Raw genomic sequence first — 144,179 nt, 5'->3', positions numbered from 1 at the left:
CAGTGATCAGCCTTCTTGAAGAGCTCTCATTATCAAATGAAGCCAAAATTTTTAACAGCTTTAATGAGGCACTACTGATATACAAAGACCTGCACACATTTGATGTGTATAGTTTGATGAGTTTAGATATATCCAAACACCAGTGATAACACCACCAGAATCAAAGTAATAAACATACCCAACACTCCCAAAGTTTCTTTGTGTCCCATTTTTGTGATAAGAATATTTAACATAAAATCTACTCAGTTAACAAATTTTGAACTGTATAATACATAATTGTTAACTATAAGTATTATGTTATATAGTACATCTCTAGAACTTCTTTATCTAGCACAAGTAAAGCTTTATACTCACTGAACAAGTCCTTATTTCCTTCACCCCCAGCCCCTGGCAACCGCATTGTGTTTTCGCCCTCTGTGAGTTTTATTATTATAGATATCTCATGTAAGTAGAATCAGGCAGTATTCATCCTTCTGTGCCTGGTTTATTCTACTTAGCATAATGTTCTCCAGTTGTCACAGATGGCAGGATTCCCTTCTTTTTTAAGGCTAAATAATTCCACTGTATGTATATACCACATTTTCTTTATCTATTCATCTGTCAATGGGCACTTGGGTTGTTTACATATCTTGGCTATTGTAAATAATGCTGCAATGAGCATGAGTGTGCAAATGTCTCTCTGAGATCCTTATTTTAATTATTTTGGATATATGCTCAGATTTGGAATTGCTGGATCATATGGTAGTTCTTTTTAAATTTTTTTGAGTAACCGCCATACCATTTTCCATAACTGCTATACCATTTTACATTCCCACCAACAGTGTACAAGTGTTCTAATTATTCCAAGTCCTCACCAACACTTACATTTTGGGTTTTTGATATTAGCCATTCTAACAGATGTGAGGTGATAAATTCTCATAGTTTTGATTTGCATTTCCCTGACAATTAATGATGTTGAACATTTTTTCATACACTTACTAGCCATTTGTATGTCTTCTTTGGATTAATATCTGCTCAAGTTCTTCTTTCTGAAAGCCAGATAAGCCTATAGCATTTTTAGCTGTGATACAGGATATGTATGGCTCCTTACAAGTCAGAACTATAGTATCTGTCTCTGAACTTCGAAGTATTTCAAAAGGGATTCTGCAAATGAGAAGAAACATATTATCACAAACCTATCTTTTAATGGGTTTTGCAACATTTGCACCTACTTTTCAATATTGACTGCACCTCCTGTTTAATTGACATAAATGTTAAGTCCAGTGAAGGCAAAAGACCAGGACAGGAGTAGTAATTAGACAGGTCTGAGGTCACAGGACTTGCCTTGTTTACAGAATAATCTATGGACTCTTGAAGCAATATACATATATGCATTACTTAACCTTCAAAACAATTGATGACATAGGGCATTAACATCATTTTACAGATAACAAACTGAAGAACAGAGAGTTCAAGAAACTTACCCAAGGTGACACAACTAGTAAGCAGCAGATCTCATTCAAGTGCTGACAGGCTGCAATTGCTGGTTTTCTAATCTCTTTTTCCGTATTTTGTGGCATGGTAGAAAGTCTGGCATATAGCTGGCACTCAATAAATGCAGAATAGATGGATGAGCAATATTAATGCTAGAAGGTTTTATAAATCAAGCTATCAATCAAGTGGAACAAAATAAGACTTTTGACTCATAGTAATATTATTTTGACTCAAAAAATTGTAGGTCAGTCAGAGGCAGGTCCCGTTTCTCTAGGCAGCGAAAGAGTCAGTGTCAAGAATAAAGTAGTGAGGATCAGAATTAGACCAGGGAGACTATGAAATAAAAAGTTAAAGGGATCTACAAGGAGATAGAAATATAAAATTCAGTTTTGAGAAAGTTGTAGTCAAAATATGGGCAACAGAACCAGGAAAAAGTGCCAGTAAGGAGAGTAGAGGTTGAATTTTTTTGAAGCAAAAGATAATAATAATAATAATAAAGTAAAAAGATTTCCAGAGATTTAGTTTCCTTGTAAACTTCTGTCTAGACTCATTTTTCTTCTCAAAGTATAAGCAGGGCAATTATCATGGATATAATAAAGAACTGAGAGAGCAAGGAAATAGGTGTCTGACATCAACTCTCATCACCTAGATGATCTTTAAAAAGCTGTCTTTGAAAGTCCCTAAAACACAAATTTTTAAAGGATTTAAAATTTGGCAGGACTCATCTGTCCACTTGGAAACTAGTATATTTTATGTATGTGAGCTGGATAATGTATTTCTATTATTCTTCTAAAGTCAATGGTTACAAAATTTGTGTGACTTTGATTACATCCTATACACTCAGTCTTGGTCATTCACATAAAATAATCTGTGATGTAAGTTTTTTGTTTCCTTATTATTTATGACTAATTTTTCTGTGCTAGCTCTTCTGATCCATGGGCAATTATTATGCCTAAAGTCTTTCTGTGTAAACACCTTATGGTATATGTTTTTCACACTGGAAGGAAATTATACAAGTGGAAGACTATGACAAAGAATTGAAAAGTTATGTGACCCAAACCAAACGCTACAGAAGTGTATAAATTTCCAGAATGGAAGCAAAAGATAAATGCCAGATTCCAACCACACATGGTTGTGAAAATTTTCAAAGGAAAATTCCAAGAAGCCAAAATTCTACTGTTTCCTTTGTAGTTGTTTGAAAAAAAAAGCAACCAGCTGGGATCCCTTTATTTCCACATCTGAAAGTATGTAGTAGTGTGGCAAATGGTTTTCTCAAATGAATAAATAATATTCTTTTTGGAATCATTGAATCAAGATTTTGAAGAGTTTCTAGAAGGATATCATCTTTTTTCAAGTGAAATTATATCTTAGCCATATTAGAAGAAAGAAATTATTTTAAAAGGCATCCAGTAATGTCTAAACTGCTCATTGGTGTATCTTATAAATGCTTCCAGAATGATCCCTGCAACTTCTTGCATGTCAAATATCAGATATTAAAATCTTCACATATCTGTTTAAAGATCATCACAACAATACCTCAGAGATGATATAATCCTCATTTTGCAGGCAAAGATTACGAGTCTCAGGGAATCTAATCAAGTTGCTGAAAGCTGACAATCATTGGGACCAGAATTCAGAGTCAGATTTGTCTGGCTGTAAAGCCTGGGTTCTTCCCACAACACCTCCATTGTCATTCATTAGACCACAAATTCATCAGACACATTTTAGATTATTCCCTCCAACCCATTGTCAGTATAGCTGGAGAAAATGTTTTGTTTTATTTGCCACTATCTAGATTATCTGCTTGCTTAATCTCACTTGAACACACCTTTACTCTAAAGTATATGTAAATCAAGGAAGTCTGTTGATTTCTACCACCTTAGTGATGGTTCCTAACTCAAACTAATAATGTGAAACCAGGTTGAAGGTTGCAAGTCAACATAAAACAGTCAAAGTCTTTTCTATTTACTCTAAGTGTTTCTTTTTGACTTCCTATTTTGACTTTATATCATATAATATTTGGGGGGACTTTTTGGTGGATTGGATTGTTGTTCGCATTTATTCACTTACTCATGTGACCTTGCAATGTGTTAGAATGGGAAGAGAATATACTTTACACATATATATTGTCTTCTTCCCCTTCCCTCTCCTCTTCCCCTCCCCCTCTAAATGTTGAGATGTGCTATATGACTTGTTTTAGCGAACGCAGTGTTAGTAGATATGGCTAAAGCAAAGGCCATATACATGTTTGTGTAGTTTGATTTGGCTTTTTGCATGCCTATGATATTCCATAAAAACAATATGCCCAAGATAGCCTCTGATCCCAGAAGATCATAGGGGCTTGTAGAAGAATAGAGGGGCTTGTAGAGCCCAGACCAGCAGATCTACACACAAATCAGTGACAAAATCAAATGTTTTCCATTGTAAGCCACTGAGTTTCAATGCTTTTACACAGCATTATTGAGGCAGTGATTAACTAATGTATTCATGGTGTGGTCTAACTGGTTACATAGCTCAAGGACAATGGGACCTCTGGACAAGCTACCAGTAGTCCCATTTCCATAAGGACTTGTGGAATAAAAATTTTAAGGGGTTTGGGAATAACTGATTTTCTGGTACCAGACAAAGCAAGAGAAATGAAGGCCTGCACATTTCCATAAAGGAATGGGAAGTGCTAGTTTAGAAGGTATCGCCAGGACATCTTGAGGTAGGAGTTAATTGTCACATTCTGAAGTTCCATGGTCATAGCAGGGTCATCAAAATAAAACAAGAACCACCTAAGATGTCTCTAAGAGGAGAGCTAGAACCAACCACAAGTTAAGTTAGAAATAGCTTATACCAGCCACAGTCAGAGTCCCATAATTATCTAGGTAAAGATAAAATCAATTATCACTGTGATTGTAACACAGTCCTTAGGTGTTTTCTCTGGGGAGAGAAGGAATAAAAATAGAACATAAAAATAAACGTTAAGATTCAAAGAATGGCACCGGTATTATCTTTAAATCAAAAAGAACATTACAGATTCATATTCTAGTTCCATGGATGGTTAAACCAAATCCAAGGAAAGTAGGCAAGTTGTACAAATATGCCCAGGATGCCAACAGCAAAGGTAGATTAAGAACCTAGTCATCTGGATATGTAGTGCAGTTCTCCTGTTGCTACTCACAAGTAAGCAGATGGTGTTTTATTTCAAAAACCTCACATCTGTATTATAGAGTTTACAGCTTGTGTTCAGGTTATGTTAGTGACTTAAATTTCCAACTAATATTACTGAAATTCAGGGATACTGAGTGACTTAATGAAAATGTCAGTTATCCTCAAAATCATTATTTTGCTAAATCCTTCATTCCCAATTCTTCCTTAAAGAACTATTATGCTGAATAACAAATACAATTTTTCAGATGATTTTATTTTGTAATATTTTATATCTACATAAAAGTACATATATATATAGCATACATACATATTATGATGCATAATAGCAAAACACCTGGGAACTCCTTCCCAAGCCTTCTATGTAACCACTGCTCTGGTTTTGTTGTTTATCATGCCTTACTATTTACACTTTCATTACATGTGCTTATGTATATCTGAACACAGTATTGCATGGCTTTGAACTTTATAAAAGTGATATCATACTGTACACAGACTTCTAAAACTCCCTTTTATTTCTCAGATTCAGTCCTATTCTGTTTGTGGTTCATTCATTTTCATTGTTATTTTACTGTGTGAATAAGCCATAATTTAAAAATGTATTCTCCTGTGTATAAATAATTGGGTTGTTTCCAGTTTTTTTCTATAACAATCCTTCTATTAAAAAATCTAGTATACATCTCTTGGTGAACATGAACAAGAGTTTCTCGGGTGTATATATCTAGAAGTGGATTTGAAGGGTTTAGCTCATGCAGAAAAGCATGTTCCTAGTGGTTGCACCATATACTTTCCCACAGCAGCACTGGAGCACTCAAAACACTTGACATTCTCCAGTTTCTTAGTTTTTGGCAATGTGTGGCTGTTAAGCTGTATCTCATGTAGCTTTTATTTGCATTTTCCTGATTTATAATAAGATTGAGCATCTTTTCACAGGTGTTTTTCTGTTTTATATGTTTTTCTGTTCATGTTTTCCCTTTGTTGAAATGTCTGTTCACATCTTTTGACCATTTTATTATTAGTATTTTGTTAATTTTTAGTAATCTGTGATATTTTTATGTGTTATTGATACAAATTCTTTTTCAGTTATGTATCTCGGAAATATACTCTCCAGGTTTTAACATTTTAGTCTTTGTGATGTCTTCTGATAAAAAGAGTTCACAATTTCAAAGCAGTAAATCAATCTTTCTCCTTCTATTTAGTGATTTTGTGCCTCATTAAAAACTTTTCTATATCCTGAACTCATTAAGGTAGTCACCCTTAGACTATCCTCTAAATACTTTAAAATTTGCCTTTCCCACTTAAATTTTTCAACTGCATTTTTTATATGTATTGTATGTATTTCAGGTGTACAACACGATGTTTTGATATGCATAATAAATGGTTACCACAGTCAGGCAAATTAGCATATCCATCATCTCACAAACACCCCCCTGCTCATTTTAATATCTTTGGAAATGATGTTATGTGTATAGTAGAGTCAATTCCCCTATATAGGTAACCAAATATTTCAGCACCATTTGTTGAATAGTTGTACATTTCTCCAGTGATCTGTAATGACATCTCTATCATATATCAAATTATCATAGACTTATGGGTCTATTCCTGGTCTCTCTATACTGTTCCTATCTTAGCCTGTTTTCTTCTGCTATAACAGAATACCACCAACTAGGTAATTTATAAATAGAACAGAAGTTTATTTGGCTCATGGTTCTGGAGCCTGGGAAATCCAAGAACATGATGAGTTATCCCATGGCAGAATATTACATGAGAACATAAGACAGAGAGCAAACAGGAGCCAAAATTGTCCTTTTATCAGGAGCCCATTCCCAGGATAACTAACTCATTCCCAAGAGATAATGGCATTAATTCATGAATTAGGGCAGAGCCCTAATCACCTCTCAAAAGTCCCACCTCCCAATACCATTACACTGACAATTAAATTTCAACATGAGTTTTGCAGGAGAAATTGAAATCACGGTAGTGGCATTTCTTGGTATTACTATTCCTGCTTTAATACCAGACTCTCTTGGTTATTTATTACTTTAAAAATGCCTTACTTTCTGACAAAGCAAATCTACCTTTTGCTATACTTTATTAGAAAGGTTTTTGACTCACTTGTAGACCCTCTTCATCTATATATATTTTCCAATAAATATGTCAAGTTTCTTAAAAATCTTAATTTTTTGCTGGAATTGCATTGTACTTAAAGATCAATATGCAGAAAATTTATGCCTTGGTGACAGTGTGTCTTTCTATCAATGAAAATGGTTTTATTTCTTCTTTGGTTTAGATCTTTTTAATATCTGTCTTAAAAGTTTATAACTGTCTCCACAAATGCCTCAGGCATTCATTTTAGGTTTATTCCTAGATGCATTTGTTAGCTTTATGAGCTTTATGATAAATAACATGTTTTTATAAATCGACTCTGGTAAAATGTAATTTACTTTTCCATATAGATTTTACCATATCTAAACAGCATTTTTAACTCCTTTACTAATTCTTATAGGTTGTCTGCAGATTCATTTGGGTTTTCCAAGTTGACAATAATATGATCTGTGAATAATGAATTTTCCTTCTTTCTCCCAGTATCCATATATTTCATGTCTACCTCTTATCTTGCTAGTAGAACCTACATTAAAACACTAAATAGAAGAGGTGATGGTGAATAGTTTTGTCTTCTTCCTAATTCCACAGGGAACACTTCTACTATTTAGCTGTTAAGAATTGTAACCAAGCAGCCGGGCACAGTGGCTCATGCCTGTAATCCTAGCACTTTGGGAGGCTGAGACAGGCAGATCACTTGAGGTCAGGAGTTCAAAACCAGCCTGGCCAACATGGTAAAATCCCATCTCTACTAAAACAAAACAAAAGAAAACAAAAAAAAATTAGCCAGGTGTGGTGGCAGATGACTGTAATCCCAGCTACTTGGGAGGCTGAGGCAGAATTGCTTGAACCCGGCAGGTGGAGGTTGCAGTAAGCTGAGATCGTGCCACTGCGCTTAAGCCTGGGCAACAGAGCGAGACTCCATATCAAATAATAATAATAATAATAATAATAGTAACCAAGCTGAATGTCTATCAACTAATGAGTGAGTAGATAAAGAAAATGTGGTATGTATACACCACAGAATACTACTCAGCCATAAAAAGGAATGAAATAATGGCACTCGCAGCAACCTGGATGGAGTTGAAGACTATTACTGTAAATGAAATAACTCAGAAGTGGAAAACCAAATATCATGTGTTGTCACTCTTAAGTGGGAGCTAAGCTACGAGGACTCAAAGGCATAAGAGTGACATAATGGACTTCAGGGACTCAAGGGGAAAGGTGGGAGGTGGGTGAGAGATAAAAGACTACTCATTGGGTACAGTATACACTGCTCAGTTGACAGGTGCACAAAAATCTCAGAAATCACCACTAGAGAACTGATCCATGTAACAAAAAACCACCTGTTCCCCAAAAACTATTGAAATAAAATAAAATTTTGAAAAATATTTGTATTTGACATCCGTCATTGGTAGGTTTTGATGAAGATAATCTCTTCTCTTCCAATTTTGATAAAAATTTTATCATGGATGGAATGTTGAACTTTATGAAATATTTTCATGCATTGATTGAGGGAATCATATAGTTTTTCTCTTTCACGGTGAATGAAATTTATATAATTATTATCGTTTTAAAGCACATGTTTTTTCCTGGGATAAACCTAACTTGTTGACTATGAATTATAAGTTTTTAACACATAAATGATCAGACTTTCAACTATGAGATTGGAATGTATTCTTCATTCCCATACAACTCTTTTTTATTATATTACTGTCATTTTTATTATATCAATATTTGTTATATTATTGTCCTTGTGTTATATTTCTGTCTTCTATAACCATTCTATAACCTCTTTTTCCCTTTCTCATGCTCTCCTTTTCTTTACCTTTAGAATCAAGGTTATATAGACCTTATTAAATGACTTGGGAATTGTTATCATTCTTTTCTTTTTTATTTTATTTTATTTTATTTTTTTGACGAAGTCTCGATCTTGTCATCCAGGCTGGAGTGCAATGGCACAATCTCGGCTCACTGCAACCTCCACCTCCGGAGTTCAAGCGATTCTCCTGCCTCAGCCTCCCAAGTAACTGGGATTACAGGCGCCTGCCACGACACCCGGCTAAATTTTTCTTTTTTTTTTAGTACAGATGGGGTTTCACCATGTTGGCCAGGCTGGTCTTGAACTCCTGACCTCAGGCAATCTGCCCCCCTCAGCCTCCCAAAGTGCTAGGATTACAGGTGTGAGCCACCATGCCCAGCCTGTTATCATTCTTTCTAGTCTCTGGAAAAGTTTGTGAGAATTATTGTATCTTCATTAAATACTTAGTATAACTGGTATATAAAATCACCTGAGACAGTTGTTTTCTCTGCAAGAATATTTTTTACTAGGTATTCAATTAGTTACTGATTTTAGGGCAATTCAAATTATTGTCTCTTCAGCCAACTTTTTATTTCTCCTTCCGTCAGTTTTGATATTGTATATTTTCTAGGAATTCATCTATTTTGTTAATACTGTCAAACACTTTCTATAAATTTGCCTGGAAAAAAATCTATCTTTTCAATTTCCACTGTCTGCATTTATATGCTTTTTCAAGCTATAACATTTGTAACGTCTTTCCTTTTTTCCTCAATCTCATCAGTTTTCTTCAAATTGTCTTTTAGAGAAATCACTTTTACCCTTGCTAGTTTATAATTTTTTTTACTATAGCCATTATTCTTTTGGAGTTTATTCTATTATTATTTTTTATTTGCTAATTTAGATAGCTGACTCCTCCCATTTTTGCCTTCTTTTCAAATATTGGCATATTCACACTATGTTGCTCCTAAAATACTGCTTTCACAGCATACTATACTACAAGTCTTGATATATGGTAACTTCATCATCCAGTACTTCACAGTGCCTTATATTTATTACTTCTGGTTTTTGACCTATGAATTATTTAGATATATGATGTTTAATTTCAGTTTTTGACATGTTAATTCATTTTGTTGCAATTTACTTCTAATCTAATTTCCCTGAGGTAGACTATGTGATACCAGTGTGATGTTGTTTGCATGACCTGAGTTTCTGGAAGTTTGAGACTTGCTTTATGGATTAATAATACATACAGAATTAATTTTTAAAAATATTCTTTATGTGCTTGAGAACAATATATGTTCTATAATAATGGATGATCTGTAAGAATGGATGATCTCACTCATATCTATTTATTTAAGCATATTAATTATGATGTTCAAGTTTTTTATAATTTACTATATTTTGTCTGACCTTTGAAGGGAAAGAGGTGTATTAATGCACTTCATGACAGTGATGTGTTTATGAACTTATTCCTCTATAATTTTGTGTGTATATATGAGCTGATTTTATTAGGTGCATGTAGGTTTAGAATTATAATATCTTCCTGGTGAACTGAGCTCTTCAACATTATTTAATCACCTTTTCTATTTCTACTGATGCTTTTAACTTTAAGCATATTTTGTGTTGATATTAAAATAGTTACACAAGCTCTTTTCACATTTCTTTCTTTTCTATCTTCTCAAGTTATGTTTTAGTTGTTTCTCTTATCAGGCTATTCCTGGATTTTTCCAGCTTTATTGAGGCATGATACATAGAAATTATGTAGATTTAGGCTATACAACATGATATTTTGATATACCTATACATTGTGAAATGATTACCACAATCCAGCTAATTAACATATTCATCATCTCACATAGTTGTGTTTTGTATGTGTGTGTGGTAAGTACATTTGGGATCTACTTTTTTCGCAAATTTCAAGTATACAATGCATTATTATTAACTGGAGTCACTACGGTATATATTAGGTCTCTAGTACTTACTCATCTTTATTCTCAGATTTTTGATTTTTAAACCCTGTTTTTATTTATTGTGACTACTGACATATCTGAATTTTTTCACCCTCTTACTTTGTACACCTTGCCACATTTTTTTTTCTATACTTCTTTTTCTTCTCTCTTGCATTTTTTGGATTGGTTAGTTTTGTTTTCTCATTTTATTTATTTTTTTCTTTTACTGTTTGGAAGTTGTATCCTCTACTTCTATTTTTAATGTAATCTTTGCAATATTACTACACAGAAGTTTTATTAATACTGCAATTTTCCTCCTGAGCAAGGTAAGAACCATAAATCATTTTAACTATAATGAAACTACTCCCAACTTACAGGCTAATTCTGTCCAGTATTTCAGTTCTTTTTATTTTCAATTTGAGACATTAGACATTATACAACTTTTTATTATTAATTTATCTGCCATTTATTTATGTATCTACATATGTTTAAAATAATTTTCCTTCATTCTGAAATGTTTACTTTAGATATTCCTTTAGAAAAATTCGGTTGGCAGTTAACCCTCTGCTTTAGTTCTTTTGAAAAAAACATTGTTGGAACACATTTTTCCAGGTTCACAATTCTAATTTGTAATTGATTTTTCTCTTAGCACATTGAAGATATTATTCTATAGTCTTCTGACTTTATTGTTGCACTTCAGAAAAATAGTGTGTTTGCAGGTGATTTTTTTCCTCTCTCTGGCTATTAAACATAGCTTCTTTAGTCAAGGATATGATGATCTCCTTTAATTATCAAATTAATACATTGTAAATGTAAGAGATTTATTGGACAGATACTAATAACATTTAGGAAGCATGTACTAATAAGGATTGATTGCACATGTAGGAGAAGCATTAGATAGTGTGATTTCAGGGCCATGAAGATTGTTTTCATCCTCTCTAAATGTCTTCCTATCTATTTTGCTGTGCCTAAAATTCTACTCTTAGATTTAAGTTGTGTTTTCTGTGGTATTTTGTATGCCTGGATCCTTATTTTTATTCAGATACCTTAACTGTCATTCCTCAGAAAGGTATTTTCTAATGACCCCACTTGGAGTAATTATGCACTGATCAATCATCCTAGTTTAACTGATTTTTCACCATCACATCATCCTAATGTAATTCTCTGCACAGTGCCTGTAGTATCTGCAGGGATTTGTTCCAGGACCCTCCACTCCCCATAGATACTAAAATGCTCAAGTATCTTACATAAGATGGCAGAGTATTGGCATATAACCTATTCACATCTTCTAAAAAACTTTAAATCAACTCCAGATTACTTATAATACCTAGTATAATGTAAATGTTATGTAAATAATGGTTATATTGCATTGTTTGGGAAATAATTGCAAGGAAAAGAAAGTATGTACATGTTCAGTATAGAAGCAACCATCACAAGTCTAACTACATTTTTCGTTGGTGGTTGGTTGAATCTGCTGACGTCGAATGTGGGTATGAAGGGCCAATAATACTTAACCACCATCTGTTATCTTCTGTTTGTTTATGATCTGTCTTTCCAATCTAAAACATAAGTCCCATGAGGGCAATGATTTTCTTATTCACCACTGCATCCCCACAATTTAGACAAGTATCTGGTACATAAGAGGTTTTCAGTAAATTTGTTCAATTATTGAATAAAAATATTTAATGTATATACTCTTGAAACATATAATACGTGGAAAATTTTCTACTGCAATTAGAACCTATTAATCATTTGTTTACCAATATGATTAACAGGTTCAATGAAACCTGTTATTGGTAAACAAATTAACAGGTTCTAATTGTAATAGAAAAGTTTGCAAGTAGTATAGTAATGTAGAGTAGCATAGTAATATATAGTAATTAACAGGTTCTTATTGAACCTGTTAATCATTTGTTTACCAATATGATTAACGGGTTCTAAAATGAACCCTTAAGTTATGGTCTAAGATATGTTTTTAACAACCAGAAGATGTAAAAGATGGAGACAGACTCAGAATATGAGAGAGATCTAAGTTATACCACTGATGAACTAGAAGATCACAGAAAGTAGGGGACAGTAAAGACACATTTAGCCAAATTTTCTCATGATTCTTTATTTTTTGGTAGGAAAAATGAAGTCATCTGATTAGAATCCAACTTGATAGTAGAAATTTATGTCTTTCAATATTATGTTTAATTTTACATAAAATTCCTCCCCCTACTTTTTTGCATTATAGTTACGGTGATCTAGCTCTTTAAATACTTAATCATCAAACTAGTTCATTACTTCCCAGGATTGGGGGGGCTGTGTGAGGAGTGGGAGGTAAATAGTGTAAGAAGCCACCACTCTAGCTTGGGTGTGGCAAATATGTATTTGTTCTAGCACTGACACCATGAGAGATGTAATTAATCAATCACACATTCATTCTGAGCAATCTTTCTCAATGTGATGATCCAGGCACAGAAACCAAATCCTGCTTGCTCTGCTCTAGATAAATCACACACACACACACACACACTCACACACACACACACACACACAACAAAAAAAAAACCTCTAGTATAACCGGTCTACACCATGTATCACTGTAACTTCCATTATGTTAGCAATGTCTGTTAGGATAACATATTATATTGATAGTGATTATATTTTCATGGAGACTGATCGCTTGTTTAAGAAAAACACAGAAAAAGGCTTCTCTGGGCACAGTGCTTATAGGGTAGCCCTGCTCTGCAAGGAGCAGTAATATATATAGTGTATATTTATATATATATATATATACACACACAAAATATATACAAAATATATATATATATATATATATATACACACAAAAAAAATACTGTGTTGATTGTGACAGTTAACTTCAAGTCCAAAATTAGCATCAAAAAGTTAGGCTAATGGTTATCCATTTTCCCTACCAGACACTGTACAAGATGGAGAACAAGACACTTTGAGAGTAAAGCGAATCAAGTTTTTCAAACTTGTTCTAAGAACACAGATGAAAGTTGTAACAGGAGAATAAATATGAATGAACTACAATATGTATCTTCTTAACTTCTTTTCCAGCCCAAGATCAGGGATTGAGGGACGTGGTCCTGGCCACATATATATAAAATTTGTCCTGCTTTTAGCCTAGAAATAAAGTGTAACAGAAGCAAAGAAGGATATTTACCTCCATTTTAGTTCATCTACCCTGTAGCATAATAAGACGTTGTGGAAATGACCAGCAAGATAGTAAGACAATTTTGATAGCCAACCAAGGCAGCCAACATTGGAGTGGGAGGGAATATCAGTGAAGCAAATCGTGATCTATCTGATGGGTGTCAGAATCAGCTGAGAAGATGGGCACTAAATGTAGGAAGCAAAGGACAATTGTAGCCCTCTAGGTGTGCATGAGAGACTACCTAAGGACTCATTAAACTAGCAGGAAGGGATATAGAAGAGAACTGGGGTTCCATAGATTCTGCTGTTCCTTATGATTATTGTGACCCTATTTTCAGTTTCAGCTGGAAAGTCTGGGTAAACATCTGTCACATTCAGGTTTTAAGAGAATCTACCCTATTAAATAATACATAACTGTCCAAACAGCTGGAATTCCTTCCTGTCAATGAAAGCTACATTTTGTTTTCTTTTTGCCTTTTTCTTTACCAATTGCCTCATTATTAAGCCACATAACCAGTAGACTGAAGGTCTCATTCATCTTGCAGCTGCATACATGATCTCTGTCCTTCATGATGGTAGTTGACCAAAAGTATGCTGCTCAAAAAAGCAGGTCAACAGAACATGGAACTTACTCCACTGCAATCTGAAATATTCAATTTAAACAGTTCTGGAAAAGGAAATCCTTTGTTAATGCACTTAGCCTACAATTATACTTTGAGGAAATACTCATCAGGATATGAGCAGAATTCAGCAGCTATTAAAATAATAAAACATTGTGTCTAAAAGGACCGTCTGTGACAGGAAAGTGACATTTTTATGTACTTGCAAATTTGGGAACAGTATCTAAATATGTATAAAGTGCTGCCTGTCAGTGTTCTTCCCATTCTCCCTGCACCTTCACTGGACATACACTGAATATCCATTTGCCCTGACTGCAAGTCAGTTACAGATCTCAGAAACTGTTCACAGGAAAGGACCCTTGGACAAATTTAACTATCATGACTAGTAGTCCATTTCACTACATTTGCCCTTCATCTCCAGAACAGCCCAAGATTCCTGCAGATCACCATTTCTATGATATCCTTTTACCCTTATCCACCTCTTTCGTCCTAATATCATGCTATTATTCACCACAGTAACAAAACAAACTACCTACGTAGCAACGTACTGAATTCCTACGCTTCACATAATCAAATGTGAATGTACTGTGAATTACTTAGATTAAATGGATGCTAGGCCTGTGAAACCCAGATACGGACACTCTCAAGTTAGGTAACATCTGTGAGATTTTGTGAAAATGTGATGCACAGAAGGCCAAGAAATATAAGAAAAATAGAAGTATAATATATTATTTGATAACTGTTTTATACTAATATGTGGATAAAGCACTCATCTTTACTAGGTATCCATACTCAATGCATTTTGATATTTACAAGTAGCAGGGATTATAGAGAAAAACTGAAAATGCTAATGACTTAAAATTTATCTATAAAAAGGTATCCTGCTTTGTGATATTTTTCTGCTTGTGCAGTAACAGTCATCTTGAAAGAGATCATTTTTCTTCTCCTGAGTTGACCTGCAAATGTTTGGTTTGGTAGGCCGCTGAAGCCACAAAATGCACTCCTCTTAGTGGGTTTCTGTTAATGGGGATTGAATCTTTGAGCAAGAAAATGATAAAATTCAACCTTAGCGAGCAGATCTGAAAATACAAAGGGTTGATATTGTGCAGAGCAGCACCAAAGCTTTGTTATCTTTGATGGTGAAAGACCATGATTAACTAAAGCTCAACCGCCACAAAGCACACAAAATGAATAGCTCTCTCATTTTCAGTCCACACATTGTTACCAGTAAATTCCTCTTCAAACAACCACGGGTTCCAACTTGGGGTTTTGAGACCAGTTGAATGTTAATAACATTTTTATATCTCCAGATGAGAAAGAACATAAAATCTACTTTTGGATCCTCAGCTTTTAAAATGAGAGTAAAAGTACCTTAAGTAGCTGTTTTACTAAATTCAACTCTACCATTTCGTTAAACAGAAACCTATCTATTAAGACCAGAATTAGACTTGCAAGAACTAAAAAGCAAGCTAAGCTATCCTTAGAACATGTATAAAAATACCTCAAATAACGGAATCAGTTCTGGTCAACCAAAAATGACTGAATGCCTTTAAGTGATAGCACAAATTCAGTCTACCTAAATCATAACATACAAAATGCACAGGAGTTTCTTCTAGCTATCCTATAGATAGCGGATGGCAAAATGAAATGATAAAATTTAAAATTAAATACCAGAGTTATAAATATTATGTTTGCTTCCTTTTCCTACTTCCTTTCCCTGCATTACCCACCACCTACACACACACACACACACACACGTACACTCTCATTGATGTATTACATACACTTGACTTGACCTCAAGCTCTTTACAGGTTGGAGATCATTTATCTACATTTATCTTCCCTAGAACGTGATTCATAAATTCTGGGGTCCACGAAATATCTCCTAATTGAGTAAATGAATGAAATAGTGACAAAATAAATGAGAGAGGAACAGAAGAGGTGAGCAGTTGGAGCAAGAAAAGGGGGAATAAGAAGAAAAGAGAAAGAAATCATTTCTTTAAAAATTAAATTCAAACCTCTTCCTCTTGCACTAAAGCCATGTAAGGATTTCTCCTTTCTTCACCTTTCCAATCTTGACTCTGGGCTTAGAAATTGTTCAACATTTAGGCCGGGCGCGGTGGCTCAAGCCTGTAATCCCAGCACTTTGGGAGGCCGAGACGGGCGGATCACGAGGTCAGGAGATCGAGACCATCCTGGCTAACATGGTGAAACCCCGTCTCTACTAAAAAATACAAAAAACTAGCCGGGCGACATGGCGGGCGCCTGTAGTCCCAGCTGCTTGGGAGGCTGAGGCAGGAGAATGGCGTAAACCCAGGAGGCGGAGCTTGCAGTGAGCTGAGATCCAGCCACTGCACTCCAGCCTGGGCGGCAGAGCGAGACTCCGTCTCAAAAAAAAAAAAAAAGAAATTTTTCAACATTTCTCCCAGTTGGCTTGTTTTATCAGTGTCTGATAACCATATACCAACTTCCCGAAATATTTTTCTTCTAGCTTGTATGAATGCTAGAAGTCCTTCCATGTTTTGTTCAAGTATCTAACTTTTCTTTTTCACTAGAATATACACAAATGCATCTCTCTCCTGAACTCTTGTGATTAGCATATCTTTTAGAACAGCTGCCAAAATTTACTGCTTGATTATCTTTCATTGTTTATAGTCCTTCAGTTATTTTAGGTCTCAAGTATTTCTCTCACTATTTTATAAATTTAAAGAGATGTTTCATACTTCAACCTGATTCTTGAATAATCTAGGCTAGAAGAGTTTTTTTAGATACATAGCCTGCCATATTACCAGAAAGAATAGCGCTTAAATTTTTTGTACTCTGTCTTTTACCTCTAACTTAAATAATTTCTGAGGCAACAGTCACCAAGTCAGTTAATATATTTTTGTTAAGTGCACTGTTCCTTGCACTGGAGATATAACAGTGAGCAAGACAGATGATACCCCAATCTTCCATAAAAAGTAGCATAGACCAGGTGGCTAAACAACCAAAATTTATTTTCTCACAGTTCTGAAGACTGGAAGTCTGAATTAAAGGTGCCAACAGGATCAGTGTCTGGTGAGGGCTCTCTTTCTGGCTTGCAGACAGCAGCCTTCTTCCTGTGTGATCACGTGGTAGAGAAAGATATCTTTCTCTCTCTTGCAAGGTCACAGTCCTATTAGATTAGATCCTCACACTTAAGACTTCATTTGACCTTAATTACCTCCTAAAGGCCCTGTCTCCAGATATAGACACATTGGAGTTAGAGTTTCAACATGAATTTTGTGAGGACAGAATGTAGCCAGTAATAACAAATTTAAGATTAATAAGTGGTGTGAAGAAAACGCTTAGAAGTTGCTGTAACTAGGTGATCAAGATGACCTCTCTGGAGAGATGACATTTGAGATCCAAGGGAGGAGAAGACAGAAAACGTACCCAGCAAAGACTTGGGAGAGAAGCCTCCCAAGAAGCAGGAATTGCAGATGCCCTGGGACAAAAAAGAACTGGTATGTACAACAGACAGAGAGAAAGGTAACATGCCTGAGAAACAGTGAGCCTATCATTGGATCATGAGATATGCAAGTAGAGGTTCATCATATGGGGTTCTGGTGAAAAGTTTGGATTTGATTCTTGCAAAGGAAAATCATTAGCAAGAGTTAGGAAAATGACAAGATCTCATTCAAGTCTTAGATAAGATCTCTCCATCTGCCAGTGGAGGACATATCTAAGCATACTAGAAAGGAGACACTGATACAATTAGGACACTTATGGGCATGTGCCAGGTGAGAATGGATTGAAGCTTGGATAGGATTACAGCAGTAGAAATTGGGTTTTGGATGCATTAAAGAGGCAGGGCTGACAGAATGTAGATCAATAGGATGTGGATTTTTGAGGAACAGATCAAAGTCAAGGTTGCTTAGTTTTAGGGTCTAAGTATCTAGATGACTGGCAGTGATATTCACGGAGCAGGGTAGTTCCGATAGAAGTAGGTTTTGTGGTAAAAATCAAGGATTCATTTCTGAGCATATTAAAGTTGAAATAAACTTAGAAATGCAAGGAGAAATGTTGATTTAAAGTTTGAATTTTGAATCTCAAGTTCAAGGAAACGAAGTTGGAGACATGGATGTAAGATTGTAGCTAGGTGGGTTCATCAGGAGTCACATTCTGAGATTCATTGTGAGAAGGTTATCCCAGAGTGCTCTCAGATCAAGAGCTGTGACAAGAAGGAGAAAGAAAGATTGGGCAGAAGGAGAAACTGATCTATAATTCAAGACCAACAGGGAAATTCTGAAAATGAAATGAGCTTCCACAAGTCTTCTGAGTTCAAGGAGAGGATGTCCTCCAAAGCCTCTCACTTGAGTTCATCATTAACTGCCAGTGGTGCCACAAAAAGGTTCTTACCTTGGCAAGGTGCCTCTTTTCTGGTGAGGCAGTCTCAAGAGGTGGCTGATAACTTATGGCTATTTTGGGGGCAGCTCTGCCAGCAGCGGGCATGATAACTCCTTTGTTCCTAAAGAAGGATCTGAGTAGCACATCACAGCATTCCACCTCCATGTCCCAAAGAAAGTGATATTTAGAGATGGAAGTGGAACGAAATTATCTTTAGAAAGTAGGGATAGAAAAGCAAAGAAAGCTGAGGACAAAAGTCACAGATGATATCTTACAACTATGTGACATAGCAAAACAACTCTAGTTCCTCCCTTCTATAATTAAAGACAAAATTAAAGTACCAGCTCCTGGTAAGTTTTCAGATTTCCTAAATTCATGGCAAACAAACAAGTCTTTGTAACATCTGCTTGCTTCCCTGAGCAGACAGTATAAAATGTGTGTGTGTGTGTGTGTGTGTGTGTGTGTACATACATAATCTGCTTGTTCTTCTTGGCATGTGTAATTTGAAAAACTTAAAGAATCAAAAGTGGTTTATTGGTTTTTTTTGCAATAGAAATAAGTATCACGTCTAAAGAAACTACAGGGAAAAAATGCACTCTGACAAAAGCAATGTGTCGGTAGCCTCTGACACTCAATTCTACATCAGCAAAGCCCCTCCTTTTTTTTTTTTTCTTTTTTTTTTTGAGACGGAGTCTCGCTCTGTCACCCAAGCTGGAGTGCACTAGCCAGATCTCAGCTCACTGCAAGCTCCGCCTCCCGGGTTTACGCCATTCTCCTGCCTCAGCCTCCTGAGTAGCTGGGACTACAGGCGCCCACCACCTCGCCCGGCTAGTTTTTTGTATTTTTTAGTAGAGACGGGGTTTCACCGTGTTAGCCAGGATGGTCTCGATCTCCTGACCTTGTGATCCGCCCGCCTCGGCCTCCCAAAGTGCTGGGATTACAGGCTTGAGCCACCGCGCCCGGCCAAAGCCCCTCCTTTTACATTTCTTTCCACCTAGTAGGAAAGAAGCTGTAGCCCCCACCTCAGGTCATTCAGCAGTTCCTGCAGAAGGAGGGTCACTGTTTTTTTTTTTTTTTTTTTCCATTCCAGTCATCTCTCTTTGCACACCTACAATCTCATTTTTATCATTCTCCAGATTTATATGCCTACATGCCTGACAACATCTGGACTTCTTGCTCAGATAACGTGTCATACCAATCACAAAATCAACCAAACCCAGCATTATGCGGAACCCTTAATACCGTCACTCCCCTTTTGGAGGTCAGATAGTCAATTATAGGCCTCCTGGAGGGGTTCAAGCCATAATCACAGGGGGTGGTTCTCCTGAGCATCCCATGCCCACAATTAATGGAGTGCTGTGGTGGTTAAAGCTGTGGCTTTGGTACTCAGTAATAAACACAGGAGAGCAGATTGTCTGTTGGGGGCTTCAGTATTATTCCACAAGTTTTAAAAGGAGTACTTGAGAAAAACCAATGTCAGAAACAGACCACAAGGAGGATTCCATCCATGCTTGTGGATTTCTGCAGTTGCATGCGTGAGGCAAAAGATACTTTAAAAATGAAATTTAATAGGCATAGTTAAAATAAAACTCTAAAACAGTGATAGAATTTAGATTCTTAAAATGAATGTAAAAATAATGCCTCATTCATTTACATTCCCTTTAAATAATAAAGAGAACTTCTAGATTTTAGGAACCAGCTAAATTTCAAGAAATGTGTTTTTATGCGAATTTGTCTCATCTTTTGTCATATGAGTTCCTTTCCTGACCTTCTAATTCATGGTGATGCTCTACCACAGATTTGAGAATTCTTGACCTTACTGCCACAGCCCTGCTCCCTCACTTGTACCTACAGTGGGAGCCAGGCTCCAAAGATGGCCTCAGACAAGCCCACCCTTTGGTCCACATTCATACCCCTCTCTCCTGGCCTCTGGACTGAGTTCCTGTCCCCTTTGACCAGGAGACAACAACCCTAGCAGCACTTCAGGAATTCTAAGAGCAGGTGTTAAGAGCACCTGGTGATTTATCCCTCTTGCATGAGCTTTTGGGGCTCCTCAGCAGTCACATGAGCAGTCCAGCTACCCTGCTGGAGAGATCACATGAAGAGGAAAGGCCCTGGGATGAACTGGAGCCCAAAAAGAGACGCCCAGCTGTCTCAGCGTGCAGGTGGGGCCCCCAGAGGATGCCTCCAACTGATTACAGCCTCATGAGAAATCCCAAGTAGGACTAGCAAAACTGCTCTGCAGTGCCCAGCAGACACACAGGACCATGAGAGGCAATACAAAGGTTTTACAGTTTAACTATACCTACTGTGACCGAGAATATGGATTAAGACATACTTTCTTGCTGGGCGCCGTGGCTCATGCCTGTAATTCCAGCACGCTGGGGGGCTAAGGCGGGCAGATCACGAGGTCAGGAGATGGAGACCATCCTGGCTAACACGGTGAAACCCCATCTCTACCAAAAATACAAAAAAAGTAGCCAGGCGTGGTGTTGGGCGCCTGTAGTCCCAGCTTCTCCGGAGGCTAAGGCAGGAGAATGGCGTGAATCCGGGAGGCGGAGCTTGCAGTGAGCCCAGATTGCACCACTGCACTCCAGCCTGGGTGACAGAGCAAAACTCCGTCTCAAAAAAAAAAAAAAAAAAAAAAAAAAAACACACTTTCTTACACTGTTGGTGGGAGAGTAAATCTTTAACAGTTTTCATGGATGGTAATTTGACACCATCTTTTGGAATTTTTAAATAAATGTAACTTTGAGCCATACAGAATGCTAGGCATTACTTAAAGATGCATTCTCCAAAGGCCTATAAGACATTCATTCAGCCAATATACATTGAGGTCATCATGTGCAAGACACTTTTCCAGGTCCTGTGACACAGCAATTAATTTAAGAAGGAGATGAGGGGCTTATTTCAGAGACAATATGTCCTAGCAAGAAGACACAGACTACAAATAAACAAAGGCAACAATGAAAAATTTAAATCAGAAAACAATCAATCAAATTAGGATAAATGCTCTCCTGAAAACAGAGATTTGATACCAATTGATGGTGGTTACTTTTGATGGGTGGGCTTTGAAGTCAGGAGAAGGGCTTTTATTTTTAAGTGCTGTAAAAAGCCACTGGCAGATTTTAAGTAAAAGAATGATGTGATTTTATCTCTTTTAAAATATGTCTCTGGATGCCGTGTGGGGAATGGATTATAGGAGAAAAAAGGGGGTAACCAGGGATACTAGTCAGGAGGCTGAATCAGGAGTCCTGCGAGAAATGCTGGTGGCTTGCACTAGGATGATGGTGGAGGAGGCAAGGGAAGTTGCTTGAATTTAGAAGTTACTTTGAAAGTAACTAAGCTGTTGTATTGGTCTGTTCTCACACTGCCGATAAAAGCATACCCAAGATTGGGTAATTGATTAAGGAAAGAGGCTTAAGGGACTCACAGTTTCACGGTAGAATATGGAAAAGAAAATAATTTTTTCTTGAGTGTTAAGGAGATCCCTGAGGTTTAATCACTATTACTTGAGCCCTGGCTCTAAGAGAAGTAAGTGCAGTGAGTGCATCCAAACTAGTGAACACACGATTTCCAATATGAACACTCAGAGGTAAATGCTGCTTACATTTTCTATGCTTCCCCAAATTTTCAAAGAACACTCAATACATTAGGTAAGATCAAGTTCACCAGATTATTCTTAGCCTCCTGAGATTCTGCAACTTTTGTAAAGCTGAAATTTTTACTTCATGAGAATTAGGAAGCCCTATTAGCAGTCTTTATAAACGAGCAGTATGGGATTTACTTTTGAGCAAATAGTTTTGAAAGACAGGGAAAACAGACCTGCAAGTGACTTATCTTTTCTCTCCTTTGCTAAGCTAACTATCTCAAGCTGATCCATACTTGCAACCTGGCTCAGCCAATATTCTCTAAGAGCAACTATGAATTCTATTTTAGTTTTAATATCCATAGACTTGCAAATTTGGGATAGGTAAAAACTACAGTAAACGATTCAAAACATGGTGTTCTTAAACAAGTCACAGACCTACTTTTATTCTCCCTGGTATATATATCAAAGAATCAAAGTCAGAGAATTCTTATCCAGTGTAACCCAATAAACTTTGTCATTACGCCAGCTGTGGCATGATGCTCTTTTTTTCCCCTGGGCAAAATAAGTTAGTGTAATTTACATCTTCTGTTCACTTTCACTTTTTCTAAGAATTTATTCATCATATTGGTACTTCATATTACCAATACTCTTTATGAATAAGTAATGCTAATGAACTTCTGGATTTTATAATCAATAAACATAGATTGTCTTATTTTATAGTTTATTAATTCAAGATTAAAATAAGATGCGATTTTGTGTTGCTATATAATCTTGGTTATCACATTGGGGACTAGCATAATAAAAGTATGATACTATCATGCTTCTTTAAAAAGTATCTTTTTTTGAAACACCATATAATATATAAAATCACAAAAGTATACCTGACACACACACACACACAAATGAGTCATTTCTAGGAGAAAAATGTATTTTCAATGCCTTCTCCTCATTTTTACACCAACTGCTTAGGAATCAAAAGTGTCCACATAAGCCCCTCCTATCATTAAAGGTAACTGTTATAACAAGTTCATTCTTACTGAGATGTTAAGGTGTTTTCCACCCTATAAGTGGAAAGAGAAAAATTCTTAACTTAAATAGCAATTATCTTTGGACATGGAAAATAGTCTGGCCCTTCGTAGGCCCTCAAATTATACCTTACAGAATGCAACTTCTTTTTTTTTTCTTTTTTTTCTTTTACTTTGAGTTCTGGAATACATATGCAGAATGTGCAGGTTTGTGACATAGGTATACATGTGCCATGTCAACCCGTCATCTAGGTTTGAAGTCCCGCACGCTCTAGGTAATTGTCCTAATGCTATCCTCCCCTTGCCCCCGACCGCTTAACAGGCCCTGGTGTGTGATGTTCAACAGGCCCTGGTGTGTGATGTTTCCCTCCCTATATCCATGTGTTCTCATTGGAATGCTACTTCTTATGCGAATTAGGAAGCCCTAATTCGCATAAGAAGAGAGGCTGGATCCTCTCTTCTTCTAGAGGCTGAAATTTTGCAATGTCCTTGGAATATATAAATAGGCAAATATTCAATGAGTATATTTACAAAAGTGAACTGATGCCTGTAGTTGACATTATTGTGAGAGAGAAAATGGCTATTCCAGTCAACTTCTGAGCCATTGAAAAAGCCTTTGATATTATAATCTAGATTCTCAGAGCCCTGCATTCAAGGAATTCTTGTTTCAAAACCGTGATACTCTCATAACGCTTGATTTGCTGTGAGAAAATGGCCTGTTTCTCTTTGAATGAATTGGAATAACTATGCCTAAAGGTAGGGTAAAAGTTTTAACCTGTGTATTTTAGAGTTATATCCATTTAGTGCTATGATAGATAAACCTATATTTTTGTCACTGGTAATATTTGCCGATTTTTTTTCTTACAATTAGTCTTGTCGAGGTATATCATTTCTCAATAATTAGCAATTAATCAAACGCAGTGATTTGAATGATAGTAGCTCCCATACACCATAGGGATGCTTTGAGTCTATTTTTCTTTCAAGGGAACATAAAAATATACCTAGCTCTGTTTCTCAGTCACAAGCTCAAATCTTGTCACCTGCATCCTATTTCCCCTTGCTTTTTCTTGGTTCAGATTAACACCATTGCATGGGTGATTGAACTTTAAATTCTGAGCCAAACATAATACAACATGTGGAAGAAATCATTATTCTTTATGAAATTCCACATAAAAATGAGAATCCTCGGAATGTCACGCCTCAGAAATGTACAATGAACCTCTTGTACAGCCGTGCCCAGTGGCCCTGGATATCTCTTTTTTAGATTTATCTTTAATGTTAAAAAAGGACTAGGCGCGATGACTCACGCCTGTAATCCCAGCACTTTGGGAGGCCAAGGTGGGCGGGTCACAAGGTCAGGAGTTCAAGACCAGCCTGGCCAACATAGTGAGACCCCCGTCTCTACTAAAAATACAAAAATTAGCTGGGTCTGGTAGCACGTGCCTATAATCCCAGCTACCTGGGAGGCTGAGGCAGGAGAATCACTTGAACCTGGGAGGCAGAGGTTGCAGTGAGCCAAGACCATAACATAAGCACCCCAGCCTGGACAACAGAGTGAAACTCCATCTCAGGAAAAAAAAAAGAACCTAAGCTGGCATCCAGTCCAAGTTTTTTCATGTCACCAGGTAACCAGGGCAGCCCAGCTGGTTACTGACAAAGCCAAGGCTGGAAGTCAGGTCCTGTTTTGCTTTCTGTTCTTTCAGTGCTAGTTCTTATCTCCCTTTTAAGGGTTTTCTAAACTCCAGTTGCTGACAGAGCAGATTTTTGTCTAAATCCTACATCAGAATTATATATTATTTAAAATTATTATTTATTATCTCCTCTGTCTTCTCCAGGCAAAATAAAGCTTATTCCAACTGTTATCAGGTTTTCATCGGATCTCTTCCAAGTTCCCCAAGTCTGTTATTTTTTTTTAACATAAAGCCTTTTATAAGATCAGCGTGTATGAAAGCAAAGATTACTTTTTTATGGAATATTTCAGGGCTCTTAGGAAGATAAAGAGAGTGACTATATTTGAAATAATATAATAAACTATCTCCAAAGGCACATCCCCTGAATGCTCATGTAATTGATGATGTTGTTGTTTTCTCAAAATCCAGACAGATTAGACAAAATTTTGAACTTTGAAAGTCCTCTACACCCTTTCCAATCTTGGCATCCTAAATTAAAAATCTGAAACATTTCAATTCTTGAAAAGAGAAACAAGTAATATTTTATTTTCCAAGGAATATACTGGCAAAAATATTTTACTGGAAATTTTCTTTCAACTGGTGAATCCTGGAGTCTGTGTTTAGCACACTGAAGCCTGAACCACCCAAATTTCCACCTGTTTACACACTTCCCTCTTGTGCAGAAACCTGGGTACCTCAACCACAGATGACTGCACCAGTTAGCCTAGTCATAGGTTTGAGTGGTCAGTGACCTAGTTCAAAAAATGAGCTGTGCCAAACAGAGTCTTCTTTCAGGAATTTGAAACTAAAGAGTCTAAGTCAGACTGCTAGGGCAGCTGAGTTGACAAACAATAAAGTAAACTCAGTCCAGGACCACTATGGGTCATTTGAAGCTGAATTTATAAGGTCAGTAATAAGCAAAGTGAGGAAAAATGGTTCAGGTGAGCCGAGAAGAGCCATGAGCAAAACTTCATGAGAAAGATCAGTCATTAGCCATTTCTAGTGGCTTCCCAATTCCATTTGCCATGATGCTGTTGTGCAGATGCTCATGTATAGAACCTTACTCAGGTGCATGGATTTCTTCATGTCCCTGTGTACTTGTAGAATAATCATTTCTTAAACTAATCTATGCATATCTCTGTTTCTTATAGCCAAAAGAACACTAACTGAAACAAAACAAAAAACAAAAGTTGTGCCATTCCTCATATTAAAATAGAAGAAAATATGAATAACTTTAGACTGTCGTAAGTACATTAGTAATATATTTAGCTTGGTTCAAAATTGAGAAATTAGAACAATTCAATTACCTGTAAGTTCTATAAAGAGGAAGTTCATAAATAGAAAACACTTCCTATCAGAAAAGCACATGGTTGGCTGGCACAGACACTCACATCTGTAGTCCTAGCACTTTGGGAGGCCAAAGTGGCAGAATTCCTTAAAGCCAGGAGTTTGAGACCAGCCTGGGCAACATTGTGAGATCCCATCTGTACAAAATATTCTTTCTAAAAGTTAGCCAGGTGCAATGGTATGTGCCTGTAATCCTAGCTGCTTGGCAGGCTGAGGTGAGAGAATCACTTGAGCCCAGGAGTTCAAGGCTACAGTGAGCTGTGATTATGTCACTGCCCTCCAGCTTCAGCAAAACATTTATTTTTTTGCTATCTGTAAAATAAAAAATAAGCATGTAGGAAACATGACCTTAGAGACAAAACATGGTAGAAATTAGAAAAGTTTTGTTTCAACTATACACGTTATTTTTATATTTTAGGATACAAAACATAAGAAATTTTCACTTGTTTTTCAAACTTGCGAGTCTCAATAACTATGTATTCCATCTGTTTCTGATTTACTCATCGAAGTGCTGTTTTGTAAAAAATTATTTGTTGTCCAAGAAGCCTGTTGAGTCTTCTTTATGAGCATATTTAGTCTTCTTAGAAACAGGTTCATTGTCCAAGGACAAGTGAGCTTGAGCAACAAAACATTCAAATTTGGATAGAAACAGAAAAAAGTTCAGGTTAGTTTCTTTGGGGAAAAAGAAAACAGTGCACATAACTTTTAGACACTAGTCCTGATAAAATTGTGTTAGATAAATCTCTTCGTGTTTTCTCAGTCTCTCAGGAGAGAAGCTCATTTGGGTAAGTATGAAAGAATTTATTAAATTGTTTTAAATAAAGCTTCCTTCATCAAAATTGTGAAGATAAGTAAAAACCCATATTCTCCATTTAAAACAACTTGCGTATTTTGTCCAGTGGCCTTCTTGGTGCAAGCATGTATGCCAATAAAATAAGATGCTTTACAGAGGATCCATGTGCCTTTAATCACATTAAATGCTTAGAGAAATTGATAATTTAAAAAAAAATCAAGATATATTTATTGAGCACCTACTGTGTGTCAGGCATTATTCCACAAACTCAAGGAACATCAACAGGGCCAGGCACAGTGGCTCTCACTTGTAATCCCAGCACTTTGGGAAGCTGAGGTGGGCGGATCACTTGAGGTCAGGAGTTCAAGACCAGCCTAGCCAACATGGTGAAACCTCAATTCTACTAAAAATACAAAAATTAGCCTGGTATGGTGATGGGCACATCCCAGCTACTCTGGAGGCTGAGGTAGGAGAAATTTTTGAACCTGGGAGGTGGAGGTTGCAGTGAGCCAAGATCACGCCATTGCACTCCAGCCTGGGCAACAGAGAGAGTCTGCATCTGAAAAAGAGAGAGAGAGAGAGAGAGAGAGAGAGAGAGAAACATCAGCAGGCAAAGCAGACAAGACAAGAATCCCTGCCCTTGTGGAGCATACATTCTCAGGAAAGACAGACAATAAATATAATAAAAAGCAAGTTCTACAGTACATTAAAAGGTGCTATGTGCTAATGAAAAAAGTCAGGGCAGAGGAAGGGAGTGCTGGCAGATGGAGATGCAATTCTAAATACAAGCTTCATTCTGTGTTGGTCTCATTGAGAAGATTAAAGACAAAGATGAAAGGGAGTCAGTATATAGGTATTTGAAAAAGGGTAGTCAAAAGAGAAGGAATAGCCAGAGCTAAGACCCTCAGGCAAGAATCCACCTAGTACATTCAGGAAATAACATGACTGGAATAGGAAAACTGAGAGAATTACTATATAAGCCAAAAAGAGAACCAGGGGTAGAGGTTCATAGGTCATGGAGTTTCTCAAACTTTAATAAACATGTGAATCACCTAGGGATCTTGTGAAAATGCAGATTCTGATTCAGTGAGTGATATGGTTTGGCTGTATCCCCACCCAAATCTCACTTTGAATTGTAATTCCCACAATTCCTACGTGTTGTGGGAGGGACCCCGTGGGAAGCAATTGAATCATGGGGGCAGGTCTTTCTCTTGCTGTCCTCATGATAGTGAAAAGTCTCACAAGATCTCATGGTTTTATAAAGGGAAGTTTCCCTGGGCAAGATCTCCTCTCTTGTCTGCCGCCATGTGAGACATACCTTTCACCTTCCATCATGATTGTGAGGCGTCCCCAGCCATGTGGAGTTGTGAGTCCATTAAACCTCTTTCTTTTGTAAATTGCCCGGTCTCAGGTTTGTCTTTATCAGCAGTGTGAAAACAGATTAAAACAGAGGGTCTAGGACAGGTCTGGAGATTTGGCATTTCTAATAGACTCCAGGGCAGTGCTGATGCTGCCAGTCCATGGACCACTCTTTGAGTAGCAGGCTTGCAGGCCATAAAAAAGAAAGGTGGCTTTTACTGTGTGAGGAATGAAGAGTCACTGAAAAGTTATAGAGGAATGATGAAGTGGTCTATTGTAATAAACAAAACTCTAAACTTCATTTACAGATGACTTTCTCCTCTCCTCACCCCCACTCCCCAGACTGGTGCTGCTGCAGTGGGAAGCTGGCAACTGTGGAAAGAGAGTACTTGGATTCTGTTATCTTTATTCTGATAGCTCCTTCCTGCCCACCACTTCCAGCTGTGGCTAGGGGAAAAGAAGATGAGAAGAAGGCAGCAGCATAGAAAGGGTAACGAGTGTCTGGATAATGAGCACTCTCCCTGTATGCTGCAATGTTTGTACGGAATTTGCAGACTTGCACCTTTGCAGTACCTATAGATGAGCACCAAGGCATTCATGTCTTCCTCTCCTACTTATTCTGTTCTATGAAGGAAGGAAAATGTTACTTTATGTTTCTGTCTTCAGCTGGCACTACTTTTCTCTAGGATTATCAGGTGTTTAGTACTGACTCCCTTCTTGACTGTCCCTAAAGATTCCTTCTTTAGCCCCTGAAAAGCTACAAATAGTTTCCTTGACTTGGGTAAATGTATCTTTCCATCATTTGCTTATATCTTCTCCCTCAGCTCAGAAGTGGACAGTCCTCTCTGGTACAGTCACCTTGCCTCCCCAGGATATCCTCTTCAGCAGGATCAAAGACAATCTCCTGGTTCAACTCTATCACATGGCCCTGTGTTAGTCCATTTTCACACAGCTGATAAAGACATACCCAAGACTGGGAATAAAAAATGGTTTAATTGGACTTACAGTTTCACATGTCTGGGGAGGCCTCAGAATCATAACAGGAGGCTAGAGGTACTTCTTACATGGCAGTAGCAAGAGAAAATGAGCAAGAAGCTAAAGAAGAAACCCATGATAAACCCATCAGATCTCATGAGACTTATTCACTATCAGAAGAATAGTACAGGAAAGACTGGTCCCATGATTCAATTACCTCATGCTGGGTCCCTCCCATAACACAGAGGAATTCTGGGAGATATAATTCAAGTAAAGATTTGGGTGGGGACACAGCCAAACTATATCATTCTGCCCCTGGCCCCTCCAAATCTCGTCCTCACATTTCAAAACCAATCATGCCTTCCCAACAGTCCCCCAAAGTCATAACTCATTTCAGCATTAACCCAAAAGTCCACAGTCCAAAGTCTTATCTGAGACAAGGCAAGTCCCTTCTGCCTATGACCCTGTAAAATCAAAAGCAAGCGTGTTACTTCCTAGATATAGTGAAGATACAGGTATTGGGTAAATACAGCCATTCCAAATGGGAGAGATTGGCCAAAACAAAGGGGTTGCAGGGCCCATACAAGTTCAAAATCCAGTGAGGTAGTCAAATTTTAAGCTCCAAAATGATCTCCATGTCTCACATTCAGGTCATGCTGATATAAGAGGAAGGTTCCTATAGTCTTGGGCAGTTCTGCTCCTGTGGTTTTTCAGGGTATAGCCCCCCTCCTGGCTGCTTTCACAGGCTGATGTTGAGTGTCTGTGGCTTTTCCAGGTGCACAGTGCAAGCTGTCAGTGGATCTACCATTCTGGGATCTGAAGGACCATGGCCCTCTTCTCACAGCTTCACTGGATGATGCCCTAGTAGGGATTCTGTGTGTGGGGGGCGGTAGGGAGGGGGGTGCTCCAACTCCACATTTTCCTTCTGCACTGCCCTAGCAGAGGTTCTCCATAAGGGCCCCATGCCTGCAGCCAACGTTTCCATACATCTTCTGAAATCTAGGTGGAGATTCTGAAAAATCAATTCTTGACTTCGGCACATGCACAGTCTCAACATCATGTGGAAGCTGCCAAGGTTTAGGGCTTGCATCCTCTGAAACCAAGCTGTACCTTGGCCCCTTTTAGCAATGACTGGAGCAGGTGGGACACAGGGCACCAAGTCCCTAGGCTGCATACAGCCTGGGGACCCTGGGCCAGGCCCCCAAAACCATTTTTATCTCCTAGGCTTCTGGGTCCATGATAGGAGGCACTGCCATGAAGACCTATGACATGCCCTGGAGACTTTTTTCCCATTGTCTTGTGGATTAACATTCGGCTCCTTGTTACTTATGCAAATTGCTGCAGCCAGCTTGAATTTCTCCTCAAAAAATGGGTTTTGTTGAGGGAAGTCAGGGACCCCAAATGGAGGAATTGGCTGAAGCCACGGCAGAATAACATAAATTGTGAGGATTTCATGGACATTTATTAGTTCCCCAAATTAATACTTTTATAATTTCTTATAAGCACAAGAAATTATAAGCATAAGAAAGTCTTTACTGCAATCTCTGAACATAAATTGTGAAGATTTCATGGACACCTATCACTTCCCCAATCAATACCCTTGTGATTTCCTCTGCCTGTCTTTTAATCTCTTAATCCCATCATGTTTGTAAGCTGAAGAGATGAATGTCACCTCGGGACCCTGTGATGATTGTGTTAACTGCACAAATTGTTTGTAGAGCATGTGTGTTTGAACAATGTGAAATCTGGGCACCTTGAAAAAAGAACAGGATAACAGCAATCTTCACGGAACAAGGGAGCTAAGACTTGGAGTCTGACTGCTGGTGAGCGAGATGGAACAGAGCCATATTTCTCTTCTTTCAAAGGCAAATAGGAGAAATATCACTGAATTCTTTTTCTCAGCAAGGAACATCCCTGAGAAAGAGAATGCGCCCTGAGGGTAGGTCTATAGACGGCCCCCTTGAGGTGGCCACCTTTTACGATTGAAGCTGAAGGGATGAAATAAGCCCCGATCTCCTGTAGTGCTCCCAGGCTTATTAGGACGAGGAAATTCCCGCCTAATAAGTTTTGGTCAGACAGATTGTCTGCTCTCAAACCCTGTCTCCTGATAAGATGTTATCAATGACAGTGCGTGCCCAAAATTTCATTAGCAATTTTAATTTCACCCCATCCTGTGGTCCTGTGATCTCGCCCTGCCTCCACTTGCTTTGTGATATTTTATTACCTTGTGAAGTATGTGATCTCTGTGACCCACACCCTATTCATGCACTCCCTCCCATTTTGAAAATCAGTAATAAAAACTTGCTGGTTTTACGGCTCAGGGAGCATCACAGGACCTGCCAACATGTGATGTCTCCCCCGGGCACCCAACTTTAAAATTTCTCTCTTTTGTACTCTTTCCCTTTATTTCTCAAACCAGGTGAGACACTTAGGGAATAGAAAAGAACCCACAATAACCATAGGGGGTGGGTTCTCTCAATAGGGTTTTTCTTTTCTATTGCATCATCAGGCTGCAAATTTTCCAAACTTCTATGCTCTGTTTTTCTTCTAAAATGGAGTGCTTTTAACAGCACCAAAGTCACCTCTTGAATGCTCTACTGCTTAGAAATTTCTTCCACCAGATACCCTAAATCATCTCTCTCAAGCTCAAAGTTCCACAGATCTCTAGGGCAGGGGCAAAATGTCACCAGTCTCTTTGCTAAAATATAGCAAGAGCCACCTTTGCTCCAGGTCCCAACAAGTTCCTAATCTCCATCTGAGACCTTCTCAGCGTGGGCCTTATTTTCCATATTGCTATAAGGCTTTTGGTAAAAGCCATTCAACAAGTCTCTAGGAAGTTCCAAACTTTCCCACATTTTCTTGTCTTCTTCTGAGCCCTCCAAACTGTTCGACCTCTTCCTGTTACCCAGTTCCAAAGTCGCTTCTACATTTTCGGGTATCTGCTCAGAAACACCCCACTCTTGATACCAATTTACTATATTAGCCCATTTTCACACTGCTAATAAAGGCATACTCAAGACTGGGAAGAAAAGTGGTTTAATTGAACTTAAAGTTCCACATGGCTGGGGAGGCCTCAGAATCATGGCAGGAGGCAAAGGGTACTCCTTACATGGCAATGGCAAGAGAAATGAGCAAGAAGCAAAAACAGAAACCCTTGATAAACCCTCAAATATCGTGAGACTTGTTTACTATCACAAGAATAGCATGGGAAAGATGTGCCCCCATGATTCAATTACCTCCCATTATGTCCCTCCCACAACATGGGGGAATTCGGGGAGATATAATTCAAGCTGAGATTTGGGTGGGGATACAGCCAAACCATATCAGCCCTCATCTGATCAGTGGAAACACCCATGTATCTTTTGCCTGAGTGTAAACAGTACACCCTGCCTCCTTCCCTCCATAATCTAAGCAGCTGGTCAGTCGTAGTCTCCTTTGTACATTTCTCATGAGAAGAGGATCAGAATGCCAGCCCACTTAGACCTCAAAACTGAGGGGCACATGCCAAGTTCTCTGAACCTTTTCCTTGAAACTCCTCTCACTGAAGATGAAGAAAAAAGCATATCTCTACTGCTCTTCTGTAGATCCCAAATACAATTCTCTCAGTAGAAATGCTCTCCCCTCCCATAGCCTTTCCTAGCAGAGGTAGGGGTATCTACAGTTTACAAAAACTGGTCCTGAGGTGCCTCCATTTGCATATGTAAGATGATATTATTGAATGTTTGGCTTTTTTTAGTAGTTGGTGATAAGCAGAGCTCAAATATAACTCCTAACCTGCCGAGAAAACCATTCTGAAAAATCTATTTAAATCAACAATTTCCTAATAATTCTATATCCATCGTGCCTATTTGAAGCATTCAAAACATATATTCTTACTGTAGCATTATGGGAATGTACATTATGGGTATGTGTAATTTAATTACTGCTTGAATGGGGAATCAAAAAATACTTCATTTTATACTTGCCATTGTGTTTACTTCTATTGAAATGTTGCAATTTGTTTCAGACTGAGACCAGTTTCATATGTATTTCATGTAATGATCTGTCCTTCAGGTGTGGTCCCATTGGTTTGAGCACAGCTATTCTGAGTTCAACCTGTCTATACCACTATGTGTTATAAGACACTCAATTCCTACATCAGTTTACCTTTCAATAGAAGCACAGTTAGAACTTTTATTTACATTGCAGAGCATGTCATTTAATCTTTGATTAGCACGACACTAATAAATGGATAAACTCAAGTACCCCCACTGAAATCTCATGGCCAGGGATTAGATTATTATGAAAATGAAAATACAAAGCTTAAAAAAATATGTATGTTTGAGAAAAACTAGCATCTCCTCAATGAGTACATCTACAGATTCATTTTGAAACTATTAAACTGTTTGGTGAAGTAATAAATCCCATAATATCAAATAATGAGGTAAATCTCTTGGCAAAATAAACATCAGAAAGCTTAATTTCTGCCCACTTTGCATTATGGTTTGACATGGTGATGGTAACAGGATAGAATTAAAAGAAAACTGGAAAACTTTGCCACTTATAAAATATTGGTGAAACTTTCTGTCTTTGGACAAATGTCTTGCTAATTCTAATATGGCCAGCATTTGTGTTTGTGAAAAGAAGCAAAAGAAAATAGGGAAGAGGGGGGAAAAAGTTTAGGTACAGCTAAAGAGACAGAATAAGGTAAGGATAAATATTCACTATGAATTGTGAATTCTACTAACCAAGTGGAATTTGCTATGGCATGATAACTAAATTACATGCAGTTCCCTTATTGTTTTGAAGCAGCCAATCACTCAGGAATCCAATTTAAATTCTGCTAACAGTCCTGTTGCACTCAGCTACCCAGTCTCTCCCAGTTTTAGTTTCTTCTGCTCACTCCATCATCAAAGCATACTTGTTGGTGGCCAATTCACATAAAATTCTGATCTCTACTGGGTAATTTGACAGGAATCTGATATGCACAAGTATGAATAGCCAATTTGACTTTTCAGAAATACATATGTGTTACACGATAAGCACATTTAATGCAGAATACCTTCCCATCTCCTCCCACCCCAGAGAAGCCTATTCTTAAAATTGTGAGATATCACATTTATATCAAAGGTCATGATATATTTAACCATTAAATCATTTTTCAAGGAATAAGAAACTCTGTTTGAGTCAGAATAAGATATATACTATGCTAAAAAAAAAAAAGGTCCAAAAATCTCAGCAATTTGAAGTAATGAATTAGTTCTCATATATGCCAAATGTTCAATGCCAATTTGCAAAGGGATTTGGTCCACATGGTCTTCACTCCAGAGCCTAGACTGATACGGGCTCCCTTTTGAAACATGTTTTCATCATTGTAGAAGAGAGAAAAAGAGACTATCTCTGGCTCCACCCAGAAATATTATGTGTCACGTCCACTTATATTTCATTGGCCAGAGTAAGTCATATGGCCACATTCAACCCTAACAGTGCAAAAGGCAGCGTGCCCTCACAGGCAGAACTATCAGACACTTTGAATAAGACAGCCTTAAATACTGACAGTCCGGTGCAGGAGACAGTCTGTAATGTTTTAGCAACTAATCAGAGATGACACTCAGGCTGTAGTCTATGTTGATATAACTCTTGCTGGAGCCTTTGAGGGGTTCCAATAAATACCAGCCTGTTCCTCATATGGGTTCTAAGTTGACTGAGAAATATGGCAAGACAGTCAGCAATTGAAACCAAAATATCACCATCATTGCCAATGAATGCCAGAGAGAAGACACAGTTCAGTACAAAAGCCTGGACAGGCTTACTACCTTTCTTTCCTCTAATTAAACCCTGAAATAGCCACCAAGAGAAAGTTTGAGTCCACACTTTGATTTCACATACCGAGGTCTGTGCTTCTCACTGGTTCAGAAAGAGCAGAGTGACCAGACTCAGATCCTGTGTATTTTCACTTAATCTAATTAAGAAATGTGGGCCACTAACAAATGCCTACCAGCAAAGTAGTTTAGTCTGTGTTCTTGCAGAGGATAAAAAGGAAGGTCTCTGGCCAAGAATACTAAGCTCCTTTCATATGAAAGAAAAAAATCAGGAGTAGGGAGAAATGATTTCTCCATACCATACACCAACTTGAATTACTACATTTTTGGTTTTTGTCTTCTCTACTAAATTGTAGACTCCTTATAGAACTGCAACTTCCATAGTTTTAAGATTCTTTAATAAAAAGCAAGAAAATATATTGTAAATGTTATACTATTTATGATAAACAAAAACACTCCAAAATCATACATTCATACTCAGTGATAATAACTACTTTTACTCACAGAGGAATTTCATACAGACTTCTAACCATTACCTGTCAAACACATTCATTCACCTTGCAATTTAGTGGAACTCCAAAGAGAAATAAATATTCTTAAAGAGAACACAGGTTTTTGACAATATTCAAAAATTGTCAATAATTTGACAACTTACAATATAAGAGACATCATTAAAACAGTCATTACAAACAATCATCATTAAAAACAATCAGTTCCCAATGGCTATGGTGGCCTTATGTAACACAGAATTGAAAGCATGCTAAGGAAAAAAAATGAGCAAAAAAAAAAAAAAAAAAAAAGAATTTATTACTCACTCACTCCAATCACAAAAAGGAAAGAAACACACATATACACAGATGATTTCCAAGTCCATTAACCAGAAAGGAAACAAAAGCATTTTTATCCAATATATGAGGGATGACACAGAGTGCAATAAAATAGATTTATGATGAGAGACATTAAAATGGCAGCATTTGAATTATCAAACTGAAACCAACACACTTTAACATTTCACTTTATGAAAAGGAAAGTACAATAAAACCAGGGCTTATACATTCCAAGTCCATGCTGGCGGCTGACCAGACTGAGAGCTGAAATAAAATGCACCTTCATTTTGTCTTTTAGTAGAGAAACATTTTCAGTCACATGTTAACCTATGACTTAAAACTTCACTAAAAACCTATGAGAATGACCAAAATTCACCAACAAATACTAACTGTTGATGAGGGCATGGAACTACTGGAACTTTCATGCATTTTTGGCAGAATGTAAAATCATCCAGCCACTTGGAAAACAGGTTGGTGGTGTGCCTACCACACCACACTCATCTATTGCACCACCCATTCCTAAGTTTTCACCCCAGAGACATGAAAAAATAGGTCCAAAAATGGACATAACAGCATTATTCAAGATAGCTAAACATTGAAAATAAAAACATTAAGTTTACATCAACTAATGAATGGATAAAATGATTGTGGTATATCTATACTATTGGAATACTATCTCCCGATAAAAATGAAATGAACAAACTACTGGTACACACAACATGACTGAACCTCAAAAAAACTTATGGTAAGTGAAAAAAGTCAAACACAAAAGACTACATACTCTATAATTTTATTTACATGAAATTCCAGAAAAGGCAAACAACATTGAGGAGGAGATAGACTGAAAGGGATGATGAAATTGTCTGCCTTTACCATATCCTGATTGTGGTGGTAGTTACACAATTGCATACAATTGCAAAAGTTCATCAGACTATACACTTATATTATTGTGTATAAGTTATATCTTACCAAATCTGGGAGGAAACTGCACTAATATAATAAATATAAAACCACAGATTTAACTGAAGAAATGCTCTAAAATCATAAATGACATTAATTGCCAAGGGGTTAGCATTAAATCATACTAAAAATTTCAAATCATATTTCAAATGTGCACACTCAATAGAAGGACACTTTATAGGAATAATAAAAGCAAGCATAAAGAAGGTTAGAGTCAAATGTTGGTGAATATCTGGACATTTATGTAGATGTAGAGTTCTTTGAAAAAAATGTAAAATATGACAAAAACATTACCAAAACCCAGCAATCACCTGAACTTCAATATTTCTTTTCTGTGATACTCAAACATGCACTTCTCTAAACTCTTCAAACTACCCATGAGAAACATATAGTGAGTAATTCACAGTGACACTAAGTAGATAAAAGTGTAGATTTTTGACACATAGGCATTTTGTAAACCATTTTGTAAACCACAAAATATTTTTAAATGAATTGTGAAAGATATTTTGAAAACCAAATGCAGAAAATTGAGGTATTTGTGATATAATCAGAGAGCCTAAGAACAATAAACTTTTATGTGTTCATATATATATATATATATATATATATATAATATAGGTATATATGTAAATATATTCATATTCACATTCATGTTTGAAAGACCATGATCAACACGTTTTCATCTCATACCCCTCAGATTTCCTTTTTAGAAATGTCTTCCTCTCTATTCTATTTAATTCATAAATTGCATGATCAAATCTGAGCATTATTTTTTAAACTATTTTAATAGCACTAAATCACACACACAAAAAATGTAAAACCAAAGGAAGTGGCAAGAAAAAAATGTATCCAAGGCTTCATTTTCATAAAATATTTCAGACCACGTACTCACAACTCTATGAAGTGGTTCAAGACACCTGCATCAGTGTCTCACACGAGATTTATTTATTTATTTCTTCTCTTTCTTAAATCTATCAATCAGATTATCAGCATTATTTTTTAAATCACCAAAAATTGAGCTAAGCCACAAACATCAGTTTACTTCCCTGTGTCTCCTATTCTAATTTTTTTTTTTTTTTTTTTTTTTTTGCCTCTGTCTCTGGCTTCTATCTCCAATTCATATGGGTACTCAGTGACCTCTCTTTCCCAGATAATTTCAAGGATCCAGATGTCCCCATTACAGTGTGCCAGTGTGTGCCCTTTCTTTCCTAAGAGGCCAAGGAAAATTGAATGTTCATGAAAACAGGCCATAGAAAGAAAGGCATAATCAAACCCTCATGTTGACACAGTGATTGTTTTCCTTATATTATCCATTTTAAACACTTAGATACGATCTATCAGGTACCTAGAGACAATTCAAAAATATTGTCTTCCTTGCAGTATTCCTCAGTTCACTCATCCAATGAAATATAACAAAATAATAAGAAACAAATAATAGTCCAAATGCTTCAGGTTGCTAACTTAGAATCCTAAAAGGTCTATATGATTTCCAATTTCAGTTTTTCAGTTCTAAACAATGTGTTCTTAGGACTAAATGCTTAAAACCCTTCGTCAATAAATCTGAATGAAAAAAAGTATAAGAGAGAAATATTTTCCAGAAACTTACAGCTTGGTTTTCCATTTTTTATTTGTTTATTGCCAAGAAGGAGCTAAATGCAATGCTTTGCATTGTGTAACATATTACAGTTTGTAATACATCACTTATTTGAGCCTCAAACCACCTTGTAAGAAGAGCCATTTTGTCATCTCCATTTCACAGTTAAAGTAAAAACTGGGACCTACTCCACAAGAACCATAGGTCTAGGTTGTAAAAATCTGGAGACTGAACCAGAGTCAAATATTGAAAAGCAACATAGCCTTTGCCTAAAACCTGGGTCTTTCTGTCCTCTTGTCCTGCAACCTCTCTGTAATGCCATATCACCTTTTTGCTGAAATACCATGTGTGCATGTGTAAGAGACAGAAAGACCATATATTGCGTATATATGCATATATGCAGAAAGGCCTAAGAGTAACAGGTTCCTTCAAACTCCATTTAAGGTAAAGGTTTGTGAATAAGGTTAGGTGAACTTTTGTGCCTCCTGCACACAGACTAATAAAACATCTGGGTATTGGTCCAATAACTGGTAGGATTCTGAGGTCCACCACTATTGATTTCTATGATTCGATTATGACCTATTTATTGATTTTATTTATTTAGTTATTTAGTTATTTATTTATTTATCTGAGACACGGTCTCACTCTGTTACCCAGACTGAAGTGCAGTGACTTGACCAAAGCTCACTGCAGCCTCTTCCTCCCAGGCTCAAGAAATTCTCCCATCTCAGCCTCCTGGGGAACTGGGGATTCAGGAATGTACTACCACACCCAGATAATTTGTTTTATTTTTCATATAGAAAGGGTCTTGTAGGGTTGCCATGTCTGGTATCAAACTCCTGGGTTCAAGTGGTCGATCCATCCACTTTGGCTCCCCTAAGTGTTGGGATTACAGGCATTAGCCACTTTGCCTGGGGCTGATAGTAGTTTTTAAATATCCAGTGTTATACATGAATGCCCACCAGCCTACAGAACATATCTTTTTGTTTCTCCCACAGGTAACTTGAATTACCATGTCCTAAATTGAACTCATCATCTCCTCTCTATCACACCCTGCATTTGCTCTGTCAATGCCATTACTATCCAGTCAGTTTCCCAAACCATAAAGTTGAGCATCAGTCCCAAGAACACCTTCTTCTTCACCACTTACATCAAATCAAACACCAGTATGGATTATAACTTCTATCTCTTAAAACTCTCCTCTTTCCTCTACTTTCATATTTAGGTTGCCATCATTTCCTCACCAAGTCACTCTTCACATCGGAGCCAGAGAAATCTTGTAAAGACTTGAACGAAAGTCTTTTATTTCCTCTACGATGTCTTCCCTAGATCCCCATTCCTGGGTAAGGGGCCCTCTTCTGTGAATGGAGAAGAGGCATTCTGTACTTCCCTTATCTTGGTATTAATCACACTGTATTTTAGGCACTATTTACCTATTTGTATCCCCACTAGACTCAGTTGCAAAGGGGCAAAGACCCTGCCACTCTTAATATTGTACCCCGAGTGATTGGCACAAAGCTTTGCAAATAAGTAGGTGCTCATTAAATATTTGTTGACTATAAACAAAAAAATAAATCGTTTCCTAATAGGTGTCATTGATGAAAAAAAGATCAGAAGGTAATAAAAACCGGGACCTACTCCACAAGAACCATAGGTTTAGGTTGTAAAAATCATTCAGGATTTAAAAAATGATTTTCTCAGGCAAATCAGATAGAGGAAGCTGACCATTAAATGGCACAGTTTGGTAACATAGATAAATTTGCGAGATACATGTTGCCCTGATATCAAGCAGTAGACATGGGTCTGATTAATGGAATAGCTCCATGGCTTTGCTCTTTCTAAATAACTCTGCTACCAGTAAACCCATTTGGGCTTTAAGTTTCAAGTCAATTCATAAGCATCAGCAGTCACTATGTTCCAGGTAAGATCAGATCTCATTAGAAAAGATTTAATCTTCTAGACCCAGCGCCGTGGCTCATGCCTGTAATCCCAGCACTCTGGGAGGCCAAGGCAGGTGGATAACCTGAGGTTGGGAGTTTGTGACTGGCCTGACCAACATAGAGAAACCCCATCTCTACTAAAAATACAAAATTAGCCAGGTGTGGTGATGCATGCCTGTAGCCCCAGCTACTCGGGAGGCTGAGGCAGGAGAATCGCTTGAACCCGGGAGGCAGAGGTTGTGGTGAGCCAAGATCGTGCCATTACACTTCAGCCTGGGCAACAAGAGCAAAACTGCATCTCAAAAAACAAAAAGAAAAAAAAGGAAAGAAAGAAAAAGAAAAGATTTAATCTTCTATGAACTTGATGGTGCTTCCTTGAAGGGAATTCACATTTTTATTTATCAAGGTCACCTTTTTCCCCAACTTTGAAACTAAATTTATGACAATACTTTGAAATCTTGAGTGGTAATCCATCTAAATTTTCCACCCCATAGTATGTTTCTTCTTACTTAACTAAACAATGTAAAAATATGCTGAAAATGCAAGTCTAGATGAGAAAAAAACTTCTCATAAATAACTCTTCAGGCTAATCAATTCCAACTTGTTACTTCTATAAATAAAGCATCTAAAATGAAGGGATAGGGCTCCAAGACAAGTGGTTGCTTTCTTTTGGTTTGTTTGTTCACTTTTGTTCTTTATTTTTTATTTTATTTTTGAGCCAGGGTCTTGCTCTCTTGCCCAGGCTAGAGTGGAGTGGCATGATTATAGCTCACTGCAGCCTCAACCTCCTGGGCTCAAATGATACTTCCACCTCAGCCTCCCAAGTAGTTGGGACTACAGGCATGCACCACCATGCCCAGCTAACTTATTTATTTATTTTTTGTAGAAACAGGTTTTTGCCATGTTGCCCAGGCTGTTCTTGAACTCCTGAGCTCAAGTGATTCACCTGCCTCAGCCCCTCAAAGTGCTGGAATTGTAGACGTGAGCCACTGTGCCCAGTGACAAGTGATTTTTCTACAGGGCACCTATGTTTCACAAAAGTAAAAAAAACTCACTACAGTCATGCATCATTTAATGAAAGGGATATTTTCTGAGAAATGCATTTATAGATAATTTTGTCATTGTGCGAACATCATAGAGTGTACTTCCACAAACCTAGATGGTGTAACCTACTACACTCCAAGGCTAGATGGTGTAGCCTATTGCTCTCAGGCTACAAACCTGTACAGCATGTTACTATACTAACACTGTAGGCAATTGTAACACAATGATAAGTATCTGTGCATCCAAATATGTATAAACATTGAAAAGGTACAGTAAAAATACGGTATTATAATATTACGGGACTACTGTCGCCTATTGACATTATTGACTGAAATGTCATTATGTGGCCCATGACTATATTTTGTTTTTCTTAAAAATGCACAATGTGACATATGGAAGGGAAAGTGGAGAGAAAAGACACTGAGAAGGAATAAAGTGCCAGCTATGGGGGCCTTTTACATCTCATACTAATGAGTTTGGACTTCATTGACTGGGCAATATGTAATCATAAGAAATATTTATGCAGGAAAACAACACAAGGAGAATTACATCTTAGGGGATGTTAAGCATTGAGGATACAAAAGTAAAAAAGAAGCTTACCACCGAGCAATCCCCAGAATGATCTAGTTCTGTGATGAAAGTCTGTTCTAATGAAAGCATTTTCCTTTTAGAAAGAATTTAAAAGGACCTTTCTCTTATTTTTTCTTGTTAACTAAAAGAGGCCATTTAAATGATAAAAAGAGTGGTGAATGTCAGTTTGCTCAACTGTGTTATCTATTGTTTAGTAGCATTAGGGAAGGGTAGGAATTTAAGAGAGCTGTCCATACAAGGGAAACTTTGCTACATAGCTCTGAAGTTAAAAAAGAAAAAAATGCTTCTTATATTTTTTAAATTTTTCTTCTAGATAGCATTATCTCATTATCTCAGCTTATATTAGATTTACTGGGATTATAGTAAATAGTGATGCTTAGAATAATTTGATATTTCTTTCTTTACTAGAGAATAAAACATTTTGGGACTGCAGTCATTGTGTCAGCTGACAGACTTAGAGAAAGGGCTGAAAGGTAAAACCATGAGAACAAAAACATACCTCCGGACTTCTGGAAACACCAGCAAAAACAAATTCATATTTTCCCTTACCAATCATTTTTTTACTCTGCCTCCTGGAATTGTTAATTCTTTCAAATTTCTAGGTCTTGAAAGAATTTTTTTTTTAATTCTACTGAGGTTAAAATTGCTAAGTACATGTGAAGAAGTCCAAGAAACTACATTTACTACCGTGCTTAAGAGAGAAATTATGGAATTCTGAATCAGTTGTTCAGGGCAGAGCTGGTAATAAAAACCATTACTGAATGTACAAGAATAATTCGCCTTTTGAAGGCAGCCAGGTTGGGAGTGAGCAGATTATTGGATATTCCTACGTGTAGATTCTTTTTGCCCAAGCACTGCTCTGACAAAAGTTTAGAATGCTCCCAGAGAGACAGCAGATAGATGTGTCTGTCTGGAAATGTGTAAGGTAAATCATACGAATGTAATTTTGCCAATTGTTGGAGGGAATGGAAGTGCAGAAGGAAGGTGAATGTTACCTGCTATCCATAGGAATCTGGCTAGGTGTATTCAAAACTCTTTCTACCTGTCTGATCAAACTGTCCAGTGCTGGTAGCTGGAAATGAAAAGCACAAATAGAATTTGAGGAACAAATGCTACACACACTGGACATGCAATGAAACCCAAGCAGATCATGGGAACCATGCTATTTCATGGGAGCATCAGGTTGCTTAACCTGTACAATTTCAGAGACACACTATGGAACACACACAGGGCATGCATTTTTAATAAGTCTATAGTGATCTAGTTAAATAAACTGGATTCACAAATAAGCTTGAAAGACATGGTAACTACTTCCTGGTGGTACTGCCTTCTGAAGACTGCTGCTTGTATTCAACTGCAATTCCCCAATAGTTAGCAAATATATAAAATGTCACTGATATGTTTTTAAATTTTGTTGCAACCTTAAAATCATTAGCAGTAATCTCAGACACACCAACTTCTTAAATCAGTAATGCTGAGAATATCCTCATCAGAGTTGTTGGGAAGCAGTTGTTTGGTTCACTGTTTTTTCTTTAGCATTTACCTGGCACTCGGTACTCAATAAATAATTTGTTCCATGAAATGCCCAAGAGTCAGTATATGTCCCAGAAGGTTAATTACACATATAAAGCAAGCTTCCCATAATCATCCTAAAGTTCTTCAGGACTTAAAAATGACTTTGGCATAATTCCATCTTCTTGAAGTATCCCAATCCTTGCAAACCGCACACATTAACCACTGTGATCTAAACCTAGCATAATAAATTTGAACTGTGGAATTAGAAAAAAATAGCATTCAAATTCCAACAGCAACTTACCAATTTGCAATCCTGAGCAAGTTCAATGACCTTCAGAGCCTTCATATTTAAAATGGAGATAATAAAACCTCCCACATAAATGGGAGGACTAAACAATATAGTATGAATAGAACATATGAAAGGTTCTAAGTACATAGTACACCACCAGTCACCCACACCACCACCACTGCTACCTTTTCTGTCCCTGTACTGCCTCACCAACAGCACTCAATGCCTTCTGGGCCCAGGCATCTCCACAAGGCCCCCATCTTCCTCCCTTGGGCTGAGGCAATGTATCCCACCATTGACCATACCCAAAACATGCCTGTGTTCATCTTCAACATTATTAATGTATGTTTGACTTAAAAACATACTTTAAATAGTTGGATATAACCTACAAGTATCTCATTTTTCTATTACAGTCTGGAAGGGACGAGGATAAATAGGTTCATGTATATTGATGCAGAATTATTCAAAAATAAATGTATTACATCAGCTTGTCTTTTGCTTACCAAAGAAAACCCATGAAATGTTTTCTCGACTTTTGTAATTAAGCATAAGACTAAAAAAAAAAAAAAGGACCACAATCTATTATATTTTTCTCTAATCAGTCATATTAATAATATAGGTAATATTCAAGAAGCAAATATATGAATGCAATTTTTGTAGTTCATTATAGAGAAAATAATTCATGTAAGAAGATAATCAAAGTAAATGGAAGATCTACTGGACATTTCAGTTCAAAATAACCAAGCAATGATGACTTGAAAGTAGTTTTGCTTTTATTGCTTTAACAGGTTGTCCTGATAGGCTTGGATTCACCAGATAATTATATAACTCATCACATCTTTTTGGCTATATGTACATGGCCACAAATGCACCCAGGATAAATATGAAGAGCTTTTAGGTCCCAATAAAGAAAATAAAATCTCTAAGAAATTGGCATTTGGAATATAAAGTTCTTTCCTCTGACAGAATAATAGGAAGGCTGTTTTATTTTCAATAATTCATGAATGTAAATGTCCTAGCAATTTCTTACATAGACTATCTTCATGATAAACACAATTTTATAATTATCATACTCACCCTTTGCATTTTGTTTATCTTTAACACCATTAAAAAGTACCCATCTTAATATTGTTGGCCACTGAAACGTCTGTGACGTAAGCAAAATTACAGTCCACTCCAAGAACAGGATGGCTGTGCTCTAAGTCTTTTGGCAAAGGCCAGGATTTTAATGACCTTAAACAAGCAGGGCAGGCAGTCACATTCCCTGAGAACTCCAGAGCTTTCGTACAGTTTATTCTTGTTGAAGTAAGCTAAGGCAAAAGCTTTGGCAGCAATCTGAAGATAGGGGCAAAGGGTTTCAAATGGTTGTTTTTCTGGATGTAACTCTGGCTGGATTAAAAAGGAGGGTGTTTATGGAAAGCTTTCCTGGGATACTGTCAGATCTCTTTCCCTGGATGGGGTACAAAGGAAGGAAACCTCAGCTGGCGTTTGTTTTCCCTGATTTGTACCTGAGTCCTTATAAGAATATAAAGAGCAAGTGGATGCATGTTTGAGGTAGAGTATAACCTCTTCCAGAAAGCTGATGATCTACCTGCCTCTTTCTCTTTGAATTGCTTTCAGAATTTAGAAGGAAGGCCAGGGAGAGCACCAGTGTCCACCTTTTTATTTTTTGAGATGGAGTCTCACCCTGTCCAGGCTGGAGTGCAGTGGTGCAATCTCAACTCACTGCAACCTCTGCTTCCTGGGTTAAAGCGATTCTCCTGCCTCAGCCTCCTGAGTAGCTGGGACTATAGGTATGCACCACCACACCCAGCTAATTTTTTTTTTTTTTTTTTTAGTAGAGAAGGGGTTTCACCATATTGGTCAGGATAGTTTTAACTCCTGACCTCATGATCCACCCACCTTGGCCTTCCAAAGTGCTAGGATTACAGGCGTGAGCTACTGTGTCCAGTCTCAGTGTCTATCCTTATCCCCACATTGAGAGAAGCTCCAGGTTTGGAAGGTAATAACTAATTTAAATGCTCCTGCTTTTCAAACTGTGGATTAAAGAAGTGAAAGTAAGATAGAACCTAAGTGATCAAACATTAATAAAGGCATTAAAGGAGCTGTTGGTAACATCTGAAACCATGATGGGACTGTGACAAGCAAAACCCACGTAAGTACCACCACGGCTCAAGTGGCTCCCATTCAAAGTATTACTGGAAAAAGGGAATACCAGTGTGTAACAATGTCATCGCACTTGCAGACTAGTTCAATGGACACAAACGTCCACATCAGCTCTTTTATTGCTTTCTGGGGACCTTAATAAAAAAGGTATGTTTATTGAAAGTTATGAAGATAATGAAATAACAATGTCATGGCACAACCTAGAATTTGTCAAAAATACTAAAATTTCCAATAGGAACATACTTGACATCACTTTTTCAACAGAGAAAATATAAAATGTGAAAGAAAATATGCAAAACATTTTTAACAGGAGTTTCATATATATCATGGGCTAAGCATTGAGGATAAAAAAATTTGCAGAAATGAAACACAATTTCTGCCTTCCCAGAGCCCTAGACTACATTATTAGGTTGGATGTCTTAAAATTCGGCAAAGATAAATAACTCTATGTGACCAGTTGTACAAATCTCATAACTTGAGCTATTGTATTGCCATTCAAGGCAGAGTTTCTGTACCCAAAAACCTTTCTGGATTATTAGGATATGTATGCCCAAATGATGAAAGGAGAGGTAGCCTGTTACAAAGATCACATAAGGTGTATAAAATGACACATGAACATAAAAGTGAGAATGTGTCTCTGAATGGAGGATCAAAAAGATTTTTATAAAGCAGATTCAACTTTAACTAAATCTTAAAATATGGATGGAATCCTGCAGACTAATTGAAAATATGATATAAACATGGGCTGAAAGGCAGGAGAAAGAAAGAATTTTAACATTGACCAAGGTCACCCATGACAAATCAAGCCCTCAGGAGAACAGACACTTTTCAAATGTGAATCTCAAGGCTACTCAAACCTATTTATCCATAGAAATACTTTTCCTTCTTGAAATACTCTCTTCCTTTGTTTTCTTTTTATTTATTTATTTAATTATACTTTATGTTCTAGGGTACATGTGCACAACATGCAGGTTTGTTGCATATGTATACATGTGCCATGTTGGTGTGCGGCACCCATTAACTCATCATTTACATTAGGTGTATCTCCTAATGCTATCCCTCCCCACCTTCCCCCAAGTCATGACAGGCCTCACTGTGTGATGTTCCCCACCCTGTGTCCAAGTGTTCTCACTGTTCAATTCCCACCTATGAGTGAGAACATGCAGTGTTTGGTTTTCTGTTCTTGTGATAGTTTGCTCAGAATGATGGTTTCCAGCTGCATCCATGTCCCTATAAAGGACATAAACTCATCCTTTTTTATGACTGCATAGTATTCCATGGTGTATACGTGCAACATTTTCTTAATCCAGTCTGTCATTGATGGACATTTGGGTTGGTTCCAAGTCTTTGCTATTGTGAATAGTGCCGCAATAAACATACGTGTGCATGTGTCTTTATAGCAGCCTGATTTATAATCCTTTGGGTATATACCCAGTAATGGGATGGCTGAGTCAAATGGTATTTCTAGTTCTAGATCCTTGAGGAATCGCCACACTGTCTTCCACAATGGTTGAACTAGTTTACATTCCCACCAACAGCGTAAAAGTGTTCCTATTTCTCCACATCCTCTCCAGCACCTGTTGTTTCCTGACTTTTTAATGATTGCCATTCTAACTGGTGTGAGATGGTATCTCATTGTGGTTTTGATGTGTGTTTCTCTGATGGCAAGAGATGATGAGCATTTTTTCATGTGTCTGTTGGCTGCGTAAATGTCTTCTTTTGAGAAGTGTCTGTTCATATCCTTTTCCCACTTTTTTGATGGGGTTTTTGTTTTTTTCTTAAAATTTGTTTGAGTTCTTTGTAAGTTCTAGATATTAGCCCTTTGTCAGATGAGTAGATTGCAAAATTTTTCTCCCATTCTGTAGGTTGCCTGTTCACTCTGATGTTAGTTTCTTTTGCTGTGCAGAAGCTCTTTAGTTTAATTAGATCCCATTTGTCAATTTTGGCTTTTGTTGCCATTGCTTTTGGTGTTTTAGACATGAAGTCCTTGCCCATGCCTATGTCCTGAATGGTATTGCCTAGGTTTTCTTACAGGGTTTTTATAGTTTTAGATCTAACATTTAAGTCTCTAATCCATCGTGAATTAATTTCTGTATAAGGTGTAAGGAACAGATTCAGTTTCAGTTTTCTACTTATGGCTAGCCAGTTTTCCCAACACCATTTATTAAATAAAGAATCCTTTCCCCATTTCTTGTTTTTTGTCAGGTTTGTCAAAGATCAGATGGTTGTAGGTGTGTGGTATTATTTCTGAGGCTCTGTTCTGTTCCATTGGTCTGTATCTCTGTTTTGGTACCAGTACCATGCTGTTTTGGTTACTGTAGCCTTGTAGTATAGCTGGAAGTCAGGTAGCGTGATGCCTCCAGCTTTGTTCTTTTGACTTAGGACTGTCTTGGCAATGCAGGCACTTTTTTGGTTCCATATGAACTTTAAAGTAGTTTTTTCCAATTCTGTGAAGAAAGTCGGGGTAGCTTAATAGGGATGGCATTGAATCTATAAATTACCTTGGGCAGTATGGCCATTTTCATGGTATTGATTCTTCCTATCCATGAGTATGGAATGTTCTTCCATTTGTTTGTGTCCTCTTTTATTTCCTTGAGCAGTGGTTTGTAGTTCTCCTTGAAGAGGTCCTTCACATCCCTTGTAAGTTGGATTCCTAGGTGTTTTATTCTCTTTGAAGCAATTGTGAATGAAAGTTCACTCATGATTTGGCACTCTGTTTTTCTGTTATTGGTGTATAAGAATGCTAGTGATTTTTAGACATTGATTTTGTATCCTGAGACTTTGTTGAAGTTACTTATCAGCTTAAGGAGATTTTGGGCTGAGACGATGGGGTTTTCCAAATATACAATCATATCATCTGCAAACAGGAACAATTTGACTTCCTCTTTTCCTAATTGAATACCCTTTATTTATTTCTCTTGCCTGATTGCCCTGGCTAGAACTTCCAACACTATGTTGAATAGGAGTGTTGAGAGAGGGCATCCCTGTCTTGTGCCAGTTTTCAAAGGGAATTTTTCCAGTTTTTGCCCATTCAGTATGATATTGGCTGTGGGTTTGTCATAAATAGATCTTATTATTTTGAGATACGTTCCATCAATACCGAATTTATTGAGCGTTTTTAGCATGAAGGGCTGTTGAATTTTGTCAAAGGCCTTTTCTGCACCTATTGAGATAATCATGTGGTTTTTGTCTTTGGTTCTGTTTACATGATGGATTGCATTTGTTGATTTGCATATGTTGAACCAGCCTTGCATCCCAGGGATGAAGCCCACTTAATCATGTTGGATAAGATTTTTGATGTGCTGCTGGATTCAGTTTTCCAGTATTTTATTGAGGATTTTTGCATCAACGTTCATCAGGGATATAGGTCTAAAATTTTCTTTTTTTGTTGTGTCTCTCCCAGGCTTTGGTATCAGGATGATGTTGGCCTCATGAAATGAGTTAGGGAGGATTCCCTCTTTTTCTATTGATTGGAATAATTTCAGAAGGAATGGTACCAGCTCCTTCTTGTACCTTTGGTAGAATTCGGCTGTGAATCCGTCTGGTCCTGGACTTTTTTTCAGTTGGTAGGCTATTAATTATTGCCTCAATTTCAGAGCCTGTTATTGGTGTGTTCAGGGATTCAACTTCTTCCTGGTTTAGTCTTGGGAGAGTGTACGTGTCCAGGAATTTATCCATTTCTTCTAGGTTTTCTAGTTTATTTGTGTAGAGGTGTTTATAGTATTCTCTGATGGTAGTTTGTATTTCTGTGGGGTCGGTGGTGATATCCCCTTTATCATTTTTTATTGCATCTATTTGATTCTTCTCTCGTTTCTTCTTTATTAGTCTTGCTAGTAGTCCATCAATTTCATTGATCTTTTCAAAAAACCAGCTCCTGGATTCACTGATTTTTTGAAGGGTTTTTTGTGTCTGTATCTCCTTCAGTTCTGCTCTAATCTTAGTTATTTCTTGCCTTCTGCTAGCTTTTGAATGTGTTTGCTCTTGCTTCTCTAGTTCTTTTAATTGTGATGTTAGGGTGTCAATTTTAGATGTTTCCTGCTTTCTCTTGTGGGCATTTAGTGCTATAAATTTCCCTCTACACAATGCTTTAAATGTATCCCAGAGATTCTGGTATGTTGTGTCTTTGTTCTCATTGGTTTCCAAGAACATCTTTATTTCTGCCTTCATTTCGTTATTTACCCAGTAGTCATTCAGGAGCAGGTTGTTCAGTTTCCATGTAGTTGAGTGGTTTTGATTGAGTTTCTTAATCCTGAGTTCTAGTTTGATTGCACTGTGGTCTAAGAGACAGTTTGTTATAATTTCTGTTCTTTTACATTTGCTCAGGAGTGCTTTACTTCCAACTATGTGGTCAGTTTTGGAATACATGTGATGTGGTGCTGAGAAGAATGTATATTCTGTTGATTTGGGGTGGAGAGTCCTGCAGATGTCTATTAGGTCTGCTTGGTGCAGAGTTGAGTTCAATTTCTGGATATCCTTGTTAACTTTCTATCTTGTTTATCTGTGTAATGTTGACAGTGGGGTGTTAAAGTCTCCCATTATTATTGTGTGGGAGTCTCTTTGTAAGTCTCTAAGGACTTGCTTTATGAATCTGGGTGCTCCTGTATTGGGTGCATATATATTTAGGATAGTTAGCTCTTCTTGTTGAATTGATCCCTTTACCATTATGTAATGGCCTTCTTTCTCTCTTTGGACCTTTGTTGGTTTAAAGTCTGTTTTATCAGAGACTAGGATTGCAACTCCTACCTTTTTTCACTTTCCATTTGCTTGGTAGATCTTCCTCCATCCCTTTATTTTGAGCCTATGTGTGTCTCTGCACGTGAGATGGGTTTCCTGAATACAGCAAACTGATGGGTCTTGACTCTTTATCCAATTTGCCAGTCCATGTCCTTTAATTGGAGCATTTAGCCCATTTACATTTAAGGTTAATATTGTTATGTGTGAACTTGATCCTGTCATTATGATGTTAGGTGGTTATTTTGCTTGTTAGTTCATGCAGTTTCTTCCTAGCATCAATGGTCTTTACATTTTGGCATGTTTTTGCAGTGGCTAGTACCGGTTGTTCCTTTCCATGTTTAGTGCTTGCTTCAGGAACTCTTGTAGGGCACGCCTGGTAGTGACAAAATCTCTCAGCATTTGCTTGTCTGTAAATGATTTTATTTCTCCTTCACTTATGAAACTTAGTTTGGCTGGATATGAAATTCTGGGTTGAAAATTCTTCTCTTTAAGAATGTTGAATATTGGCCCCCACTCTCTTCTGGCTTGTAGAGTTTCTGCTGAGAGATCGTCTGTTAGTCCGATGGGCTTCCCTTTGTGGGTAACCCGACCTTTCTCTCTGGCTGTCCTCAACATTTTTTCCTTCATTTCAACTTTGGTGAATCTGACAATTATGTGTCTTGGAGTTGCTCTTCTCGAGGAGTATCTTTGTGGCATTCTCTGTATTTTCTGAATTTGAATGTTGGCCTGCCTTGCTAGGTTGGGGAAGTTCTCCTGGACAATATTCTGCAGAGTGTTTTCCAACTTGGTTGCATTCTCCCTGTCACTTTCAGGTACACCAATCAGACATAGATTTGGTCTTTTCACATAGTCCCATATTTCTTGGAGGCTTTGTTCATTTCTTTTTACTCTTTTTTCTCTAAACTTCTCTTCTCGCTTCATTTCATTCATTTGATCTTCAATCACTGATACCTTTTCTTCCAGCTGAGTGAGTCGGTACTGAAGCTTGTGCGTTTGTCACGTAGTTCTTGTGTCATGGTTTTCATCTCTATCAGGTCATTTAAGGACTCTCTACATAGGTTATTCTAGTTAGCCATTTGTCAAATCTTTTTTCAAGGTTTTTAGTTTCTTTGCACTGGGTTCATAATTCCTCCTTTAGCTCAGAGAAGTTTGATTGTCTGAAGCCTTCTTCTCTCAACTCTTCAAAGTCATTCTCCGTCCAGCTTTGTTCCATTGCTGGCAAGGAGCTGTGTTCCTTTGGAGGGGGAGAGGTGCTCTGATTTTTAGAATTTCCAGCTTTTCTGCATTGCTTTTTCCCCATCTTTGTGGTTTTATCTACCATTTTTCTTTGACAATGGTGACGTACAGATGGGGTTTTGGTGAGGATGTCCTTTCTGTTTATTTTTTCTTCTAACAGTCAGGACCCTCAGCTGCACGTCTGTTGGAGTTTGCCTGAGGTCCACTACAGACCCTGTTTGCCTGGGTATCAACAGTAGAGGCTGCGTAAGAGTGAATATTGCTGAACAGCAAACGTTGCTGTCTGATCTTTCCTCTGGAAGTTTCGTCTCAGAGGTGTACCTGACCATGTGAGGTGTGAGGTGTCAGTCTGCCCCTAGTGGGGGATGTCTCCCAGTTAGACTACTCGGGGTTCAGGGACCCACTTGAGCAGACAGTCTGTCTGTTCTCAGATCTCAAACTCCATGCTGGGAGAACCACTACTCTCTTCAAAGCTGTCAGATAGGGACATTTACATCTGCAGAGGTTTCTGCTGCCTTTTGTTTGGCTATGCCCTGTCCCCAGAGGTGGAGTCTACAGAGGCAGGCAGGCCTCCTTGAGCTGCAGTGGGCTCCACCCAGTTCGAGCTTCCCGACCACTTTGTTTACGTGCTTAAGCCTCAGTAATGGTGGGCGCCCTTCCCCCAGCCTTGCTGCCACCTTACAGTTAGATCTCAGACTGCTGTGCTAGCAATGAGGGAGGCTCCATGGGCATGGGACCCTCCGAGCCAGGCGTGGGATATGATCTCCTGGTGTGTCGTTTGCTAAGACCCTTGGTAAAGCACAGTATTAGGATAGGAGTGACCTAATTTCCAGGTGTTGTGTGTCATGGTTTCCCCTGGCTAGGAAAGGGAATTCCCTTCCCCCTTGTGCTTCCCGGGTGAGGTGATGCCTTGCCCTGCTTCAGCTCTCACTCGTTGGGCTGTACCCACTGTCCTGCACCCACTGTCCTGCACCCACTGTCCAACACACTCCAGTGAGATGAACCCATTACCTCAGTTGGAAATGCAGAAATCACCCATCTTCTGTGTCACTTATGCTGGGAACTGGAGGCTGGAGCTGTTCCTGTTCGGCCATGTTGGAGCCACCCATTCCTTTGTTTTCTAAGGAATCAATCTCTCCTAATTTTCCTCTTGCTATTAATAGCTCATTCCCAAGCCACTTTATAGGCTTTGTTTTGTTTGTTTTTGCTCATGACCTAATGTTCATGTTCCCCAGGACTCAGTCCTCAGTCTTTCAACCTTCTCACTCTACATACTCCCCCAAAACAATCACATCTATTTCCATGGCTTTCAATTTCATCCATATCCTGATGATGCCCAGATTAATAACTTCAAGTCAGATTTCCCCACTTAGTTCTGAACATATATCCCTCACTCCTACTCTACATCTTTACTTAGGTATTCCAAGAGACCATCAAGCATGTGTCCAAGTGTAAAGTTATCTTTTTCCCCTCAGAGACAGTGCTTCTCATTGTTTCCCCAGCTTAATAATACCTGCCCAAACCTGAAATCTTGCTGTCATCACTGACTTCTCTGTCTCCTGTATCCACACTACTCCCCAAAATCCTCATATGTGAAATAATCTACTTTTCTCCATTTCTACTGCCACCACTGTCATACAAAACATCAGCATATTTCACCTGAGCAATTGCAAGAGCTGATCTCTCACCTCGTTTCATCCCCTTCAAGTCATCCTCCATCCTGCAGCCTGTATGACAAGGTCAAAATGTAAAGTTGTTTATGTAAGTTCCCTGCTTAAAACCCTTCATTGTTTTTCATTACCCTCAGCATGTTTATGTTCATTACACAGTGTACAAAGCCTTCTGCAACTGGCCCTTTCTAGCTCTCATTTCTCTCTCATACTTTTAGGTCAAATAATATTGAATTTCTCACAATCATTTGAAGATTTGAAGGCTCCACACGCTCTCATTAGCCTAGGATACCTCATTTTGTATGTGCTGTTCTCTCTCGGTCCCTCCCCAACTTCCATCAACCACCCCTTTGATAACTCCTTTTATTTTTCAGGAGCTCAAACATCAGTTCTTCACAGTGTACACAGGAATATGTACATTGATTCCCATTGTAAGTAAGATCCCTATAATTTTTTGTTCTTCTATAATACTGATCACAATTTATTGCATTTACTTGTAAATATCTATCAGTGCCATGAGAATATGAGCTCCTTTAAAGCAGGTTCCACATCTGCTGGGTTCAAAACTATATCCCTAGAGTAAAACACATATTCTGGCACATAGTGGGCATTCCATGCATTTATTTTTCAATTAATAAAAGATAAATACTCCACTTAGATGGTAAAGTAGAGCATTGAAGGGAAATACAGTAAGTGATAGGCTAGAAAGATAAATTGGAGTCAAATCATAAAGGAGTATTCATGCCATACCCAAAAATGTAGACCTTATCTGTAAACATGAGGCCCCACTTACAAAGCAACTACATTCTAAGGAGGGAGGAGAGTAGGGCAGATTTGAAGCAGCTTGCTAGAAGAATCTCAGAAATCTTATGTATGTTTTTCAGAGTGATACTCATGAAAGTTGTCCAAAGTGTGCTATTTATATTTCCTTTAAAAACTCCACATTACAAAGTTAAAACATGGCTTAAGGACAAAAATTCCCTGTTAAAATTGACTGTGTTTTTCTGAAGATAAAACTGATTTGTGAGCAAGCAATATGGCAACTTTGACCAGGACCATGTGTGTGTATCCGCGCGCGCATGTAAGTGTGTGTTTGAGTGCTCGTTTTATTTAATTTTCTCCCCCCATCTCTCACAAAATTCCTTAATGTGTTTGCATGTGTATCCTGGAAGAAATAAGCTAATTAAGCTGCCTTCCTTTTAGTCCTGTCTCCAACCTCTTTTCCATGTGCACCCTAAGTCCCAGCCACCTGGGTCTACGGAGCCCATGGATTCTGACATGTGGTCCTTCCATCTGGAAAATCTTCCATGCCTGCTCAGATCCTTCACATCTTCCTAGACCCAGTTTAGTAAGTTTCCTCTTCTATGAAACCTTTCTGAATTTCTCCTACTCTCCACAAAATGAATCCTTTCTTCCTGTCTATTCTCAATGAAATATGTGTATCACTGTATTCAGATTGCCTTATATTTGCTTTTGATGTGCGTAATGACCCCATTATATTATGAGTTCTTTATTAAAGAGAATCCCAAAGAGGGTTGCCACCCAAAGTGTGATCCCTCTACCAACATAGCCGTGAGCGTATTAGAAATGCAGACCTTCAGATCCCAACCCAGACCTCAGAATTGGCATCATAATATACCTCCGGTTCATTTTTATCACAATAAAGTCTGAAAAGTGGTGCCATAGAGTATCTAGTATGCTTAACACATAAAAGGTATTTTGTATAGGCTTGCTTGATGAATGGAAAGGGCATGGAAAAATCAGCTAGAGGCATTTAATATGCTGCTCTCAATATGCCAATGTGGTCTGGGAATTTATCTCAGGGTACATGATAGGTAGCATGGACAATGTATTAAATTTATGGACCACAAAACACCACTAAGAGCCATAAAATGGTGAAAGACATTGATGCAAACCTGGAGTTTTTGGCAGAGAATATCATAAAGTATTCTGAAATTTGAAGATCTTTTTAAAAATCACTCTAACTTGACATATCTTGGATTAGTGCTTTGAGTTATTCCACTGCATTCAAATATTTGTTTCCATTCTTGCATATTTTCTTCTCCCTCTCCTTCCTGCATGAATTTATATATGGAACTTAGTTAACTCAGACTGTCAGCTGGTAAAACTGTTTTCTGAGAAAAAATGTAAAAGCATCCTAAATTCAAGGGCAAGAATTTGCAAATGGTGGATGATTGGAACACCACACAGTGAGAAATACATTAAAGGCTGTCACCACAGCAGGACTTGGAACAAGGTAAGGTCTACAGAAAGGTAAGTAAAGAACAGGTCAACTTCTGAACCTTCTGGATCCCCCCTCTAAAAGAAACAAAATGAAATTACTCCAATTATTTTCAGACACTGAGGCCAAGTGTGGCTTACTAAGTTCCAAAATGGTGTCTCACCCCTCATGGAAACAAAAAGGAACTGAAACAGAGGCAACTGAGGACATCTCGGAGGACAAGACATGAGCCAGGAAGGGGGCCTGACACAGAAACAGAGATAAGGAAAGAAATGATGAGTTTGTTTGCTCTTTCTGTGAAAGTTTTAATTCCCACATTTCCATTACTTAATATGTCATTATTTTACTTTTCAGAAATTGGCAAAGCAAAAGCATTCCACCATTTATTTTAAAATTTGTAGTCAACACGCAATACATCAGACTTTTATATTGCCTCAAATAAAAATTCTCTAAAGAATCAAATCTAAATCTGTGCTATAAATTTCCCAGGGGAAGTTAATCCTAAAGTCCTTAGACATCAATATATGCTCCTGACCAAAGGTTGGATTTCAGAGGTCATGATGACATAGATTGATAAAATCCTGCTGCGTAATCCAGCCACGAATTACGTGTTGACATTGATAAGCAATACTTTTCATTGCCTATTAAATAAAGGTCAAACTCTTCAGCCTGGCATTAAAGGTGACCCCAGTTTGAATTTCGAACTTTATTTCCCTCCACTCTAGCCAAGTAGAACAAATTGTGTTCTGTGTGTGTCCTTTAGTTTATTGTCTTTATGTTTTTGCTTACAGCTACTTTCACTTGTAATTCTCTTTCTTTCTATATCTATGGATCCCAAACCTACCAGTAATTAAGGACCAGTGCAAATGACATCTCCATTGGGCCTCCAAATACCTAAACAGCTGAAAATGTACTCTTTCAAATATCTCCTAGATGCCTGATAAACTTCATCTCATGTTATATTTATTTATGTATATGTTTAATGCAATTCACTAGATGTAAAGCTTCCTGATAGTAAAAAAAAAAAAAAAAAAAAAAAAAATCTGTTTTTGTGTTTTTGTGCTTTCTATACCTAATATAGTGATTTGCACATAATAGGTACCCATAAATATTTCATAATTCTACAATTGTGGAATTGTTATAGGTATTCAGTCAAATAAGACCATAATACCCTTTTTGGTGTGCTATTCTCCCTTTTTCTCACATTTCCATTCACCCCAACCCCCCAAATTTCTCTAAAATCTTAGTAAGTCATTTTCACTGTAACTTATCCAGTTCTTCATGGAATTATCAGATAAAAATTAGGTTAATGAATATACATTTTCCTTCTTTTGAATAAAAATAAACCATATTCCTGGCATAATGTCCATATCTGACATTCAATAAATACTTGAAGAAAGAGTGGATCAATTAATCAATCCATCAATTGTCCTGCCAAAATCTCAGTGAGTCTAGCATCACTAGCATAAAGCTATGGATCCCTCAGATTTTGTTGTCCATTTCTGTCTTGTGATACCTGTGAAGTAGTGGTAGATGTCTCCTGATTGTATACAGTGGTCTTATAAAGTGAATAAAAGCAGTGTATTAACAGATTACATGATGTTGCTTCCTTAAAGATAATGTCTGTACTCACTCATGGTAACAAAAGTGTAAGTTTGACTATATTAAGCCATATAAGTCCCCAAGGGGACTCATCCCAAGATTAAGCACTGAGTAAATATTACAATAATTGCTGCTGCTACTTGAAAATTATAGTAAAACTCAAAAAAGATTTTAAGGTGAAAATGTGTTAAGAATGTATTAAGAAATTATTTTGCAAGAGTTATAATTATGATAGATTATAAGTAAAGATACAGGTGACAGGTTATAAGCTGTCAAATACTACATGATGTCAGCAACAAGTTTCTCCTGCCTTTGGCCCGACTATTTGTACATAGGTTGTTCTATGTAAACCTCTGCCTTGTCTCTGCCTCAATTAATAGCTTACTAATATACTGGTAATCTGGTCTTCCTAATTCTGGAAATTGGCAAGTCTTTTCAATCCCTTTCTCCAACCTAAACTGCAATCCGTTTCCTGAATGCCTGTTCTAAGTATTGGTAGTTCCTGAATTCTCCAATAGCATGCCTTCCCTACCTTTCAGGAAGCCTAAATCTGAAGAGCAAGAATGCTTTCTAAAAGTGTTAGAATAGATAGTAAAATGAGAATCAAGCCTCTCCACCTTACTGAAATAACTTAATGTCCTCCTCCTCTTCCATTAGGCTTCAAGATATTTGAGGAAAGAAACTGTCTATTAGTTCAACTTTCATTCTCCCTCTTAAAAGAGGCTCAGTACATCTAATGTGCCCAATGATTGTTGAATAAGCTAAGAAAAGACTGCATTAACCAACTTAGAAATGTACAAACCATTCTTAAGTTTACAGAGCATTATATCTCCATTATAGCAGTCAAAGGCTCATAGTTACATCTCTGTATGTCTTTATAACCAGTCAATTGCATATCAATACATCTATCTGGACAATCAACAATATAAGCCTAGAACGAAGTTACTATCTTTAGTGTACTCAGCATCAATGCTGAGTGCAGCCCCAATGAACAGTACACATGCAAATACCTAAACAGACTCAACAGAACTAGTAGTACATTGAACCTAGGAAACCCATAACAAGTACAACACATGCAAGTGATGAGACAATGCTAGAAATCAATCTCTGCTGTCATTTAGCAAGATAAGATGGCATTCTGAGGAGGAGGCTTGTGATTAAGGAATGGAAATAAGCCAGAACAATAGCAACAATAAAAGTAGTTTGTGAGTACCTGATACCAGAGTGCTGACTTTTTCTTACTTGTGCCTGACAAGTCATAATGCCTAAGAACTACCACCAGGGGTGTCACAATGGAGAGTAATATACACTAGAAGCACCTAATGAGGAAATAAGAGTGGAGATGTGTGCTGGAAAGGGTTCACACCTATAATCACAGTACTTTGGGAGGCTGAGGTGGATCACTGGAACTCAAGAGTTCAAGACCATCCTGGGTAATATGAAGAGACCCTGTCCCAAAAAACAAACAAACAAACAAAAAACACCATTAGCCAGGGGTGGTGGCACATGCCTGTGGTCCCAGCTACTCAGAAAGCTGAGGTAGGTAGGAGGACTGCTTGCACTTGGGAGGTTGAGGCTGCAGTGAGCCATGATCACACCACTGTACTACAGTCTGGGCAACAAAGCAAGACCCTGTCTCAAAGCAAACAAACAAACAAACAAACAAACAAACAAAAAAGGAGTGGGATATATCATATAGCCATGGGAGGGAAATTATCAAAGTTGAGTCCTGAAGGTTGGACTAGACAGGTAGGGAGTGGTGAGATGACAGCCAGAAAACAGAGACAGAGCCTGGGAGTCATTAGCTGTATCATAAAACAGAGACTATTATAAAAACAGTGAGGTAGGTGTCCGATCATTACAAGCTGATTATGCCAAGATAAGAAGTTTGTCTTCAGAAAAAAAAGCCCTGTAGAATATTTCTTCCAGTTCCCATCATAATTATCTCACACAGGGAAATGGGGAAAGGCTAGCACTGACAGCCTTAATATTCATAATTACATGCAGAATATTGGTGAAGGATAACACTAAAGTCATACCAAATATATTAACATTTAGATGTCGTAGGTGTTTTACTTTAAAATGTGCAGCAAATTATAATTTTTAAGCCTGAAATTTAAAATGCTTTTATTTCCAGAATTAATATAAATTTTTCTCCCTAAGTAAGTTTTTTTTTAGTCCCTAGGTAAGATAACAGCACCTCAGAGACGATTTGGAAAATAAATGAGTTGGTAAGAGGTAAGTGTAGCACTCAGGGAGCACACACAGGTCAAGAAGGCTCTCCCCTGAAAGAAACTGCAGGAGCACTATAGAATAAGCCCCAACCACAAACACAGGTTCTGGTGGCCATGCATCCTGCTGGTGGCACCCTGAGACCAAACTTGCTCCTCTGGATCTCCCTGGCAAGAGCCTTGGAGAAACCTGTGCAGTCATGCCATGGTCCAGGAGAAGCCACTATCAATATGTCCTCTGATAGCCACAGTCGGCTCAAGGGGAAGGATCGCCTGCAATGGAGCAATGAGTGGAAAAATGGCCTCATAGAGGTGCTGTGATGCCTAAGCTAGAAGGGTTTCATCCTCTTCAGCTTCTCTTGCTAAGTATGCTTGATATACTCCTAAGTGAAATAAGGAGGCTGCTATGGTCTGAATGTTTGTGTCCCTCCAAATTTACATGTTGAAACCAAACCCCCAATGCAATAGTTTTAAGAGGTGGGAACTTTGGGGAAATTATTAAATCATGAGGGCCTCATGAATGCGATTTGTGCCCATATAAAAGAAGGTGAAGGGAACATGTGTGTCCCTTTCACCATGTGAAGACACAGCATTTGCCCCTTCTGCCATGTGAGGATCCAGCAAGTAGGTGTCATCTCTGAAGCACAGCAAGTCCCCACCAGACGCTGAATCTGCTGGTGCCTTGACCTTGGACTCCCCATCCTTCAAAAACGCAGGAAATAAATTTCTGTCATTGATAAATTACCCAGTCTAAGGCATTTCGTTATAGCAGCCCAAACTAAGACAGAGGATTTTTGAGAAGTTATTATTACTGGTCCAAAATCTTTCTACTAATTCACAGAAACCATCACACCAACAGCTGTTTAGTTACCTTAAACAGGTAAATATACGATTAGGTAATTATATTAAATCTCTGTGTCACAAAAGGTAGAAGAATCTTAAATGTTTAAGAGTCAAAAGAAGAAGTAGAAATATGCCTCTCAATTTCAAATCAAAAGAATAAAAAACAAATCAAGTAACTCTCAAAGCTTTCAGAAAAAAAGGATAGAACTAATTATTCAAATACATCAAACATTGTTTTCCATTTATTCTTCTATATCAGAAACCATCGCTGCTATAACTAGCAATAATCTCTTAAGATTTGTTGTTGGAAGAAAAGAGGCAGATGTATATTTAATTTCCCTCCTACTCCACAGATAACCAAATGAGGAGTCTGGCTGTCACAGGGACTATCTAGCCCACCAGGACAAAAGGCCTGTGTTTATTGTTAGAGTGCCCTGAATGAGGCGGGCATAGACTCTGAGCAGTGTACCTTACATGATAACTGCTCTGTCCTCAAACTACTCTAATACAAAAAAAGTTTCTTTTTTATTGCCAACCATGACTCAGAGAAACCCTATCATCCCTAAAATCTTGGATATGAGGAAAATGGAGAATGATATTTGCCTTTAGGTACACATAATTACATTTAAGCATAGATGAAATCACATGCCACTCAATAAATATATGAAGTTGGGCAAATTATTGAATCTCTGAGCTCTGGTTTCCTCATTTTTACAAAGAAGATAGCAAGTCAGTCTGAGGATCAAATGAAGTAGACTACAGGAAACAACTTGCATGGTAGCTGAGGTGTCAGAGGCACAAAATGGTAGTTCCTTAACACTTTCCACTTATTGTGAATGGTTAATGTCTTGCAAAATAGAACGAATGGCTAAGGAGATGTAGGTGCTGTTATGCCATCTGGAGCTCACGGCCAGGAATGTCCAGCCAGTGTTTTGTCCTTCAGTTTCCAGAGGGCTTGTTTCTGAAGCTCAGTCGAATGTTTTTGCTAGCTAGCTATCCCTAGAGAATTCCTTATCATCAAAGTTTTTTAAGCTGGATTGCCCTTTTTCTTTTTTCTTTTTTTTTTTTTTTTTCAGAGAAATCTTTTTGCACTGTTGTCCTTTTTCTGAAGATTCTTTCCTCTTTCTGGGGTAAAAGACTTGCCAAGATAGCCCTCTTAACCATTTCCTCTTGGCTCTTTGCCTTTTCTGTGCTTGGACAGAAAAATGGACATTTGCAAATGTTAGGACACCCTTCCAAGCCTGACTTGTCTCTTGCCCCAACATCTAGAAAGAGCAGCAGTCTGCTGCCTGGGGGAGAAAAGGGAAACTTCATTTTCAGCCCATTGATTAAATATGTCAGATTTTCTCTCTTGGAAACAATGGGCAAGGAGGGGAGCATTCTTGGGAGTCTATTTTGAGCTGAAAAAATAACTGTTTTGATTTAGGAAAAAAATATGTTTAGCATTATTATCAGATACCAACCGCACATTTTCACTTGTTTTTCATTCTAAACAGACCTGAACTTCCACTATGACATCAATTCATTGTCCTAGCTTTTGAACATGCCTTCGAACAACTCTTTTCTCTGCCTGTAATTATTTTTTCTCTTTCTTCTGTCAGAGAATTCCTAGTATATGTATCCATTCAACAAACGTTTATTTGGAGAAAGCCTGGCTGGATGCATGGGTGAGGGAGTCATGAGGACATCAGAAGGTGGTGCTGAGTTGCAGCAGAGGAGAGGGGACTTTGCTTAGAGAGAAATAACAGTTGTGAGCACAGGGCTAAGGATGTTGCTGGGGAAACATCCCTGTTCAAGCTTTGTGCAAGAGGAGTCACCATTGATATATTTATTATTCATCTCCCAGTCACTCTTGTGGTTGGCCGACGCTGTTTTGGTGCACCACTCAGATACTCTGCACTGGGCCAATGCACTACCCCCAACTTCTATGAGTGTTGGCTACAAAAGGCTTCCAGCAGCTCTCCTTCTCTAAAGAATTGCCCTCAGCTGATAGGAGTCAGCTCTGAAAGTTAAGTACCTATGCCCTCAAGGAGAGCCCTGCAGCCTATGACAACACTATACTGGAATGCGAAAGGCTGGCCCCTTGCTGTTTCCTCCTTTCATACCTTCCTTTTACTCTTCCATCCTCCTAGACCACTTCCAACACTCCCCCACCCTAGGCATCACCTACTGTACAAAACCATCCTGGAAGGAATTCTCTCCAACCTGGCTAAGTGCTCCTCTCTGCTTGTTTCAATCACTTTGAAATTCCTAATGTCAAAAATACTTCCTGGCTCTCAACGTTTGGCTTCAATAAATATTTGCTGAGTCAGGGAATAAAGGAATGAGTAAACTGCTATGAACGTGCTCATTTAATATATTTAACAGTTTACCGTGGCCTAAGAGCATAGAGCTTCTGTCATCAAATAAGTTGCTTGCCAAAAGCTTTAACTTGTTAAAAATGTTTATGTGATGTTTTAATGAAAGAATATGCTAGGCAGTAAATTAGTTTCACGAGGAAATCCCTGTGAAAGCAACCAACACACTGGCTGACATAAGAGGAACTCAAAAAGTCCTCGTTCAATAAAACAATGAACTGGAGGGGATTCTCCTTTAAAAAACCTTCACAATTTTTTTCAAGTAAAATGCTCTGTCCCATCAAACTACTGGGAAATCGCAGAGCTCCTGTCTAGACTATCAAACAAGATACCACCTTTTTCTTTTCCAGCAATTTTCTGCTTCCTGGGCCACCACAGTCTTCTATGCTGTTTTTTATTGAAACCATTTTTGGAGAAGAATCAACACCAAAGGTCAGATTTATACAATTTCATCATCTCTTGAATTATACCTTCTAATATTTCTCTAACTGTAACGCTGTTAAGCACCTTCTTTATCCTACTACTGAACTCCTAGAAAGTAAACTTCAATTCTCATACAGTTTGTAACTTTTGATCATCACTCAAGACTCAAAAACACCTTCTAAGTAGTTTGGAGCCTGAATTGTGGAGATCCAGACCAATTAGAAGTCGTCCTCAAAATGCCCAATTTTCCGGTTTGCCAATTAGGCTTTGCCCCAAGCACTGTTTTTACCGAATTAGCTGAACAAGGAGCTAGGCTGAAAAAGGAAGTTCACCACCACCACAACCTTCCACATCTATAAGCTTCTGACAAAATATTTTTCATCTCCAATGTTCATCTGAGCCACACGAACAGAGTTTGATATTTTAACCTGACTTAGAGATTATCACATTTTTTTCTTTTTCTCATTTCTCGAGGTAGTTATGTTTTATTGCTTTGGACCATCCAAGCCCTTGAACGAATGTTTAGTTTCTGCTTTCATACAAAGACTTTTGTCCAAAGAGTTCCTGGGTTCTCCAGATGCTTTGTTTCCTTTGGTTTTATGCTTCCCTCATCTCTGCATCTGTCTCCAATCCCCAAGGCCAACTCTTTTGTAATAGATATCTGTTCTAATTTTGAACTGTTCTTTAATTCAAATATGAATTATTCTGTCTTCCTCGTGCCTGTGTTAACAGTAACAAGAAGCAGAACAAGGCAATCAGAAGGCATCAGTCATCACTGTCCTCACCAAAGGCCCCAAAACCCCAGCACTATGGAAAAGGAGAGCACAATCCTTATGCCATGTTCAGCTTAAACCAACAATCAACTCAGGCTATCAGCCAGGCTACATGGCTACTAAGCTTGATAGATTTCAACTTAAAGGCCCTTTAGATCCTCCACACCCTAATTGTAATCTTGCTAACATGGAAGATGTCATTAAGAAAGTAGAGATTTAATCATTTCATTTAAAAAAAATGCTTATATCATACTTTAATTACATTCAGACATCCTGGAGGATTCCCTAAATATTCAGCACATGTAAAACAACCAACACACCAACACATCGTTGCATGGACAACCACATGTTAAAGGAATAACTGACACAATTATTTGGGTCATATAGAACAAATTCACTTTACTCCTACCTGTCATTATCAATCTCACATCAAAGTGGAATTTGGCACTTTTTAAAAAAATCTGTGATCTGAATTACTTAAGTAATAGCTTTAATTTTCCCTTAAAAAATCTAGATCAAAAATAGGAAGGTGTTGCCTGAAGATTTTTCAAATAGACATTAAGTGTATTTCATGCTACTGGCATCACTTCTTCTCAGAATGCTTCTACAGTATCCAAATGATTCATATAATGATTTGGGTTTGGCAGAATTTTTATGAGCCCATATTTTCAGATATTCAGCAACACTTATCAGCCATTGATCAGGTGCTTTCTGATCAGTTCTCAATCTAGAATAGATCAGTTCTATCAGATCAATCTAGAAGGGTCAGTTCTCAATCTAGAATAAACAACAAAAAGAGACAAACGTCTTGTTCTCACACAGCTTATAGTAGGGAGTGGGAGAGATTAAACAAATTATGGCACTTATCAATGTATGATTATAAACTGTGATGTGTCCTAAAGGAAAGGCATATGATGTCTTGAAAATATAAAACAGCAGAACCTGACTGGACTGAGGACTTTTCTAGATAGCATATGTTCTGAACTCTGAAAGGTGAATGTGTGTTGGAGACTACGGGCAGGGTGAGAGCCAAGAAGGGTACAGGCCATGTTAAAGGACATGACAGAGGCCACCGTGGCTGCCCAGCCAGAGGAGAGTAGAATATTTTAAGGCTGGAAAATTAAGCAGAAAATAAAACATTAAACACTTTAAAACCATAATAAGAATTTTTGTTCTTTTTCCTAAGAAAAATAGTAAGATATGAAAGGTTTTCAGTTGACTGTGTTATAATCCGGTCTGCATTTGTAAAAGGTCAGTCTGGCTGTAGTGTAGACAATGTACTGGGGAATGGAGGAGCATGCGGAGTAACAATGTAGGGGTGTCCGGGTATGAAATGATGGGGACTTTCACCTTGGCCTGTCAGCAAAATGTGGAAATGCCGGATAATTCAAAAACTACAGAAAGAGATGGGTGTAGATGCTGACAAGGTCTTTTCTATTACTGGTAGAGAATGGTAGCATTCATGGCATATAGAAGATGATGCATCTTGTTGCTTAGAGCCCTGAAATTCAATCTTATGTTCTGGAATTTTTGTCCTAGATCTGACTTCAATTTCCCATTCTATATCCTGAGAATATTCTCTATATTCTCAAAGGAACTGGCATAACTTTGCAGGCACCTTGTCTAGGAGCCCTCTTACTTCCATCCACAGAGAAGGTACTACTAGTTATAAGAAAGAAATGGCCCAATCACTGTACTTTGGCACAGTAATGCAAATAAACTATAAGTTTCTGAAAGGAAGTTATCCACTCAGCCTTTAGTGGCCAAGCCAGGACCTCGGGGTATAGGAAATAAGGCAAAATCTTTTTTATGATCAGCAGCCTGATTTGAAGATCCTAGGAGGTCACCCCAGGAGAAGTGGCTCTAAAGGGGTATCCAGTGATAACTGCTGGCAGCAAAATGGGAGCCGAACCCAGCACTTGCTGCTCTGCTCTGAGTAAGCCAAGGAGGTGCTTGCTGTTCTACCGGGGAACCCACTTCAACAGCTACTGCCTAGTGCTGCATTGTAGACAGGGTGTAGACAGGGTGTCAGGGAGCTGCTGGAGAAGGTCCTGTTTCAGGTGTCCAGGGAGTGCTAGTGTGGAGGGTGGAGGAAGAAAGGAGTCTCTTTGGGGCTCCTGTAATTAATGTTATAAGTGATGTTCCCAAATATTCATCTTTGCAGTTTGGCTAATTTACCATTTAAAGGCACCCAAGATTGCTGTAGTGTGACTGCTTTTATAATGTATGTATAATAATTACAGATTATTTTCAAAAATTTTATCAATTTGAAATGCTTCATTTGAGAAAGGCAAATTGGAATCAAAAATCAACTTAAATTATTGCAAGAATCTTTAATATTACATTTGTCAATGAAAGGGGAAAAATTAAAATAAAATAAAAAATATAATTTCAATTGTCAAGATCTTTAAATGGTTGTAAAAACAGTCTTTAACTTTATTAACTATTTGGGTAAATGGTTTCTTGATGATGGCATCTACTGGAATTTTGGACAGATAATCACTGAAATAGTAATTATGTGTAACTCTCTAAAATAGAAACAGAAGCAAGTTTTTCAAAATTTGCTCTTCAAAATTTGTGCTGTTTTACCAAAATCTGCATTTTGGTAAAATTTACATTTAAAATTTTACATTTTAGTTTTTAGGATTATATGTCACCAAACACTATATAAATGCCTTCAAATCTTTTCCAGCTTGCCTCAGTGTGCTCTACAAATACTGTCATTTTTGTGCACTTCATAAAAGGTGCTCATGGCTGGGTGCTGTGGCTCATGCCTATGATGCCAGTGCTTAGAGAGGCTGAGGTGGGAGGACTGCTTGAAGGCAGGAGTTCAAGACAAGCCTGGGCAACATAGCGAGACTCTGTCTCTACAAAATAAAAGTTAAAAAAAATTAACCAGGCATGATGATGTATGCCTGTAGTCCCTGCTATTTGGGAGGCTGAGTCAAGAGGACCACTTGAGCCCAGGAATCTGAGACTGCAGTGAGCTGTGATCACACCACTAAACTCCAACTTGGACAACAGAGCAATACCCTGTCTCAAAAAAAGGTATTCAGGTTCCATAACAGCAGGTTACAAGAGCCAAAATAATAATCATTATCACAAGTTTTACTCCTGGATCCATATGGTTTGTGAATACAGGTTTTCATCCTTTAATGTACTCATCTGTGCTCTGTCCAACTTTCCATGATCTTCTTCCTTAACTCCTTCGCAGCTAAAGCTCAAAAAAAGAATCACATTTCCTCCTTCCTTTGCATTTCTGGTTGAATTATTTTAGAGACAGAGTGAGAAAATGACACAGAATTCAACAGGCAGGTATGATCAGAAAGAACACAACACAAAGTATTTAAGTGTTAGGAATACATAAACAAATACAAATAAATGCACAAGTGCTGTGAGGCCTGGAAATTTTAAGGGAAAACGCCATATTAATATGACTCAAAAAATCAAAATTTCAGCAGGTTGATCAAATGCATTTACAAGCATTTTTGTCAATGGATAAATACTGCTTTTCAATACATGGCAAGTATACGAACTCCGGAAAATTACTCTCTCACAGTATGTCAGGTAGGAGATAGTTGGGAATCTGGATTTAAAAACAACAACAACTAAGGGAAGAGCCAGTTGTGTACTGAATGAAATGAGAACCTGATTAGAAGCAAATGCTTCATTTCAGTAACAGACTTAGGTTCCACAAAAATTCTCCAATGTATTTACAGAAAGTCAATCTAATCATACCACACTGGTTGCCCAGAAGAAACATCAAGAACATGCTTGAAGTGAAATCAACCCCCTTGGAACTTTAGGCAAAGTGACATAAGCCCCGAAACTTGGCTGTAGTAGCAATGATGTGGAAACGAATGATATGCTTTCAATTTGAAGAGAATCACTTGGCCCTTGGGTGGTGCCCTAAAAGCTATACAACAGTTGGTGGCTAATTGTTCCCGGAAAAAATGGAAAATCAGTTGGACCAAAATCTCCATGATTTCTATCTTTGCTGAAACTAAAACACATATTAGTTCTCTTTGTAAAACTAAAATATTACCAATTAGTCACAAGCTGGCTCTTTTTGGTCATCCTGTAAATAGCTTTTGGAAAGGTACTACGTCCAGGATGCCAAATATAAAAGGGAATATAACTGCTTGACTCCACTGCTTTTGAGATGGGTAAGAAAAAGTATCCTTCTAATTTCATGATTAAAAGTGTTAGCTTTTTAACTTTGTTCACCCTGGCAACCTTTAACAAGATTTCTCTTTCACTGGCCTAATCAATGTTCAATATCCCTTATATACAGATCATTAAGCCATGTAGCAATTGAGATAAAGACTTAACATGAAGAATTCTATTCTGAGATCCAGAAGAAATGAATCACAGACCCAGTTTGTTTCTTTTCACATCTTTGTAATACTGAATACACCCCTAGCCTTCCCAAGTGTTTGGTTACTTGGTGTGTTCAGAGTATGCTTTCCACAGTCCTAGAGAGAAAAAGTAAGTTTTGTTAGTACCTGACTCCATTGAAAGATGTGCCATTTAAAAGATCATAAAAGACCTTTTTAATAATGACTTTGTATTTCTTTTAGAATAAAATTTAAAATTAAAAAACATTTAATCATGATCTTTAAGTCCTGAACAGTTGACGTTCCTGCCTACCTATTTAGTCTCCTTTTGTACTTTTCTCCCTGACACTGTGTACGCTTCAGTGTCATGAGCGCATCTTCTGTTACACTGACTGCATGTTCTCCTTCTTGCCCCAGGGCCTTGGCACATGTTCCCTCTGTGTAAAATGTCCCCAGTTGCCACCCCCACCCAAGGAAATTTCTCTGAGCTTTCAATTTTATTAAACTGACAAATAAAAATTATATATATTTATGTGGTACAGCATAACTTTTAAATATATGTATATATTGTGTAACGGCTAAATCAAGCTAATTAACCTAACAATTACCTACCATTCTTACATTTTTTGTGATGAGAACACTTAAAATCTACTCTTTTACAAATTTTCAGTTATACACTATGTTGCTGTTAAATATACTTACCATGGTGAACAATAGATCTCTTGAACGCATTCTTCCTGTCTTACTGAAATTTGTGTTCTTTGACCAACATCTCCCCAAATCCCTGCCTTCAGTCCCTTGTAACCACTACTTTCTGCTACTGTGACCCTTATAAGTGAGATCATGTGGCATTTATCTTTCTGTGCCTGGCTTATTTCACTTAAGGTAATGCTCTCCAGGTTCATCCACATTGTTGCAAATGACAGAATTTCACTTTTAAGTTTTTGAGGAAACTCCCTGAGATTTTTCATAACGGCTGCACTGTACTAACTTACATTTCCACCAACAGTGTGCCAGGTTTTTTCCCCACATGCTCTCCAACATTTGTTATTGCTTGTTATTTGTTATTGTTTCTCTTTTTAATAATTTGCCTCTTTAATAATAGACATTTCTGATAGGTAAGGTGATACCTCATTATGGCTGATGATTAGTGATGTTGAGCATTTTTTCCCTTTTTTGTCCTTTTTAAATTTATTTATTTTTATTTTTTGAGATAGGGTCTCACTCTGTGGCCTAGGCTGGAGTGCAGTGATGAGATCTTATCTCACTGCAAACTTCACCTCCCAGGTAACAAGCAATTCTCACGCCTCAGCCTCCCAAGTAGCAGGGACTACAGGCACATGCCACCACATTCAGCTAATTTTTGTATTTTTAGTAAAAATAGGGTTTTACCATGTTGGCCAGGCTGGTCTAGAACTCCTGAGCTCAAGCTATCCACCTGCCTCAGCCTCTCAAAATGCCGAGATTACAGGCGTGAGCCACCAACATCCAGCCAGCAGTTTTTTCATACACATGTTGACCATTTATATACCTGTTGGTACATTTACCTTTTTGAAAATGTCTGTTTAGAATCTTTGCCCATTCTTTAAATGGATTATTTACTTTCTTGCCTTTAAGTTATCTGAGTTCTTCATATATTTTGGATATCAGTCCCTTATCATATACATAGCTTGCAAATATTTATTCCCATTCCATAGGTCGTCTCTTCACTCTCTTGATTGCTTTCTTTGCTGTGCAGGTGCTTTTTGGATTGATGTAATCCCATTTGTCTCTTTTTGCTTTTGCTGCCTGTACTCTTGGGATCATACCAAAAAAAAAATCATTACCCAGACCAGTGTAAAAGAGCTTTTAACCTATGCTTTCTTTCAGTAATTGTATAGTTACAGGGCTTACATTTGAGTCTCTAATCTATTCTGAGTTGGTTTTTGCACATGGTATAAGATAAAGGTCTAGTTTCATTCTTCTGCATGTGGATATACATTTTTTCCAAAACTACTTACTGAAAAGATTGTCCTTTCCCCATTGGGTCGTCTTGGCAGCCTTGTTAAAAATCTGAGTTCTCCACTCTGTTCCAGTGGTGATATGGTTTAGCTCTGTGTCCCCACACAAATCTCACCTTGAATTGTAATCCCCACATGTCAAGCATGGGACCAGGTAGACACAATTGAATCACTGGGGCTGTTCCCCCCATGCTGTTAATGAGTGAATCTCACGAGATTGATGGTCCCATAAGCATCTGGCATTTCCCCTGCTTGCACTCACTCTGTCCTGCTGCCCTGTGAAGAGGGTACCTGCTCCTCCTTTGCCTTCTGCCATTATTGAAAGTTTCCTGAGACCTCCCAAGCAACGTAGAAATGTGAGTCTATTAAACCTCTTTCTTTTATAAATTACCCAGTCTCAGGTATTTTTTCATAGCAGTGTGAGAATGAACTAATATAGTAAATTGGTACCACAGAGAGTGGAGTGCCGCTATAAAGATAAGCGAAAATGTGGAAGCAACTTTAGAACTGGGTAACAGGCAGAGGTTGGAACAGTTTGGAGCCCTCAGAAGAAGACAGGAAAATGTGGGGAAGTTTGGAACTTCCTAGAGACTTGGAGGGCTCAGAAGACGTGGGAATATTTGGAGCTTCCTAGAGACTTGTTGAATGGCTTTGACCAAAATGCTGATAGCAATATGGACAATGAAGTCCAGGCTGAGATGGTCACAGATGGAAATGAGGAAGTTGTTGGCAACCAGAGTAAAGGTCACTCTTGCTATGCAAAGAGACTGGTGGCATTTTGCCTCTGCCCTAGAGATCTGTGGAACTTTGAACTTGAAAGAGATGATCCAGGGTATTTGGTGGAAGAAATGTCTAAGTGGCAAAGTGTTCAAGAGAAAGCAGAGCATAAAAGTTTGAAAAATATCCAGCCTGACCATGCAATAGAAAATAAAAACCCAATATCTGGGGAGAAATTCCAGCCTGCTGCAGAAATTTGCACAAGCAATGACGAATGGAATGTTAATCACCAAGACAATGAGGAAAATGTCAGAGACCTTCATGGCAGCCCTTCCCATCACAGGACTGGAGGCCTACGAGGGAAAAATGGTTTCAGGGGCCCAGTCCAAGGCCACTCTGCTCTGTGCAGCCTCAGGTCACGGTGCCATGTGTCCCAGTTGCTTCAGCTCCAGCTCTGGCTAAAAAGGGTCAGTATACAGCTCAGGCCATTGCTTCAGAGGGTGCAAACTCCGAGTCTTGGCAGCTTACACGTGGTATTGGGCCTGTGTGTGCACAGAAGTCAACAACTGAGGTTTGAGAACCTCCACATAGATTTCAGAGGATGTAGGGAAATGCCTGGATGTCCAGACAGAAGTTTCCTGCAGGGGCAGAGCCCTCATGGAGAACCTCTGTGAGGGCAGTGCAGAAGGGAAATGTAAGGTTAGGGACTCCACACAGAGTCCCCATGGCAGCACTGCCTAGAGGAGCTGTGAAAAAAAGGCCACTGTTCTCCAGACCCCAGAATGGTAGATCAACAGCTTGCACCATGTACCTGGAAAAGCCACAGACAATCAATGCCAGTAGTGAAAACAGCCAGGATGGGCTGTACCCTGCAAAGCCAGAGAGGCAGAGCTGCCCAAGACCATGGGAACCCACCTCTTGCATCAGCATGACCTAGATGTGAGACCTAGCATAACTCCTAGAGTGAAAGGAGTTAATTTTGGAACTTAAGGTTTAATGACTGCTCTATTGGATTTCAGACTTGCATGGGGCCTGTAGCCCCTTTGCTTTAGTTAATTTCTCCCATTGGTATGGGTATACCCAATACCTGTATCTCCACTGTATCTAGGAATTAACTAACTTGCTTTTGATTTTACAGGCTCATAGGCAGAAGGGACTTGCTTTGTCTCAGATAAGACTTTGGACTTGGACTTTTGGGTTAATGTTGGAGTGAGTAAAGACTCTGGGCAACTGTTGGAAGGGCATGATTGTGTTGTGAAATGTGAGGACATGAGATTTGGGAGGGGCCAGGGCAGAATGATATGCTTAGGCTTTGTGTCCCCACCCAAATCTCATCTTGAATTGTAATCCTCATAATTCCCACATGTCAGGGTGGGACCAGGTAGAGGTAATTTAATCATAGGGGCTGTTTCCCTTAATCTGTTCTTGTGATAATGAGTGAGTCTCACGAAATCTTATGGTTTTATAATTGCCTGGAATTTCTCCTGCTTGCACTTACTCCATCCTGCCACCCTATGAAGAATGTGCCTGCTTCTCCTTTGCTCACCATGATTGTAAGTTTCCTGAGGCTTCCCAAGCAATGCAGAACTGTGAGTCTATTAAACCTCTTTCCTTTATAAATTACCCAGTCTCAGATATTTCTTCATAGCAGTGTATGAATAGACTAATATAATTGGTCTATGAGTCTGCTTTTATGCCAGTATCATGCTGTTTTGATTACTATAGCTTTGTAGTAAATTTTAAAATCTGATAGTGTGATGTCTCCAGCTCTGTTCTTTTTGCTGTAGATTGCTTTGGCTACTGAGGTCTTTTGTGCTTCCACACAAATTTTAGAATTTTTTTTCTATGAAAATGTCATCAGAATTTTGATAAGGATTGAATTTTATCTGTATATTGCTTTGGGTAGTATGGATATTTTAACAATATTAATTCTTTCAATCCATGTACATAGGATATGTTTTTATTTATTTGTGTCTTCAATTTCTTATATTAATGTTTTATAATGTTCAGGGTACAGATCTTTCAGCTTTTTAAAAAAAATTATTCCTAAGTACTATTTGTAGCTGTTCTAAATGGGGTTGTTTTCTCAAATAGTTCATTGTTAGTGTATAAAAATGTTGCTGATTTTTGTATGTTGACTTTGTATCATGAAACTTTACTGAATTTCCTTGTTAGCTCCAACAGCTTTTGCATAAAGTCTTTAGGGATTTTTATATATAAGAGCATGTCATCTTCAAAGAGAGACAATTAAACTTTTCTATTTCCAGTTAGGGTGCATGTTATTTCTTTCTTTCGTCTAATTGTTGTGGTTAGAACCTCCAGCACTACGTTGAATAGATGTGGTGAGAGTGTGCATCTTTGTCTTGTTCCTTATCTCAGAGGAAAATCTTTCAACTTTTCACCATCAAGTATGATATTATCTGTGGGCTTGTCATATACAACTTTTATGTTGTTTTGGTACATTTCTTCTATATCTAATTTGTTGCAAGTTTTTATGATGAAATGATGTGAAATTTGTTCAAATGCTTATTCTGCATCTATTGAGATGATCATAGAGTTTTTGTCCTTCATTCTGTTAATGTGATAGATCACATCAAATATACTCTTAATGTACTATAAGCCCCTTCCCTTCTAGCTCTCATTATCATTATTTATGCCTTTAATGAATATTTACAGAGTGCTGACTATGTTCCAGTTACTTGGGACACTTGGAATTTAGGGCACTTGGAATAGAACAGTGAACAAAACAATGTCCCTTTCCTCATGGAGCTTTTATCCTGATAGCAGGAGAAAATTAATAAATGGGCAAATTGATATGTAAAAACTGATAGTGATAAATTCTATTAAAAAATAAAATTGGTCAAGAGGACAGAAAATGGTGAGCAATTCAATATTGATCAAGTGGTCAAAGAGCGCCTGCTGATGAGAAGAAGCATTTGAGAAAAGAAAGCCCTGAGGCAAGTTTCTAAATAGTGCTTAAAGCTATGGAATTGGGGGCCATCATTTGGTGAATAGATGCATCTAGAGAAGCAGAGAAAAGGTTCAAGGACTGAATAGTACAGCACTTATCCATTTACAAGTTGGGAAGATGAGTCTTGTGCAGCCAATGAGACTGAGAAGAAATAGCCAGAAAGGTAGAAGAATCAAGAGTTGTATCCATCACTAACCATCAGAGAAATACAAATCAAAACCACAATGAGATACCATCTTACACCAGTCAGAATGGCTATTACTAAAGAGTCCAAAACAATAGATGCTGGCAAGGATGTGGAGAAAATGGAATGCTTATGCACTGTTGGTGGGAATGTAAACTAGTACAACGTCTATGGAACACTATGGAGAATTTTCAAAGAACTAAAAATAGAACTACCATTTGATCCAGCAATCTCATTACTGGATATCTATTCAAAGGAAAATAAATCATTATATCAAAAATATGCCTGCACTTGTATGCTTATCATAGCATTATTCACAATAGGAAAGTAATGAAATCAACCTAAGTTTCCATCAACAAACAATTGGATTTTTAAAATGTGAGAGAGATATATACACATATCTGTATATATATTTTATATATATATACACACACCACATTTTTATATATAATGTGTGTATAGATGTATGTATGTTTATGTATGTGTATATATGTATGTATGTATATACACACACACAATGGAATACTACTTAGCCATAAAAAATAATGAAATAATGTCTTTTGTAGCAGCATGGATGGAACTTGAGGCCATTATCCTAAGTAAAATAACTCAGGAACAGAAAAACAAATACTACATGTTCTCATTTATAAAAGAGAGCTAAACAATGAGTACACATGGACATACAGAGTAGAATAATAAATATTGGAGACTCCAAAATTTGGAAGGGTGGAAGGGAGTGAGGACTGAAAAATTACCTCTTGGGTACAATGCTTACTATTTGGGTAATGGGTACACTAAAAGCTCAGATTTCACCAATATATGATATATGTAAGAAATCCACACTTATACTCCTATATATTAAAAAATTAAAAATGTTTAGAGAGTTTTATCTAAAGGAATAGTGAAGAAAGAAAATATTTAATCAGAGAGTAGAGTATGATCAACTTTTTCAAAGGATGTTCATGGAATGTAAACTCTGTAAAGGCTAGGATTTTTTTAAATCTTTTTTTCTTTTACCTTCATGGCCCCCATACCTAAAACAGCGCTGGCATGTGGCAAATCCTCAGAAACATTTGCTAAATGACACCTAGTCTATAGGAGGAGGACTTGCTCTTGACCATTAGATTTAGCCATGCAGAGGTCAGATCAAGAGTAACCAGAGCAAGAACAGTTTTGGTGCTGTGATGGGTCAAAAACTCAAGTCAGGTAGGTTTAAGACAGAGTAGGAGGGAAAGAAGCAGAGAAAACAAGTCTATCTACGGACTTTAATGTATATTTACTTCCTTCATTTACACTGAAAGCTCACCACATAGCCACAGTGCCTGGTATATAATTGCTGTTAGATTATATTTTTATATGAATAAAATAAAAACCAGAAACAGGGATGCAAAACAGAATATTGCAATTATATAAGCATAAAGTCCTCAGAGCATAGGGACAGTGATACTTAAAAAGAAAGGAAGGTGAGACATGGTATTAAGCATAAAATTTAACAGACATGATAGATATTTGTATATATAAAATATAGAAGAATCAAAACATTTGCATTTCTCTGATGGCCAGTGATGATGAGCATTTACATGAAAAAAATGCTCATCATCACTGGCCATCAGAGAAACGCAAATCAAAACCACAATGAGATACCATCTCACACCAGTTAGAATGGCAATCATTAAAAAGTCAGGAAACAACAGGTGCGGAGAGGATGTGGAGAAATAGGAACACTTTTACGCTGTTGGTGGGACTGTAAACTAGTTCAACCATTGTGGAAGACAGTGTGGAGATTCCTCAAGGATCTAGAACTAGAAATACCATTTGATCCAGCCATTCCATTACTGGGTGTATACCTAAAGGATTATAAATCATGCTGCTATAAAGACATATGCACACGTATGTTTATTGCAGCACTATTCACAAAAGCAAAAACTTCGAACCAACCCAAATGTCCATCAATGATAGACTGGATTAAGAAAATATGGCACATATACACCATGGAATACTATACAGCCATAAAAAAGGATGAGTTCATGTCCTTTGTAGGGACATGGATGAAGCTGGAAACCATCACTCTGAGCAAACTATCGCAGGGACAGGAAACCAAACACCACATGTTCTCACTCATAGGTGAGAAATGAACAATGAGAACACCTGGACACAGGGTGGGGAACATCACACACCGGGGCCTGTCATGGGTGGGAGAAGTGGGAGAGGGATAGCATTAGGAGATATACCTAATGTAAATGACGAGTTAATGGGTTCAGCACACCAACATGGTACATGTATATATATGTAGCAAACCTGTCCATTGTGCACATGTACCCTAGAACTTAAAGTATAATAATAATTTTAAAAAGCAGAAGAAACAAAACATTAGGGAACATAAGATGAGGGAGTTGCCAGTCACACTGGGAACTGAAATGCGGAGCTAGTTAAATTGCATTTTGAAATACTGAGTTTGAAGAGTGGATACAGTAAAGTGAGATGAAAGAACACTGGACTAAAAGGAACACGGGCTGGATTCCATACCCATCTCTGCCAGTTTTGTGTTTTCCTCATCTGCAAGATGGGGATGAGGCACAGTGGACTCAGCTTCTGGCTGCAATAATCTTTGATCCTATGAAAGGAGCTCACACTTGAAGATGAGCTACTCTCAAGATGACAGTAGAGCTAGAGTTGTGAAAGTAGGTGTAATTACCAGGATGGTGACAGTTGAAGCTCAGAGAGTATTTGAGATTGGAGGGAAAAGCGGAAGATGGTGGATTGGGCCCCGTGTGTCATTAACCGGCTCCATAGGGAGGTACAATCCACACAGCTGGCTGTCTTACCTCTCTTCTCTGACCTATTCACTTGGCTGGTGCTGTCAATGAAGTAGGCTAGAGAGCAGCTGTTCTAAGGAGGAAGTGTGGGAGAGACAGCAAATCATTAAAGAAAATAAGAGACTAGGAAGATGGATAATTCACCCAAAGCAAAGTCAAATTAAAATTGGTTTTTCTTTTGATGCTTTGAGCTATAGAGTAATTTTGAAACCTTATTAAGAGGAACTTAAAAAGAAAATTCAGGGATATTTTGCCTCATGGGAAAAAATTGTATTTGATCTAGTGGAAAAAAAAAAGATGAAATTATCTTTTCTGTAACATCCCTAGTGATAACAGTGTCAAAATATTCATCCACCCTATATCAGAGCAAAATGTTGGTCTGAAAAATTCCTATTGTTAAAATATGCTAGATTAAAAGAAGTAGCATATATTTTTTAAATTGAGAAGAAAGGAAAGGAAAGCAAAGAAAAGAAAAGAAATAGGAATCAGAATAGAAATAAAGAAAAGAAATACAAATAAAGGAAAATATTATAGGAGGAAAGCAATGTAAAGAAAAACTACTGAAGGATTAGGAGACAACTTGCCTTTGAGGAGTTCAAGTTATAAAAGAACTTAAAAAGCATATGAATTCAAGAAAAACTAGAACCCAAATATATGATTTTTTAAAGAATGAGACGACAAATTGAGAATTTAAAAGCACCATTATAGATCAAATAGATCAATTATAAAAGCAAGGACCAGGATAGCCACTGTCAAAAATCAAATCACTGTCTTAGACAACAGGTAGAAGATAATGATTGTGAACGCAGAGAAAAAAGACAAAAAGATCAAAGTAAATAGAGGAAATATTTTTAACAGCTATTTTAACAGGCATAAAAGGCCAACAAAGATTATCTGACTATATAATTAGTGTTTTTAAAATACTGAACCTACTAGGTGGATCAGAGAAAGGATTCAACAATATTCAACTCTTAGAAGTTACTGTTGCCACTGTTTCCAAGCCAAAGGAGAAGAAACAATGGAAATAATTTAAAATGTTAGGTAACTGAGTGAAATCACAACATTTAAATCATTCGAACGACTATTTGAATCCTCTGTTACTCTGAGGAAGATGTGAATCATTTATTAAGATTTCTCAAATTACAGGAAAAAGTCCCTGATAAAGATTCAGAAAACTAAATATGTAAAACTACTGTCTCCATCAATCAAATTCACGTAAATATCTAAAATTCAATGCATAACCAAAATATACATAATTCATGGCCACTAGCTTCTGACTAGATCTGACTGTCATATTTTTAAAAATCCCTCAAAACCAGATCAACAAATCCTGATAACGGCTTAAAAATTGAATCCCTGCAGGCCAGGCATGGTGGCTTATGCCAGTAATCTCAGCACTTTGGGAGGCTGAGGCGGGTGGATCACATGAGGTCTAGAGTTCAAGACCAGCGTTGCCAACATGGCAAAACCCTGTCTCTACTAAAAAATACAAAAATTAGTCGGGCATGGTAGTGGGCGCCTGTAATCCCAGCTACTTGGGAGGCTAAGGCAGGGAGAATTGCTTGCATCTAGGAGGTGGAAGTTGCAGTGAGCCAAGATCATGCCACTGCACTTCAGCCTTGGCGACACAGTGAGACTCTGTCTCGGGGGGAAAAAAATGAATCCCTGCCATCAAGCCTCTTAGGCTATTTATCTCCATCCCATTCAGTTTAGTGCCTCATGCAGATGAGAGAAACATAGTCATTGTCACTGGCCTAAAACACATGGACTCTCTCTTTGCAAGTGGCATAGCTATTCTGATTTCAAAATCACGAATATCAAGAATATTATCATTGATCATCATTGTATGCCTTACCCTTCTTGAATACTAAACTCAGATTGTCTACAATATTGTGTGATGTTCATATAGTACCGGTCACTTCAAAGTACTAAAAGTACATTTTGAGAGCAAGAAGAAACACACTTGCTGTATTTGTAGTCGCTAGTCTCCAGTTCTTTCAGCCTCAACCCAGAGATTTCTAAGCATTTTAGCCCTCATTACTGAACTTCTACCCACAAAACTGTAGCCGTGTCCTCTCTCATCTGCAACGCTCTCCCTTTTCTCCCTTTAGTGAGGTTTCACTGTCTGATTCAAACAGCTGTTTGCCCATTATCATATTTGTCTTCCCACACAGTGCAGCTGCACTCAAAGACCTTTCCCACCTTCCACCCTAGTTCTGGATCCTTTTCTTGGCTCTCCACTTGCTCCAAAGCTGCCACCTTTGTCTCTGGATCATGGGATCTCTCAGGAACTGAAGAAAAACATTTTTGTTTAATAGATACATATTAGATTATTTTCCTGCTTCTTTTACTACACTCACATGAAGAAAAAAAAAGTACTTAAAATGTATTAAAAGCAATATGTTTTTACAGTATAAAATGACTTTTAACATTTAAGTAAAACTAGTAGTTCAGTTGTTCAGACAAACGGTCATTTTCCAGACTTTCTAAAGGTAAAGATGATTAGAAAGATGCTCCTCTTTTCTTCTATGGCTAGCCAAATCATAACTTATGCTTTGACTGCATCTTGGTTTTCCAGATTACATGTATATAAATTACCTAGTAATGAGCACGACCTCTGTCCAAGCAGAAGGCAAGCAGGGGAGATGATTTAGCTGCCCAACTACAGTTATTCTCTCAACCCAAGCTAAGGTATGTCAGTTCTCTATTAAAATCCTGGCTCCTTTACCTCGGAGTGAGCTTACGTAGAAATAGTGTAGCTACAGACACTAATAAGTGAAGATATGAGAAATGCTGAAATAGACACCTCTAAACATGTCTGCAGGACAGTTCTCTGAATGAAAGTGGACCAACACTGAGTGGAAGTGGACCAACCCAATTCTCTCCACTTTCTCACTTATAATTCTCAAGGATACCTGTAGAATGTGCTGGGAATGGAACACTGTGAGACAAAGAGGAGGTAGCTGGAACAGTCCAGGCTCTGTTCCAGTTGGCCCTAGAAACAGGGTGTCCTTCAACACTTTTGCCCAAGGTGTCATGTGGCCACTTGGGTATAAAGCCCAAGGCAGGCTGTTTTACACCTGTGGTGTAAGTGGAGCACTTGAAGGTAAGACTGTTCACCCTGGGTAGCTTTCCTGAGCTTCGGGGGATGAGCTTGTCCTGAATCCCAGTCTTCGGTTCTCCCTTGCCGTATATCTGTAAGTAACAAATTTGGTTCACGTAACTTTGTGTGAATGTTCTATCGCACCCAAGTCAGGCAATCAACTGGTGCAGAGTAAACCTGCTTCACAATTTCCTCTACTGGCTTTCCAAATAGTTGAACGTCCTATCAATCATGATAGGTGGTGTATGGATGGATGAATGGATGGATTTCTGCATATTTACATGAGGAGTCATAAAGCTAAGGGAACAGATAACTACATGAAAACCACAACTTAAGAGATTTATAATCATGAAACATTACATTTTGTTCCAAGTGTCCTTACAAAGTAAAAAAGAAAAGTATTGTGTATTATATAATTCTCCTTGTCTGAATAAATAAAATGTACTATTTATGAGAGATTTTCTGAAGCAAGTTTATTAAAGAAATGCGTATTTTACATTACAGCAGGGAATGTCAACAGAAGTCTTGCAAAAGGCTCACAAATACTGTTCACATGGCCATTTGGGAAGAGTCATTTTAAAATCAACTATTAATCAAATTAAATGGCATGTAATTTATGCAATTTTTTAAGAAATTGCCAAATTCTTTCAAAAAATAGTTTTACTGCTTTATATTTCCACCAACAGTATATGAGAGTTCCAGTTTCTCTTCATCCTCTCCACATTTGATGCTGTCAGTGTTTTTAATATAAGATGTTTGTAATAGGTGTGCAATGGTATCTCATGGTGTTTTACTTTCCATTTCCCGAATGAAAACTTGATGTTTAGTGTTTTAATGTGCTTATTTGCCATTATATATCTTTTCTGATGTAGTGTCTATTCAAATATTTTGCCAATATTAAATTATCTTTATTATCAAGTTTTGAAAGATTTTTATGTTCAAAGTATAAATCCTTTATCAGATATATGATTTGCAAATATTTTCCACCAGTCTGTCACTTGTCTTTCACTCTCTTAATAGTGTCTTTCTAAGAGCTGTTCTTCATTTTGATGATGTTCAATTTATCAATGTTTTATTTTGTGAATTATGTTTTTGGTATTATATCTAAGCAGTCTTTACTTAATCCAGTTTCCTATATTTTCTTCTAGAGATTGTATATTTTTAGCTTGATACTTTTTGCCTAAAATTTCTTTTGAATTCATTTTTGTATATGATGTGGGTAGGCAGTAGGGTGTTATTCAATTGTTATTCAATCGAATTGCTGGTATTCAATTGTTACAGCAACATTATTGAAAAAACTATCTGTTCTCCACTGAATTATCTTTGGTTCCTTGTCAAAAATCAATTAACCGTACTTGTGAGTATATTTCTGAACTCACCACTTTTTATCCTTATGCCAGTATCATATTGCTTTGATTGCTGTAGCTTTATAAAGATTTTTGAAGTCATATAATGTAAGTCTTCCAAGTTGCTTCTCTTTTTCAGAGTTTTTTTGGCTATTCTAGGTGATTGGCATTTCTACATAACTTTTAGAATGAGTGTGTCAAATTCTATTGAAAAGAAAAGGACTGCTGAGAAATTTATAGATTAATGTAGATACTTGACATATTAACCATGTTGAATCTTCCAAACTATGAACATAACTCTCCTTTTCATAAGTTTTTAAAAAATTTTCTCAGCGGCTGGGCGCGGTGGCTCAAGCCTGTAATCCCAGCACTTTGGGAGGCTGAGACGGGCGGATCACGAGGTCAGGAGATCGAGACCATCCTGGCTAACACGGTGAAAGCCCATCTCTACTAAAAATACGAAAACTAGCCGGGCGAGGTGGCGGGCGCCTGTAGTCCCAGCTACTCGGGAGGCTGAGGCAGGAGAATGGCGTAAACCCGGGAGGCGGAGCTTGCAGTGAGCTGAGATCTGGCCACTGCACTCCAGTCCGGGCGACAGAGCGAGACTCCACGCCCCCCCCCCCAAAAAAAAAAAGAATTAAAAAAAAATTTTCTCAGCAATATTGTATAGTTTGTATTTTACAGGTCTTTCATACCTTTTGAAGATTATTCTCTATTTCATATGTAAGTATATTATTGTATTTGATATTGAATTTAAACTCAATTTAAAATTATTGATTCCAAGATTATATAAATTCCATTAAATTTTGTACATTAATCTTGCATCCTGCAACCTTGTTAAAGTCACCCATTATTCTAGCATCTTTTGAAGATTCTACAGAATTTTTTTTGGATGATTATGTTGCCTACAAATAAAAAACAGAGGTAAGCTGAGATGATTGATTTGAGACATTTCTTCTTTTCTATTACAGGTAGTTGGTGCCATACATTTCCCACAGGCCTACTAGTTTCCAATATTAACATCTTCTATCTATTTATTTATTTTTGTTTTAGTGTACTAGCTGGAACTTCCAATATGATGTTAAATACAAAGAATGAGAGTAAATATTCTTACATTTTTCCTGGTCTTATGAAGAAAGAATTTTCTTTCACCATTAAGTATTATGTTGCCTGTAGGGTTTTCACAGATATTCATAGTGGGTTGAAGCACTCTCTTTTTAGTCCTAGCTTGCTGAGAGTTAGGTTTAGGTTAGGAATAAGTATTATTATTTATTATTATTATTATTTATTGTTATAAATAAAATTCATTTATTACATTAAATGAGATTATCTTTTTTAGTCTAATAATCTGGCATATTAAATTGATTGATCTTTATATGTTAAACCCATTTTGCATTCTTGGAATAAATCATACAAAGTTTTGATTTATTATCACTGTTACATGTTGTTAACTTTGATCAATTAAAATTTTGTTAGAAATGTTTGTATCATGTTCATGAGGAATATTGGCATGCAGTTTTCTTCCTTTGCAATATCTTTGTCTGCTTTTAGTGTTTGAGTAATGCTGGCATTGTATAATTGGTTGAGAAATATTTTTGCTTTTATAATTTTCTGGAAGAACTCACATAGCATTGGCTTTATTTCCTGTTTAAATATTTGATAGAATTCCCTAGTGAAGCCATCTGGGTCTAAAGTTTCCTGTGTAAAAAGTTTTTAACTACAATTCAATTATTTTACTAAATATGGGACTATTCAGGTTATCTATTTCTTCCTCAGTAAACTCTGTTAACTTTTATCTTTCACTGTATTTGTTCTTTTCTTGTAAGTAGTCAAATTTATTGACATAATTTAAAAATAATATTCTGTTACTATCCTCTTAATATCAATAAACTCTTTAGTGATATCACATATCATTCCTGACACAGGTAATTTGCATATGTACTCTTATCTTTCTCAATGGTTAGCAAAAAGTCTATTAACTTTATTAATCTTAAAAATTCTTTTGTTTTTACTAATTTTCTCTATTACTTTTCTGTTTTCTCGTTCATTAACTTCTGCTCTGGTTTTTATTATTATGTTCTGTAACATTAAAAAGTACTTACTTCGGATTTTATTTTGTTTTATTCTTATTTCTTAAAATTTAAGCTGAGATTACTGATTTGAGACCTTCTTCTTTTCTAACACAGGTAGTTGGTGTCATAAATTTTCCACTAAGTTTTGTTTTAACTTCATCTCACAATATTTGATGTGCTGTATGTTCGTTTTCATTCAGTTTATAATACTTTCTACATTCCTTTCTTGACACACAGTTTGCTTAGAAATGTCTTTATAATTTCCAAATATTTGGAGATTTTTCTATTCATGATTTCTAATTGTGGTCTGACAATATACTTTGTACGAATTTAATTGATTGAATCTTAACTTGTGACTCAGAATATGGTCTATCTTGGTAAATATTTAGTGTGAACTATACATTAAATACACACAAATATATATTGAAAAGAATGTGTATTCTGATTTTTTAGGATGAAGTGCTCTTTTTTTTCTTTCTTTCTTTTTTCTTTTTCTTTTTTTAATTATACTTTAAGTTCTGGGGTACATGTGCACAACGTGCAGGTTTGTTACATATGTATACTCTTTATAGGTCAATAAGGTCAATCTGATTGACAGTGTTGTTAAGATTTCAATATTCTCATAGGTGTTTTTTTTCTCTTCATCTTATCGTAACTGAGTGCCCCCACTTGTTAAAGAAAAAAAGTTACAATTTTTAAAATTATTTTCTCTTCTTTTCTCTTTTCTCCATTTCCCCCATTTCCCATTTCCTATTTAGCCCTTTAGAAATGCAATTATAACCTTTTACCTCTTCTTCCCCAGACAATCCCTATAGGGCAAGTTCATCCAATTATTATTTAGAAGCTCTAGAGCAGAACTCTCACCCACCAAAAAGTTGATCCAAGAGTTAACAGTTGACTTGCAACCCAAAATATGCCTGCTATGAAATTTCACACACCAGGAAACTGCCTAAAGAGATAGTCGCCCATTTACAACCCAAAGTCCCATGCAAAACTCTCTCCCATCTAGAGAGTTTTTGGACACCTTACAATCTATTGATATTTCTGCCAATGAAGATGCCAATTAAACTGCCCAATAGATAAGGCACCAAGCTAACAGGTAGACCCCTCCCACACCTGCTTGCTTTCTCCTTTGTGTGCCATTCATAATAGGCCCTCCTTAAAAGCACCCACTTTCTGATCCAAAGGTGAAGTGGTACCCTTAAGGCAGGAAGGTTGTACTTCCGCTAAGCCAGTTTTGTAATAAAGAGTCACTTTCTTTATGCCAGACTTTGCTCTTATTAATTGAATGCCATGAGCAGTGAGTGACTAAGCCTGTATTTCACTTATACTATTGATTATTGAAAAAGAGTTAAACTCCTGAATAAAATTGTACATTTGTTTATTTCTCCTGTTTGTTCTATCAGTTCTGGTTTTGTGTATTTTTATTTTTTTAGATGGAGTTTCACTCTTGTTGCCCAGGCTGGAGAGCAATGGCATGATCTTGGCTCACTGCAACCTCTGCCTCCTGGGTTCAAGTGATTCTCCTGCCTCAGCCTCCCGAGTAGCTGGGATTACAGGTGCACACCACCATGCCTGGCTAATTTTTGTATTTTTAGCAGAGACGGGGTTTTGCCATGTTGGCCAGGCTAGTCTCAAACTCCTGACCTCAGGTGATCCACCCACCTCGGCCTCTCAAAGTGCTGGGATTACAGGTGTGAGCCCATGCCTGGCCTGTTATGTGTATTTTTTAAGCTCTATAACTAAGTGCTTAAATGTTTAATATTATTTTCCTCTAAAAAATTCACTCCCTTTATTATTGTGAATTATCTTAAAGCTACTATTATTTTTATGTTCTGAAATCTACTTTCTTTGATATTAATATAGCCACTGCAGCTTTTCTTTGACCGATGTTAGCAAGCAAATCTTTTTTTTTTTTTTTTTTTTTACTTTTACTCTATGTGGGTCATTATATTTAAAGTGGGTTTCTTATAGGCTGTATATAGTTGGATCTTGCTTTTTTCTCCAACCTTTCAATTTTTTCGTCTTTTAGTTGGGATTTTTAGGCCACTTACATTTAACATGGCTATTGGTAATGTTCAGTTTGTCCTTTCTTGTCTTCTTTAGGATTGAAGGTTTTTTATTATTTCATTTCATCTCTCTTTTTTTTTTTTTTGAGACGGAGTCTCGCTCTGTCGCCCAGGCTGGAGTGCAGTGGCCGGATCTTAGCTCACTGCAAGCTCTGCCTCCCAGGTTCACGCCATTCTCCTGCCTCAGCCTCCCGAGTAGCTGGGACTACAGGCGCCCGCCACCTCGCCCGGCTAGTTTTTTGTATTTTTTAGTAGAGACGGGTTTCACCATGTTAGCCAGGATGGTCTCGATCTCCTGACCTCGTGATCCACCCGTCTCGGCCTACCAAAGTGCTAGGATTACAGGCTTGAGCCACCGCACCCAGCCTTTTTTTTTCTTTTTTACATACTAACTACGTTTTTGTTATGTTCTTTTAATGCTTGCTTTAGGATTTAAAGTACAATTTTGTAAAGCTTTTATTTTAAGTTCAGGGGTACATGTGCAGATTTATCATATAGATCACAGGAATGTGTTGCACAGATTGTCACCCAAGTATTAAGCCTAGTACCCATTGGTTATTTTTCCTGCTCCTTTCCCTTCTTCCATCTTCTACCCTCGGGTAGATCCCAGTGTCTATCATTCCCCTCTATGTGTCTATGTGTTCTCATCATTTAGCTCCTACTTATAAGTGAGAACAGTTGTATAAATTTTTAACTTATTGCAATCCACCTTTAAGTGAAATTATACCACTTTTCATATTACATCAGAACTTTAAAATATTATTCTTTTATTTCTTCCCTGTTGGCCTCTGTGCTTTTATTGTCACATGTTTTACTTCTACATATGTTATAAATATCATAATATATTGATACTATAATTTATTTAAACTTAGTCTTTTAAAGAGAAATAAACAATTAGAAGGTCATGTTTATATTTGCCTTTGTTATCATTTCCAGTTCTTTATTTTTTTATTTCTAGTTTGTGATTCATTCAAATTTGAATTATTTGACTATCAAAAATGTTCTTTTCTTTGTTGGAACTCTTTCAGTACAAATAACTTGATTATTTACAAAGTGCTAAAATTTCCTTTCGAGGTTGTATTGCAGCTAATTTCTTCATCGTGGCTCCCCAAAACACAGGCATTATTTTCAAGTGTCTTCTTTCCAAGCATTTTTTTCTCAACTAACCTACTCTAGATTTCCTTATAAAATTTGTGACGGAACTCATAACTTATAAAATTAGAGAGGAACTCTTGAATAAGATACTCACAAGCTTATTTCCAGTTCCCTTCTAAATGTCACAAGACCACAATAAATGGGAAAATTTTGAGTGCTTCATTGTGAAATGCCCTAAGGAATCAAATCAGTGAGCAGTGATGTTAAATGCTCTCCTGCTTAGCCCATGAAGCTTTTGAGTCAGATTACAAAGTTCCTCCCTGGGCAGAATTTGCTGTGTCTGTATTATATCACAGCTAATTAGTATTAAAATTCGGTCAGTTTACCCCTCGTGTAAAAATGGTATGCAAGTAACGGCAACCTAAACCACAGTTTCTGCGTCTTTGATGAGGTGAGGAAGGCGGTGTCCTAAGGAACCCAGAAAGAAGAGCTTTCTTCTAGAGAAATGAAATTAGGGTGCAACAAGGGCCCATGTAACTGATAATCATGAAGGACAGAATATAGGTCTTAAGACACAGTGACATAAAACAATCAGTCATTTTGTTACCAGAAAGCCATTCTGATCCAGACCCTAAGGAATAGTTACTGAATCTCATGCAAGAAGTTCAAGATGAGCTCACAGTGTAAAGTGAATGCAAGCTAACTGAAGTAAAGAAACGGCTGGGTGCAGCAGCTCACGCCCGTAATCCTAGCACTTTGGGAGGCTGAGATGAGAGGATCGCTTGAGGTCAGGAGTTCAAGACCAGCCTGACTAATATGGTGAAACCTCGTCTCTATTAAAAATACAAAAATTAGCCAGGCATAGTGGCACATGCCTGTAATCCCAGCTATTCAGGAGGCTGAGGCAGGAGAGTCACTTGAATCTGGGGGGCAGAGGTTGCAGTGAGCCAAGTTTGAGCCATTGCACTCCGGCCTGGGCAACAAGAGTGAGATTCCATCTCAAAAAAAAAGAAAAGAAAAAAAAAAAAAAGAAGAAGTAAAGAAACAAGGCCGGACATGGTGGCTCACACCTGTAATCCCAGCCCTTTGGGAGGCCGAGGCAGGTGGATCACAAGGTCAGGAATTCAAGACCAGCCTGGCCCAACATGGTGAAACGCCGTCTCCGCTTAAAAAAAATACAAAAATTAGCCGGGTATGGTTGCATGCACCTGTAATCCCAGCTACTCTGAAGGCTGAGGCAGGAAAATTGCTTGAACCCAGGAGGCGGAGATTGCAGAGAGCTGAGATCGTGCCACTGCACTCCAGCCTGGGTGACAGAGCAAGACTCTGTCTCAAAAAAAAAAAAAAGAAAGAAAGAAAGAAAGAAAAGAAACACAAGAATGGCCACCCCATAGGCAGAGTAGCTACTGGTTGGCTATTTTTATGGTTACTTCTTGATCATATGCTAAACAAGGGATGGATTATTCATGAGTTTTCTGGGAAAGGGGTGGGCAATTTCTGGAACTGAGGGTTCCTTCCCTTTTTAGACCATATAGGGTAACTTCCATACCTTGCCATGGCATTTGCAAATTGTCATGATGCTGGCAGGAGTATCTTTTAGCATGCTAATGCATTATAATTAGAGTCTAATGAGCAATGAGGATGACCAAAGGTCACGGTCATCACCATCTTGGTTTTGGCAGGTTTGGGCCAGCTTCTTTACCGCATCCTGTTTTATCAGCAGGGGCTTTGTAACCTGTATCTTGTGCTAACCTCCTACCTCATTCTGTGACTAAGAACGTCTAACCTCCTAGGAATGCAGCCCGGTAGGTCTCAGTTTCATTTTACCCAGACCCTATTCAAGATGGAGTCTCTCTGGTTTTAACATTTTTGGCAATTTCAAGTGTGAAAACTAATTAAAATTTACTAGAGCAGAAGTTCTAAAATACAGGCATTGACTTGTGAATAATCTGCTTTTCACTTGGACAGTGAAGTATGCTTCTAGGGGAGAAGATAATGAGATTTATTCACTTAAATATTATGAATAATGCTTCTTAGTAATGTAAGACAAGCCAGTCAGAATCTGGTATTAGTAAGTACAGTCACCTAATGCCAGCTCACCATCAAATCAGATGTCAATTAAATGTTTACTGTGTTGATATTTTGTTGTGGCCTAAGGGATACAAAAATTAGTAATACTGAGCTCTTATCTAAAATATGCTATGATTTAGTGGAGAAAACAAGAAAGCTTTTGTACATATATTAGGAATTAACTATTTGTCAAAAGCATTAATCAATATAATTCAATATAAAGTTTGGTCAATATTTTACCAGGAGATCCATGGGGAAATGGAACTGAGAGAGATTTATTCCTATTGAAGACACTGAAGAAAATTTCCTAAAGAACTGGGTCTTGGAATGTGGGGTAATTTTAACATATACAGATGAGGGAGTCAAGCAGACTCTGCAGGAGACAGGAAAATGTCTGCCACTCACAGCCTACCCCTTATTTATGGGCACACTCTCTTATACAGAATAGCATGAACAAAGACACCAAAATGAGAACAAGAACAGGTTCCAGGAATGGCAATTCCAGTTGGAGTGCTTTGAGACATAATAAATTTGATAAAGCTTGAATGATTGCAGACAAACAGTAGTGGACTATGAATTTAAGAATAAGAGATTAGGCCTCTGCAGTAAAGATGCTTGTATAAATACAAATAAGTAAGAAGACATTGAGGAAAGAAAACAAATTGGCTGAGTTCCCAGTCAACTTCACTGCATTAAAATTCTCAAGACTTTATGAATCCTCTTATTCCTATAAATCCTGTACTATAATCAAACGACAAGTTCTTAAAAATAGATTTCTAAATGCCATTCTGGCTTTTTGTAAAGCAGCAAAGAATATTGTGGAAAGAACACAGGTTTAGGGCCAGTAAGACCCATGTCCCAGGTTTCTCACTCTACCACACACCTATACTTCATAGCATTATTAAGAATTAAATAGGCCAGGTGTAATCTGGCTCATGCCTGTAATCCCAGCACTTTGGGAGGCCGAGGCTGGCAGATAATGAGGTCAGGAGATCGAGACCATCCTGGCCAACATAGTGAAACCTCATCTCTACTAAAAATACAAAAATTAGCTGGGCACGGTGGCACGTGCTTGTAATCCCAGCTACTTGGGAGGCTGAGGCAGGATAATCGCTTGAACCTGGGAGGCAGAAGTTGCAGAGAGTCAAGACTGTGCCACCGCACTCCAGCCTGCTGACAGAGCTCCGAATCTCTCTCTCTCTCTCTTTTTTTTTTTTTTTTTCTGAGAGGGAGTTTCACTCTTGTTGCCCAGGCTGGAATGCAGCTCACCACAACCTCCTCCTCCCTGGTTCATGCGATTCTCCTGCCTCAGCCTTCTGAGCAGCTGGGATTACAGGCATGCACCACTACGGCCAGCTAATTTTGTATTTTCGGTAGAAACGGGGTTTCTCTATGTTGGTCAGCTAGTCTCGAACTCCTGACCTCAGGTGATCCGCCCGCCTTGGCCTCTCAAAGTGTTGGGATTACAGGCGTGAGCCACCATGCCCAGCCGAGACTCCATCTCCAAAAAAAAAAAGAAAGAAAGAAAGAAAGAAAGAAAGAAAGAAAGAAAGAAAAGAAATAAAACGATATAAATAAGGAACTTATCACACAATAGTCACTCAGTAAACTTTTCTTTTCTAATCTCCTATCTAATATTTTTCTGCTAATTCTTCATTCTATCTTATATCCTAAAAATACATCATATGTAACTTAAAATGTTATAAGTGATTAAATATGTGTTGATTAATCATTTTTATTTTCAGTTTTCTAGACTCCCATTTCAATCCAAGAGGAAGTAACAGGAACCAGATTTACCTTCCAATCTGAATCAACCAAAAACACCAAATAAAATATATGAAATAATGGTTTTCAAGATACTAGATACCAGGCAATGAAGGCTAGTGATCCCTGATCCCTGAGACAGGAGGCAAACAAAATGAGCCCTCTTATTGCCGGGCTTACTCCCTTCAGGACATTTCCAGGCTAAGATATAGTGTAGGGGAAGCCAGGCGAAGCCAGCAGATTCTCTGAGTTGAGGACCCAGAGCTGAGTCTTTGGGGAAATCCAACTGTCTATAGAGTTCACATAATTGATCACTGGAGAGGAAAGAGTTGCACAGAGAAAGAACTCTGGACATCTGAGAGTCCTCCTTGAGTATTTGGCAGAGAACTGAAGAACATGTGCATATGAAGGAGGTCTCCAAGGCTAGGGAATTATCTAAAAGTATTAGCGGGAACCCTAGAGATGTTGATACAGGGCTGGGAATAGTACCTGTTCCCTCTAGTCGGATGGGAAAAAAAAATTCATATAGCATGGAATATTGCCTAGAGTATTCAGAAGATTCTTGCCTCCCTAGTAGATAACAATTAGTCCAAGTCTAAATGATGCTCTGGTCCTTGTTAACAAATCTTAAAAGCAAGACTCAAAAGGACAAAATTTTTTTAAGTAGCTTAACTACATCTCAGAACAAAGCTCAAGATATTTATAAGAATACAACAAATATCCAACACTCCAAAGTATAACATTCGCGATGTCTGGAGTAAAGCAAAAGATTATCAAGCATGCAAAGAAGAAAGAAAATATGACCCATAATGAGAAAAATCTATCTAAACCAATCCAGAACCAACACAAATGTTAGAATTTGTAGACAAATACCAGAAAACAATTATTTTCAGTTTTCTAGGTTTCTTTATTTGTTTTAACAAGGCAGTACCTCATGTCATACAAATTTAACAGTAAGACATTTACCACAGGCAATCAACAAAGTAACAGATTTTCAAATCACGGAAAAAACACATATTTTTAAAGTTTTGAATAAAGTTGCTCTTTTGACAATTACTATCCACATTAAATTTTGTTTCATACTGACTAAAAAGTTGGTCTAAAGTCTTAATTTTTTCTGGAATTGGTGACAGTTCTTGTCTAGTAATTGTCATCCCTTCTTTTCTCTATGATGTTATTCATTGCTCTAGTACTTTTGTTCAGAAATCCTTCTTTCGAGTATTCCTTTACTTCTCAAGTTAAATGAAACTTTTAAAAAAATTGTTTCTGTTTATTATATGGCCTGTCTTACTAACCTCATAGGACAACTTGTCATTACTTAGTTTTCTAACTGGCAGAGTGATCTAAAGATGTAATAATCTCATGCGTGGGGACAGGGGTTCAAATTCCAGCTCTGTGAAACACAAGTTCCATTCTCAGAGCACTTAACCTAACTAGAGTTTCCAGAGAATCACTTTTGGAACTTTATACAACATGTGGATAACCAGGTTGCATTCCAAATGAACTGATTCAGAATCTTTGGAGATGGGGCCTGACCATCACAGCTTTTGTAAAACTCCAAAGTGATGGGCAGTCCAGGGTAAGAACTGCTAAGCCCTAACTTCTCTAGTTCTGAATGCAGGCTAGTAAGAATGATAATACTTTATTTATTTATCTCATAGGGTTGATCTAAGCACCAAAAGAGAAAATATATGACAATATATGCACCTCAAAACACTTAAAAGATTTTCTCATGTCTAGTCCAAAAAAAAAAAAAAAAAACCACACACTATGTTAAGTGAAATAAACCAGGCACAGAAAGACAAATATCACATGTTCTCACTTGTATGAGGGAGTGGAAAAAAAATGTTAAATCATGGAGATGTAATAGAATGATGGTTACCAGAGGCTGGAAGGGGTAGTGAAGATGGTTATTGGGTACAAAAATACAGTTAGATAGAATGAATAAGAACTCGTATTTGGTAGCACAATAGGGGAACTATAGTTAACAATAATTTATGGTACATTTTAAAGTAGCTAAAAGAATGGGATTCAAATGTTCTTAGCACAAAGAAATGATAAATGCTTAAAGTGATGGATTACCCTGATTTGATCATCACACATTGTATGCTTATATCAAAATATCACATGTACCCCATAAATATATACAACTATTGTGTGTCCATGACAATTAGAACTTTTTTAAAAAGCTTAAAGATTTCTGGAAAAAATAAATCCTCTTTTTGGTTAAGGAATATAAATATTATTTTTATATAATATATGTAATATTTATATATATGTAATATGTATATATATAATATATAAATATTCCTCCTATTTCCCAGAAACATTGAAGTATGACCAAACCAATGATTCTTTTTATTTCCCTTCAACTTTTATTTTAAATTCAAGGGTACATGTGCAGGATGTGCATGTTTGTGACATAGGTAAACGTGTTCTGTGGTGGTTTGCTGCACAGATCGACTCATCACCTAGGTATTAAGCTCAGCATCCATTAGCTGTTCTTCCTGATGCTCTCCCTCCCCTCCACCCCTGACAGGCCCTAGCTTGTGTTGTTTTTTGCCATGCGTCCATGTGTTCTCATCATTCAGTCCCCACTTATAAGTGAGAACATGTGGTGTTTGGTTTTCTGTTTCTGTGTTGGTCTGCTGAGGATAATGGCTTCCAACTCTATCCATGTCCCTGCAAAGGACATGATCTTGTTCCTTTTCATGACTGCATAGTGTTCTATGGTATATATGTACCACATTTTCTTTATCCAGTCTATCACTGATGAACATTAAGGTTGATTCCATGTCTTTGCTATTGTGAATAGTGCTGCAATGAACATATGCATGCATGCATCTTTATAATAGAATGACTTATATTCCTTTGGATATATACCTACTAATGGGATTGCTGGGTCAAATGGTATTTCTGCCTCTAGGTCTTTGAGTAATTGCCACACAGTCTTCCACAGTGGCTGAACTAATTTACATTCCCACCAACAATGTAAAAGCTTTCCTATTTCTCCACAGCCTCTCCAGCATCTGTTGTCTTTTGACTTTTTAGTAATAGCCAGTCTGACTGGTGTGAGATGGTATCTCATTTTGGTTTTGATAGGCATTTCTCTAATAATCAGTGATGTTGAGGGTTTTTTTTATTTTTCATGCTTTTTGGCTGCATGTATGTCTTCTTTTGAGATGTGTCAGTTATGTCCTTTGCCCACCTGTTAATGGGCTTCAAGCCGGTAATTCTTACCTTTCAGGTGGTAGAAGGAAGAATGGCAGATTGGCAGATTGGGTGGCCAGGAGGCTTCACAGAGACTCCATTGAGAATCCAATAAAATCTGTGGTTCCTCTTTTAAGAAAAATACATGGGCACGCACAAAAAACCTTGGTCTTTGTTTCCACATATGCCCTGAAGCCCAGCTGTGATGCAGGTTAAGAATCTCTACCCTGGATTCCAAAGTGGTTAGTAGCATTTCTTGTTCTGTTCTTTTTGTTTTCTAAAGGTCTGAAAGCCTGAAGCCATTTGTTAAAGTTTTTTAAAAAAGAATTATTTCATGCTTATTTTATGATTATTAGAATGTCATTCAAACTGAGCTATTCATAGAATTCCTCCCTCTCTGGTAAACAAGGTCATTCCTGATGAATTAATAAAGCATTCCTTCTCCTCAGATAGGAAGAACAGGAAATGATCTATGGAACTCAGCAATCTGCTTTCAGGGATTCCTTCAAGGTTCTGTGATGGGAGCTCTGCTGTACGTAAAGCACTAATCAGTGAGGAGAGAGAGCAGTTCATCTTCCAGAAGTTTGCCCTCCTCCCCCTTCTCCAGTCATCAGGGAATAATACCACCATGCAGGTAGTTCTTCCAGTCATTACTAGAAAGAAACAATGAAGAGTAGCTCATTTCGTCTGTTCCCAGACTAGAAGCGATGGGAACCATATGTTGGCAGACCTATAGGGTTCTGTGGCAGCTGTTCACTCACCGCAGTAACTATGGCTCTTGGCTGATGGTTGGAATTTATTGTATGCATAGATGTTGTTTAGCTATTTAATAGATTCCTCTGTTGTGTTAACTAATCTTATCCTATTTTCCATCTTGGAACTGTTTAATTCAATAGAATATATGTTTATGGCTTTTATCTCACCTAATAAAATGCTTCTGTTTTCAGGCAACTTTGGCATCTTTAACCCTTGTTTATATCTAATTAATTATCATTTTCTTTTCTAAAAGCATCTCCTTCAAAATTGTAGACCAGGCCAGGTGTGGTGGCTCATACCTGTAATCCCAGCACTTTGGGAGGCCGAGGCAGGTGGATCACCTGAGATCAGGAGTTCAAGACCAGCCTGGGCAACATGGTGAAACCCAGTCTCTACTAAAAATATAAAAATTAGCTGTGCATGGTGGCATGCGCCTGTAGTCCCAGCTACTCGGGAGGCTGAGGCAGGAGAATCGCTTGAACTCAGGAGGTGGAGGTTGTAGTGAGCCAAGATTGCACCACTGCATTCCAGTCTGGTAACAGAGAGAGACTCTGCACCACAAAAAAAAAAAAAAAAAAAAAAGAGACCACAAATCAAAACTCAAATCTAGCATTTAAAGCTCTATATCAGATGGATATAACAGTGTGTGGGTAAATGTTTAACAACCAGCTTTTCAGACAGCTCCTCCACCCCACCCAAAAAGGCCCTGAATTTGCTCATTTTCATGGTATGCATATTCCAATTACCATAGCTAATTTCAACTATCTAACAAGATTCCTAATAATTTAACAGTTAGCTCTCACAAGGCAATACCAATCAACTCTAGCACACCGTTATATTGGTTGAATCAAACTTCCCACTCTATTGTTCCATGTTTTCTTTAATGCATTTTGTGTGTAAAGACCTATTGATTCATTTTTCAACATGGAATCCTACCCCTTTGTTCATTTACTTACTCTCTGGAAAGCACTTGCCTCGTCGCTACACATCAAACTCCTAAATAACCTTTGAACATGAGCTTATAGGAGATATCTTTCATGGGCATTTTTTTAACACTTCCAAGTGAACTGAAATCTTCTCTGCTTTGATATCACCTAACATTTTTATGCCACATTTCAATATCTGCTTTGCAATCGTTTATTTATGCAGTCTTATTTTCCCTAAGACCTTGTGTACACTTTGAGGGCAGGTTCTGCATCTAATTCATCTTCATAAGTCTTAAAATACTTAAAAAGATGTCTTGTTCATAATAGGTGCAACACAGATATTTTCCAATTTGTTAATTAATTAATCTTAAATGTTTGCAAAACTTTAGCTGCTTGAAGTATAAAAAAAAAGAAATTTGATTTTAACCTTCAAACATAAGCTGAAAGTTTGAAAATGACTACGTGAGTTAACAGAACTATAATCTAAGCCAAATGAATTCTGTCTGAATACTATAGTAAGCATTTTGCTAATTTATAAAACTAAAACTGTGGTGTTACACTATCTGAGTAACTAGAGACATATATAGCCTAGACAAATGATTTTAAAAATATAAAACTTTGGGATGAAGAATATTATCAAAAATATATTTTAAAAATTAATTTTGAAATATTAATAAAAGAGAGTAGAAATGGAACTTGAAAAAAATATTAGAAGAAATGTCATTATCACTTAACAAAGTCCTCATTTTTTAGGTTGTGTCTCTCCCCATTTTTGTCCCCAAAAGGTTAACAAAATATGAAAATAGAATTTGAAGGACTTCAAATCCTAAGGGAGAGCTTGACCTTACTAGTTGAGAAAATAACGCACTTCTTTCAATTACTCTTTCCAGCAATGGTTCCTTTCAGTATGATATTTAAGGAAAGGAAATAACTCAGTGACTCAGTTGCAAGTGACCAAGTTTCAAATTAGATAAAAACTGGGCACATGGCAAAGTGACCCAAACAAGTACAGAACCATGGGAAAGAGTAAGAAAAGTTGAGCTTAGAGGACTAGCAGTAATAGAATGAAAGAATAACGGCGGATATGCAGTCATAAAGGGAGGATAGAGATTTCCTGGAGAATTTTTAAAACTCAAGGGACAAATTAAATGAATATTTTTCTGGAAAAAGAAGTTCAAAAACACAGATGGTAGGCAATATGGTCCTACATCTTTGAGAAGTAAACTGTGGTTTAATATATAGAATCCCTTGAGACTTTAAAAAAAGATATTAGAATGGGAAATGGAATAGTCAACATAGGAAGAGATTTTAAGTAAAAGTGTCTGCCACCTGTTCAATATGTGATGCAATCAAACAAGACTCCCTAGGCCTTTTCTCACAGACCAAGACAAGACATTCTATTTGAACTATTTCATGGAAGTCACCATGAGCAACTGAGCAAGATGGACAAAATCTTCTCCACTGAATTTCGAATTTATTTTTGGTCATTTGAGTATTCTTTCAGAAAAACTCAAAATTCTTATATTTTTCTCACATATCTACTTGTAACAAATGCATGCCCAAAAAAATCACTTTAAATTCTTTCTAAATATGTTTTCTGTCCAATACAAACATAATAAATGATGTTTTTATACACCAAGTATTCTTAAAAGACTCTTCCCCTCCACTCATAACTTCTTATCACACCATGAAACCTATTTCAGATTTCACTCTTTACACGATTGGTTTCCATTTAGAATACATTCAGAGAAAGCTATAAAAAGACATATATTCTCTGGGCTCTCATAAAGAATTCATCACCCCTTGGTTTCATTATTCATCGCCCCTTGGTTTCAGTATTCGCCTTAATATCATCACTGTATTTATTAATGCATCTGATACAAGTTGGTTGAGAACAGAAAACCTACATCTTTATTTTCGCAGTTCTTCTAAAGAGCCATGCTATTTCATGCACGTGCATCTTTGACATCAGTGGCCTCTGTCTGAAAAGAACCCCTATTTACCTTATCTTACTTCTCCCTGTCTAGAAACACCTACTCAGACCACCTTCGGTAGAAATTTAGTTAGAGTCTTCCACTGTGTTAACCTAATCGTATCCTCCTTTCCATCTCAGAACTGTTTAATTCAATAAGAGAGAGGTTTTATGGTTTTTATCTTACCTAATAAAATGCTTCTGTTTCCAGGCAACTTTGGTGCTTTACCCCTTGCTTATACTTAATGAATTATCACTTTCTTTTCTAAAAGTGTTTCCTTTAAAAGAGTAAAACATGTATCAAAACTCAATATCATGAACTTAATTGCACTGAGTATCTAGTGTTCAAGGGTCTGTATCAGATGGGTGCAATGGTATGCTGGTAAAGGTTTAACAATCAACTTTCCGGACAGCTCCTCACCACCCCCGAATAAAAGGCCCTGAATTTGCTTTCCTGACTCTGTCAACTGAATTGATCACTTAAAATCTCTACTGTATTCTTTTCCCACGCATTTGTAATGGATTGTATTTGCTTGTTTACATGTCTACCTCCCCTACACACTGACGATATAAGATCATAAATTCTTAGAGGATAAATAGCATATCATTTATCTTTATTTATATTCAGCCTACTAATATAGCAGAGTGTTTAATAGATTCTCTGTAAATGTTAAAGGGTGAATGACTATATAAACTTTACAGTTTATCAAATGCTTCATCACATTTTAGTTAGTTCCCTAAGTACTTCATCACAGGTACTTAGGGAAGAGATTATTTATTCCATTGACACTTAAATGAAGGCTCAAATGTCTCCTGTCCAAGATCCCAGAGCTAATATGAAGCAGATTTCATAATAAGCTTCTCTACATTGTTCTCAATCACCTCTCATTAGAGAGCTAAATACATTTTTGAAATTGTATTTTTAAAAATTTGAGAATGGTTTTGGCTTAGCCAGCCATATATTATCGACTACACATATTTGAATCTGGAAATATATTTTTTAATTCCATATTTAAAGCCAGCTTTGCCAGATCCAACTAGTCACATAAGCCTGAATTAACCTCAACATAGCACACATTACATTATTTCACATGTGGAATGGATGTGCACTTCAGCCGAAAATGCTTTATCTAGTTTGTTTTTACTTCCGGATTGTTTAAGATTTTCAGCAGATGGTTTAATGCTTCTTGTTTCCACCCTAAGCTGAATTCCATGTTCCATGTAAGGGGAAGGTGATCCCAAGAGGTGGAGGCCAAGTCTACAAACAGACACCACACAAACCAACAAAGGGAATCATATTCATGAATCAGAGCTTAAACTTTGACCAAGGCCTCTTCTTGAGTAAGTGATACTCTGAAGAGAAAGAGCTCCATAAAAGAAAGCTATTTCATTATAGAGGTGGAAGTAAAACTGGGTTTCAAACACACTTGTGTTAGTGACTGAAGGAATTCAGAGCATGCCACCCCCAAATGATGCCACTTGGCATATTGACTATTTTGAGTTAAAAGCCCTTGAAAAACAGCAGATGCAAAAAGGACATTCTGACTTTCCTTTTTCTTCCTGAAAGCACTAAACTTCCATGTGAAAGATGCCCTCCCTGTACCAGAAGGAAAGTATCATTTTTATCACCAAAGAGGAAAAACAAGAAGTTAAAGCTGAGAAAAATCTGTACCAGTCTTGCTAAACTAACCCCTATCTTCTTAGTCACTTCATCACGACTAACTACCCTAACCCAAGCCCCTTTGCCTTGTCACATTTTCACAATTTATTACTTTGTCCAACTTGATATATGAGAACTCTATTAGACTCTAACTGCTTTTTTGGGTTTTGATTTTCCTATGAAGATTACTCCCATGGTCATGTAGAAATCTGTATGCTTTTTTCTTTTTAGAGACAGGGTCTTGCCCTGTTGCCCAGACTGGAATGCAGTGCCACAATCATAGCTCACTGCAGCCTTGAACTTCTGGGCTCAAGCAATTTTCTCACCCCAGCCTCCCAAGCAGCTAGGACTACAAGTGTGGGCCACCACACCCAGTTAATTTTTTAACTTTTTTTAAAGAGGGGTCTCACTATGTTGCCCAGGCTGGTCTTGAAACCCTGGCTTCAAGTCATCCTTCTACCTCGGCCTCCCAAAGCACTGGGATTATAGGCTTAAATGTGTACACTTTTTTTTTTTTTCCTGCTAATGTGTTTTATGTCAATTTAATTGCCTGCCCCAGTCAGAGACCCTAAGAGGGCAGTGTGCTGGGCATGGAAGTGAGGGAACCATTAGCAACAGTTCTCTGGGACTCTTCTTTCCTTGGAAGCTGGGATATTTGTTCCATGAGAATGAACTGGAGTTAAAAAAACAAATTTCAGATTTGATGATCCAGCTAGTGCACTTGGTAATGATCTTAGTGATCTTTGATGAATAAAAGTTCCAAACTAATATCCCAAGATCACCAAAAGTATTTAGTTCTCTGAAATATAGGGTGAAAAAATATTCTTAAGCAAAAACTAAAAGATTTACTATGTGCGGGCTCTTTCCTTATTTTATCCTTTCAGTCTTCCTCTCTACCCCAAGCTAGACAACTGATAGTAGGAGAGAGAGGTAGAACAAAAAAAAAAAAAAGGATAGATAGGCATGCTTCCATTTAAGAAAAGTCTATAGATTGAAAAACTTTCAAAACAGGTGAAATAAAGGGCTTATTTCCCTTCACAAATGGATTCTCCAAAGAATTTACCTTCAAACAACTATTCCTCTTACGAGATTTAAACACAAGGTTCCATTGACTTAGGTTCTTGTTATACAGGACTATCATTGATAGAATAATATAAATCCATGGAGAATAATGGGCAAAGAAGCAAGATAAACAGCAACAATATCCAGAAGATGTTATGAATTGTAGGGACACAGATGGTTGGTGCTTCCTTGTGTTTTTATAGGTTTTTCTGCCTCCAAGTGTCATCACAAAAAAAAAAAAACTTGGTCAAAAAGACTTTCAGTTGAAAAGAAATGAAATGATAAAGGAGCCTAAGAACAAAATACGAAAAAAAAAGATTGCACTTAAGAATTTTCTTAAGTAGCACACCAGATCCATGGTCTTCATGAGGCAATCCAAAACCCATGCTAGGATGCTTAGCCCTGAAAATAAAACAAAAACAAAGAAAATATAACAAGCAAACACCCTCCTAATCCCGAATAAATTAGTTTATTTTAAAACAAGTTTACAAAAGGAGGGCTGAAATAAACATTAAGCTGAAGAAATAATAGTCTGTGCCTGTTTTTGTCTTCCCTTCTTCTCTCCAGTCTCAAAAATTGTATTTTTCAAACCAAGCCTAGACCATGCATTTCATCCCCTCATTTCCTGTCCTTCCTCCTCTGTGTGACTTGCTGAGTTAATTATTCCCCATCTCCTCAACCTCATCTTCCCATCAGCTTCTTCCCTGTACTTCAACTTGGTTACTGTCTCTCATATACACAATAATAATAATAAAACCCTTCCCTAAACCCTGACTTGTCTTCACAACTTCAGCACTTCCTTTTACATGTACTGAATTGTCTTCCTACTTCCATTTAGCAAACTATGGCCAGCAGTCTAAATCCCACCTCCACCTGTTTTTGTAAATAAAGTTTTCGCAGAACGCAGCAGGGCCATCTGTTTACATATTGTCTTTGGGTTCATACAACAGCGACAGAGTTGTATCATCACAACAGAGACCTAATGGCCTGCAATGCCTAAATTTTTTACATAAAACGCTTAGGGGTCATATGGAATCAAATGTCCTGAAAGAAGAGTCTACATTTGTTGTTACTTCCTTCCCTCTCCTCACCAGTCAAACCATCATGCTCAGACTTCCACCACAACCCTTGTAAAGTGACACCATGTTTAAAAATTATTAATATCCCCATGAGAAATTTCTCAAACACTAAACTCTTGTTTCTGAATTTAAATTTTGATCACTCTTTTATCTCTGGCTTCTCTTGGTCTTATTCCTCCATGTCATTATTTTCTGGGTTTTTTTATTTGTTTGTTTTTTTCTGTTACTCTCTTCTCTCTGCATTCTAGTTCTAAGCAATCTTATCTACTTCAGTGACTTCAATTGTTGAGTCTATGTGGACAATGTCCAAATTACTCCCAGGCCTGATCTGTCTTCCAAGCTCAACATTTCATACCATATACAGGACACTGAACATTACATGGAAAATTCCAAATGTCAAAACTAGAACATCTTATTCTTTTGTGATCACCAGTTCTTCTAGGGATTAGTAATGGCATTACTAATTTCCTAGTTCCCAAGCCTGGAAATTCTGGAAATATCATGTTCTTTCATTCCAACCATCTAAATGCTCACCATATGTCATGGTATGAATCCATTCTGCACCCACAATAGCTATTGCACCCATTTCTCCTTTTCATTTCCACAATCCCATCTATAATTTAGGCCCTTACACTCTTCCTCCCAGACAGTTGTGAGACTCTTACATCATTTCCCGTCTCCTCTAATACACTGTATATGTGGCTTCTGTGTTAATCTTCCCACAGCACAGTCCAGTTCTAGCCTTCTCCTAACCCTTTTTTTTTCGTTGCCTACTAAATGAAGTCCCAAGTCCTTAATGCATGAGTCAGTCTCAGCAGGAAACAGATGACTCAAGCTGGATGACTGAGGAGAGTTTAGTGAGTATAGGCATACTAAGTATAGGCAGAGTGGAAGGAAATCAAGTGTAATGTAGGATCTGAAGGTTAATGATAATGGAGAACCTCTCTACTCCTAATCCTGAAGCAGCAAGAGAAAGCAGAACTTGCCAGAAACTAGAGGGGATAACAGGTGGAGAGGGCTGCTTGACAGGAGCTGTGGCCCATTGTAGAGGGACTCAGCCAACCTGCAGAGAAGAAGGTCAGAGAGTAAACTCAGACCTCACTCCCCAGCTACATGCCATCACCTCTGGTGCTCCTTCATGGCTGAACTCACCTGGAACCCAGTGACCAAGGAAGAACAGTCCACACGGAGCAGCATCCTGGGGCATAACATAGAAAAGAGTAGAATGTGAACTGGAAGAAAGATATCCAGCACATCACCTTAACATTTAATCGCTCCCTGATCTATCCTCAAATGACCTTTCTACTTTACTGCAAATCCCCTTTACACTTTCTTTAATTGAGCCAAACTAGAATTTGCTCTAAATATTTAGAGATTTTTTTCTTTTTGCCTTTTTTTCCATATGTTCAAATTAAAATTTTAAATTGCATAGTCTTGGCCGGGCACGGTGGCTCAAGCCTGTAATCCCAGCACTTTGGGAGGCCGAGACGGGCGGATCACTAGGTCAGGAGATGGAGACCATCCTGGCTAACACGGTGAAACCCCGTCTCTACTAAAAATACAAAAAAAACCAGCCGGGCGAGGTGGCGGGCACCTGTAGTCCCAGCTACTCGGGAGGCTGAGGCAGGAGAATGGCGTAAACCCAGGAGCCGGAGCTTGCAGTGAGCTGAGATCTGGCCACTGCACTCCAGTCCGGGCGACAGAGCGAGACTCCGCCTCAATAAATAAATAAATAAATTGCATAGTCTTCTAGCAAAAACTTAAGATGCCACTAGGTGTGAATTTCATCCCTTCTAACATCTCAGTTTCCAAACTTGCCTGTCATTCTGGTAGGTTGCATTAATAACTTCAGTCCTTCACTGCCCACCATATCTTTGTGGTGCCCTTGCACTCTGATATTGAGCTAGACATATGACTAATTTGGGGAAATGGAATGAGGCAGAGGTGACGATGTACCAGTAGGTAGGCCACAAGAAATCCTGTGCCTCTGTCATCACCATGAGAATTTGCCTGAGTTTTGTCTGATGATACCAGGAGGTGAATAGGAGAACCAAGGAGCAGATCCGACATGCAGACATGTGATAGGGCTGGCTGAACCACAGGTGCATGCAGGAGTCCAGCCTAAATCAGCTGAGCCCTGCAGATGCATGAGAAATAACTGGTCATTTTTATATGCCACAAGTTTTGAGATTGCTTGCTCAACATCAAGTACTACAATATTATATATTCTAACCTCATTTCCTGCTGTCTAAGAGATGTCCCTACACCTCCTCAATGTTACCCACCCAGTTCTGTCTTCAGCCCTATGTATAACCACTTCAAGATATTACTCCAGGGAAAAAAATCTCTAATATCTTTAATCTCCCCTTCTCTACTTGTTATCTTCCCGCTACCTGCAAATGTGCGAATCTAAATCACACAAAACCTAACCTTCCACACTGTGATAGGAAGAATTTTGAGATAATCCCAATGACTCATGCTCTGTATAATCTTCTCCCATCTGAGTATGGAAGGAACCTGTGAATATAATGAATACCACTACTCTGGTTACTTTATGTTATATGCCACAGTTGATCATAAGAAAGGAAGATTGTCCTCAGTGGGCCTGACCTAGACAGCTGATCCCTTAAAAGCAGATGGAGCTTTTCCTTGATTAAAAAAAAAGATTTGAAATGAAAGAGAGCTAATGCATGGGACAGTCTCTATTGTTGGCTCTGAAGATGGAGGGAGCTACATGGCAAGGAATGTGGGTAACCTCCAGGAACTGAGAGTGGCCCCTGTCTGACCCCAGTAAGCAAAGAGGGACCTTGGTCCTCCAGCCACAAAGAACTAAATTCTGACAACAACCTGAGTGTGTTCAAAAGCAGATTCTTCCCAGAGTCTCCTGAAAGGAAGACAACCCAGCTAACATCTTGATTCACACTTGTGAGAAATGAGCTCTACCCAGGCTCCTACCCTCCAGAATGGTGAGATAATAAATGGTTGTTGGTTTAAGCCTCAATGTGGATGGTAATGCATTCTGTACCAATAGAAAACTCATACACATGCCTCTCAACTGTTCTTCTCAGAGGAGCTTCTCTAAAACATAATAACACTTTTATAGATAGCACTTACCATAAGACATCTACAATTCTTAAGTGTTTTACATACAAAAGAACATATTTAATCCTCACTGTCATCACTACTCCCATTTTCCAGTTGTAAAGCCTGAAGTACAAAGTGGTTACTAATGTTCCCAAGGTCATAGTTACTAAACTGGCAAAGCAGGAATTCAAGCCTACGTATCCTGGTTTTTGAATCTAGACTCTAAACCATCCCAATCTACTCCACTTCTCCAGTTATGACTTACTCTTCCACCATCAGATTGTGACTCTGCCCCCAAAACTCTACTGAAATTTCTCTGCTAAAAATACCAGGCCCTCACTAATTTTCAAACTCAAATATATAATACTCTTCAGCCATTAAGTTCTCCATAGCAGTTATCAATGTGTACTGCTTTCTCCTTCTTAAACCTCTATACCTTTCTGATGGTCTTCCTACCCATGGAAGTGCTTTGACACATCTTCCCTTGCTTAGCCCATAAGTGTTGCTGTGACTCACGATTGTCCTTGGCATTTCATGGTACATCAATTCCCTGAATGGCCTGGGTTTCTTTCCTGACGAGAGCTGTTGTCTACGTGCCTGTGACTCCCAACGAGCATAATCCTCTCTCCAAAATTCAGGACCCATGTTTCTAGCCGCCAGTGAAACAAACACAATCTGATGTCCTTTGGTAGATCATTGGGAGTTAAGTAAAAGAAAAAAATAAACAAAAAATAAAAAACAACTTGGTGGCCCACCTCAATCAGAGTACATCTGAAATACCCAAGACAAAAGCCCTTGTCATCTGTCTCAACCTTCACTCTGTTGCAACATTCCTTCTTCCACCATTCGCCACCCTCCCTCATCTCAAACTCAATAATTTTCTGCTGTTATGATTTTTCCTTTTTTCTCAGAACCCATTCTGCTCTTATTCTCAAACAGTGACCCACTTCAAAATTTGCACAAAATAAATTTCCCAAGACATATCTTAATCTTTTTGATCCTTAGTTTCCACTAGGTGCCTGTGAAACAATCAGGTAAACTGATTACTTCAAAAATGTCAACTGGCTACCATTCTCCAGATAAGCCCCACCTTAAGCAAATAAAAAACCCAGACCTTTCTATCAAAATCCTGAAGAAAAAAAAATAATGTTAAGATTTAAGAAAGCAGAGATTTATTTTTCAAAGGCAAGGAATCTTTAGAGTTTATTCCTCAAATCTAACTTCAGTGATTTTATCTCACTTTGCCTTACAGGGCAGTCCAGCAAGCCTGAGCACTTCACGGTTTGGGATTATGCTTCAGACAGGCCCAGCTCTGCGTAACCACATCTCCATCTGCAAAATGTCCTCACTATAAATACGGATCACAATCAAACTTCTGAATCTTGTTGCCTCCAGCATGAAGAATGCTTAATGAGATGAGTTAAATCCAAGGGAATTCTCTATTGCCACCAAATAATAAAAGTTCAAAATAACTTTTTCCACTTGTAGTTCCAGGAACATCTCTGTTCTCTCCTCTCTGGTATCAAGCCTAAGAGCATATATCTAATTTTTGAAAATGAAATTACTTGAGATATGGTTCAAATTATTTTCTCAGCACTCAGATATGCCACTGTGATAAGTGCAGTGAGGTCATTGTCTTTTCTGCTGGCCTACAACCACTGCACTTCACAAGCTTACCTGTATTACCAAGAATACAGAATACACATCCTAGCTGAGACGAGAGCCTCATTGACAGCTCAGGGCCCAGAGTTGGCTACACACCTTAATTGAGTGCCATTCCAGGAAACATAATCAAGTGAAACCATCATGAGTAAAAAATAATATCAAATGCACAGAAACCAAGATCAGCAAACTATGGAAGTCAACCAGTGTGAGCATTCTTTCAAAGCCTCAGATGATCACTCGGTACTTGACAATACCTTTGCCCAGTGAATCAAGTATTAACCAAATGCTTTCAAAAGGAATGAACTCTAAATGGCCATTTGACCCTAAGAAGATTTCAATTCCATAGGAAACAGGCCTGGGTAAGTGCAGGCTGAGGGTGTTGATAGTGTGCCCTCAGTATAAAATTATATATCATTTGGGTTCCTTTCACATGTACTCACACAAACATTTTTTATTGAAGTATAGTAAGAAAAGGTGAAAAGGACAATTATACTACAATAAATATATAGAAGAAGCTGAAATCTAGTAACGGAGGTTGTTTCAACCTAAAATTCAAAAACAATGGATTTTCTTTGTTGTACTAGAAATGAAGCAATAATAGATTCTAGTACTGGATCTATTCCTTATTAGCCCTGTGACCTCATCCATAAGATAAGCCTCATCTATGAAACTGGAGTGATAATAACAGCTCACAGACTTTTTAGGAGGAAATGAGGTCATGGAAGTGAGAACACTTTATCCTTTGTAAAGCACTCTACAAATGAATGGCGTTGTTACTATTGGTTTATCCAAAGGTAATGTAATCTGTGCACCTGTCTAAAGCCAAGAGGTACAAAACCAAGAACAAGACAAGATTAGACTGATCATGGCTGTACAAGTTTGTTTTTTTGTATCAGTGAAAAAGTTTCCTTTCTCACTTCTTCAAAGAATAGCCAATTTAAATGGTAATGGAATAATTATGTTTAAAGTCCATGCATTATTTTTTTAAGTTGCTGCCTAAGTGATTTGTAATAATACTCTGAGTGTGATGGGTAAGAAAGTTTGGTTTTTGAGTAGATATTGCCTGCACACCTTCTTTAAGACTCTGTTGCTGTCCTCTATCCCCACTTTACCACACAAACATTCCCAGCACTAGAAGGGACCAGCAGCAGGAGCACCTTCTACCTTTACAGCATTGATCTGAAACCATCAGCACCTCTGGGAACCTCCCTGATTCCAAGCCCAATGCTTATCTTCCATTTACAGTGTCATCTCCAACTTGACCTTCAACCCTCCTGGGAACCTATCCTTCATTGTACTTCAGATTCTTTTCCCATTTTTACCCTAGACCACCCATCAAGCTCAATGCTGACCTCAGGATCCCTCTGTGGTATGAGTTCAGGATCTTCAAGACTTTAGGATCCCTCTGTGGTGAGTTCATGGGCAGCCACCTTCCTTTCAGATTCACCATTGAACTTATAATGGACCTGGGCAGGTAGGCCAGGCCATATGAGTTGTGTTGCTAAGTTGTGCTCATGGGTTCTACGAGAAGAGCCAGACTATTCTGCCTCCCCTACCTGACTTCTGTTTCCCTGTGCTTTTCCCAGGGCTCTGTATGCACTTGTTTTGTACACACTCTTCCAGCCAAAGTACACAGGTGGTCACAGTGTTTCTCTCTGTTGACATGAGCTTTCTTCAAGCTAAGTCCCAAGGCCAGTGTCTATCTGCCAAGGCACTGCAAAGCCTCCAAGCTAAAGATGAAGTCATTAACTGTCTTATGTTTCCCTTATGAGATAAATCACATCGAGCCTTTCTTGACCCACCCTTTTGGCCCATACTTAGGAGTTATGGCCACACTTCTCACTGCCAAAGGTGTTGGTGTCAAATGCTGGCTTGGGGAGAGTGGATCCTGTAAACTTGCCTCATCAGTAGGCTTTGAGGAATGACCCCAGGGAGCTAGATATGAACTTGCTGCTAGTTTATTTTTCACAAATATTGTCCTCCTGAGAACACCCAGGATTTCAGCCGCAGCAATAAAACAACTATGTGTCTTGGCGACATACACTCAGTGCTGATAATTCTAGGGGAAGCAGAGGGCAGTGCAAGTACCTCAACCCCTAGACTTACAAGTGACAGCAAATGCCTAAAAATTCAAAGGCCTCCTGTTTAGGGAGGTGAATTCCCCTATTTTAATGATATAAATAATATCTTTTATTGCAATTTATATAGCAACTTACAGTTTCAAACAATATTATCTCTCATGATAAATTTTCATTATTTTATCTTTCCTTTCTTACAGTCCAGTCTTAGGTTCACTGTTGTAAGTGTTGCTGGTGGCAGAATAGTAACTTCTCTATGTTTTCAATGATTGAATGTGATTGCTCCCAAATTCACTCCTGGTCTGATGTACCAAGTTTATAAAGACAGGGCTTAAAAACACTAAGGTGCTGGAACACAAAACATATACTTCAAGGGTTTAGATAGTTCCAAACTGACAGTGCATAATTCTCCCACAGATTAAAGTCTGCTCAAATGTTACTACATAATGAAAGCCTTTTTCTGGAAAAAAAAAATCTTAAAGACATTCTGGATATATTTTCTGCTTAGTATATTATATGGTTGGGATCTGTATCTCCACCCTAATCTCACGTTTCATTGTAATCCCCAATGTTGAAGGTGAGGCCTAGTGGGAGGTGATTGGGTCATGGGGGCGGATTTCTTGCTTGATGCTGATCTCGTGATAGGGAGTGAGTGAGTTCTTGTGAGACCTAGTCGTTTAAATGTGTATGGTACTTCCCCCACTCTCCTCTCTTACTCCTGCTCTGGCCTTGTAAGATGTGCCTGCTTCCCCTTCACCTTCCACTGTGATTGTAAATTTCCTGAGGCCTCCCCAGAAGCAGAAGCCACTATGCTTCCTTTACAGCCTGCAGAACTGTGAGCCAAATAAACCTCTTTTCTTTATAAATTACCTAGTCTCAGGCATTTTTTAAATTTTATAGCAGTGAAAGAATGGGTTAATACAGTATACTGGCTTAGGACAGAGCCTTTTAATTTAGATGGAGCCTCAGATTAATATTCTAGGTTGCTTAATGTATTATTAAAAAGGCTTTAATGTTCTACAGTTAATAAATGAAGATGACAAGGGCTCCTCAATAAAGCAGACTTAGCTGAATTCCCTGGTAAAAGTTCATAGAGACTCTAGAACTTCTCGCATAATAGCTAATGTTTATTAAATGTTCATTATGTGCTAGACACTGTATTAAATGTTTTACATACATTACTTTATGTAGTCCTCCCAAAAACTTCTTAAGGTGAGAAACAATTTTGATACTGGGAAAGTACTATCATTGCTCCATTTTGTGAATGAGAAAACTGAGGCACAGAGGAGTTAAGTAAAGAGCCAACTTACACCTAGCAAATGTGGAATCAGGATCTGAATGACAGGCAGGCTGGGTCCAGAGCCAGCCCACTTCCTGAAACCGCACCTCTGCTCATTATATCAACTTTCACATCAGTCCTTTTGCTAATAGTTGGGTCACCAGACAGCAGAGGTTTTTCCACCTCTAGGTCAAAGATAACCCACAGTATTCAGAAACAGACATAATGTTGAAGAATCTGGTTGCATCCAGAGTCAATCAATGAATGCCATGTATCCTGAAATGAAGAGGAAGAACCAATAACTACAGTTTTAGTTTAGCAAAAATTTGCAAGTTCTATTAGCGTTTATTGCAGCATGCATTCACAATTGCTGGTTTCTTAATGTGACAAACATATATAACCCATAACCTCTTTCACTTTACTCCAGCAATAGCCAAACATCATAATCCCTATAGCAAATACTTTCACTCCTTCAAGTTAAAAATATTTCTACATTACTCATCAGGAGTAAGATTACCAGATTGCGGATGGGGGTAGGGAGCTGTGTATCTTCTCACTTGTGCCAATGAAATCAACCCTAGGCAGGATCAGCCCTTAAGAACCTCCCCAAGACAGTCAAGGAATGTTGCTTTCCCTCAGGGCCTAGCCTCAGAGTACCTCTTGGCTTTTCCCTTGGTAAACAAAAAGATGCCTTTCAGCAATCGTGGTGAAGAAGACTCCAAGCATCTACACTCTGTCACTCTCATTCTTTGTGAGATCAGTGACAAGATTTTGTGAGACAGGCAGGGGAGACTGGATGTTCCATTTAGATGGAATGCAAAATTTGACCCCATGTGAAATCCCAGAACCGTCCTAGAAAATGTACTATCATATTATAATCCAAAGATTATTAGAAACCCTAAAGGAAAAGGCAGACAGAGAGAGAGAGAAGGCAGTTATGTTGTTTGGGAAAATATTACATTATATTTCCATATAGAAAGGAAGTCATACATGGCTATGCCTCAGGGATCTTAAAACCCAAAGTTCACAATTATTTATAGCACAAAGTATGGCTATAATATGGCAGTTTTTGAATAGGAAGTATGGGATTAGGAAATAAATTTAAAAGGCTAAAGACACAGATGGAGGAAAATATTTAGACACTCTCATTATTTACTTTGACAACTGAAATAGGATTGAAATGACAGACACCTCATGACATAGGTTAGGTATTACCCGATTCCTGCATGTTTTCGTAACTCCCCACACTTCACCTGTCCTATGCCTTTTGTTATTTCTTGTCTTTTTCACTAAACTATTTGGAAGACTTTGTCATCCCTGAGCACTCTCAGTCCAGGCACAGCATGCTGCTAGGGCACTAGCAAGTGCTTAGTAGGTATATTGTTATGGCCTGAATGCTTATATCCCTCCAAAATTCTTATCTTGAAGCCCTAACACCACAGTGTGATGGTATTAGGAGGTAGGGACTTTGGGAGGTAATTAGGTTTAGACGAGTTCATGAGGGTGGGGTCTTCATGATGGAATTAATGTCCTTATAAGATGAAACCAGGGCTATCACCTTCTCTCCACTACCCCCACCCCCACCATATGAGGATACAACAAAGGCAGCTGTCTACAAGCCAGGAAGCAGTCCCTTACCCAGAACTGAATTGGTTGGCATCTTGATCTTGGAATTCCCAGCCTCTAGAACTATGACAAATAAACGTTTGTTAATTAAGCTACCTTGTTTATGATATTTTATTATAGCAGCCTGAGCAGGCTAATACATACATCTTCACTAACTGACGATGAATGGATAAACAGTGCTTCTGAAGAGCTAGATGTAAAATTCAAGTGAAGATCAAAAACAATTATTTCCCAACAGTGGCAAAGAATGCTTCAGTTTCCTGCTTCTGCTTTACCCTGAAATCCTTTGAAAAACTGAATTGTATCAAAGGAAGCATCCAATCTGATTTTTTTAAAGAAGGTTGATCTTCTTCCAAGGAGTCATTTATGTGAACCATTAATGGTGGTGGATGTGCAGAATCAGATGCCTTGAAATGATGGTGACATTTATTTTCAAGTTTATCAGTCAGTTGGTTAGTCTAAGCAAAAGCACCTCTCTTTTGTAACTTTTCTAACAGATTAGTTTGTTGACTAAACATTTTAAACAACACTTGAAAAATTACTTTGAGTCTGCTTATATACTTGATTTGTTTCTGATGACGTTGTCTAATTGTTGCATCCAGAGAATTATTAAGAATAATGACACAGCAAACGGACAGAGGAGAGTAAACAAATTGTTCTGCTGTTTATTGAAGATTAAAAGCATCTGTTCTGTTTACTTTGATTAATCAATATATTAGAGCTCTCTGTGAGGTTTTGCAAAGCTGACATGTCCAATATACATACATTAAGGAGAAAACATCTCAGCAACTTAAGGTCTTACGCTATGAAGCCCAGTGGGCATAAGTTTGTTGCTTTAGATGTTGGCTTTTTTTTCCTCCTTAAATTAACTGCAAACAGCTTGGAAAGAACTTCACAGTAACTTTCTGGCTCATCAGCACAAGGACAGCCTAGGACCTCCTGGCAGAAATGTCAAAGGAAGCTTTGACATATATTCATTTGACATATATTCAAATGTCAAAGGAAACAATGACATACATTCATTGTTCTCCAATTTGGATCAATTAAATAGAACAATACAAGGGACTTTTTTTCAATTAGAGTAGAAGGCCCTGAGTAATCTGTTGGATGAGAATTTTTAGGATTCATGTTTACTGTGTTTAAAAGAGAATAATCTTCACTTGGACTTTAAAAAGATGAAAACAGTGAGACTTCCAGAGAGCAGACGACAAGTCCTCTTTTCAGGGCAGTGTTCCTTCCTCTCCTGAAAGCAGTACTACAGTTTTCTTGGAAAATAAATAAATGAATGAAGAGCTAACCTGAAGCCAGCAACTTCTAGCGGCCATTGGTAATAAAGCATCTCTATCCCTTTCTCAAATCAATCCAAGAACACAGCCCACAGGAAGTATGTGGAATGAGGGCAGACAGAGAGGTCACATGAAGTGGTGGCACAAAAGGGAGAAACCAGGTAAGACATGCTCTCCCTTTCTCAAGAGTTTCTGCTTTTCTGACCTTTGGTTATGCATATTTTACTTGTTCTCTGAACCCTAAGAAAGAATGTTCACTCATTAGGAATTTTTACTCCATCCACTATGTCAGGAAATGTTAAAGATAAAATAATTTTTTGGTGATATGTTGGTTATCTCTATGATCATATAACAGTGAAAAATCTAATCAAAAAGCAGTAAATAGAATGTCTATGAACAGGCTTAAATATATATAATGCAGCTATTCAATACATTTGTGTGATTTAATTTTTAAAGGTCTGAAGACATCAAGTTAATGGACCAGTGCTATAAACAGAATATGGAGACCCCCAGGCCATTATCTTACCCCATAAAAAATGACACAAACACATTTCTTATGCACCCAAAGTAAAGCACAAATGTATCTTTTCATAATAGCTGAATCTTACATGTGGTGAAATGATGTCGCCAACATTTCACAAAACCAGAAAATGTCTATTTATGGCCACTTTTTCAATTATGCTGGTACCCACGTCCTCAGTCAAGCACATTAATTTAAAATAGCACATACAAGTGAGAGGAAAAAGACTTCTCTGTTCCCTTTTCTTTTGATCTCCACTCAGTTTCAGTTAGTCCGTAAACAGCTTTTTAAATGTTTAGTGTACCAAGAATTATGGAGAGTTAAAATGAAAAATGAATGTTCGTGAAATTAAGGACAAATAAAAGGATGATCTTTTTGCTTTGATCAGCTAAGCAACTACAAAGACAAATCTCCAGGTAAAGAAGCAGTAGTGGTGTGCTCCATCTATAAAAGGAAGGATGAGAACTAAATTGCTGTGGAAAATTCTTTCAATATGGGGAGAAAGAGGCAGAGAGAAAAGACTAAATTGACTTTTTTAGTGTCTGAATTAATGAGAAACTGTGTAACTATATAAAATGAATGTCAGAGTCTCGCACATAATAGGCACTCAATAAATAATACAGAAAATAAATGCTATATTATTGGCTTCTCAATTACTTCTCATTATACCACTCATTGCCCCCAGACTGCTATGATTGTTGGCTCAAACTACCTCCCACTGGAATTCTAGCTCCCCTTAACTCCCATACTGGTTTCAAGTTCTGTTTCTACCTGTCATACAAAATCAATCTTTTACGACATGATAATGATTCCGTTATGTGAAAGAATCCACGCTTGCTAGGCCAGTGCTGCAAAACATCCTCTCTTCTCATTTTGCAGAAGCAGCAGCTAAAGCACAGAAAGGTGAAGTAACTTAGTGAGAAAGGTGAAGTAACTCAGTGATATGGTTTAGCTGTGACCCCACCCAAATCTCACCTTGAATTGTAATAATCCCCATGAGTCAAGGGTGGGGCCAGGTGGAGATAATTGAATCATGGAGGTGGTTTCCCCCATACTGTTCTCGTGTTGGTGAATCAGTCTCACGAGATCTGATGGTTTTATAAAAGGGAGTTCCCCTGTACAGGCTCTCTTGCCTGCCGCAATGTAAGATGTGACTTTGCTCCTCATTCACTTCCTGCCATGATTGTGAGGTCTCCCCAACCATGTGGAACTGTGAGTCAATTAAACATTTTTCCTTTATAAATTTTCCAGTCTTGGGTATGTCTTTATTAGCATCATGAGAACAGACTAATACACTTAGCTAAACAAGACTCAAAGTTAGTAACAGGTACAGTAAGGCTTTGAATTTAGATCATATAAATCTAAAGCCTCTGATCTTTGTGCTACAAAATGATTATCATCCCTGATATTCACGTTTTTTTGCTGTAACATTCTAGGCTCTCTTGTGCCTTGGGGACTTTACACTGGCTAATTTCTTTGCCTAGACCACTCTTCCTGAAGTGAGCTGGGAGTTTGTTGTTAAGCTGAAATAATCAAAAAGACGAGAATCCAGTTTTAAAGAGTTTTATTCAAGCTCTAAGTTGACAATAGCCATTAAGGTAATACAGACTCCAAAGGAATGGGGACAGTGCTCTGGCAACTGAAAAGTTAGGTCTTGTTTATATAGGCAGAAAACACAGAAATTTAACAGGATTACAGTATGTTTTTCATAAGGCTAGATTATGAGTTACCACAATTTGATCAGTTACAGTTGTTTTGCTTTTCCTTTCACAATCTAAACGTATATTTAACATTCCACCTTAGACAATGTTGTCAGAGACACTGGAATCAGAATCACTCCATCTTAAATAGGTGCTGGGTAAAATGAGACTGAGACCTACTGGGCTGCACTCCCAGATGGTTAATGCATTCTAAATCACAGGATGAGACAGGAAGTCAACACAAGATACAGGTCATAAAGACCTTGCCGATAAAACAGGTTTTCAGTAAAGAAGCTGGTCAAAACCCATCAAAACTAAGATGGCAACGAGAGTGACCTCCAGTTGTCCTCACCGCTACATTCCCATCAGAATCATGACAGTTTACAAATGCCATGCAATGTCAGGAAGATACCCTATAGGGTCTAAAAAGGAGAGGCATGAATAATGCACCCATTGTTTAACATATCATCAAGAAATAACTACAAAAATGGGCAACCTGCAGCCCTCGGGACTGCTCCGCCTGTGGAGTAGCCATTCTTCTATTCCTTTACTTTCCTAATAAACTTGCTTTCACTTTACTCTATGGACTTGCCCTTAATTCTTTCTTGTGTGAGATCTAAGAACCCTCTCTTGGGGTTTGGATCCAGACCCCTTTTCTGTAACAGTTTGATAATGATAAGGTCTTTGGGTAAGAGAAGTAAGAGGGAAGCTAATCTATAATAAATATATTAACAGTGAAGAGGGAAGAGTCTTCTTCTCTTGCACCCTGTATGCTTTTAAAACTTTTTTAAAAACTGTAGGTAAGAAAAGGCTAATCTATCATTAGAAGAATGAGGGTCACAGCTTCCCAGGTTACAGCTGCAGAGGGTGTAGCTCCCTGTCAAGTGACTCAGGTCCCATAATCACATTCCTTTAAGTCTCATTCACATGCTGCCTTAAAATTCCTCATGAAAAGTCACTTTCTCAATGAGGCCAACCCTCACAACCCTTTTTAAAATGGTAATGTCCCACACTGTACTCATGCTTTAATTTATTTCATAGCATTGATCAACTTCTAATATACTATACAATTTACCAGTTGTATTTGGGGTTCATCTTCTTATACTACAGCAAGGGTTTTTCACTCTTTTGTTCATCGATATATTCTAAGCACCCACGACAGTAACTGGCAACCATGGTTCTCAGCCAAGATACCTGGCTTGGCCAATAAAGCAACCCCTCTTGGTCAAGCTCTCTTGTAAAGAATACAACCTACAAAATTGAAATACAATACTCATATCTGTTGAATAACTTAATGTTTAAACCAAACTTGTCCAACTCGCCTTATTTTGTTGTTGCTCTGTTTTGTTTTGTTTTAAGTTCTTAGTTTCTGTCTCTAGTGATAAGTAGAAAAGAGGGATGAGGAAAGGTCTTTACTGGCCCAACTGGAAACAGAAACTAAGAACTCTGACTGTATTCTCTCCCTTGGAAACTCCTGGGTTTTTTTTTTGTTTTTTTTTTTTGAGACAGAGTCTTGCTCTGTCGCCACCCAGGCTGGAGTGCAGTGGCTGGATCTCAGCTCACTGCAAGCTCCGCCTCCCGGGTTCACGCCATTCTCCTGCCTCAGCCTCCCAAGTAGCTGGGACTACAGGCGCCCGCCACCTCACCCGGCTAGTTTTTTGTATTTTTTAGTAGAGATGGGGTTTCACCGTGTTAGCCAGGATGGTCTCGATCTCCTGACCTCGTGATCCGCCCGTCTCGGCCTCCCAAAGTGCTGGGATTACAGGCTTGAGCCACCGCGCCCGGCCTTGAAACTCCTGGTTTAAAGGAAAAGGAAACTCATAAATCACATCCTCCTTAAGCTGCTATGATTGTTATATGCTCTATAAAAAAATCACCGCCCCTTCAACTTCAATAAATTGTTACCAGTCCTATTTCTTACAGAACGTAAAGTTAATCTGCTTTCTTCATCTACATAATCATGTGATGTCAGTCATGTGACAACAACCCTAAAACTACTCCCAAAGCCTCAAAAAAGTCCTTCATTGTCTAAGCTAAGTATTTCACAATATTGTTTTGAGCAAAGCTCTCATCTTCTTTCCCCTTTAAAGGCAAGGTAGTTGGCCATTATCTTCCTTTAAGAGTGTTGTTCAAAATTAAAACCGTAAAATATCTATTATCTCCAGAAGATAATAGATTCTTCCAGTGGGCAAAACAAACTAAAAGAAACTTTTTTTACAACATCATCCATCACTGTAACTCCTACATATGTTGAGCACATAAAAGCTGCAACTTCATTCTGTTTACTACTCGACAAAGGGAGATTCTTATGCAAATTAGTCAGTTAAAAAGATGTTCATTAATTAGAATGGAGAAAAATTGTGAGAATCAGTTTCTTAAAACGTGCTGATCCTAAATGATCTCTGATGAAAGTAGCTCTACACTGATCATTTTTTGCCAGCCTTGTTAAGAGTATTCATTTACATAGCTTTGTTTTTTTTAATGTGCCACAATTTCTCACTTCATGCTCAGTAGTACACATAATTATTGACAAAAAACCTAATTACAATAAAAGTTCTGACATCTGTGGTGAGTCCTGAATTGAACAACCTAACTAGTTATATAAAAAGTCTTTTAACAATCCAGTTTATTTTGACTAGTTATACTTAGGCTTGAAGCACATATGCCTCCAGAAGTGCCTGTAAATAATCAAGAGGCAACAAGTGTGGCTCATGAGATCAATATTTCCACTTACATCTATGAAATCTCTGTGACTGAAAATATTATTTTCTCTGAGTGCTTGCAGATTCTGCTTCCATGAATCCTAGCATACTGCAGCTACCTCCAAATTTTCTCGCAGCTTCTAGTCCTCTACCCATTCTCTATATATAGCACTCAAAGAAACATTTCTAAGATGAAAACCTTACCCTTTTGCTCCTGATACGGTTTGGATCTGTGGCCCCACTCAAATCTCATGTCAAATTGTAATCAACAATGTTGGAGCTGGGGACTGGCTGGATCATGGTGAAACGGGAGAGTTCCCTCATCCCCTTTACAGGATGTTGACACAGGCGTGGCTCACATGTTTGGTTACCAATGCTCAAACCCCTGATGGGAGAGGGAGTATGCAGATGGGCAGGTGCAGGAGTCGGGGCAAGTGCTTCGGGCTCTGACTCTGCGATAGTGTCTAGGGGTGGGTGCCTGCAACCCCAGTGTTACAATGCTCCTTTAGCCTTGCCATCCACAGACAGCTCAAGTGTTAGCCAGTTCAATGGACCCTCTGCCTTTTCGCAAGGGAGGAGGGCTAGTATGACAGCTTTCTTTATCCTGAGCTTTTGTCCAGCATCCCAGAAGAATTGGGTCACATGTGAGCTTGAAGGATGAATATGGGGTTTTATTGAGTAGTGGAGGTGGTTCTCAGTGAGATGGATGTGGAGCTGGAAGGGGGATGGAGTGGGAAGACGACCTTCCCCTGGAGTTTTGGTCATCCAGTGGCCAAACTCTCCAACCACCTCCAGCTGAGCTCCTCTTGGTGTTCACATGTTCCTTCTCTTCTCCCTTTCTCTGCCACAGCATTCCACTCTTTGTCTTTGATTCCTCATCTGCTTCTGGAACCTGGGCTCAGACTTTATGTGGGTAAAGGATGGGGGTGCATGGCAGGCCAAAAATGCAACTTTTTGGGCATGAAAACAGAAATGGCTGTTCCCACTTAAGGCTGTGGGTCTTCAGGCTCAAGGGTGGTGCCTTGCAGGGGAACCACTTTCATCTACTCAGTGTTTCCCTGTCTCCTGTCCATATTAGTGGGGGTCATTTCTCACGGTTTAACACAACCCCCTTTGGGGCTGTCGTCATGATAGTGAGTTCTCGTGAGATCTGTCTGTTTAAAAGTGTGTAGCACTGGCCGGGTACAGTGGCTCATGCCTGTAATCCCAGCACTTTGGGAGACCAAGGCGGGTGGATCACCTGAGGTCAGGAGTTCGAGAGCAGCCTGGCCAACATTGTGAAACCCCATCTCTACTAAAAGTACAAAAATTAGCCAGGTGCCTGTAATCCCAGCTACTCAGGGGGCTGAGGCTGGAGAATCACTTGAAACTGGGAGGCAGAGGTTGCAGTGAGCAGAGGTCATACCATTGCACCCCAGCCTGGGTGACAAGAGCAAAACTCCATCTCAAAAAAAAAAAAAAAAAAGTGTAGCACCTCCCTCACTTTCCTCCTGCTCCATTCATGTGAAGCACCAGCTCCCGTTTTGCCTTCTCCCATGATTGTGAGTTTCCTGAGGTGTCCCCAGAAGCTGAGCAGATGCCTGCATCATGCTTCCTATACAGCTTATGGAACCATGGCCAAACCTCTTTTCTTTATAAATATAAAAGAAAACCTCTTTTCTTTATAAATTACCGAGTCTCAGGATTTCTTTATAGCAGTGTTAGAACATAGTAATATGGCTTCCTTACTTAAAGTCCTTCAGATGCTTCCTAGTTTTTTTTGCTTTGTTTTTCTTTTTTTTTTTTTTTTTTTTTTGAGACGGAGTCTCACTCTGTTGCCCGGGCTGGAGTGCAGTGGCCGGATCTCAGCTCACTGCAAGCTCTGCCTCCCGGGTTCACGCCATTCTCCTGCCTCAGCCTCCAGAGTAGCTGGGACTACAGGCGCCCACCACCTCGCCCGGCTAGTTTTTTTGTATTTTTTTTTAGTAGAAACAGGGTTTCACAGTGTTAGCCAGGATGGTCTCGATCTCCTGACCTCGTGATCCGCCCGTCTCGGCCTCCCAAAGTGCTGGGATTACAGGCTTGAGCCACCGCGCCCGGCCTGCTTTGTTTTTCTATAAGGTAAATCCTAAACCCCTCAAACCACTGACTAGGCCCTGGTTGATACAGCTTATTAGTCCCATTCCCTTTATACACAGGCTCCACAAGCCATCAGTTCTAGAAAAATGTCATGTTCTTTTTGTCTCTAGACCTTTGCCTAAACTACTACATCGGCCTAGACTACCTTGTCCCCACCCTACTCTTGTCATCCCCCTTGACAGCTAATCTCTCTCTATCTTTAGGTCTCAGCTGGGGCTTCACTCTCTCCTGACGACCCCAAATCTGGGTTCAGTGCCTCACTTCTTTCTGCCAGGATACCCCATACTTCTATTATCACAACCCTCTTTATATTTTTAAGTTCACTCCTCTGTATCCTACAGCAGATCATGAGCTCAATAGGGAGAAAGTTTATTTCTATTTCAATGGTGAACCTATAGAATCTAGTAGTATACTTAATAATATATATTGACGGCCAGGCGTGGTGGCTCATGCCTGTAATCCCAGCACTTTGGGAGACTGAGGCGGGTGGATCACCTGAGGTCAGGAGTTCGAGACCACGCTGGCCAGCATGGGAAAACCCCGTCTCTACTAAAAATACAAAAATTAGCCAGGTGTGATGGTGGGCACCTGTAATCCCAGCTACTCAGGAGGCTGAGGAAGGAGAATCGCTTGAACTCAGGAAGCGGAGGTTGCAGTGAACTGAGATCTCGCCACTGTACTCCAGCGTGGGCGACAGAGAGAGACTCTGTCTCAAAAATAATAATAGTAATAATATATATTGACATAATCAATGACAGATGACAAAATAGAGGGAAAAAATTTCAAGTTCACATAATTCATAAAGTATCCTGCCACTCGAACTCAGATCTGTTCCAAAGTCCACGTTTTTACTATAATATATGACTGAAATAAATTAATACCCCAGGATGGTACTGGCTATTAGTGGACCAATCCTCAGAGACTGGAAACAGAAATCCATAGAGCAAGGAAGGGGAGAGGCAGCCCACAAAGCAGGGGGTGGTGTCTGAATTTTCAGCATGTGGAAAAACAAAGTCTTAACAAATGACCCAGGCCAGAACATAGATAGTTGGGTATATCTTGATGCCGACAGTTGCACCTCAGCTACTAGATTTGAGTTCAGAGCCAGGATACAAATACTTTTTAGAGAGCAACACATCTCTAGTCTTAGAGGAGCTGGGGTCTTAGGCACGCTTTCAAAGAAGGAATCTGGGAACAGAGAAACATAGAAGAATGATTCACAGTAGCAAAGACATGAAATCAACCTAGAGGTCCATTAACAGTGGACTTCATAAAAATGTGGTACATATACACCATGGAATACTACGTGGATATATTAAAAAAAAAAAAAATCATGTCCTTTGCAGGGACATGGATGCAGCTAGAGGACATTATCCTAAGCAAATTAACGAAGGAACAGAAAACCAAATACTACATGTTCTCACTTAAAGTAGAAGCCAAACATTGAGTACACGTGGACACTGGGAAGGGAATAACAGACACCAGGACCTGCTTGAAGGTGGGAGGAGGGTGCGAATCAAAAAACTACCTATCAGGTACTGTGCTTATTACCTGGATGATAAAATAATCTGTACACCAAAGCCCCAGAATGTGCAATTTACCCATGTAACATACCTACACATATACCCCTTGAACCTAAAATGAAAGTTGAAATAAAAAATAAATAAATAAATAAAATTTAATTAAAAGAAACAGAGCAGAGACCAAGGGATGAAAACCTATAAAGAAAGGATTTGGTGACTAGAGCACACCTTTCCTCCCTTCTAGTTACAGTATCTATTTTCCTAACTTGCACCCCTATTGAATGTCTGGTATGTGTTTGTATTTGAGTACCTTATTTTATCATTGTTTACATAATTGTCATTATTTCTGTTTATAAATTTCATACGTATTCAGTCTTTAAAAACAGGTGTGTGTGTGTATAAATGTAGACACACTTAGCACATTAAAAGCCCAAATAATCTTACCACTGCCATCACTAACCCCTTCTGAGATGAGCATTTCTCAGAGTTGAGCAGGAATTTTTCCAGGTTTATTATATGCAAATAGTAATATGTAAAATGTTCACTGTGGATTTGTGCAATGCATACTATTTGCAACTGACTTTTTTCACTAAAAAATGTGACCTGAATATCTTTTTCCATGCCTATACTTAAAGAAAACTAGCTCACTTTTAAAACCTCCAAAATTGCATTATATTTAACATAGTTATTTTGCCTTGAATTTTTCAGAAACAAATACTTTTCTCATTCATCTCCTTAGCTCTTTGCAGAATGCCGGTCACATAAAAAAAGCTCAGTGATATAAATAATTTCTACTATTTGTTGACATGTAAACACAACCCAAGTGCTGAAACATGTGCATCATTTAAAGCTCTCAAACCTTGTGAGGGGTGTATTACCATTTCCACTTTCAAGTGAAGAAAATTTCATGTTACAAGATTTAATCAAATTGCCGGATATGGCAGTGCTAGATGGCAGCCTTAGAACTCAGGTCTGACTCCCAAGACACAACAAATATAAATTGAATAAATGCATAGATGAGTCTCCATTTGTACAAATCCATGTCAGAAACCAAGTGTCACACCCTATATAAATCCTTCAAGAATGAGAAAAATCATTCAAGGAACAGAAGAAAAGCAAATGATAAATACAGAGCTGAGAAAGTACCTGAGAGGGTAGATGGTGACCAGAGCAAAGGGCACCTGGAAGAAACAATGAAGGGGAATAAAGAGACAGGTTCTACTCATGGGAGTGTGTCAGACTGAGGAATACATCAGTGTATAGTCACTGTGGACCATGATTACGATGTGACATAATCCATCAGAATAGTGCTCAGGAAGAGACAGTGGGGAGTTAAGGCAGAAGTGATGTCAGGTGCAGATAATAGTTTTGCCATAATCCAGGAAAAAGGAAATGAAGAACTGATCAAGATAGAGACATCAAGAACAAAGAATAAGGGTTCAGCATGGGAGATTCGTAGAACTAAAATTGAGCAATGCAACTGCTGGTTGGATGTGAGAAATACAAAGGTCAAAATGTTGGTAAGAATTTGCTGTCAGAGATAAAGTGGGGCCATGAACCAGTATGACCAAGAGGAGGAGAGCAGTCAAAAGGAAGATGACAAGTTCAGTTTTGAACATTTTTATTTAATGTATGAAGAGCATCTAGGTGAATTTCAGAGGGAAAGAGAAGGCCAAATTGTTCACCAATATGCCATATCTTATTAAACAAAGCTGCAAATACTTACTGGATTCCTACTCTAGGTGAATCCTCTGCTAAGTGTCTAAAGTCTGGGAGAAAAACTGAGTTAAATAGGTATTTAGGATTACTGTATAAGGTAATTGCTAAATGCAATGAGAGCTGAGAGGAATGAGCATTAAACAATTTCCATCATTGTTGGTATCTCGAGAAGGAAATCTGGAGAACAAAAGTACCAGAGAATGGGAAAGGGCTCAGTGTTACTGAGCTCTCCAATCTTATGATGTCAGAAGACCCTGACCTTGTTTCACTCCTATTCAGCTTTGTTATCAATGCTTAGAATGAAGGCACTGAAGACAGCTTATCACATATGGAGCTGTTCCTTAGTTTGGCAGGGTGGAATAGGGCTGGAAAAACAATATTCAAAATTATCTCAAGCAACTAAAATAATAGAAGCCCAAGAGATAAATGTTTAGAAACTTTGTTTGGAATATTTTATACAAAAAATCAACCTGAGATTTTTACTGAACCCCAAGTTCAATAAAAGCCAAAATATAAATCAAAATAAAAATTAAATTTTGGAATCTTGGCCAAAAAAAAAATCATTATATTCTTTACTAGTCAAGAAACATCTGAATAGTTTAATGAATTTTGAATATTCAGTTTTACATGGAAACTGGCAAACTTGAGACAAATAAGTGAAGAATTACATCACATTTAGGAAAAAAAAAAAGACTTGGAGAACTTAGAGGATTAGCCCAGGAAAGACTCAAAGGAGTAAGGAATAGAATGTTGTCTTAGGTATTTAAAAGGTAATAATTTGGAGAGTAAGTAGTTTCATCCAAAGTGGTCCAGAAACCAAAACTAGAAGCAATTAGTAGGTATTACTAAGAGGTACATTTCACTCTACTTAAGAAATAGCTTTCTAAAAAGAATAGCTGTTTATGGAATGGACTGTTAGATAAACAAGTAAACTCCACTTGCCTGAACTTGTCAAGTATCTATAGACACTGTGGAAGAGAACTGTGTATTAGTGGGGAGGTTGATTTTGAGAACATCTTTAAGATTTGATGACCCTGCATTCTGCAGAAGATCAGTAATGACTACACACGAAAAAAGATGAATCGAATCAATACAATAGAGTGAAAGATGAATCGAATCAATACAATAGAGTGAAAGAGATAGAATTTAGAATTTGGGATCTTGGATTTGAATGTTGATTCTGTCCATTGTGAGTTGTATAATTTTACCAAAACTCAGTTTCCTTATGTACAAATGGTAATGATAATGTCTGCCCTACTTCATCCTTACAAGAAAATTAAGTGAGACAATGTATATGAAGCACTCTGTATAAGTTGCTAGTTTTTATTACAAAATAATCATCAAAATTAGCCTCAAATCTCCTGATCAGGAAATTGAAACCACTCTGCCCTCATTAAACTTATATTCCAGGGAAAACTGGTTTCTTCTATTTTGTTCAGACCAATCATCTTAAGACATAATGTAACACGATTTCAGGCATTAATTAAAACCTTGTGTCAATTTTTTTCTATAAATAATTTAGAATCTATTTCTTAATTTTGCCTATTGCTAAAAATCCTTCTTTTTTATAACTTATTAATTGCTACAAAAAAGAATTATATGTAAAATCCATTATGTGTATGTGAAGAGTTTATATTGCAGAATTTATTTTTTTCTCTACCAATAAGTATCACATTTTTCCATTTATTCAGTTTTAGCTTTGATGTTTTATAATGTTCTTATAAAGATCAGGTCTCTGACACAGTGCTGCCTTGAAATTACTCTGCTTTCTCCTCTTTCCTTTAGAATTATCTTGCTTCTATAATGTTTTCCAGACTGGAGTAGCTTTTCAGAAAAAAGAGAGAGGGCCCCGATACTGATTTGTTCATGGCAGAATCCAGCAGCCACTACCAGGACTGAGATGCAAGATTTTTGCATATGCTTTCTCTGGCAAATGCCAACATTTTTTTTGCTATTTCCAGTGTCCAATCTGCTTGCCAATTATTTCTAATATACTGCTATCTGGTTTACCTGTGAATTATAAACAGTACTATATTTTAACGTGTGAGACAAAGGACAACTTCCACCCCCAAGCTGATTGAGCATTTAGTTTTCTATTTGCAAGCTCCAGAATAAAAAGGAATTTGAGAGCATACTGTGTGTCAGTATCAACCAAATACCCAGTTGCTTTAGTGCTTATCCTGAAAGTGGCCAGACCGAATCTGACAATTGGAAATTGCAGAAAGAGTAAAATTATTTTCACAATTCAAACTGAAATCAAGGTGTTAGTTTGTAGTTTATTTTCAGGAAAGCACAGTTAACTAGGTGTGTGTGTGTGTGATTTCTATACTTTGGGGAATTTAGGAGTTCATATACCTAGATTCTATTCCAAGCCCTACCGAGTAACCATATGAACTTGTGTACATAAATTGACCCCTCTGCATCTGTCTCATGTATATAGTGTGAACTCACCATAGTGAGTTAGATTATTTATTAATTACCCAGCAGCTCAGATTGTCTAAAGTTTGCTTTCATTAGGATTCTTTGACACCACACTAAAGATTAAAATGTAAGTAATCATCTCAAGTTAATAATCTTTTATCTAAATAAGCCAGATTTGGAAGTAGGAAAAAAGAGAGAGAATTGTTTTGGGGTTGGCACAAGTCAAAATGAAGTTGAATACAGGGAATTTAAACTGTAGGAAGTAAACCAAATAACCGGTTCAAAATATGCAGCAGAAGCTTGTTGGTCTACTTAAATTTGTCAAGAGTTTGTGAATGAGATAATTGTGGATACTAGCACCAGTGAAAAGATAACAGTCTGATCGATCTGTTTACCAGCTCATTCACAATTGTAGACTGACAAATACTTGTCAGGGACCTGACACTGATATCACAGGGGAAATAAATATGTTTATTTAATTAGTTACTTAAGCTTAGGCCCAAGATGTTTCCCTTGCCTCTGAAAATAAGTTATTTACTCATTGTCCATTATTAATCAAATAATCAATTATTTCTTAAACTGTAATTTATACTATTTTAATTAAAAAGTGGCAGTGTTCACAAAGTATTTATTATAAAAAATGCAAAACATTTTTTAAAGTTAGGATTAAAAAGCAATGTCAAAGATTTTATAGGAACTCTGACCTCTCATTTTTGGTATATTTAAAAGATAGTGTTACAGATAGAATTATGCTTCATTTTTATAGGCTATATACTCTTTGGGGAAAAATTAGGTCCTTGAATTAAAAAACTAGAAAAACAGATTATTCTCAATATGTGCAAATGGGCCAAAAATGACCTAATTTCTCCATAAAAGAGTTCAGTACTAGTATCTTCTAAATGATTTGCTTGTAAGAAAAGACAGCCCTTTTTTATTTTTCTTACTATTGTCTTTTCTGAATATTTAAAATATAAACTGTCTTACAGCTGCAAATGTGGAATATGTCTATAATGTCTAATCCCAGAAGCTGGGAAAGAGTTTTAAATAAGAGGTAATATTTTTTGATAAATACATCTACTATTTTTCCCCTCACCAGCATTGCAAATTTGTGTACTCAAATAATCACATCTATAAATTGCTAATCTAAGAACTGAGTTACCCAAGCCAATAACAACAAAAATCAATTTTATGTCAAATAAAACAGTTTTCCCCATACAAGAAACTGTGCACATGAGTGACAAACATGTCTCAGTCAGTGCTTCCTGCTTTCAGATGTTGGACAATAAAAGGTACTGATATACTGATTATTTCTGAAATAAGAAATCATGAAACTGTTTAATTATAAGATTACTTTGTAATATCTTTAGAATATGTAATGGTATAACCACCTGAGGGGTCTACCTTGCCTGCTGCCTAGACAGAACCGATTTCCCAGGACAGGGGAATTGCAATGGAGAAAGAGTAATTCACACAGAGCCAGCTATGCAGGAGACTGGAGTTTTATCATTACTCAAATCAGTCTCCCCACGCATTTGGGGATCAGTTTTTAAAGATATTTGGTGGGTAGGGGCTTGGGAAATGTGGAGAGCTGACTGATCAGGTTGGAGATGGAATCATAGGGGGATGAAGTGAGGTTTTCTTGCTGTCTTCTGTTCCTGGGATGGTAGAACTAGTTGAGCCAGATTACTAGTCTGGGTGGTGTCTGCTGATCCATTGAGAACAGGGTCTTCTCAAGCACTGATCTTAGGTTTTCCAATAGTGGTGTTATCCCCAGAAGCAATCTGGGGAGGTTCAGACTTTTGGAGCCAGAGTATGCACGATCCCTATATTGTAATTTCAAATCTTGTAGCTAATTTGTTAGTCCTGCAAGGCAGACTGGTCCCCAGGCAAGAAGGGGGTCTCTTCAGGAAAGAGCTGTTATCAATTTTGTTTCAGAGTCAAACCATGAACTGAATTCCTTCCCAGAGTTAGTTTGGCCTATGCCCAGGAATGAACAAGGACACCTTAAAGTTCAGAAGCAAGATGGAGTTGGTTAGGTCTGATTTCTTTCACTGTCAAAATTTCCTCAGTTACAATTTTGTAAAGGCGGCTTCAATGGTAGACTCCACTTGCCCCATAAAAGGGTTTTTTTTCTAATGTTTAAAATTAATTGTACATAGTTTGGGGTATCACATTTCCTGTATCACATACATTTGATATTTTGATATCTATATACAATATGTAATGATCAAATTAGGGTAAATGGCAAATCCATTACCTTAAACATTTATGTTTTCTTTATGTCAGGAATATTGCAATTCTTGTAGCTATTTTGAATGACAGACTAAATTATTGTTAACTATAACTTCCCTACTGTACTATCAAATACTAGGACTTATTTCTTGTATCTAACTGTATTTTTGTACACGTTTACCAACTTCTCCTTATCCCTCTCTCCCTTCTTTCCTTCCCAGCCTCTGGTAAGCCACCATTCTACTCTCTAACCCTATGAGATCTACTTTTTTTTATTCTGATAAACAAATTATATTTGGAAAATACTTACGTCATCTGCTATATGCTTTCGACTGTGCACTTCATTTAGACTTCTAGAAGTAAGCTTTTTCAATAGAAATAAAAGGTAGAGTAGTAAAGAAAACAGGATAACTTACATTTTCACCTATCTTAAAGAATAATATGTTTGAATATATTTGATCTAAAATAAATAAAAAACCCACTACTCCATGTGTTGGCATTTTATTATCAGTCTAAAGCCAGTTCTACGAAATACAAAACCATTTGATCAGAGTAGGGCCACTTAGCCTAGTTCATGTAAAGCCATTTTAATAGCCCTTGAGCAGAGGGGTCAATTCCTGATTACTGACATATAAACCAGCAACAAATATATATCCACAATAAATATATTTCAGTGTGGAGGTTCTGTTGCTATGAAGCAAACAGAATTTCAACCAATTTTGAAAGAGACTGACTTCCTCACCAATCATTATATTAGTCAAGGTCAATCAATGGCCTTTTCCAGCTCTAGTCTCCTGTGACAGTGGGCACAGGTGGCTCTAATTGGTACTACTTTTCTAGGGGGCAGCTTCTAAAACAATTCCAAAACAAAGACACTGAGAATGAATTCACTTTTAAACTACTCAGAGATGGTATTTCAATTCACCAATATTAATGTTTTTTAGCACTCTCCAGAGTCTTCCTGTATTTAGGTTATGTAATCATTACAAAGTAAAACTATTCCATGTCATGATTCAGGCATGAAAAGTGAGAAAAATCTCTTAAATCATAAATTGAAACTTAAGAGCCGAAATGTTCTTTTTTTTTTTTTTTTTTTTTGAGACGGAGTCTCGCTCTATCGCCCAGGGTGGAGTGCAGTGGCCGGATCTCAGCTCACTGCAAGCTCCGCCTCCCAGGTTCACGCCATTCTCCTGCCTCAGCCTCCCGAGTAGCTGGGACTACAGGCGCCTGCCACCTCGCCCGGCTAGTTTTTTGTATTTTTTTTTAGTAGAGACGGGGTTTCACCGTGTTAGCCAGGATGGTCTCGATCTCCTGACCTCGTGATCCGCCCGTCTCGGCCTCCCAAAGTGCTGGGATTACAGGCTTGAGCCACCGCGCCCGGCAAGCCGAAATGTTCTTAAGACAATAATGTGGAAGACATTCCTCCTTTGATTTGCAATGGATATGCCCCTAGCTATTTGGGGATTCTGTTTAGACTTCAGAAAAATATTAGAACATCGTTGAAATCTTCGTTCCCTCCAATCTTCCAATTGAAAGAACTTCTACTTCTTTCAAGTATAAGAGGCAGATAAGATGGTGCTATGTTTGTGGACTCAGAGGGGAAAAAGACCTATAGTACCTTGACAATTCATATCCTATGCGTAGCCACAATTTTTAAATGAAAGTATATCTGAAATTTATTTTATTTATTTATTTATTTATTTATTTATTTATTTTTTTGAGGCGGAGTCTCGCTCTGTCGCCCGGACTGGAGTGCAGTGGCTGGATCTCAGCTCACTGCAAGCTCCGCCTCCCGGGTTCACGCCATTCTCCTGCCTCAGCCTCCCGAGTAGCTGGGACTACAGGCGCCGCCACCTCGCCCGGCTAGTTTTTGTATTTTTAGTAGAGACGGGGTTTCACCGTGTTAGCCAGGATGGTCTCGATCTCCTGACCTCGTGATCCGCCCGTCTCGGCCTCCCAAAGTGCTGGGATTACAGGCTTGAGCCACCGCGCCCGGCCTGAAATTTAAAGAAGTATATGACACAGCCCCTTTTTTCTAACTCAGTGGAGAACACCCTATCTCCAAAGCTCCTCTAAGCAGATGCCAAACCAGAATTAGTAGACGCTAAGCTTCCTAAAAGCAGGGGCTGTAGCTTGTCTATGTTTATACCCCCAGGGCTCAGTACAATGTCGGTTACCTTATAAATACTCAGAAAATATTCATTAAGTGAATGAACATATGGATAAATATTACTGTACTTTAATTTCAGAAGGTAGATGATTTGGGGAAAGAGAACTAGCCTATCCTCACTGACTTACTGGGATAAAGCAATGCTCAGAACATAAATGTGCGGTCCATGCACATGGAGAGCAATCTTCTACTCTGAGAGACTGGAATCTAGTGAACAGTACTGTATTGCTGCACTTCAAGTCTGTATTAGTCTGTTCTCATGCTGCTATAAAGAACTGCCTGAGACTGGGAAATTTATAAAGGAAAGAGGTTTAATTGACTCACACTTCCACATGGCTAGGGAGGCCTCAGGAAACTTACAATCATGACAGAAGGGGAAGCAAACACATCCTTCTTCACATGGCAGTAGGAGAGACAGAAGTGCCAAACAAAGTGGGAAAAGCCCCTTATAAAACCATCAGATCTTGTGAGAACTCACTCACTATCACAAGAACAGCATTGCGGTAACTGCCACCATGATTCAATTATCTCTCACTGGTTCCCTTCCATAACTGGTGGGGATTATGCGAACTACAATTCAAGATGAGATTTGGTTGGGGACACAGCCAAACCATATTGAAGTCAGCAAACTGAGGTTTTTGCAGTGGTTTTGTGATTGTTGCATCTTTGTGATCTTATGCCAATTATTTAAGCTCTCAGCCTTATTCATCACCTCTGAAATGGGCCCTGAGCAATAATACCCTGACACGTCAGGGTATATTCTGAGTGTCAAGTGAAAAGCTCTGCATTTGTGGACAGTGACAACATTGTCATGACACATACCATACAGTAATGTGCATGTTCACCCTGTTCTTCAGAAAGACAGCTGTGGGGTCCTGCAGATTTTTAAATCATCAGAGCAAATATTCTTACTATGATAATGCTAAGAATGTAAAAATATTGCTTCTATAAATGTTTTTAGCACAAAATTTAGGGCAAAAAAATGATTTCCTGAAATTATAAAGATTGTCTCTCAGGAAATATCATTCTAACATTATTTGCAAGGAAGAAGTTAATATGACTCTTATTATTTATGTAGGAATCTAGCAAAACACTCTGAGACACTAATGTGATACAGCTTAAATCAAAGAACATTTGAATATTCTAGTATTTTAGCTAAAGGGCATTTTACCCCCAGAATCCCCTTTGGGAGTGATGAGCTTTATATCGCTATTAGAAATGCTGCTGGCAGATGGTCAATTGTCAATCTCCATTAGGGATTATGTGGCTGAAAATGAAGACAATCACCTTGTTCAAGGGCATGCCCTCTTTCCAGGAAGACCCATGTCCAATGACTGATTGACACAGAGCCTCTCACCCACCCTGGACAACTCTGAAGAGTCACCCTAGCTTCAGAGCTCCCCAAAGTGTTCACTGAGGCCTCCAGTGGGACTGCCTCCCTGCTTAGCTCCTCCCTCAGCCCAATCCTACCCTTCCCTTCCACAGCTGTGGATCCCAAGAAGATCCTAAATAAACCCTCTGCATGTTAATCTCCATCTCAGAATCTGCCTCTTGTGAAGCCCAACCTGCAATAACTCTCAAAATGTTTTTTTGATTTTGTTGAAGATTAGATGGAACCCCCCCAAAAAACACAATTTACCTATATAACAAACCTGCATATGTACCCCTGAACCTAAAATAAAAGTAAAAAATAAAAATGAAAAAAAAATGTAACTTCTGCAAATAGAAACTACTACATATTCCCTAGATAACAAATACTGTCTCTTACCTCATTTTTGTAAAGCACTTTGACATCCACAAAGCATTTTCACATTTCTGTTTTATTATGGTCTCTAAAACACCCCTTGAAAGAAGGCAGGGCAAGTAGTGTCACTCCCATATTAAAGATGAGGCATTGAAGCTCGGAAAAACCGAACAACTTAACCAAGGTTACCTAAGTATGTAGGTAGGTGGGTAGGTGGTCAGTCAGTCAGTTCATTAGTAGCAAATCTGAAATCTAATCTTCATTTTCTGACTTCTGATCTGGGCCTTACTTGACCATACATCACTTTTTCTCACAAAAACTTATGTTTGGGGTTCTGATCCTATGCAACTAGTATTTAATGACTCACCCATGAACAATTTTAGGAATTTATTTTAAAACATCTTAAAACCCCTTGCAAAATCTGCCAACATCCTGAAATATCAAGATACTGCAGTTGGGAATAAGTGTTCTGTGCTTACAGATTATTTCTTTCCAGTTTTTGTTGTTGAAAATCCTGGACTTGTTTTATTTCCTGACTAAGCCTTATCCATAATAAAGTGCCTAGTAAATACAGGATACATTTCGAAATTTAAAAGATGGAAAATAATGTTTATTTTCTCTATTTTGTGAAAAGTTAACCCAGGTCCTAAACTTATATATATGATTGCCCGGCCTCCAAGTAGTTCCATATCTGCTATTTTAATTATACAAACTCCTCCTTAATCTCTCCCTGTGCCACATACAAAACACATGTGCGTGCGTGCGCGCACACACACACACACACAGAGTTTTCTTTGCAGGAAATAAGCAGTCTTTTGTTTATCGAAATTCCTTTAAAAACCTACTTCTCAGTGACTTGGAAAACTTTTTGTTTCATTTTGGGTTTTTGTTTTTGTTTGTGGTTTGCTTTGGTTTTGTTGTCTTTTCAGAGTACCCACTAACAGGAGGTGGCTTAAATAATAGGCAAACAAGTAGACATTAATCTCAACAATAGCACAAAACAGTCTGGTCATGAATTCTTCACTCTATTAGAATCAACAGTGAACTCTCTTCTCCAGCAGATATCCTGTAGCAAGAAACTTTTTAAAGATAGAATTATCTTGTGCTTGTGAGTTTCCGTAGAGAATCTTTTTTCCAGGAATATTTTTCAAATTCAACACTCTAATTTGTGCTTGAATTTCTAAAATTCCCAATTTTTCTGAGTAATTCAAACCATACTGGAATATCGTGTGCTCCGTTTTAAAAGAGTAAAAAGTGGGAGAACAAAGTATAATGGTAGTGTAAATACGTACAGCCAGCCATTGTCCTGTAACTAATTTAGAGAACATAAATTGGAAGTGTCCAGGGAATGTGAGGACACCAGCTGGCTAGGGATATAAGAGAGAAATGGGGTGTTTATGGAGACTGGGGTGTTTATGGAGACTGAAGTACTGTGATGGGATTGAGACATTCCACACTTTTTTCCAGTAATGACATGATTAACACTCTAGTTTTCCAGGCAAAATCTAATCTAATCTAAATCTCTTAGACAGAAGGGGTCCATTTTCTGACTCTTTTAACAGATGCAGCTTTCAGTCTACACAAGACATAGCTAAAAAATAAAGTTCTTCTATTGTTTCAGTGCCTTAAAGTTTACTTCCAAGAAAAACATCTTATTTTAAATGATGTCACTTGTCTTACATTTACTCTAGTACTTTATAATCATTTGCTGGAAGATCTTGGTAGAGTTAATTATCATGATCATTGAGGTTAAGTAAGCTTTTGGTGTTAATGTCAGTCTTAAAATGATAATTGCCTGACAGCCAAGATATCCAGCAAAATTAAATTATTTGCCCTATATACAAAATGCAAAAGAGCATTAGGTCTAGAACATGAGACTCACAAAAGCCTGGGTTTTTGTTCAGTGCAGAAGGTCCTAGCTACTCAAAGCACAGTCCATGGACCGGTAGCTTAACTTAGGAACAGACTTTTTGAATCAGAATCTGCATTTAACAAGCTCCATAGGTGATTTCCATGCATATTCAAGTCAATAAGCCCTGTATTAGGTCATTTGTCTAATCATATTTATTATAGATAAATGGGTAAGGATCTATATGGTCCTTGTATCACAGATTGGTCTCCCGCTAAAGTTACATTATTAATATGCCATGGCTGCAGCTGAATCACACATGGTCCACAGCCCTTAACTTCAGCTTGTAATCATTGAGATGCTTAAGTCCTACCACCTACATCTGTCCATCAGATTTCCCAGAATATCTGAACCATAAGCACAAATAGGATCTGATATGCAAGGACTCCAAAATTTGGTCCAATATACTTGCCCATGTTCATTTCCCATCATTTCCTCCTAAAAATTTTATAACCTAACTACAATAGTTTCTATCATTTCTTTAAAAGCCTTGCATCATTATGCCGCTATGTCTTTGCTTATACCATTTCCTTCACCTGGAATGATGGTCACTCCATCCAATTCATCTTTAAAGCCCAGATAATGTGTCACCTGTAAAATGATCCCTGATCTGACCAAGTATAACAGCTTGGTTATCCTGATTATTTAGCATATATTACATCGTACATTTAATTGTTCAGGTCAGTCTCTTCCATGAAACTGCATATTTCCTAAAGACAGGGAATGTGTCGTATGTTTGTAAACACAAGATCTGCCTTAATCATAGACAATACTCAACATTATTTGTTAAATTGATTTGAAATTTCATTGTCATAAATTCAAAGTAACTGTCCAAATTCTATTGTCAGCATTTGATTACAATAAATTTCTTACAAGACCAATGTATAGCTTGTTGCTATCTGGAGATTTTTAGGAATAAGAAATTTTGCATAAGCAGATTTGATACTGAGGCATATAAGAGAGGCCACCAAATTTTGTATTAAAGGAGGAGACTACACAGAAAAGGGGGAAGATCCCATGAAGCTACCAGCAACTTGACCTTCTCTGTTGAGTAAGCTCTACAGTCCTCCAGTGGAACAGGGGCAGGATCATGATCTTTAATAACATTTAAAAAGCAGCAAGTTATAATGAGTAATTTACTAAGGCCATAGTTTCTATCTGGAAAGAAAGTATGGAGTTTGGAGAAGCATATGGGATTTAGAGTCAGAAGGTCTGTGTCCTTAGCCCCAGTGACGGGATTTTTTTTCAATCCTCTTTGGCAGGAAATGGTCTAAGTCAGCCACTGAGCCTCCCATTACATAAACTAAAGAGGATGATAACATCCATCTCACCTATTTCATAGGAATTTTATTAAAATCAAATGAAGTTGCAAGCCAAATCCACCTTGTAAAACAAAATCAATGAGTCTTCACTGAATAATTGCAAAAACACAACTCTGTCCTACATGAAACCATGCCTACAAGTGAACATTTTTCTCATTACTAGAAAAGTCACTCTCAAATTTTAAACACAAATGTAGAAATAAAAAAAGCTTTTACTAACTAGCCGTTTTAGAGAGATTTTTAAAAGTATATTTACCCTAGACCTGAGAAACACTTCATATAGTCAGATATTTTCAATGCATGCCCAAGTATTTACCGGTAATTTCATGTCAGGTAGTTAAAATTCTGCAAAAGACACCAGTATTTATTGAGCCCTTAATGTGTGCGAAGTGCCAGGAATATGACAGTGAACAACACAATTCACTTCCTGACTTCATGAAGTTTACAGAATAATCGAGATACGCATAAGTAAATAGAATTCTTAAATCCCTATATTTTGTTTTATTTTTACTGGAAAAAAATGAGTGATTTAGTATTGGTACTTCATAAACTGCTAAACTGACAACTAAGTTGCACCAAAAAATCAAAGAGGTGGCAGCCAGAATTATAAAAGTTGCCTAAAGGTCAGCCAGAGGCAGCCATTGCTGACCTTGAGTGGCTGTAGCATTCTGAGAGAATCCTGTATTTCAAACACCCTTTCTTACCTGCTTGCTGAGTGGTTTCCAAGCAATGTATTTGGAAAGATTCAAGAAATTTATGCACAAAAAAGGAAAAAGAATCCACTGCATCTTTTCCTCAGTTTTAGTTCCAGGTCTTCCTCTAAAAAGATGTCTGATGTTGTGCAAATCATGTAACTTCCCTGACCCTCAGTTCTCATAAAAATTGTAGTTTTGACTAAATGATTGTAACTCTCCTAGTTCTAGTGTCTAGTCATCTCTCTCTTATTTAAATTCAAAGTTGGTATAGAGAATTAGAAGAAAATTTCAAAGTACTATAATAAATAAAAGATATGCGAATCCCAGAACTCACAATAAATTCTAATACCATTATCATAAAGATGATACCAAAAGTATTGTTTCTCAAAATTTGTATCATTCTCTATTTTTATCATAATCACTAAAAATATTGTATTATAGATCCCAAGCCCGTTACTTCCAGCAATGCACTGTATATAATTTCCCAGATAATGTGCAAAAGTGTTTTTTCACCATTTCTCTGGAAGTATGGGGATAAATGTAATTAATACAAAATGTTTTAAAATAAATGACTTTTAAAAAAATTACTTTAGGCCAGGTGCAGTGGCTCACGCCTGTAATCCCAACACTTCGGGAGGCTGAGGTGGGCAGATCACGAGGTCAGGAGATAGAGACCATCCTGGCTAACATGGTGAACCCTGCCTCTATTAAAAATACAAAATATTAGCCAGGCATGGTGGCACGCACCTGTAGTCCCAGCTACTCGGGAGGCTAAGGCAGGAGAATCGCTTTAACCCAGGAGGTAGAGGTTGCAGTGAGCCAAGATTGCACCACTGCACTCCGGCCGAGGTGACAGAGCAAGACTCCACGTCAAAAAAAAAAATACTTTAACTACAAGCAGACCCTGAGGCAAACTGGACAGTCTTGACCTGTGAGATACCCTCTTACTTCCAGTCATGGAAACTGCATTTTCCAGATGGCATATAAGACCCGATACCTATGTTTTTCTAGAATCCTTTTGCAGTTGACTTTCTTCTTCCTAAGGCCCACGGTGCGTGCATGACCCTTGGGCCCTGGATGAGCTCTTGTACCTGCAAATCTTGAGAGCTTGGAGACAAGCAAGAAAATCCTTTCAGACCCTCTCCGCCACTGTCAGCACCACTTCCCCACCCTTTCACCTTGATCTGCTTGATTTTGTGTTTTTGGGAAAACCCAGTAGCTACTGGTCACTACCTGCTCACAAGTCACTGTATGCTCCCTGTCTTGTTTCCATCTTGGTTTTCCTTTGTTTAAGAGGATGAAGCCACTTAGGATCCCTAGTGAATGAGATTTGTTTGGTTGAAAGTTGACCCAAAGTGATAAGTGGTTTATTGTAAAGAGGAAAGAAGTCTATAATTAGAAAACCCTGGGGGACCGAGGCTGGTCTCAGGACCACGGAATAGCAGAACACAAATATGCAAGTCAGAGAACTAGCCAAGGTTTTATAATCAAGCTTCTAAACAGGTAGTCTAAATTCAACTTCAAAAATTACTTTATAAAGAATTCAAGTGCCATGAAGTTATGTTTTAACTTGGCTTCTTTGGCTCCGAATAGTATATATTGGTATCTCTAGTGGCTATCCCCTTCCCGTTGTTAAAAACAACATGTAAAGAAATCCTATAAAATAGGTAAAACACATTTTAAAGTGCCATTGACTGCTGAGGCAACTCACTTAATATCAACAAGTCTCAGTTTTTGGAAGAGATATTGCCACCCTTTCTAGTCCCTATTAGTCTAGAAAGGATGGCAATACCTCTTCCAAAAACTTCACAAGGAAGTTGTAAGGAATAGATGAGATCATCTATACAAAGCCCTTTGTGAACAATAAATCATGATAAACATAGACTTGTTACACCCATCATATCATTTAGAGTTTTTTTTCTCACAGATTAAGGTAGTTCAAAAAGGAAGGTAGTTCAAAAAGGAAGTCACTTTCTCTTTATTTTTGCTCCCAAAGAACCATCAATTGCTTAAGGGGTTGCTCCCAAAGAGCCTGGAGGTAGAGGAGGGGAGGGGGCAGTTGTTTACTTAGTTTTTTGAAATGTTTCCAAGGAGAATGAAAACTAAAACTTGTGTGTGTCCTTTTTCATTTGCCTTGTGTCTAAATTGGAGTGTAGGCAAAGGGCAGCTGCTTTGCTAGATGTGAACATTTTCTGAGCAGTATACTGTGCTCCAGTTGCAGGTGGACAGTGCCCAGTACTCCTCATTAGCTCATGGTTCTGCATCACGTTCTTCAAAGAGCTGCTAAAGCACCCACACACCACCTGCTTGAGGGTGCAGCCAGGGCTGAGTGACATAGTGTGTGCCTCTCCTGCAGGTGCATTCATAAGAAGCCACAGGGTTATAAGAGGCAGAGGGCTGAGAAGATGTTTCCTACAAATGGATCTGAAACACAGCCTGTTTGTATATGTGCAATTCATTGGCTTCTTAGAAACAATCCTTTGCCCAAAGTAACAGTTAATCGTGAAAATGGACTAAAACATGAAACTTTAAAAGTACACGAGGAAAAGGAATATTTCTATTGCTGAGTCCCAGTTGGGTTTGACTTTGGCCTTTCCATAGCCGAAATGGTATCCACTCTTTTCAGCATTTTGGCCCTGAGAACAGCTGATGAAGAAGAAATTGACTGAGTTCAGAACAATCCTTCAGATGTCTAGAATAATCAACCACCTTCCATAATTTCAGTCTTACTAACTACATGAGATGGAGTGCATAGAAATCTGATTGACTACTCAATTAGTCCAAATTCCAGTTTGCTGCCATCTACAATGTGCATCCAAAGGTCAGCTAGTTTATAGAAGAGAAGAAGAAATGGGAGATTTATACTCGAAGGATTAAAGTAGATCACTAATGATCACTATTTAAATAAGGACCTGCTGTTACTTATTAAACAAGAAAAGATTTGGAGGCTTCCATTTGTTAATGTCATTCAAACATCTGCTATACACATTCTACCAATGGGCTATGAGCCACAGAACTGAACTGTGACTGCTGGGAACAGTCAGCGGGGCTCAGTAAATTGCCTTGAGGAAATGTTCTGCCACAAACATCTGTAGTTATTCTTCAGCTGAAAGGCCAATATTTCCAGGGCAGCGGGGTCCCTCTAAGTCAGTGGTTCATAGCCTCAGCTGCACCAGGCAATCACCTAGGAGCTTTAAAAAGTACTGATGTTCATCTCATCCCCAAGACTCCAGGACTTCCATTTAATTGTTCTGGGGTGTGACCCAGGCACACAGGTGATTCTGATTTTCAGTCTGGTTTGAGAATGCCTGGTCCAAACAGGTAGCACTTGGTAACTGGAAGATGTAACCACCAAACCTCCCATATAATTTAATTTGCACAACAAATTTGGGCTCATTTGTTCTGCTGGATTCAGGCACTCCCCTGGGCAGTGGAAAATTTCTTACCAATTCACTGCCCTTTTGCCTCCAGCTCACCGTTACTTTTTAAACATCTTATTCCCTTTTGCTATTTTCAATAACCTTCTGTAAATGCAAAGGCTTTTTTTAAAAAAAATGTATTTTCTGGGCATTTCAGCATATTCAATTTGGTTTCCTTTATATTTTAGTTTGGCTTCATTGATATTTATTTTTTGTATTCTAGCTGTTTCTTGGATGGTTCTTATTTTTCTCCTAGATTCATGTTATTTGCAAACACTATGCACAGAATCACTTCTGGTGAGAAAAGGGCCAAAAGGAATAAAGTACTCTTGTTTTCCCCATGGCCCCACACCCCATAGAGTCACTGAGGCTCCCTTTGTAGACACTAAACGGGAGAAGCATTAACCAGCTTCACTCATCTGCTAACCACTTTGTGCAAGGTGAGCTTTCTGGTCTCCGTGGAGCATGTACAGTGTGTACAACCTGAAGTATTATTTAGACCTTGATGTATTACTTGGCAACAAACGAGGAAACAGGTATAATTTGTTAAATGATAATCTGACACAAAAGTGCATACAAAGACAATTAGGAAATGTGAAACACAGATTCGTTGATCAGTTATAAGTATACCCAATGCCCTAAATGAGTATACACTTAGTATCCACTTTAGCCAATGCAGCCATGATCTTTCTCTCCTCATGTTTCAATGTCTTTTTTATAAGGAGCTGGTGTGCAAGGGTTGATTTCAAACCAGTACATTGCATATGAGACCCAGTAAGCTCAGGATCAAAACCTAGGCAAGAAAATAACAGAGAGATTAGGTATTAAATGCAGGAAGGGGCCTTTTTCTTTTGCTTTTTTGTTTTTTACATCCACTTGACTTTGAACAAAAGTTGTTTATTGTTTTAATAAAACTAGACTCACAAATGTTGCCATGGCATGGACTCTGTCAGCATTTCCATTGTAACCTTTGCTTTTGGGGGGTTTTAACTCAGCAATAAAACTTCCTCTTGGTTAAAATCTGGCAACCAAAAATAACTTGGAATCTCTAAGGCTCAGCCATGAAGGAAATAGTTGGATGTGAGTGTGTGTTTATGTACCTTTTTAAAAAGAAAAAAAAAAAAGTTCATTTGATAATTCTTAAAGAAACATTATAAAATTTTTCCCTCTGACTTTTAAAGTTTCTAATTTTTAACTCAAAATTTCATCTACGCTCCATTAAAGGTACATTCACTTAAAATATTTTACCTATTCAACATAACATAGAAATATGTTTCTCTTTACCTATTTTTATCTTTTCCAGCCTCTTATTAAATGCACTTATATAGTAACGAGATTGCAAGTTTCTGTGTTAAATAAATCCAGTTTATTACTCTATTGTCACAGTTAATCAGTCTTTTTCATAACAGTAACTCTCTTTGCTAGAATCCACAGAGCAGACCATGAAATGGCATGGGCTTTTGAAATCTCCCATCTGCTCAACTTTTCTCATAAACATATGTAAAATGATTAATTAACACAACAAATGGAAAGTCCTCAAAGGATTTAGGAAATGGGCAGGGTGAAAATTGGAAATAATTTGAAAATTCTAGTCTTACTTCTTCTCACTAACTTCATACGAAAACTTTAGCAAGTTTCATAACATCCCAAGAAATTACATTCTTCAAAAGGATGCATTGGGACTCTGAGTTCTTGTTGGTGCCCCCTTTCTAAGATTTGAGTGTTGTGGCATTTGCCATTTTGAGCTTCAATACCAATGTTCAAACACACTTTCTATTTATTGGAAATAGCAAAATGGGTAAGAGACAGAACCTTGCTTGAAGGAAAGGCAGGCAGTTCTAGCAGCTGGGAGGATTGTGATTTCAGCATAGTTAATCAGTGTCTCAAGCCTGGGACTTTGAATCTCTTTAGGAGTGATGCACAGGTTCAAAGCCAGTCAAAGATCACTTGTCACATATATGGCAGCCAAGACTCCAGCACTGCTGTGGGGAGGGTCTAGCACAGCTGTTCCTAGTAGTGGAGTCTTGAACAGACTTCCTAAGATGATCTCGGCCATGCCTTACCTCTCTTTTATCCTACTACCTTCTTGAACATGGTTCCCCAACATCTCCATCAATACTGTGAGCTATCTGGTATCCTTCTAATACATTTCCTTTTCATTTAACATTACCAGAATTAAGATGGCATTATTTGTAATGAAGCATTCTAACCAGAAAAAATAGAACACTTACAGGGACAAATTATTTTCTTTCAAAGTCATACAGGATCTTACTTTTTAGTGTGCTCCTTGGATCAGCCACATTGGTATCACCTGGGAGCTGGTTAGAAATTCATAATCGCCTGCCCGTCCCAGTCCCATTGAATCAGAATCTGCATTTTCACAAGATCCCGAGATAATCTGTATGCAAACTCATATCTGAGAAACATTAGCCTAGGGTAACCCTCTATTTAAAGCTTAAAACTTTAAATTTAATTGAGTGCACACACTCAATTATGGATTATCACTCCTTTAGATATTGCTGCCTCAAAATTTTGTTTTAGTTTAATATCATACCTAGAGCCTATGAAAATGGAACAATAATATTCTTTATTTTGTTATTATACTTTACATTCTAGGGTACATGTGCACAACGTGCAGGTTTGTTACATATGTATACATGTGCCATGTTGGTGTGCTGCATCCATTAACTCATCATTTACATTAGGTATATCTCCTAATCCTATCCCTCCCCGCTCCCCCCACCCCATGACAGGCCTTGGTGTGTGATGGTCCCCTTCCTGTGTCCAGGTGTTCTCATTGGAACAATAATATTCTTACAGGCAGGACCCAGATATTACTTATTCCTGTATTCTTCTGATAATTTTTCAAAAAGACTAAGCAACAAAGAGTCTGAGACATTGCTAGTGGCATCCAGAATTGAATGCACCAGGAATCTCATAGAGCAAGTCATGGTAAAGCCAGATAACTGATGATTTGTGATTTTTACCATCTCTTTGGGTAACCTGGGAAATATATATCTTATCCCTCTAAGACTCTTTTTTTTTTTTTTGAGACAGAGTCTCGCTGTGTTGCCCAGGCTGGAGGGCAGTGGCCGGATCTCAGCTCAGTGCAAGCTCTGCCTCCCAGGTTTATGCCATTCTCCTGCCTCAGCCTCCTGAGTAGCTAGGACTACAGGCGCCCGCCACCTCACCTCGCCCGGCTAGTTTTTTGTATTTTTTAGTAGAGACGGGGTTTCACCGTGTTAGCCAGGATGGTCTCCATCTCCTGACCTCGTGATCTGCCCGTCTCGACCTCCCAAAGTGCTGGGATTACAGGTTTGAGCCACCGTGCCGGCCCCCTCTAAGACTCTTAATAACTCTATATGAAGTAGGCAATATCACCCTTACTTTAACAATGAAGAAACTGAGAATCAGGGAGATTTATGTTTCTTGACCAATACCAGCAGGTAGTTCTTAGGCTCTGGTCTGCAGACTCCATGCTCGTTTTATTTCATTACCCAGCAGCCCTTCAAGAGAGGCAAGGGACTGGTGCTCAACAAAGAGCAACAGATAGTTATTGAATATCAAGGGTTCCAAGTTAGATTAAAAGTTTCAAACAAGCCATCTCTTCTACGACATCTTAGTAGAAGGAACAGAAGATTTGGAGTCAAAAGACTTGGATCTTAGCATTATCACACACACATCATTCGTGAAACTGACAGTAATTTAGTATCTAAGCTGACATTTCCTAATCTACAAAAGAAAGATAACCATTGCAGATATGAGAGTTCTGTGAAAAGTACTTTGAAAGAAAAGCAAAGAACTACAAAAATTAAGCTGCAATGCCATTATCAGCTATCAGGACTGATGAGCATGGCTTAACGGCAATCTGTGTCTCACAGTTAGAAATGAGAAATACTCCCTTAAAAATACCATGTGGGAACCTGGAGAAAAGATTTCTAAGCTGGTCCCATCACCAGAAGTGGTTAAATGATCTGCATTTGCTATTTAAATTTTCCAATCTTGCCACTTTTCTGTCTTTTTTATCACTTAATGGAAGAGAGGTGTTAAATCAGCTTCTATGCTTGAGAATTTATCTATTTCTCTTTTTAGTTCCTTTTGTGTATATTTTGAGTCTATGTTATTAAGTGCATTCAAATTTAAAACTGCTATATATTTCTAGTGGAGTAAGCATTTTATCATTATAAAATGCTTTTTTTATTTCTCAAGTAATATTTTAGCTTAACATCTTGTCTAGCTTCAATTTAGCTCTGCTAGCTTTTTAGTCTTTGTATGGTGAATGTTTTTCTACCCTTTTACTTTTAAACTTTGCTATGTTCTTATGGTTTGCCTCTTAAAAGCAACATAGAGTTTTTAAATCTAGACTGACAATCTTTATTTCTAATTTGTTCACTTAATGTAATTACTGGTATATTTTATTTTACATATGCCATCCTATTATTTGTTTTTATTTGTCCCTCTTATTCTAGGTTCCTTTGTATCTAACCTTATGTGTTATTATTTTTATATATAATATTTGATTGTATTGTTTTTGTTTTATATTTTATTATTTTGAGATAATATTTCCATTAGCCTAGTAGTTACTTTACTATTATTTTATGTGTATCTGGTTACTGTCCAGTCCAATACAACAGTCATTAGCCATGTGTGGCAATTTAAATTTAAATTAATAAAAATTTTAAAAATTAAGTTATTCAGTTGTATCAGTCAAATTTAAATTGTTCAATAGCCACATGTGACTTCTGTCAGCATGTTGGATCGCACATACATAGAATATTTTTATCATGAAAGAAAGTTCTATTGGTAGCACTGCAGAGATGCCTAAAACAAATTAGTAGTTTCACCACTTTACAAAGTATTCTTTACTCCCTTCCTAAATTGTTTGCTACTATTGTTCCTTTCAATTCAATAGGTATTTTAAGGACCACAAGACATTATTATATCTTTTTTTGTTGTTGTTTTTGTTTTTTGAGTCAGAGTCTCGCTCTGTCACCCAGACTGGAGTGCAGATCCCGGCTCACTGCAACCTCCACCTCCTGGGTTCAAGCGATTCTCCTGCCCCAGTCTCCCGAGTAGCTGGGACTATAGGCGCACGCCACCGCACCCAACTAATTTTTTATGTTTTTAGTAGAGATGGGGTTTCACTGTGTTAGCCAGGATGTCTCAATCTCCTGACCTTATGATCTGCCCGCCTCTGCCTCCCAAAGTGCTGGGATTACAGACGTGAGCCACTGCACCCGGCCTATTATATCTTTATATAGCCAGTATTCACTCAGACTTACCCACATATCTACCTATTCTATTGCTCTTCTTTCTTTTCAGTATCTCTGGGCTTTCAGCTGAGACTATTCCCCTTCTGTCTGAAAAAATACAGCTAAGTGTTTTATTTAGCCTAGGTATACTGTTAAGAATTTCTCTTACCTTCGTTTGGAAATACCTTTATTTCACCTGTTTGAAGAATATTTTTGCTGGGTGTAGAATTCTGTTTTCACAGTTATTTTCTTTCAGCACTTCGAAGTTATGCCAT

Source organism: Trachypithecus francoisi, unplaced genomic scaffold (assembly GCF_009764315.1).
Source record: "Trachypithecus francoisi isolate TF-2019V2 unplaced genomic scaffold, Tfra_2.0 Lachesis_group7, whole genome shotgun sequence".
Lineage (NCBI taxonomy): Eukaryota > Metazoa > Chordata > Mammalia > Primates > Cercopithecidae > Trachypithecus > Trachypithecus francoisi.
Note: the sequence above shows the minus strand (reverse complement) of the source record.